The sequence below is a fragment of the Thunnus thynnus genome, chromosome 21 (genome assembly GCF_963924715.1).
Source record: "Thunnus thynnus chromosome 21, fThuThy2.1, whole genome shotgun sequence".
In the NCBI taxonomy this organism is placed as follows: Eukaryota; Metazoa; Chordata; class Actinopteri; order Scombriformes; family Scombridae; genus Thunnus; species Thunnus thynnus.
Genome location: NC_089537.1, coordinates 17,608,513 through 17,752,691, shown reverse-complemented (window position 1 = coordinate 17,752,691; position 144,179 = coordinate 17,608,513). Strand labels below are relative to the sequence as shown.

Genomic DNA, 144,179 nt, shown 5'->3' with positions numbered 1-144,179 from the left:
TGTCCCTCCCTGCCTCCATCTTTCCATCACTCCAGTCCTGATGGACAGGCCACAGTCCCAGGGTGGGCATGTGACTGACAGGGCCTGGCACCCGTGCTGAGGGGACCCCAATGGGCCTATGGAGTGGCCCTTCATGACTGACCGCAGGGACAGGGATAGTGATGGCGGCTTGAGTCTCGCTGGCCGTTCTAAACTGGTCCATTAATTACACCAAACCCTTAGAGAAAATTAACAGGCAAATTTAATAACAGGGAGGAGGAGGAGGTTTGTGTGTGTGTGTGTGTGTGTGTGTGTGTGTGAGGGATTGTATCCATACACATTTGTGCTATCCACCCCCTGCTATTGTAAAGGAGGAACGCTCTAAGCTTATTGTCACCTCTGAAACTCATCAGGGCCTTCTGACAGTTAAGGTCAATGATTCAAAGCTCAACAACAGGTTTAGTGAGGAGAACAAATTAAACACTGTTGGCAGTAAATTGTCACATTTGATGTTTAGTCATCCTTTAGCAATTATAAAGCCTTAGTGTGGGAGTTTCTTTAATTGGATGATTCATCATTAATGATTCTAGAAGTTTGATGAGATCTGAAAGGCTTCATTCAGAAACATGTGACTTTATGTTGTATTGACAATAAAGTGATTCATCAGTCATCCCAGTGATGAGATGATTAAATGATGTCAACCATTTCATGAGTAACATTCATCAGTGTTTCCAAAAACAGTGATCATTTTATTGGTCAATACTTGCAGAACATTTCTTAACAGTGGTTTATATTTATATCTATATTAGCACAGTTTCTAATGGGTCCCATCTCATTCTGAAGCTGTTTGCTTGAGAATTGTCTATGTCATTGTTAAGCATCATTTACATGGCTGCAGCTAGTCCCAGTTTATGTCATGTATTGTCATTATGTTTGAGTTGCAGAGCTAAACATCCACCAAATAAATGTCACTCTTTGAAAATCCCAGAAGGTGGTTTAACACTGCTTAGTTACTGTTGATATTTCCAGAATGCTCAAAGAGTCTTCTAACCATCTGGATAAAAAATTATTCTTGCTGCATGAACAATAATATTTTGACCTGTTTCTCAACTTGCAACTATATTTCTTATCTGATAGCTGGAATTGACAAATCTCATTGCTCGTTTTTTGTATGACAAAAATAAAAATATATATATAAATATGTTATTCTACTTGAAAATGTTTTGTTCAATATAGAGAAATGTTACTAATTATATACTTGGTTTATGAACATATGTCATTTTTTATCTTTGTTTAGATTAGAAAACGGTGCAACTTGAGAACTGATTTACAATCTCTTAAAGAAGAGTCTTCAAATATTCTGTAAATACCTTCAGCACTGAGGAAACTGTTGTTAAACCTTTTGGGTTTTTCAAAGATCACTTCAGAAAAACGGATGCTTAGCTCTGTGATTTGAATTTAATGGTAATACACGAGAAGCACAAAGTGCAGTTAGCTGCAGCTATACCGTAGATGAAAAATAATTGAGTCAAAGGCCTTTTCCCTGTTTTCCTGTACATAACAGCTCGGGGTTACCATGTGGCAACAAGTTAAACTCTCTGACTTTGTTCCACTCAGGATCGCCTAAAATCCCTAAATTCTATCCTAGCTCACTGTTAATGGTTTTGAACTCAACTCAGCTGAGTCTCAAAACAGGAACAGCAAAATTTGGGGATTTGAGGACACTTTTGGTTTCTACTTCAAAGGAGGGAGTGTACCTTTAAATATCATCTGAACACATGACCTTTACCCTGGAGAGATATTTGGAAAATACCAGTTCCTGTTCCTAATCAGTGGGCATAAAACTAATTTTATAGTATTACTTTAGTAAACTAAGTACATAGCTTGACTTTTTAGGAAACTATCCAAACTTCAAATTCTCATACTATGACTGATCTCTGTACAGGAACTCAAGATATTCCACTGCAATGAGGGGTTTTGAAACACAAGCCGTGTGCTTATGTCACTACACAGTATCAATGTGCTTTGGGAGATTTGCGAAAGGAAATTCAAGTTGTGACAGCAAGTGCAAATCCCTTGGTGCAATCACTACATTTAAACGTTGTGTTTTGTTCAGTGTACAGTATCTCACAGCTCCTGCCTCTCACTCACTGTACTGTTCAAAGATAGATATGCTAATGCAGAAAGTAGTTGCACTGCACTAGTATTATTCCAATACACTTGCTGCACTGGAAAAACAGCGGCAAAACCATCAGCTCGGCATATATCAAACTCCTGTGTAAGTGTGTGTGTGTGTGTGTGTGTGTGTGTGTGGATATGGAAAATAGAAGAAGAGAAGAGTTTGGGGTTGCCGTGGCCCACTTCTTCTTCTCCTTCTCTGTATTCCCTCTTTCTCTGCGGTGCTGTCAGTCTCCCTGGGGTCGGATCAGCGCCGCCGCAATAGGTAGGCCGAGGCTATCAAAGTACATGTTTTAACTTTTTAAGACTTTGCAGGTTGGCTTTGTTCTCCTTTTCTCTCTGTTGTGCGGGCTCTCCTGGGTCCTGGGTTGGGGAGTCTCTCTGGGTGCTGGCGAGTGGCTCTGGGCTACTAAAAAAATGCAGGTTATCTACTGGGAGAAGTGAAGGAGCCTTTCAAATTGAAGTGAGGGCTCACGACCAAAGAGGGAGTTTGAAAGAGAAGGCGATGAGTGGGGAGGGGGGGGGGGGGGGGTTGGTTACATGATGAGTATGCATATACATATAAATAGGTGTTTATACTGTAAGCGTGCATATATACTGTACGTGTTGAGTGCTTGATGTAGAGGAACATTACCACTAGAAGTCTGCTGTAGTTTCCTTTAGTATTTCTACACCTTGATATGTTTTGCAAACCATAAAACAACCCTCTACCCTGTGAATGCACACATACATGGATTCACACAAACACGCACAGACACCCGCTTCATCACCTCCCCCCTCTTCGCACGCACACATCTGCTGCATCCACCACCACCACCACCACCACCACCACCACTACTACCACGTCTCCTACCAAAAAAAAAAAAAAAAAAACCCCGGGCTCAAAGCCTTTGGGATGATTTGATTAGCAATGATATCTGAAAACGGCCTCATCGTGCTAACAAGATTAAGCTGAGGCCCTGTCTGTTTTCAGCGCTGGAAATTTGCTAGGTGATTAAAACTGGCTCTCTCTCTGCTGGAACAGGAGCCTTAGCCGGCTAGTGGGACCGTTGCCAGGTAACAAGACATTACTGCTGTTTTGATGTGGCTACATACGCACGAGGCTAAAGCTACAGTAGGCTGGTAGGAGATAAAGTAGAACACCTCTGTCCCTGGCCAGGCAAATCAGAAAGTGAAAACCCTCATTCACATCTTGTGAATGCAGTGCAGCTACTCTAGAGATGTAGCTTTGAAAAGCTCTGCTAAAGCTCCACTCTGTCATCATCATGGGACATATAACCACCAAAATAGACCAAAAAAAAATCTCAAAAGCAATTATGTATTACTTTCAAAGCATTCTCTCCTTATATTCAAGTCTTGATGGACAGCATTTACTATTTTTAACATCCATTTAATATAGATCCATTTAGTAACACAAATGCAGATGCTTTCTCAGATATTTTTTGCCAAAAATGGACACAGGTTTTTGACATTGGTGGGGTCAACATGAACATCAACATGACAATGTTTGCTGGGTTATATCATTTTAATACTTTAATACTGCTGTAATGTATAATATTAATTTCAATTGAATGCAGTTCAGTAGGTTAATGCCAGTCAGGAAGATCTGCAGTCAGTTTCACCCTCCATCAATAAAATGTATACTCCTGCCCTATACTCACACCTCAGAGTGTTTCACTGTACTACTCCATGTAAACTGTCAACTGAGTCAAGCGGCAGAATCTCTAACTTTCAGTTTACCATAGGAGGGTTATTAATTCATCACTCCAACACTGTATTTATTCAATTGGATTATGTATGCATGGAAGGCCTAATGAGAGCTTAAAAATGCAATTATTGCTTAAGCAAAAAATGTGACTTTTTTGATAAATGTTTCTATTACCTAATAAATGGAGAATCAACAGACTTAGGAAACTGCTTTATTCAGGGCTTGAAATTAGCCCATCAATCATTTGCAGAGTTTGTTAACTATTTCTGTCCTTCCTGCTCCTTCTTCTATTGCCCCATCCTCGGAGGTCTGGTAATATGTAAAAAGTAAGAAGAAGAAGAAGAAGAGAGAGGAAGGAGAAAGAAAGATGGTGAGAAAAAAGAGGTCACATTACATATGATAACCCTGGAAAAACAATGAGGGAGAAAATTTTCTGTCAGTTGGGACAAAAAGAAAACACATGCAGGGTATGATATCCATTAACGACTGGACTATGATAATGAAGCGCATTTATAATTCATAAGGTCTATAGGCACAGGTCAGTGGCGCAATGTGAACAAGGTTAATAAGAAGCAAGAGGGTCATGGAGTGCCAAAAGGTCGTCCTGATTTTTTATGAGCATATTGATTATGTTTTCAGAACAATGAATATCACATAGTGGCATACGTGTGTGTTATTGTATTGATTTGAGTGAGTTCTCATCCATATGTGGTCTGCAAATATAAAATTGACCCCAGTGGCTCAAAATCTGAGTAAATTATATCATTCATATTTAAATTTTCAATGCTAAAACAAAAACCTGTAGTGCAACTACACTTACAGATTGAACACAAATGAGGAAGCCAGGTGTAAAACAGAGATTAATCTTTGCTTTTCCCAGTTGTTGAGAATCCTACATCTGTTAGAGCAGAGAAATAAACTGAAACCCTGAATTTTAATTTCAGACTTGCATGATATATTACTTTACAATCACATTAACTAGAATTCTTTTTAATTGTTATACCCCATCACTCATTTTTCCTTTCTCATTTTCCCCCCCTTTCTTTCAAGCAAAGATCATAGAGTCATGTGGGAGAGTAAATCTCCACCTATTGTTTCTGCTTTTTCTTTCAATATCTCACACACTTACATACAAACAGCAGGTGTGACAGGGACCACACCTGAGGGAAACCGCGGGGATCTGAATGCAGTCATACAGTACCTCTGTTCTGCCTGTTATCACTTATGTCAGTCAGTTCAGCTTAGCTTCTATCTATCGTCAGGTACAGTAATTTGAGATACGGGAGAAAGTCCAAGAGATTTCTATAGAGGAAAAACAATAAGACCATTTCATTTTATTCCTTCATCCAATCTAAATGGATGGAAAGTGGCCCTCCTTGTCAGAGTTGATTGGGAAAGCGTTGTGATACGGGCGATGCGTGACACAGGACAGACGACATGAATGCATATACGCCCTGCTGTACATCAATTCAAACGCAGGCAAAGGGAATATTCAAAATATATTCATGGAATGTTCAGAGCTATTTCAGCGAGGGATCACACAATATTACCTCCACACGGTGATAAGATAAGGTATTTTTCATATTTCCATGTATTTTCATTCATTTCATCCCATTTTGGGGAAGGAGGAGGAAGAGTTTGGCCTCAGGCAAGATTAATAAGCATTTAAAACGGTTTCACTGCTAACCGGCAAATCACAGTGTGTGTTTCAGAGTATTGTTCACTACTGAGTGGCCATGAATGACATAAATAGATTGCCCTGGTATACCTCACCAGCAAGCTATTGAATGCATGCGCAAATAAATAAACAAAGCACACGCACTGTACCTATAGAACAGGCACTTATGCGAATTCACACATACTGTCCATGCAAATGTAGAGTGGCACTCGTGTATACATAAACAGAAAATACACACAAAACGCACAGTATACAACACATATATTTCATCTCCCATCTGAGCTATAATTAAATGAAAACTTGCCTTCCGGTGGCTTTTTTTCCCCCTCAAAAGACAGAACTCAAAACACTTAACCCCTATTAGATACCAATTGACAACGGAGCCTAAAATGGTTGCTGCAGCCGTTGGCTAAGACCAAGTTAGTGTCAATAGCTGGCTGGAAGCCTTTATATGTGGCTACAGGCTGCCCCCCCCCCATCACTAGCAACACCAAGCTTCCTCCCACCAACACAGAAATCTGCTAACATGACTAAAAATATACACACGCATATACCATCTACAGGAATACAGAAATATACACAAAACCACACAATCCTAAGCTCCTATACATGCATATGAGCATATATACTGTACACAACAAACTTGTACCGAAGCATCTCAACAGTAACGTGGCTGATGTTCAAACAAGCAACCGTAGCCGCCATAATTGAAGCTCTCCCCAAATTGTGTTTTTATTTTGCTCCCCAGTTCTGAAATATAATCAGTTTGCCTAATTTTATTGCATTTCCTAATGATGCTCGCCCAGAGCAATTGTTCTGTGTGTTCCTTAGCAAACAGCGCGTGTCAGCTCACTGAGATTAATCTTGATTACTTTAGCCCTTGATGAAGTAGGCTACAATAATGCTTTAATTGGGGAATATTACCGCATAGAGGAAAAAAAAAAAAAACTGTGATAGATAGACCAGGAGATGGATGTTTGACTCCAAACTGCACTAATTGTAATGCTGTTTGGAGTGATTAACTTTGGATGGATCAGTGGCTGTGGCGGAAGGCAGAACACAAACAACAAATAGTGAGCCTCATCCATGACTGTAGTGCGCTGCAGCGGTTGATGTTATGTCTCCGCTGTGCCACTGACGACAATGATGACTCAGATTTGACAAAGACAATGCTTTGTAATAGTCAGTGTCCTATTAGATGTTCAACAAATCTTTATTTCCTAGAAATAATGTCATTATTTATTTGGTCCTGCTCCAGGGAGTGTACACTTAATAGATTAATACAATAACCATCCAGTTGCTTTTACATTTCCGTTAGGATTGTTGAAAATTTTCAATCCAATGTGAATTTTTGAACCCACATTTTTAAGTGTTGATCAGCAAATATCCTTTTAAATGTATTTTGGTGAGTGTGGGCCAGGTGATGTTCTTCCATGATGTGGATTTATCATCTCAGTACATTATATTTGCACTGTTTACTAATGATTTAGATTGAACTATTGTAAATTACAATCTTAATTTGTGGCAATTGAGCCACATGCCAATTTGTAGACCACGTAGCAGTGTTTCTCCGTTTTAAAAGAGGCTGGATAAGCACCATTTTATGTATAGAGGCTCAACAGTGTTTGCATGACTTGCAATACAAAAACTGCCTTGTAGTTTTCTGTTGTTTTGTATACCTCCTAGGATTTTGCAGGCTAAGGAAGCACAGCAGAATTTAGTGTATCCAATTTGCACCTTGTGTTTTAGGTGATATTCAGATCATCTTTGGTCCTTTCATTCATTGAAAATACTCCCTGCTGTTGGTTTAAGTTCCTAGCAGTGTACAGGAGTTAGATTTTATATGTAAGTGACAGAAAACAGTTGAAATTTGTAGTTTTTGGTCTTAGAAAGAAACCAGTCTGAATAAATTATGCTAGCATCGCTAATACTACCTTCTTTATTCTCTCTCAAAGCCTTTTAAACTAAGTCAAAAGCCTCTTGGAAGAATTAAACAAGCTTCTAGTTAAAGATAAAATTCCAGACTATCCCTCTAACCTCATTACCTGGACCTGCAGTATAATGACGCCTCCAAAAATATGGGTCCAAGGCATGTCATGTCACTACTTATGGAGACTACAGTACACACCCTGGGGGCAACACCCAAATCTGCCCATGCAGCTCTCCTGCTATTCTGCCCCATCTTCACTTGTGTAGTATTGTACTTGACACGGGTGAGTACACACATACACACGCAGCTGCATGCCACACCATGCCGAAGCTGTAGGAGAGACCCAATCTGCTTGGTTGGGACAGTTGTCTTGTGAGGTGTCGTACGCTGACTGGACATATGCTGACCCCTTCCGTTTTTTTTTTTATGCTGACTTCCTCGTTGGTGCCTCTTTGTGTCAGGACTTTGTGCTGAGTTTTGTTTAAGGGAGAAGGCAGGGGGTTGCGGCTGCTAGTCATGTGTAGGCTATGAGAAGATGTTCCTCGTGTGTTTTTGTTTAAAACAATGCTAGTGAGCAGTATGTATGTTGGTTTTTGTGTGTGTGTGTGTAGTTGGGTTCTTGCTGGCAATGGTAAAACCAGGAAACACAGGAGTGCACTAATTGACCTCCACTCACTTGTTGAGCACACGAGTGAACACACAACCTGAATACTAGTGTGTGTGTCTGCATATACAGTATGTACGGACTAACGACCGCGGTCCTTTCACTCTCAGCTCAATCTCTGTTCCATCCCTGTGAGTGACACCTGACAGAATGTGTGTGACTAAAGGTAAACACACACTCACACCTCCAGAGAGCTTGTCACCTGCTCACGCCAGGCGAGTTGAAGAGAAGAAGCTGGGATAGGCGAAGGGGGATTGGGGACAACAGCCTAAGCGTGTGGACATTGGTGCTGTCTTGCAAAGGTGTGAATCTGTCATTATACAACATCGCGGCTCACACACACACACACACACACACACACACAAATCAGGATATACACTGGCACGACAAATGCATGCACACACAGGCACACAGGCATTGATATATCCTTACTGCTGTAGTGATCCTGGACTCGTCGCATGGAAACACATGCAGGAATACGAACATACCCCTATACATTATGTGCAGACAGACATATACATGCACACACTCCAATACACCCGCTATACCACAGACCTTAGGACTAGGAAGTCACCCACTGTAAAAGTCTACTGTTCATCATGCCACGTCAAATCCTGCTGCAGCATGGCTGTGCATGTCAAAAAGGCCTTTCTCCAAGAAGCCTGACAAGATGCAGAGGGATCAGTCACGCTGTACCAGAAAGATAACGTCACCAGAATCTGTTACGACATATTGAGGGGGGGCAAAAAAAGTGTGACACGTTCCACAAAAGCCACACTTAAAAAACAGGAGCTGTACAGTTATTTGGTGATATTAATGTAAGATGACAACTAGCAAAAAAAAAAAAAAAAATCAATAAAATGTTTTATGACATCTCCATCTCCCCTGGCCAGCGTGTCTGTAATACTATTCAAATGGGAGCAATGATGATAAGGTTTGGCCAAGACTTCTATAAAGGAGGGGGAATGGAAGACAAGGATGATAGAGGGGCCCCCAGATAGCTTGCTTCAGGCTGTCTGCGGTGCCATAAGCTGTTGTTTTATTTCTCATTTTGTGGATGTAATCGGAAGAACAAATGCAGTATGTACTGTAGTTGCAAGGGAGGTCTGTGGGTTATCCCCATCTTTTAAATCATATAGGATGATCTACATATTGTGTGCTACATGAAGAATTATAAAGAAATGTGTCATCTTGGATCTATACTTATCATGGCTGGAAGTTAAAGTTCTAAATCTATACCACAGTATGTGTCATAATTTGTAGTCCTATGCAACATACAAAAAATGTGACTTATAAATGCCAAATCTAAAAACCACAAATTACTAAACTGACTACTGTTTGTCAGAGAGAGTTCATAAATTCATAAATATGAATAAATTCATATTTTGGGTAGCCACTTGTGGTTTAAGGTTGTGCTTGAATGTTGAATATATACATGTTTCTTTACTCTGTGATTAAACATTAAAAGTGCATTTTGCTTAAAGCTGCAGTATGGGACTTTTTTCTCCCCCTTCTGGCAGTGAGAGTAATTACAAAAACACCGTTGACATGTACTTACGTCATGAGCTAATTGTTTTGAGCGTCACACAACCCCTGCAAAATGACTCGTTTCACTATCAGAATTTCATCCATTTGGTCAGATAACATTCGGAAAGTCTAGAGGAGCTGCATGATTAAATTATTTTATCCCAATTCAAGTTAGCAGAGGGCTAACTGGAAGTTAGCCGCTCAGCCGGCAGAAGTCTCTAGTGTGCATGCTCTGCCCATAGAGCATGCACAGTATGCATTCATCCAGCCAGCATTGGAAGGTCAAACCCGACAGCAGATTAAAAACTCCATATACTGTGATTTATCTGGTGGTGATAGCCTTAATCAGCATTGTGTGAACTTGTTTGGCAAGGGCTCGCATGTAACGGACGTTCATTTATATGTAAAAGTTCCACATTGCAGGTTTAATGCATTTTACCACAGTATGTTTATTTGTTTCTTATGAGTGTGGTTTTCTCCCAGAATTAGTGTGGGTTTCATTCTAATCTTCACGTTCTCCTCCATGTACAGTCCAACAGCAGCTTCGGTTTACATGAATTTCTGACAGTTGACAGTCACCACTGGTTGTCTTGTTAGAGCTCAGCAAAGCAAGCACTCACACACACATCCACATGCTCTCACACACACACGTAGAAGCAGAGGGAGAGCCAACTGTACACTAAATAAACCTGCTTGTCATAATAATGATGAGAACCGACTCCATTATGTTCTTTTGAGTTTATTTCTCTGATTTACCGCAGTCAAAGCAACGCATGCCTGGGACGGTCTCCAAGGTTGCTGTCAGGGGGAATTTAATGTCCTTGGCTTTAACGTCTTTCTGGGACCCTGTCACATCGGCTCAGCACTGACTGGCATACCAGCCGGGACCTCTGGCATTGTGAATATTAATAGAATATTGATACCGCCAAAACACTGCGGTGGGTTTCTCATTTCTTCTCCCCCCATATCTCTCCACAGGACCCCCCTCTTTCTTTCCCCTCCCCTCTCTACATACTTTTGCTCTTTCTTTTTTTCTTAATTTGATAAAACCTAGCACTTCTAATGATATGCAAAGCCTGATTCATTTGTGTTTTTCCTACCTCTACTTCCAATTAAAGTCATTATTATTTAAGAAAAAACTACAGGTCTGTTTAATGCAATTGAATTATCAGCAGTTTTTATGGTCAGTGTGAGCTAAATGGGTAAATGGTTGAGATCAGGCTTCTTACACACACTCACAATAACATCTCAGCTGTTTCATAAGCCACACTATGCGTGTACCTTCATGTGGACATTTTTTAAAAACAATGACTCAGCCATGAAGAAACTGGGAGCTTGTCCAACTATCTTTATTCATGTTTCCGCCACTGCAGTTACACCAACCAGTACTGGCATGACCCACAAGTGCTTTAAATCCTCTCATAATATTACTGATGCTGGTTTCCTTTCCCAGGCTCATTTTGGATCTCATAAAGCAGTAGTAAAACGCAGCAGAATTTAAACACCATATGACAAATTCAATTGCACAATACATATTTCATCTTGTGAGAACTGAAATGTCAGTTTGCCATCTTACTTTTAAGATAATTATGCAAAAAAAAAAAGAAAAAAGAAATTTAAATAATTTGTGTTTTAAAGCCCCTGAAAACTTGTTTTCAAATCTGTTTCTCTATCACATTAAATATTCATGACTAAATTAGCAGCAACCAGAGTTAATGTTCGGAAATAAACATCCTCTGTTATTATTTATTAAGAGTTTAACACTCAAAAACTGCTTCATTAAGACTGTGTAGGTGTGGTTTGATCAAATTTGACAGTTATGGCAACAGACACAGACACACCCATATATCGTCACCACAATTTGATTCAAATATGCGTAAACTTTGATACACAGAAATACAATATGTGCCACCACCTGTTTCCAACTGAGCCCCACCCACTTCAAATCAGTGGGAAAAGAAAGTACCTGATAAACCAAAAACTGAAATCTCTCATGTGAAATAAGCACAAATTTAACATGAACTTTCATGTAGAACCTCATCACTCATAATAAGAAGCGGATTGAGAAAATGGGTTTTCCAGGCCTTTAAATACAACTTTTCTACTACAAATACCAAAACAAAACTTTGAAAACATAATTATTATGAATTACACAACTACAGTATTCCCTTTATATAATATTGAACCATAAATTCTAGCTTATTTCATCACAAGGGGCATTGATTTTGATGTAAACATAATTATCAAAGAGCGTCAGACTAAATTGGCCTGACAAGATAGAGAGTTCATTATCAGCCGAAACACTTGGGAGTGTGTTACTCTAATTAATTTTCTATAATGAACCCAATGTTTTTGTTAAGCTCTGAAATACCTCAATGACACATTGTTTACTGCGAGACCTCATCTCAGCTCCAATGGGATTTGTGAGAAAGCTTGTGTTGGGTTAAGAGCATTGCAGTAGTCTGGTGTATGCTCATGTTTCATCAGCAGTTCTGAAAGTGCAAATTAACAATAACATATAGAACGTCTGACATCATGTAACACGGTATTAGGATTGAAAAAAGACTGTGGTATGGTTGTTGTATTTTGTCCTGATTACATAGCTATATTTCATAGCCTGCTACAGACAGGCCTGTGTTTTTCTATTCATTTTAAAGTTACGTCATTTTGGTCAAAGGGCCTGATACATCAAAGTTGTCCCCTTTCTGCATGCACTCTCATTCGCCATACCAGGCGTTGGCATCAGAAACTATTTTCAATAATTGATTCCGCACTCTAATTGAACAGCACGACTGAACGACATAGCTCATTACTTTACTCATTAGTTAATTATTGGAGAAGTAGGACAAGTCAATAAAAGTGAAGGCAGTAAATTCCGATACTAATTAGCCGCGCTTCCTTCGAGACATATTTAAAGGCAGATTAGTTACCTGAATGTCCCGCGACGGGATAGGAGGGGGCTGGTGGGGGGTTGGGTATGGGGGGGAAGAGGGGGAGGGTGGGATGCTGACAGGAGAGTCGGCTAAGGTTAGCTGCTTGGTATCGTTAAAATGGGAGAGATCATAGTTACAACGATGTGATGATACTCCCCAAAAGACAGCTTTTCTTTCACATGGGCATTCAAGGTAAGCAGAGTGAAAAGCGTCAACTTTCATAGCCTAAATTATGAACTTTTACTGTTTTCATTTTTGTCAAAATTCCATTGTGTTAATATTAATCAGTTTTTAATCTTCATTTTTCATGTAAATATAAGTATAATGTTAAAATATGTAGTGACATTTAAAAAAATATATATTTCCAATGTCCACAAAATACAAAAAAATCTTTGAAATGAACCATTGAATCAGCAAGCAATAGATGTGAAAAAATAAAATCAAAGGCAAAGTGATATAGCATATAAAACTGCATCCCTTGTGATTACAAGCTTTACAGAATTACATTTTATGTGACTCGTCAGTAATATCAACTGGGATTGTATCTCTGACATATTGCTCCAAATTGATTAATGAGGAGAATTGATTAAAACAATCTATTCCCTTTCATTACGAGCCTCTCTGCCTCTATTTGTTTTCTTGGCTAACACTGCCAATAATAACCGTTTGACATATTGGGCCCAGTGTGAATAACCGTGACTGGGTTCATGCACTCCTAACAGGGGGGCTTTGCAACAGTGTTGCGCAGATGCCATGTCGGCCAATCATAAAGCAGGAAAGAGGGCCAGGCGAAGCCAGCGCTAGCGTCTTTTTCACATGCAAATGCTACAATGTGATAATAAACACCTGACATGAAGCATGACTGAATTATCCTGCCTGTTTAATCAAAGGCGCTGCTTATTGCAGCTCCCAACCCTCTGTTGCCTCTCTCTCTCTTCCCCCTCTCTTTCCATAACATTTCATCACCTTCTCTTTTACTATTCTATCCTGTCCTTTTATTTCCATTCATATTTTTCTCCACATCCCTTTTGATACTTTATTCTTCCTCTCTTTCTCTCTCCTTCCTTCACATCCACTTCCTAGCCTGTTAATCTTCCTCCCTCCCTTTCAATCCCTCCCTCTCTTCTATCACTCAGCTGTTTTCACACTCATACATTATCACTTTTTCCGTCAATTGGCTTTAACCATGCTAAGTTTGTGAGGAGCCATCGGCGCGGGCCCCTTGGGGACAAGGAAATGACAGAAGGCGGCCTTTATTTACCTCAGCGGCCCCTACCGTGTCGTCTGCTTAATCATGTGGCTAATCGACAACACAGTCTCCCCGCTCGCCCGCACCCGGACAATGGGGAACCTCATTCATATTTAATACAATGGAGTGTTTAAGTCATTGCACGCGTCTGAGGAGGAGGATATTGTGTTTCATTGTGAAGGGCTCCACAGGGACCTCCTCTCTGCCCACCCAGGCCTCTCTATCTGCCCTCCTCCTCCCAACTAGCATATGCTTGGCACTTCTGGTGTTAAGCAGGCGGGCCCCGGCCAGTGCAGCTGGCTGGACGCAAGGGCCCCGGCCTGGTATCAAAGCATTAGTTCCCATGATTAATTCAAACGGTTAATTCTGCTTTATCATGGCTTAAGAAAAATTACCAAGACAAATATGTACTCCACCGAAGAATGAATTACGTGGAGGTGTGTTTAATAATGCAACAGGGCGTATAATAGGGCTCTTTTCCTTGCGCTAATCTCCTCGCCACCTCCACTTTAGAGAGCATGGTGTCAGATGCTGGGTGCCATGTGCTGCCTCTGTTCTTTAATAGCTCTAAAGGGGGATTATCCAACAGAACAGATCATTGTGGGTTGTATCTGTTTATGTGTGTGTTGCTACTAAGCCACTCGAAATGGCATTTCAGTAGTCCAGCTTGGCTATGGTTGAAAACTTATGTAACTGCAAGCAGTTGTATTGATGTGAGCAGCTGATATCTAGTCTCTCTCCCTCTCCCTGTCAGTTTCTCTCTCTCTATCTCTCTCTGGCTGTCTTTTCTCCTCTCTGTTTCTTTAAAAGATTAACCAGGGTCATTAAGGACACCGAGAAGGTTCATTTCGTCGTTACGAGCAGCAAATTAATCATGGGGGGATGCCATTTAATGACACACTTCCCTGGACTGATTACTTGTGTTCTTGCTAATTACATTGGTTAACTACAGTGCACCTATGAAGGTCCTTTTGGTATTTGGTCTCTCAAGTCCACGGGCCTCCTTAAAGACACACTCACACGCTTTATCCTTCCTCCGAGCAAATTAAAGAACATAAAAGAAACAGCTGTGTACGGCGCGGTGCCCTGACGAGCCCATTACTGACACGCCTGCCTGTGCCACGGAAGGAACTTAACTGTGTCCTATAACCTTAAAACGAGGGTACGCCACTCGCCGCAGTTTTACTATCCCAGTGCTGCGGCGGTTTTCCTCCTCATCTCTCACTCCTTGTCTAAATGAAAAGAGCACAAAAGCTCAGTGTCATTAAAAACCACCACCATTAGGGCTGGCTGGCTTCATTTGTCCTCCATTATTACTGAAGCCTCAGAGGTGGGGAGGGGGTGATAGGCAATAGAATACAGGTTAGACAGAGGGCCACAGCCCAGTTAATAAGGGAGGGAATCTTGGGGCAGGTAAGGGTCAAACTGGACACTTCCTAGCATGCAGCGAAGAGCCATTCATCTGAATGGAAATGTCAGCAGAGACCGTCAGGTCAACAGCTCCAGGCTAACTTGGACCTGGGTGTGACTCCTGACACTCAACAGTGGACAGGGGCCAGATAATGGGTTTAGGACCCTGATGGTTATCTCCTCAACTCTGGCTTGTTTTCATTCCTCTCCTCCCCTCCCCTCCTTCCATCCCTCCATCCTCTCTCTCCCTCCTCTAATGACAACTGAGGAGGGGTTAAATGGTCTAATTCCACAGAGATTTTGGGGGTGAAGATACGTGACAGATGTATCGCGATAAACGTGAAGCTGGCGTTACTTAGAAAGAGCAACTCAGAAGCCAGGGACATGAATGGGAATGTTGTTTCCTTTGTAATGTGTGCCAGTACTATTTATAGGGTGTGTGTGTAAACAACAAGAAGTCCCGCCTTATGACTATCATAATTGGACAGTTTATTTATTTATTTTATAAGATCACAACACAAACCACAGTTTTTTTTCCTTCACTCAAATCATTCCTTTGCAAAGTGCACTGATCTGAAGCTTAAAGCTGTTGTAAATATGTTTTTCTTTCAATGGTCATTGATTTCTTTTATTGATTTATCTATTCTCAGTTGCTCCCATTTAAAATATTCAGATTTTAACTGCTTGTCAATTACAGCAAAATTGCAGTAATTTAGATGTGACTAACAGTACTTTGAAATTACTTCTTTTATTTGATGATTGAAATCAAAAGAATTTTAATTCCAGGGAGGGAAAAATACAGACTTTTCCGACAAGTGAAATGCATTTTTTTTGTGTGTGGAAAAAAAGCAGACAAATGTCCACATCTTCCTCATGTCAAAATCTGTCGGAGCATTTGGAGTCCTTTGATTTTTTTTTTTTTTTCCTCTTGCTCATATTGAGGCGGCTTAGAGGAGATCCTGAAAAGACCTTTTGAAATGGACCAGAGCTGGCAGTCTGGCTATTTGGTAACCCCCTCCTTTTCCTCAGCCTGTTTTACAATCTCATTAAATCGGCCCTTTGTTTTGCCACTTTCCAAGCTCTGATCTCTGGCTTAGGACGAGTCAAGAGGCCGAGACAGTTTGAAAAAGGCTCCCTCCGTCACAAAGAGGCCGCTTGTTCACAATCATTCCCCTCTTCAACGCCACCCAGACAAAAAGAGAGGGAGAGAGCAAGAGGGTCATTCACTGGCGCGATATCGTGAGAACTTAATGAAAGTTTTATAACTCTTGAAATGTTTATGACCTTCCCACTCAGCAGCTTGTCCCACCAATTAATGGCTAATTCTGACAAGAGTCCGTGAGCCCAGCTGGTCCTACAGGGAAACTAGAGAAAATAATATACTACATTTCAAATGACATTGTTGAAATGCACTTGATTTATCGTTGAATAGACTCAACTCTGAAAATATCACCTGAAAAATTAGATGATTCTCTTATTTTAATCTACGTGAGACACTTGTCACCACCTGGCCTGTCTTTTACTTCCAGATAGTGTATATGCCATCAGTACTTTACCTTGGCTGTTCAGTTGCTACAGGGAAACACACCACATAGAGATATTATAATCTCTTTGGCAGCCCAGGCCTGTCAGGCACTGTTAACAAAGTCTTCCTACTCTTCCCTGCCCAGCAGCTTTCCAGCTCTTGATAAATACTGCTCTATTGTGGCCTTATTATGCAACACTCTACTCGATTATGTCACTATGTTTACAGGGTGTAAAAAATATTGAATTGAAAAGGCCACAATCAAAGAGAGATTCTGCTGCTGTTACTGCATCATGTTAAGATCCAAAATAATGCATTCAAAAGTGTTGCATCAAAGACCAAAGTGAACGTTGAATGCAGCCTCTTCCGCTCAGTAGACAGTAGTTACTGAATTACTCCTCTTGCAAGGACTTAGCAGAGATCCATCTTGGTACCGTGAACCTGTCATGGAGCAATGAAGGGGAATCCAGCGCCCATCTGAAACAAATGACAAAGTCTATCGCCCAAGGCCCCTCTCTCCCTCTTCTTAACAGCTATGCTGAGAAGCCATCACTGTCCACAAAATATGATAAAACCCATGCCATAATAGGATTCATAAACATGCCCAAATACAATTTGCTGAGATGTATTTCAAGAAAAGACAATCATTTACAACTTCTGAGGGGGATTTAGAATAAGTATGTTTGTATGCAAATCCGGCAAACACGTTTTATGTACTCTGCTCCCACAGATCATGAAAGCGCATTAGATTTATGGCAATGTGTGTGCATAATTGTGAAGATGGCGGGGTGGGGGAAAAGAGGAAGAAGAAGAAGAAGTCTTGGGATTTATACTGAGACCTTTTTGGGGGTTTTGATTAGTGTAGAACGAGCCCAGCTTTCATGCCCCCAACATGGAAAACAATCGCTGCCACTTGGCTGAGTCCTGGGCATCCAGGCCCCCATTGCTTCCACATGGGATGCCGCCAACATTCGCTTTTGGCAATAAAGATAGCTGAGGACAAAAGAAAGACAGCAAGTACCTCTTGGCAAATTCTTATTTGCAAGCAGGCCTTCTTAATTTGTAGCTGTTTCTTCCTTAAGAACAAGAGCATTTATGAGTTGAAAAGTTTAAAATTGAGGCTTGTTTGGGGGGAATTATTGCATTGCTTCTAATCTTATATCACTACTTGACATTAATATATTGTCTCTCAAAATGAAAGAAGTCTAACATCAACTACCGTAACCAAAATGTATCTGGGAATTTTTGTTCTAGGAGTTTTCATTTTTCCATTTTTTAAGACATACAACTGTACTGTTATACTAAGTTTTCTATGTTTGTAGTTATTTTTTGTGCTCCGTGTCATATCCCTAAAGTCCAAACCTTCACTGCTTTCATCAAATAAGGTCTTATCAAATTCTCTAGTAAAGAAACTAAGGCATCCTGATTGGCCTTCTAAGATGCCACTTTAAATAAAGAAAGTGCTACAATGTCTAATGACTTTATGCTACCTTGGCCTTATGTAAACACCATTAGAAAGTTTAATCCAATAAAGTCCAATTTACAAACTCATTTATTACCAATAAAGGAGAGGAGAAACACCTGCTTCATGCCACCTTAACCTCATTTTAAGATGTGTTTTCTTTCCTCTCTCTCATTCTGTCTGGAGAGACCGCTCTGTGCAATGTGGCATGAATTTGGGTGTCTGAGACAGCAGCCTCCTCTTCCTCTATCTTAACCACTGGTGGGACATAAGAAGGAAAGGGAGTTGGAGGGGAGGGAGGGATTGACCCAGGAATCTGGAGTTTTTTGGAATGAGAGTTCAAAGGAACTCCCCGCAGCCTACATAAACCACCCTCAATTGGCACAAAGAGGAAACTCAATTTGCAGGGAGCTGCGCTGTATACTTTTTATAGAGGAACTTTTAGTCATTAGGCCATATACTCCATCTTGCTCAAAGAGCCAGGCGACACGGCAGGAGGCCGCAACGTGCTTCTTCTACAAAAAAGCAGGACAGAACCCCCCTACTCCAGAAAAGAAAAAAAATCTCTTAATGAGAGCCCGGTTAGTTCCTGTGTCTTCAGATGGTGTCCTGTTTGTTCAGCAAAGCAGGGGGATCTGTGTTAACCCTTCCACAACGAAATCTGCTTAGAAGGTGTAATCCTATCTAGTATGCATGTAGCAGTCTTCAGGCGGGGCTGTGCAGGAAAAACAGCCAAAGATGCTGTATCAAATTAAACATATGTGTGGAAAAAAGCACACTCTTTTGGGCAACAATCAGTCTGCATTGAAAGAGAATGAATTTCTTCTGAAAATCTAGTTTAAGGTTGTCATATTCATTTTAGTCAAATAGGATTTGAGAACAAAACGCAGTTTGAAACATGACAAAAACAGACCAAATAGTTGATCTGTTTACAAAAACATTATTCACTGTGCACAGGCCTTTAATCAAAGCAAGTCTTAAATAAAATGGAGAAATATAATGAAAAATATAAATATTCAGTAACATATATTTCATTCGTTACTGGTTCAAATATTTGAATTTGACCATAAAAAAGAAAATGATAAAATACATTGTGTGTGTAAAATATATATAAGTTCAGTTTTGAAATTAATAATCGACATGATTGTTTGAGCTGATCATATTTATGATTTGGGTTCCACAACTGATCAGATCAAGCTGGACTGAGTCTGTTATAGTGTGGGCCATGAGTCATGAGGTAAAATCATACAGCTGGGACCAAGTGTTATAGAGAGCTGTTGACCTCAGCTATCATGTGAGTATAGTCAACAATTTAGGGCAGTGAGGGAAGGTAAGCCAAGGCTTCAAATTCTGGATTTCAGATTCAATTCATCCCTGGGGCATTTTTTCTTGAAAGAACATCTTTAAACAGTTACATAAAATAACGCAAATAACATAACAGATAACTACACAACGCAAAGACAATGGTTCAAATAACATGCAACTACGTGGTTTCAGCGACAGCAGCGTCCGTAGCAACCACCATAGCAATATTAGAAAGCCTGAAAAAAATCTTTGTAACGACTAACAAACTAAATATCATATACATTCGCTGAACAAAGATAAAATAAAATGCAAATTTCTCAATAGAAATAAACTAAATTTTATTAAAATATTGCATTTTCCACTGAGAATAAAAGTAATATCAGCCATTTTTTGTTGTTGTTTTGTTTTGTTTTGTTTTCACAGATAGAAACTTGACTTCACGTGATGTGAACATGGACCAATAGAGAAGAATAGGCCAAAAAAAAATGTAGGCATCTCACAATTTTAGAGCCGTTACTGTGAAACAATTATGTTTTATGCTGTGGACCAACGTAGCTATTACACTGGGTTGATATGAAACAAAACTATTTCCTATAAATAGAATTATTAACAACATAGACGTGATTTTCTTTTATGGCTGGAAACTAGAACTAGAACTATAAAAATAGTACAATGTGATGTGTGTGAAAATATTTATTACCTTTTATATAAGTTCATCACGCTCTCTCAAAGTTGACTCACCCCCAGCTCTGTGTGTTGTTTCTCTCAAATTTGTGTTTTTCATCTGTGCTCCTCTTTTCCATGGCAATAGCACAAACGAATAGGACAAATTTTTTTGGATGGATTTCCATTTCTGTTTTGGTTTCGTCATATTTGTGAGAATTCTGAAATGTGGGGATTTTCCAAACAAGATGAGTTTGATTTTAGTTGACCTGTCATTCAATTAAGTGCTTCTTTCTAACTGTAGAGACTTAAACAATTTTTATATATTGGTGGAAATAAATTATTTGTTGGCTGCAATAATCTTAAAGTCTGTTGCCAGATTAAGAATTCATCCAAATATCATCTTTCATATTCACCACATCCACTTGTCCACCTGGGTTCTTGCTAACCTTCATGAACTTTGACCTTACCACACAGCCTTAGCAGCCATCATATTTGCCTCTTTGTGTCCTTTGTTGCCCTTCTTTCCCCCATTCTCCCCCTTCACTATATATGGCAGATTAATGACAGCTAATAATATCTGATGTTCCTGGACATTGCGTTCCGGTAATGAGATGCATTCCCAACGGGTAGGCAAGGTGTCACCACTAACAAATTCACCGACGCTGTGTGCAATTAGCCTGTAAAAAGCGTGGAAAAATACACTAAATCAGTATCGGCCAAGATGGATGAAGCACGCTGAAAGAAAAATACCCCTTTGTTACCAAACACCCAACACGGAGGAAGAGAGGGAGAGAAAAAAAATGTCTCTTTTTCCTCCTCCACATCTTTCTCCTGCAGGAGATGTGGACAGGTTACCTTTATGGAAACATTATTCCTTGACTGCTCCCTGGCAGGAGTTCATTACAGCTCAGCCTAACGTTGAAATATTCTCTGCAAAATGTCAGCATATGTAAATGAGGACTCAGCCCTCATTCGCATGTCATGTTTTGTTAAAAGTTGTTGCAACCTTTCTTTCCTACTTATGTCTGGCTTTCCTTTCCCCATTCCTCCTCATCACCAGGGATTCAGTTCACTTCCAAAATGATATATATCCACTATGTCAAAACAAGGAAAAGAAAAGAAAAATATGTACATTATTGCTTGACGTTGATCATTTAATATCACTAAAACATTAAGATGCACTGTGTCATATTTTTTTTTAATATAATAATCATCCCTCAAATACAACAATCACTATCAATAATATATTAATACTGCTTTTAGTTATTTGTAACAGTAGCCATCACTTTTTAAAAAAAACTGATATCTCATTTTGAAATAAAACCGATATGATTCGAAGTCAGTTTTAGCAACATTCTGAAGAAGTTAAATCAAACAGCAAATAATTGATTCTCTGTTTTATGTGGCTGTATTTATATCTGTACTAGTAGGCCATATTAAATCATGTTCAACAGCATCGATCCCTCAGGGCAGTTTAAATATTAGTGAGCATTAAATCAATATCAATGCAGTCTGTTGTTACACACTAAAAGGACGCTGGCATGATTCAACATTTATGCAAAACAACAGCTAAACTCTGGCATAATGTCTTGGCTGGTGCCATCCTCACTGTACGGGCCCTGTGGCTACTCCAAATGATGAGAATGGATAGAGCTTCCATTCACAGCCATCCATGTGTGCCGAGTAGCTCAAAGCATCGACTAGTTGCCCAGTCATCCCCCGATGTGACAGCTAGCACAACTCAGTGCAAGAAGCTAATGCTACACTAATGCCGAAGCACCACCCACTTCTCGCCATAAGCTCGCAGTGTCTGTGCTGATGATGTTCAGCATCGCACTCAAAAGCTTCTCTGCTTTCCAGGGTGAGTCTGAGGCGGGCTTGGATGCAAGGCTATATGGTTAATAATTTCCGACTTTTGGGGGCTTGTAGGGGGGTGTTTATGCTGCTATGCATGTATGAATGCAACGACTTCTTAGTGTTGCATTGTCAAAAATTCATTTTCATGCAGGGGTACAGAAGATGCCAACTAGTTCACCTAGAGCTGTGAGGAAAGGGGATTTGGCGCATTGTGCCTCTGAAAAGAATACTGCAGTACTCCCATATTCAGCAGCCGGCTCTGTGCTCCGCTTTGTGCCCCTACTGTACTCCTATGCACGGGATGAATCTGTGGAGGCTCTATCAGCCTAATGAAAATTACATTCACACCCGCACCACTCCTGCCTATACAGCCTACATTATGCAACAGATGAGCATTGGGGCCAGGGTGTCTAAGTTTGATAGCATTTCTTAAGCAGGATCAAACTGGAAGCGTGGGAGGAGGGTTGGCAGTGATGTGAATTTGATGAGTTCAACAGTAAAAATATTCACTTTTCATGTATAATGAGAATGACAAACAGGTCGACACTGGGTAGATTTTTGGAGACTTTTTTTTTTGGGAGGAATCTTCTTTGCAATACCATTATCTCGGGTAAAATTGATATAAAAATGAACTTTTTGGAATAATTGACTCCGTGCTCATAACGAGAGGGGATCCCGTCATTTGTTATGAGCCAAATGTATACTACAATATAGGAAATCCAGTTAGGAGAAAAGTGATGAGTTTCAGGAAGGCACTGAAATCTACATGCAAATGCATAATAATCACACATCTACAATATTGCAGTGTTAAGAAAAAAATACCTTGAATTCAATTATCATGTGGGCTGGAATAATCATAATGTTATTGGAAACTCAATTACGGAGGCAAGCCATGTCTGGAAATTAGCTGAATTTAGCTAAGGCAAGTCAGCCCCTTGAATTCATCAAGTATGGATTATCACAATATTACATGTTCACTTTGATTCTGCTGTCCAAAGACAAACATTCACAGTCACTGCTGCATACTCCCCACGTTTGTTTTATTCATGAACTGCGCTCTGATCTATTATACATACAAAACTGATTCTATGCTGATCGCCTCGGGGTAAGAGGCTCAGACATAGAATTAATTATATTATATACACATGCATGATAATTGTGTACGATTCGGTCAAACACAGAGGTATTTCTCTATGTGTGATTACCATTGTTGCTTCACCGGCAATTATTTTCATTATTGTTGCTAATATTGTTAATGTTATTGTTTTCTCATTACAGCATTTCTCTGGGGCTTATTTTTAAGATATTAGGATGTATGTGACCGCTACTCTGGAATAAATCATGGCATTGGCTGACGAGGCCCATGACATTAATACATAAACGGCATGCTCATATAGCAAGAAAATTACTTTGAAATTAAACACCAGGCTAGCACAGGTCGGGCACAGGAAATAGAGATAAGGGTGCTAATTCATTAAAAAATATTAATGAAATATCCCCCTCTACAAAGTGTGCATGGAGACAACCATACTTTTGAATATTGCAACATTAAAAGTATTTCCTCTGGCTGATATGAAGGGTAGATCTTTCTTTATTATTAATATTATATTGGTTGATACTTGTACTCTGTTTTCCATGCCTGAGCATGATTGAAAATATCATTTCCATTTGGTACTGGGAGCGTCACGCATGGTTTGGTTATCAAATTCCAATACACACTGCAAGGTCCAATATGATTCCACCCCAAGATTGTCCAAAGACATTTGCATTAAATACACTGGGTTTATGCAGAGTTTACTGTGGAAAAAAAGTGTTGGACTTACGGAGGTCAATTGCATGCCTGGCTGGCATTTCTAATAAGGATAATATGTTTAGGCATGGACCATGGAAAAAAGTTGTAAGGATCTCTATTGATATTTGCATGCATAGATCAATTTACAATGCGAGAGCATGTATTGTAGGTCAATGTATGTGTAGGTATATGGAAGAAAAAGCATATTTTGTTCATAATATAAATCTTGATTTTAAATTTTACTCACACCTCTCAATTGCTTTCACATACTCAGATAATTTAAATCCTGTAAATCAGCTGAAAATGTGCAACCTTTTTACTAACTTGCAATATGACAAAAAGAAAATCAACCAGTCATTTTTCTCCCCACTGTCCAGCATCAACGATCCAAGTAATTCACATATTCCTGCCTGTGTATCAGTGTCAATGCGTCTGTCAACTTTGAGAGTTCTTTTCAGTTCACTCTGTCACCAGCCTTACCCCTGATCCCCCTGTACCGCTGCCTGCCATGGCTGAGCTGGGGAACATGCAGCCTCGCTCCGAGACGACTTCAATCCCCTATTATCAGGAGAGCGCACATTGCCGCTCACAAGGGTTTAATTTATTTGTGCCTGTTTCAGCCCAAGATTAAAGTTTAATTGGCGCTGACTGGCAGCTCCCAAGTTTTGACTAATTCTCCTTATCGGGAATCCTTACCGAGTAGCTGTGGGCAATGTGAGGCCTGCCTGCCTGCTTGCCTGTGTGCGTGGCAGCAGTGCCCCCCCTCCTGCCACACACACACACACACACACAAACACACACATTTACATACAGAAACACACACACAGTCAACATAGTAATCCCTTATTTTAATTGGTCGATACATTGAGTACCTGTGACTACATGTTTGTTTGAATTGTGTTTTTTTTTAGGTGTATGCGCGAGTTCAGATGCAATTATGCATGTTTGGGTTTGTGTATGTGTGCGTGTTCGAGTGGTAATACATATGTTAGCTCCATTTCTTCTTGGCAAGGCCCCCAAAAGCTTCTTGATTGTTGGGTAATTAGACATGCATCGTATTATTTACTCCAGACTTTATAATTGATTTGTAAAGGTGGAACCATTATACTATAGTGCAGACCGCTCAGCTCTGTGTTTCCGAAACATAAAGCGAGACTTTGTGATTCTAGCGATGTGTATGAATGTACACGTTTACAAGTGAAATTTCTCAGTCGGTGTTGCAAACACAAGAGAAGAAAAATGCCAAATAAAAAAACAACAACATCGGATTGTGGGTTGAGGCTGCTTGTGTTGCTACATTTCCCATGAATCGTTCTAGCATAAATCATTATAAAGTGCATTACCGTAGAGGGATCACATTTCCATAAGTGTGTGTTTATGCCAGAGTGATACACAAGCGTAAATAACACTGATAATCTTGGCCTGTGTTTGATCAGCCAAATCTGAGTCTGAGGGAGCAATCATTTGTGACCTGTAATATTAGTGGCAGCTATTAAAAGCTGTGGAGGATTTGCAAAGCTTCATTTAGTCAGTCGGGGAGATGTGCGTGAAATAGAGTTCCTTTGGTCGTAACTAATGTCTCTAATTCTAATGAGCGGAGCCTCTGTGTTGCAGCTACAAGCTTCCTAAACTGGGAAACACTGGATTAACAGAGTTCTCATGAGGGCAAATGGACCCAAGTTCAAAGTCATCGGCTTTGATCAGGCATGCAGATGTACACATTGGCACAAAAGCCTGTATCGAATGATTCTACTGATATACTTTATATGTGTGGCTGAGCACACATATTTACTTTCATCCTATCAAAATAATGATGATGAAGTGTTGCACAATTTGCCACAGCACCTTTAGGCACCTTTGAATATATGACTTTGACACTTTTCCAATATGAAAGACATTTATAATGTGTCAATGTTCATGAAAAAAGGTTTGGCAGGAAACACAACAACACTGACTCATCTTCAGGTTATGCCCTCTTCTGAATCATGTTTTTGTAAGGCTTTAATGAATTCACTCGAAACATTTCGAAAGAAGAGAAGGAGAGAGGCAGTGTAAGGGTCTGAGGAGTGAAAAGAAAAAGCAGGAAGGACAGGAGAGATGATGCAACTGAAAGAGAGTGGATAGGAAAGAAAATGAAGAGTAGACACATGAGATACGGGGAGGGAAGAAAACGAAAGGGAGGTGATTGAGTTGGCCTGGCTAGCAAGCGGTTTCTCACCTGCCAGAGCAAATCTGGAATAATGCCAAACTCACAGGTAGTGTGAGCACTGTGTCCAGCTGGAGACAGCGGACTCTCCTCTAATGCAAATAATGTGTGTTAATATGCCGTCCCAGAGCATATTACTGAACTGTGCTGTGCTATGAAACATACCACCGCTAGCTAGATACAGTATCTATGGATGTCAGAGGGATGAAGTGAACATGTTCTTAAGAAATGTCTCATTAATTTTTGTGTTGTAGTTTCTTAAAGGAGTAGTTCAACATGTGGGGGAATATGCTTACTAATTTGCTACCTTTGGATAGGCTAGCTGTTTCCCCCTGTTTCCAGTCTTTATGCTAAGCTAACAGCTGCTGGCTGTAGCATCGTATTTAACAGACAGATGTGAGTATAAATCTTCTCATCTAACTCTCAAGAAAACAAATCATCATATTTACCAAAATTTCTATTCTTTTAAAGGGTCAGTTCACAAAAATTACAAAAAAAGCATTTTTATTCCGCTAACTAGCCATGCAGATGGTGTTGGTTATATTTGTCCAGTCAGCTCAATTGTATTGGGTGTTTAGCAGAAATCATAAAACAGAAACAGAAAATCTCAAAAAGTACATAAGTTAAACAAATGGCTAGATACCAAGTGAGAAAATGTGGTTTTATGTCATTTGGATGGACTAACTTTTAAAATGTCATCACAGTGGAGACTTGCACAAAAGAGTCAAGTAAAGCAAAGTGTATTTATAGGTCAGATGTCATAAAGTGATTCACAATAAAAGACTTAAGGGACACAATATAAAAGTAAAACATAAAACAGAGATATCAGTTGTAAAATTAACACAGCACCACAATCACCATCATCATAACTCATTCTGCTCCGATGTTTTATTGGAGGATGCAGCAAGCTTGTTGGATCGCAGAGGAAGATACTTGTGAATGATGTTTGGTGGTTGGCGTGGTGTTTGCTAAAATGGCCCTGGAGCATCACACATCCGCACAGGGAAAGAAAGAGAGGGTCAGGACACACACACACACACATACAGGCCGATAAACACACATGAATATAACTCCTTTGCACTTGAGACCTGAGACTCTTAGCTGGGAGTCATTATTTAGAGCTGTGGGATCAGACGGGAATGGCATGTCTGTTGTGTGCATGTGTATGTATGCATGTGTGGCGAGGGTGTAAGTGTGAAGGGCTGTCACTGTGTTGAGATGGGGGAGGTTGTCCCTAATGAATCCCCCAGGTCTGAGGGTCCTTCATTGACGGCTGCTAATTTCACCTGACACTGCCGAGCCGCCGCTGAGCACGGCCTGGCAACCAATCAGCACGCATCAGTCTCAATCAGGAGGAGATGCCCCCTCTCTGGTGCCCACACACACACTCACACACACACAAATACACCACTTAATACAGGGTCAAGACTACTATCAAGGTTTCCACAACGCTTGTCCCCAAGGAGAGCACCTGATCCTGACCAGGAGGAGATAGTTTTGCCGGGTCTAACTCTACCTGACCATCAGGTGCTAAATACTCTTCTGACTTGGTTGTCACATCTGTCACACCTGAGGGATGTATCAACTCCGGAGAAACACACTGATACAACACACAGGGCCTCTTCTTTTTTCTTCTTTTCTTTAAAGCAACGACTCTCGATGATACTGTATAACCTGCCTTACTTCCACCTTTCGCACGCTTCATGACAACTCCTCTAAAACATTGTGTGTACCACCCGCAGAGTGGCAGAGTGGATTCCTCTCAAGCTGAAACCAAGCAGCACCAAACAAACAGCACCCAGTAGACAGATGGTGTCACACTGCTGAGCTGAAGCACAGGGGAGGCACCGCCAAATAACAGAGGTTGGCAGTTATGGTATAACACATTCTCTGGAAAGTGCCTATGTGGGTGTGTGTTCCTTTTAAGAGTTGTTAGTCTCATACTCAAGTGTGTGTGTGTGTGTGTGTGCTCACGTTTATGCATCCTTCAGTATTCAAAGACAGTTTAGTGACTTGGCTGGAGAAAGTGCACTCTTGTATATAACAGAGACACCTGCTGGCAGTCTCTGCTGGTCAGCTGTGCAGCAATAACTCACTGAGCATCTCTTTAATTCATAAATGTGACAAATGCACAAGCATCTTTTGCCTTCATCATCCTCCCACTGGTCCTTTTATATAGCCTCTTTGCAAGGTCGTTACTCCGGGGCACGAAAAATGTTTCCCTCCGCCGTCCAATGTCGAGTTATGATAAACAAATTGTGAGGCAAGAGTTGTTTACAGGAGGAAACAAAACAAGAAACAACGTTGAAAAATGGGCACCGCAGTTAGTTTTCGTGAAACAATTAATGTTGCTTGCGGTGGGCAAAAGCGCTCGCGGCCAAAACCCATCTCTCGTCCTCCTCAGTTTGTGTATGTGCTCGACGTTGTGGGTTTCTCACTGTGTCAAGAAAGAACATATTCAAATGTGTATGGCTATTAAATGTTAATTTACACAACAGATGAATGTCAAGTACAGAGCTTCATCAACAAAATGCCCCTCTGTTTCAGTATGCAAAGAGCCGGGCTTTCACCAAGTTGAATGAATGAGCTCTTGATTTTGGCATTAACAAACCTTGCAAAACATGTTCACAGATTTCCTATTAAGATTTAAAAAGTTTGAGCATACTTACTCTTTTTCACAGCACTACCTAGTTTCACATTTATACACAGTTTCCTATTTGTGGTTCTGGGAAAACAAAGCAGTGATCAGCTCAAACCCATTGCAGTATGTTTTTAATATATGCTGTTTTGTTTTTGGCTCGAGTTCAACATTTGAACATTGACTATCAAAACACTTTGCATCACTACTTGAAGAAACTCAGTTTCCCTATTTCTATCATGCATTTTAAAAATATTAATCTTGAGCAAACAGCTTGAATTGGCCACCGACCAGGAGTGACTAATGTGGTTACTCACCACGTATCACACTGTAGAATGTCAATGTTGAAAAGTGTTGAACTGTTATCGACAAATGTCATTGAGCAAATTGAACCAAATCACTGGAGATAGAACTTTTTTAATACAGCGGGCTTAGTGTGTTGATAGATGGAGATTATCACAGCGATCATGAAGAGTCGCACCTCTCAACATGATTGTGAATTTTAAATCCAAACTCAAACAACGCGAGGGATTCACTAATGCCTTGTGTATGTGTAGGCCTTGTTTGTTCTATGTAACGTTCTCAGTGTTGTTTTTTTGAGGATAGCCTGCAAAGCTATGGGATTGAACTTTTGATATGTTCCTTTATAGACGTTTGTTTGCACACCTCTTCATACCGGAGATGAGTGTTTTTTTGTGACTGCAAAGAAGTTTGTTTTTGTTGCATTGAGAACTTGAATTCAAGTTGCAGGTAGAAACAAGCTCTTTTTTTCCAACTAATTGCAACCCATTCATAGATAATATACAGTATAGTGTCCAAACCATGTTGATACTTTTTCTTTCATCACCACAGACTCTATGTGTGATTACTAGTCAGAGCCTTACCAAGTGAAAAATAATCTTCACCCATACTGCATCTTTAGGTTCATTTAGGTATGAGCAAATCTTTTTACATTTGTAAACTGAGGTTTGGTTTGGGCCTTTAACTGTAACTCAGCCATGAAGCAATGTCTAGGGGTGAGTCAGACCCCCTCTCTTTCATACACACACACACCTAAGTGCCCCTGTCAGTAGTGCTCTGATGACCTCCTGTGTGTATACACCTGACAGCTTCTCCCAACCACGTCTGCAACGGAGACGCACTCACACCACAGATGCTGAAACAGAGACCGAAGACAAAAGTGCTCTCCTGCGCCTCGCACCAGATCTTGAGCTGATGTTGCTTGACACGGTCAAAACAAAGCTCAGTGTTTCTTCACCGCTACGTTAAGCATCGAGGCCGGCGCGTCAGTCCTTACCTGCTTCCTGTTTGAAGGCTCCATGGAAACCCATTGTGACGATGCCACCTGGTCAGTGTCAGCAGGAGTCAGTATAGGCGGTACAGAGAAGAGAGAGATAAAGGGAGACCTGGAAGAAAGGCTCACCATAACCTCCCATACTCCTGCTACTGTACTGCTTTAGGAAACAGTCAATTTTCACAAATATTAATTATTTTCTTCAGGAGAGGCAACATGCTCCTCTGTTTGCTCATGCCAGATTGTACAACACACTGAACTTTGCACTTAAATCAGACAATTGTAGGATTAAATGTTATGTAACTGTTGAATAGACTGTGACTCACTCTGAATTAGAGCATTAAATAAGTTCCTAAATGTGATCAGTTATTTGTTGATGGTAATGTGCACCTGGACTAAAAGGTTTTAGAAGAAACATTAGAGTTAAAGCGCTGAAAAGATTCATTCATCCTCAGAGCCAGATGCCTATTTTTTGGCTGCAGTGTTGTCAAATGGTTGCACATTGAGGCTAGAGAGCCATGTAATGCACATTCAGGGGTTGTTTTTTTTGTTCTTCTTTTTTTTTTGAGCCACCGCTGCATTTTAAGAAGTTATAGACATAAAATGTGGCCATTGCATCACCCCACTTAATATTGATCACTAAAGGTGCACCACATGCTTGCATTTTGAATAAGGTTGGGGAATATGGAAATATGTACATGATTCAAATTACACTTAATATGTAAAGTGTCAAGCTGTAGCTTTTTCAAAGAAAGTGAAATATTTTAAAATAAGCACATGCTGGAGTCTATCAGGTCTCCTGTCAGTGTTGCTGTTTCTTGGTTTGATCAGCCAAAGAGAACACCACTGAAACAAGTTTGCAAAGCTGCCAGTTGCAGCATCTGCAATATATCTACATTCATTTTAGTCTAATCTAAATCATGGACATAGAACAATTGCAGTGTGATAAAGTAGGGCATCACAACAGAAGTACAAAAGAGAAGGAGGAGCAGAATGCTTATGTGTGTTTTCAGCCTTCCCCCAAATTGAGGCCACACTTTTAAGGTCAGCAGAGTGCGAGGAAATGCAGCGGGTTGCAGAATGTTGCTGGCACTTAGCTTGGCGTACTTCTGAACCTCATAGACGTCTGTGGCAAGGTCACTGCAGGAAGCATAAATGGGAGTTGATGGCTCCGTTGTTCCGTGTCATCCGCCGTGCTCTCCACCATACTATTTGGGGACGGCACTACTGAGCGCAGCTGACATCATGTACATATATGCACAAAGGAGGCAGGCGATGTTGAAAAAGCGTGGCAAAAATAGAGCCCAGCCCCACATTATTAAGACACAAGCTTCAGTTAGCCCGCACAATGTGATGATGGGATATAATTGATGCATTTCCTGTCTTCAGCTGAGAGAGCTTTTCATGCTGGCCTACACAAACACGCATCCTTGTGTCTGACTGCATGTTAGTGGAAGTTTTTTGTAAGTATTTGTTGGCTATTTTTCCCTCCTTTTTTTTTTTTTTAAAATGAAAAGGGATAATGGAAATTCATGATGAGAGGCCAAAGTGGTCCTGATGCTCCTCTCAGCCTTTTTCTACTGAACACTTTTTTCTACTTTGCAAATGCATTGTTTTACTGCAAATTATAACCATAAAAAAGCCTCTGATCCCCCATTCTGTTAAATTAATAGAATTACGCAAAAAATGTAATGATAGCAATTAAGTCTTGAAAATGCAAATTTTATAGTCAAGGACGATTACCTCATTTATAGCATGTGCTGGAATGATGCCAGACGAAGGTAATTTAGATCCGGGTTGCTCACGGTTACATCATGATGAATATGAGACGAGCGGGGCCTCATCACGCACCTCCAGTCACCCAACTCTCAATCAAATGGAGAGGTGGGGGCGGAGTTTGGGGGGATGAGGAACGTGAATGCTGTCAGGGACAACTCTTCTCCGCAGGAAAGAAAGGCATACATCAGGAGTAAATGGGACCGAAGGAGTACGAGGACAAAAAAACGGCAGGTATTTTCCAAAAGATGTGAGTGCGAGGAAATGTAAAAGAGCGACAAAGGGCACTTCAGCACTGACCATAAGCTTTAAAGGCTCTGTTCTTGACTTCTGTGACTTTACAAATATTATGCATTCCAACAACTTCACGCAGAGAGAAATTGTAATGTATTTTACAACGAATGCTGACATTTTAGAGTGAAATGGGTTCTTCTAAATTTGATGGAAGCCTCTCGGGACGACAACCACGTTGCTTCCTTCAGCGTACCCTGTTAACCTCATAATGTTTATTGCCCAAGATTAAAAATTCACATCAAAACTCCACGCCCAAATGACATTTAAATGCAAGGATTTTTAAACCGTAACTGCGTTTGGCTGAGTAAAATACTCACATTAGTTAATTATTCGAGAAAGGCAGCTGTAATGGCATGAATCTTTTATGGGGGTCTGCCTGGTGCCATGATCTCTAATAGCTTAACATTTCACTTTAGCACTCCCTCCATGCTAGTGCAGTGCAACATAGGACTCCTCTAATCAACAACTATTTAACATGCAGGAGTATGGTGCAGGGGGTGGCATGGTACATGACTGAGGTCCAAATCCAGTGCATTTTCTGTTTTAAAATCTCAGCCTCACTTTCTGTTTTTCATCCCTACTTTGTCATAGCAAAAAAATCAGAAGGAAGAAAGACACATTATCCTATTGAGAGCAACAAAAGATAATTTTTTATGACAATTTCCTTCAAAGTGAGGTAACATCTTCATGTGGGCCTGATATTTCCCAGCTATCAGTCATATATAATGTTTCCAAATATTACTTGATTTAGTTTGATTTCACCTCCAGGGAGATTTAATAGTGGAAAAAAGGCATCAAGATAAAATGAGACACACAGCACAAGTATCCCTCTTGTTTCTTTTAAAACTGGAAAGCCATTTAACTAACATTTCACCCAGGTCTGGCTATTACACAGTCTGTTGACACACATTGCACCCGAGTTGGACTCTTTCTCAACCCCATCCATCGGTCACACAGATTGTCCCCTGGTAGGCAGAGGCCTGCGACGTTAATGGAAATGGGGCGATGCTGGGAGCATAGAGCCTGGAGAAGCCTGGATGATCCCTCAGGCCATGGCTGCCATGGGATGAAATAGAGAGACTATTACAGCGGAGTTGTAAAGCCCCACACGCTCCACGCACTATCATAATAGAATATTGATTCTATCAGATGCCAGGCCTCGGCCAGTCCCCGCAATGAAGAAAAGAGCACTAAAGGTCATTGTGTGAAAGAACAGAGTGGGGGAGAGAGAGACAGAAGAGCAGAGAGGTAGAGAGGAATAGAATAGTGGGCTGGCAAGACAGAATGGACTACTGTTGTTGTGATACTGTATTTCTGTAATAAGAGAATGTATCATACTATAAGAGTGCACTACAAAACTATTAGAAAAAGTAAAAGGACGAGAAGAGATTAGTTCAATACTGTGTGAATAAAGTTGAACCAATCTTAACTAATTTCTGCTGTTCAATTAAACTCTCATTCTTTTTTTTTTTTTGCATTGCTGCATCTGTCTCCACAGCCATAAGTAACAGGGAAGCAATTTCAACCATTAATTGTTGATCAAGGCGGTTGGGAAAAGCGCCAAAGGAAAAGGATGACAAATAAGCGCCCACCACGCGAACAGCAGTACAAATTACACCACAAGCAGGAGACGTTTATGCTTGATTGGAGCAATTTAATGTTTTCTTACAAAAAAAAGCTTGCAAATCCTGGGAGGACAGTTAAGGAAATGACTTTTTAATCATCCAAGGAGCCGCTGCGCCTTGTCTCTCCTGATGGCCCCATATTGAAGACTTAGAGCCATTAGGAGAAGGAGTTCATTGGTAGAGGCCGTTCTTAGCAACAGTTGGACTGGTGTTACTTAAGGAGACAACTTATGAAGGTGCAACTGAACAGAAAGTGTTTGAGTCGGTGACAAAACAATAAAAATGCTTAGATACAGGCCTTTACTGATGCTCTTTTACCTCTTTGATTTGCTCAGGTGACAAAAAACACATATATAGCTTGATATTAGTCCTGAGAAAGGAAATATTATATTGTTCATATTAACGAACAAAATGCAGATAGAACCTCTGCAAGGCCTGCAATTGTAAAAATATTGCCATTAAATTTTACAGTTTGCAATATAGTTTTAATCATGGCTCTGAAAAGGTTTTAAAAGAGGCCTGAACTGTGTGTTTGTGAAACAACATAAGCTATCAGGAGTCTGTCTACAACCATCAGACTGTAACCAAGTCAGGGGAGGCATATGCTTAACAATGCCACAGTTACATGCACAATACATTAGGAAATTGACTAATCTTCACTGTGACATTATGGCCTGTACAAACTTCATGATGAATTCTGTTTTTCCAGGGCCTTTGGAAAATATATTCATGAAATTTCAATGTCCGATAAAACAAGTCATCTTTTAACCAGAGCTTGACTGTGACATACCATTCCTCATTTCTATTCCAGGCAAGGCTTTATTTTAGTCAAATAAATATCCATTTGTCTTGTTGTATTTCTTTCTTTCTTTTTTTTTTTTTCAATTCACACACAGCCCCAGTAATTGAACAGTAGTTGTTGTCGAGGGCCCCAGCAAATGAAACTGCCATTGTAGCATCAAAAATAATCAATTTGATGAGTCTTGTATATACTCCCATACTCAAAGTAATGTGATATTGATTTGGCACTCTGATATAGTACTCCTCTCCTAGACCAGAATGATTATTGGCTTTTGACAAATTCCAGCACAATCTTTTACTCCGCCCCCCTCCTCTCTGCCCGACCTCCTCTTTTGTCTCAAAGCACCAGTGCCAAAGCTCTCGGCTCCAATTCAACTCTGCAGCCTGACTTTGTGTTTTTTTCATAACACACTTGGACAATAAAAGACTCTTTTCTTTATTGCTAAACAACAGTGTGAATACAATTTGACCCGATCAGTCTGCATCAAACCATTTTACACGCAACTCAATTTGCATCTAAAAGACATGCAATTTCATATACTATGCCAAGCTCTCTCTTTCTTTCACCTTCACACACAAACACACTCACACACACACACAAATGCATAGCTTTAAGTTATCATGTTTCATAGTGTTGTGAGGCATTGTGGATGGTAGCGCTGAAAAACTAATACATTATTTAAATCCAAATCACCCTCTCCTGTCCGGCCATGTTATAGATGACAATAATGCTACTTCTCTCTCTCTCTCTCTCTCTCTCTCACTCAAACACACACACACACACACACACACACACACACACACACAGACGCTGTTCTCCTCACTCTTCATGCCCCTTTCATGCCAAGGACCAAAACAATCACATGGATGGAGTGATGGTTGAGGTTTAAGATGAAGGGATAGGGGATGATGGATGCACAGACGGATGGAATTCAGGTATGATAGACAGAGAGGTGGGTGAATGGAAGGAAAGGAGGAATGAGATAGATGAATGACTGAAGGTGGTGGATGGGGAGAAGAGATGAGGAGGGAGAGAAGGAAAAAAGATGGAAAGATGGCAGGCCTCAACACCAAGCCAGTCTGTATTGATTAGTGTGTGTAATAAAGAAAGCGAGACACTTGGCCCCAGAGAGGACATGGTTCACTTGGTGTCTGCTTTAACAAGGAGTGTATGTGTGTGTGAGTGTGTGTGTTTCAGATCTAAAGCCACTAAATATGCCGATGCGTGCATTTTACGCACAGAAATGCCTATGGGTGTCTACAGAAATTAATAAATGAACAAGTGTGTGTGTGTGTGTGTGTGTGTGTGTGTGTGTGTGTACCTGTGTATGCGTCTGTATGTTTGTGTCAGCCCATGTACAGTATCTACGCACGCAAGCATGTGTGTTTGTGCACGCTGCAGGCTGCATCCCCTATGTGCCGTGCATGAAAACACCTCTCACACAACTGGGGCCTGCTCATGGAAAAATCAATATGCTGGTGATAGAAATATGCTAGAATGTTCTCTAGGTGAGAGATTGATCTGAGCTCCACAGAGGGTCTGTCCAAAACCAAATAATGGTTAGGGGCCAGCGACCTCCCGATCTCCACAGAAAACAATAATTATAACCATACTGTGTATGCCTGAACTAAGCATAAAGGCCATGGTCAATGAAGGCTAAATGCTAACACTGCAAAGGTGGTGGTTGAGCATTAAGAAAAACTGGAGCTTTCAACAGTAGATAGGTCCATGTTGCAATTGCCAAGACGATTTAGGTTTGATCGCTGGTATCAGTGTAGATTCACTGCTGAAGTAACAATTATTAAAATCAAGCCCCTTATGCATAAATTTTTGTTACTTCATATCTACACTGTATACTGTCTGGTAATAACTGAAGTAATGTGTAGTTCCAGTTTCTACAAAAAAATCCATCATCCAATTATTACACCATATCTTGGTGTGTGGTTAATTAAATCAATTAATATATAGGTGATGATCACATACTGAGAGTTCTAACACAAACCTTTTTAAAAAAAAATTAAATTCATAAATTGATAAAGACTAGAATCAGTGATAACAAAAAATGCTCAAATTGCTCATTGACTATAATCTAGAATATTTTCTGCTGAATAAGGACGTTCAGCCAGAACAACCTGCATCATTATAATTTCATACTGCACACTGGTTACATAATGAATATTCAGTACGGCTGGATGCATGGTTGCAGTAGCATGGAGCCACTAGTTGGACTCTCCAGAGCACTCATTCAGTTTAGGAGGAATGTGTGTTTCCTGTCAGTCTTTGGAATTGCTGCGACTAAGTGCAGAAAAGATGATGATTGTTGAAACACAACAAAAACCAGATTGAAACCCACAATACATCCAATGCATGATGTGTACCTTAGCTCGCAAATCCGTAAACTGCCCTGGCACTATTGTTGGTGATGCCTGTGTCCAGCTCCGTCCTGGCAGGTGCAGTAATACAAGCTGTCTGTGTGGAAAGCGACCAGGCAGATAGACTGATACAGAGAGACAGCCAAACCCAAGCAATATGTTGGCGTGAGGAGGAGGTTTAATTGCTCTGTGTGGCACGAAACTAAACTCAGCATCAGGCATAGCCTAATGAAAATAAAGTCTCTCAACTATATTTTGTCATTTTGTCCAATTATGTTACAGGAGCCAAAAGGTTTTCATATCAAAACATGTTGCCGGGCTGAGTTATGTGTGTTAAGTGTTTGGTTGAAAATATGATATTAAAATGCCCAAGTCAAAATTTTAAGTAGTTCTAGATAATCCCAGAGGAAAATATGCAAACATATAAATTGGTCTTATTTTCCCAAGGCTTGATTGGCCAACAGAACATCCTGATATTACCTAGCCAGCCTATCATCAGGGCAGCCACTTTTTGAGTGATGAGTGTCCTACAGGAACCAACAGCTGTATGTGCAAATCATGCATATAAATCAATTACCGGGGCCCTATGTACTTTAAATGCACCCATTAATTAAGCAATGTCAGACACAATGAACCGTGAAGTTCATTACATTTTTAGCATTCAAACCCAGGATTATTTGAAGAGTGCATGAGAGAGAGAGAGACTGGTTTACCTAATGATTAGCCCCATAGCTCAATGTCGGGCAGACGCCAGTGGAAATTTCAGGAAAGCTGTTGTGAGAGGAGACAGAACAGCAGTGAGCTGTCTCAGCAATCTACAAAACACGAAAGGGGTTGATCAAAAGGAGAGCGAGGAAAAACAACAACCACGATATGAGAGGTGTTGGCTGTAACTTTCAATAGATGCAAACTCTCACACAACCATCATGTACAAGTTCTACCTGCACGGTGGACTGATGTGTCACATTTTTTAATCTTCTCACTTTGCATTTTCTCACCAGTGGGCTCAATGAGCGCACGAATGAAACATGCAACATACAGCCACAAACAGGAGTATTAGAGTATTAGAATGAGTAGATTCTTAATAATTTTGCAGTAGAATTGGCATCATGTATACCAAGTGTATATTGTCATGTATAGCTAAACCAAACTGCATTTTAATGTCATCCAATAGTTGTGTAAAGGGTGTCACAAGCTCAAAAGTGTGTAAAATGTTCTTAATCCTAAAAAAAACCCAATTGTGGCTAAAACAGCCAAATGCAGGTGTTTTGTGTTTGGGCATACAGTTTGTGTGTCTGCATGCACACATGTGTATCTGTGTGTGTGTGTGTCTGTGACCTCTATGTTTCTTCGTGCCAGGCTGTAGTTTGGTTCAAGTTGCTGTGAGATGACAGGAGAGGTTGGGGGGGTGGGTGGGGGGGGAGCGCAGAGAGAAGAAGCTGGGCCCAGCTGCCTGGCATTAAGCAATGACCTCTGCATAATGAAAGATGGCGACAACATTTCCCACTCATTACAAGGTTCCACACTGTGACAAGATTTGCATATTCATATATTTTTCCCTCCACCTCCCCTCCCCTTTTTTCACCGCAAATTATTTTTCCTGTGAGCAGGACATCTGCCTCCCTGACACTACTCTGGAAGAGGAAAAATAAATAAATATGTGTGCAGAGAGGCACATGATCTATCCAGATGCCACAGAAATATGGCACGATGTTGACATTCTCGTACACCCAGACCGTGTGTGTTTTCCAGGGCTTAAGCACCAGGAAATCATGTTCGGGGTCAGTGGAGAAGAATACAGCTTGGGCAGGAAAACCTGACAGAGGTCTGGAATGTATATCTGTTTTGCATATTATTGTTCTACCGCAGCGACATAAATGCCACTGTAACACTGGTGTAGCAGGTTACGCACAGTTGGGACCAACTAAAATTCATATCACAGAGGAGAGGATCAGTAGATGTGTTGCTGAACTGATTAGATCAGCTCTTTAAGGCAACTTATTTGGGATCATCTTACAGCTGAGGTGAGATTTTTTTGTATAAAATATCAAAATAATGCATGTAATAATGAAAAAGCCATGGGGTATATATTTATTTACAATCCAAAGCTGAAAAACAACAAAAGTTTACTTTTTTATTACATTTTTAACTAGTAAAATGTGTATCTGTCACACAAAGAAAGAGGTTAAATGAGAGCAGTAGTACTTTGATTTAATATTAATATTATTCCAATATATATATATATATATATTATAAATAGATGAGAAGTGTAATGAACATATTTCAGGTACACATATTTAAGATGAATGTATCATCATACCTCCCTGATGCATATTATAGGTTTTCTCTGATCAAACAAAGCATCAGAACAAGCTCTTGTACTCCTTACAAGACATAATTACATTTCAACATCAAACAAAATTGTGCCTTAAATAAGGTTGAGTTAATAGAATATACGGACATGTATGCAAAGACGGGGTATGTACAAAGTTTTTCATCAAAAGAAATGCTTTAGTGGTTGACTTAAAAAAACAATCAGAAAAGGTTTGAAATGAGAAAAAAAAACCAAAGCAGCAAAAGTGGGATTTTGAATCCCTTTTATTTAGTTGAGCAACTTTAATTCAAATGAATCAGGCTCAGCTGCACCCGCCAACCGTGCCCGAAGAGTTGCCGATCTCAATGTGCAGCATAACGATCACCGCAGCACTTCTGAATACAAACTGTTTTATGTGAATACCTCAAGCTGAGGGCTACATAAATATAGAATTAGACAAAGTGTTATTTTTTTTCTTTTTATGTTTTATTTTTCCCCCCTTTTCTCACTCTCCAGCAACATCCCCAGGTTGGGTTGGCTCTAAGCAGATGCAGGCACTTACTTCAAAAAGTTGCAGCTCCCTTATGATAGCTCTGCAAAAAGGTTTTCTTTTAACTTAAATCAGCAAATGTGTGGAGTAGAGACCTAGCGGCGTGTTTCTCTCCCCCAGAAATAATTGCTCCCAGGGATCAATTTGAAATTTAAATTGTGGTGAAATGGTGTTTGTCATTAACAATCAAATATTTGAACCATTGAAATACCTTTGCCCCCTCTGTATCTGCAACCTCTGCCCCCAGTTGGAAAATATTGCAGAGGGCTTTGTTTTGATGATGATGAATTGAAAAGGTGGGGATACTTTCAGAAAACATCACACGAGAGAGAAAGCAGGAGGAGAAACAAAAGCCATTTATCATTTCTTTTTTAATTTATAGAAAAGTATTAACATATCAAAACAAATAGGAGACCGGTGGACTATTTCTGCTTTTTAGCTGTGTTAGGGTTTTTCTTCAAACCAACATCATGTTGCACACATTATTAAAGAAAGGAAGACAGAGACAAACCGGGAAAATATGAAAAAACAGGAGAGTTAGGTAAAAGGATAAGAAAAAAATATATAGGGAGAGAGGGAGTGAGGTAGGACAAATGGAGAACGAGAAGAGCTTCCTGTCATCTCTGAGAGGCAGTGTCTCTGCTTAATGTTCATTAGGGGGCTGATTGAATTGGGGGGTGTAGCACTGTCACTGTTAATGGAGTGATCTCTAATTGGAGCGCATTAGCTCTATAGGTTCTGGGTAGTGTCAAAGGCAGACAGAAGGACAGGCACACAAGACTCTAACACATCTTGCTCAACACTGAAAATACACAAAAAATAAACCACAGCTCCTAATGTCATTACTTGAAGAGTATTTGCATAGAGAGATAAACAAATAATAAATTCCCAGTAGAGCTGTGCCAACATGTTGGACGTTGCTCATTTTATATTGCAGATGGACTGAAAGATTTAAAAATGTCACCTAATTTCTTCTAATTTCTCTTTTCCTCTTATGAAGATGTTTAGGCAGGAAAGGCCTACCAGAGCTCTGTGGATCAGAAACAGAGGTGTTCAAGTGTGTGTGTGTGTGTGTGTCTGAGAGAGAGAATGTGTTATGTTTGTGTGTCTATATGCACTGTGCACCTTGCCCCACGGCCATGACTGTGATGGTTTTAACATGGAGGTGAGGAGCAACTTCAAGGCCAAAGTCAGGTGTGTTCCTGATAATGACAAGTGCGAATGGCCTCTATCACCATCCAACAAGACCCAGAACTTGATCTGTAATGGCCGCCCATAAAGGAGAATCATCATCAATGAAAATGACAGGTTATTAAGATCCGATTTTAGGGGGGGCTATGGGTTTAGTATGATAGGTTAGCTATCTATAAAACCTTTAAAGCCTGGCCCTCAACGACATCAGCCCGGATCCCCATCTCCTTGCGCCCTGTGCCAGAGACACATGCTAATAAGCTCACAACCTTTAATTAAGCAATATGTGTAAGTAGGCGGCCATTATGGCCTGATTTGTGAGCCACTTCATTACACTGAGCACCGGCTAGCAGACACATATTCAATACAAATCAAGCTGGCCTGAATATTATCCTGCTTAATGTGAGGCCAATATTGATATTTTATCACTGGTGTTCTGATTAGTGACTTTTAGAATCTTCATTTTTCATTGTGTTGGGGCAGCGCTGAACACCTGACAACCTGCATGCATTAGAAGTGTTGCTGAACATTGTTTCTTAGGTTACAAATAGCTTACAGATTTACTTTTTATGTTTGCTTGCATTATGGTAGCATTCAGAAGGATGTATCACAACACATTACAATATAATATACAGCACCGTTTTTGGTTATTTGGATATTTTTGTTATTTTGATGACTCAGCCTCAGGCTTCCAAGATTCTAAGTATATTAAGCATTTTCTTTCACTCTGTCATTAAAGTGTATAATACCCAGGAAGTACTGCACAAAATATACAGTACACACTTGCGTTTTTTTCTACTGAATAAAGCTGTTGAAAAGTAGTTTCAACAGATTTTTTCTTTTTTTGCTATAGATTTATAGCACATTTTTTAAACTAATGGCAGCAATACAGCATTGGTAAGATTCATATTTTAATTTCTTAAATACACACACAAAAAAAAAACATTAAAATATCCAAGAAATGTAACAACTCTGTATGTTTCAGAGAACTTAAGTCAAACAGATGGTTGATAAGACGACTTACATCAGTTTTAGAGTCTCTTCCCTTGCTTTGATATCATTGGTTGAGGTCTTGTTGTGCAAAAGTGGAGCCACACCCACTTGCTCCCACTGGCTCAACCCGATGGGACCCTGAGGGAACGAAACACTCAGTGAAACTGTATAAATTCTGTTAAACAAACAGCAGGAAGGAAAGGTTTGCTCAGGTAGAGGGTCACATGTGAGATAAGATGATGGGATCTACTTGTCTTTGTGTGCGCTTAAACATTGTGAAAACAGTTTTTGGTGGTTGGTAGGTTAATTCATCCAAATTCTATAACAACACTCACGCCCAAATAGCTTCTTCCGTTTCCGTAGCTGCTGGAGGGCGCTTGTGCCTTCCTTGTCCTGCCCCTGCTTGGCAGATCCCTGACCGGGGCACACCACCATCCTGGTCGCACTGTCCACCCCCTCCATGTCTCCAACCACCTTCAGCAAAACCCCACACATGCAGTCAGCAATGCTCCTTCAGGCAGATGAACAGTGCAACAATGTTAAACCCAACTGTTACAGGAAACCCCGGGGCCTTATGTATCAAGCATCTCAAAGTACAGGTTGAACTTGGATGACAGTGACTCAGATTCGCAGGAGAACTGACATTTTCTTCCAGGCCTGCGAGTAGTTTTGTCATGCATAGTCTCCACTTCTGTCCTGGTGCTTAGAGTGAACTTGGAGGAGAAGCAGAAATGGAGACTTTATATGACACACTACCTCTTGTCCCAGAGGGGAAACAGCTCTCACAACACTTGGTTGGCCTACTTACAGTATGTACAGTCATATGAAATACTACTTAAATCTCACTGCTATGAGCTGTGATAAAATAATAAAGCTTACCTTTGTCAAAAAAAAACTCTAACTGTATTTTTACCATATATATATCATGGGTTAAATCTAAATTATGTCTGAATTCTTTCCACACAGCTATATATTACAGCTATATATTTCATAACAGCAGCATCAAGTATGTGGTGTCAAAAATGTAGGCAGGCTCTTTTCAAAAGTTGCAAATTACACAGATAGAACAGCAATTGAGCAAACTTGAAAAATGTGCCACAGAGTGCTTCTTTATCTAAAACTAGTATAAACTTGCCAGATAATTATATGCAGTATACTTTGGAGAAGTCCTCCTGCTAAGCAGATATGGCTGCCAGGGAGGCATTAATCTCCTCATGCAACATACAGTAAGTAGCCAAGGACATTCCCTTCTCCCTCTCTTCTCTCTGTGTCTCTTGTAGCCACACACACCACATGAAGAAAAGACAGCACACACACACACACACACACACACACACAGAGCATAGAGAGCACACTCACTTCCTGTATAAATCATATTCATATTTCTGAGGGCTGCTGATGACCTCACGGCAAATGAAGCGTGGGTCCTCAGCTCCGCAGCGGCAATCAAACGTGCAGCAGAGTAATTACAAAAGAGGGGTAGGAGGGAGAATTGATGCGGTTTGTCAATTAATGTTGCTGCAAGGTGTTTTTCGAAAGGTTAACTTCTTCATATTCTCTGCATGCTAAATTAGGTCAATATTGGTCTGGCGAAGAAGCGTCTTCATGTGCAAACGGACGGTGGGCTGAGTCATGGAGAGCTGAGACAAAGGCTCCTTATTAATGAGAGATTTCATGGCATATCATGATGATGAGGCGTCCCTTATGAAACTTTGCATTGCTCTGCCTTCCATTTCTTATTTTATCTGATCATCGTCATCGATGTCATTATTGTCATCTTCATATATATCTGCTGTGGCACGGTTGTTAGAAAAATCTACATACCACAAAGGTGATATCCTCTACTTGTTACATAAAACGTGCATAATACAACAAAGTCATCCCTTTTAAGGTTAAAATAATAAAATGTAATAGAGTTAAAACCATACAATGTGAATAAACGGCATACCTTTTGTCTCTATAAACAGTTAAGCACATCCAAAAAGAGAAGAGAGAGAAAAAAAAAACAGCTGAAATTGCAGCGAAAAGTGTTTTTATTTATACAAGTCGCTGGAGATGCTCATCATCAGCGTTTTTTCCGAGCCATAAATAATTTGCGGAGAGAGGTAATATTCAAGCTGGCAGAGCCTTAGTTGTGCATCTTTAATGGAAGTTTTACAGAAGCTGAGCCAGTTCTTGCATATGCTGCTGCCTCCCATATGGAGGAAAGGAGTCTAAAGGAGCACAGTTGGCTTGTCCTATCTTTTTATAAGTCCATCGACACTTAAATGCTAGCCCGGGAGAAAAAACGACACAGGGGGACATAAACCCACTGTGGTTTTAGGAGGGAAGATAATGACTTTGCCTGCATTAATTTCTTCATCAGCCATCTTGTTTCTTCAGACGGAGTGGTTATGAGGCCTTCTCTGAAGGTCCTAGGTTATATAGATGCATTTTCCTGCATAATTTCGGCCCCAACAGTTGTTGTCAGCAGTGCATTTTGCGAGTTGGCAGCTGTGGAACATCTGTTTATAGGTAATGAGTGTTTGAAAAGCTACACCTCACTTTACCTTTAATGTCTTTTATTGGAGCACACTGATGGGAACGTTGCTTTAACTTTTTGTATTGTTGTGCTTCAGCTAGAAGATTCCTTCAACATGATCAATATCACACCTGCCTTGGGCGAAACGTTGAATGAGAGCATATGATGGATCATTAATATTAACTTTCTTTAAACAGAATTCAATATGCAAGTCAATAAAGACTTCATTATAGTGATATTTTACTGCACACCCACAACTTCAAATTCACTCCTCACACTCAGTTCCTACTTCTTGCTAACGATGCAACACAGAAAGAAAAAGAAAACTTTCAGTCAACATAGCTAGTTCAATAATGGCTGAATAAACAAGAGACACATTTAGTTTTGCGTGACTTTTACTTAGTGTTTCACTCTTCAGCAAATCAAACAGAACACACCTCATTGTTCTGTTCGTTCCAAACAGTGTCTATAGCTCTGGGCACTTCTTCCAGGACTTGTTTTTTAAGGTGTTCGTTTAGACAAATTTTGGGTGTAAATGTGTGGGTATTATGCAAATCTACTGGCCCCTGGAGCTGTGGTCATGTTAGTCTAAGGGAGGAGCAGGTCCTTCAGGGCATTGGTGTCCAGGACACTGCCTGCTAAAACAGTGCCGAAGGGAAATGAGCCATCCGTCAATATTTCCTTAGTAAATGGAAAAAGACTTCTTAAGTAGCAGGATTAGTCTTTTAACTAACTGAGACAGAGAATGGAGTCACATTATTACACAGTCAGATGAAGTTAAATATTTTTTGTCACTGTCAGCCTCCTATTACAAGTGTCATCCACACTAATGATCAAGATTTCAAAACAGAAATATACTGTAAAGATGATAAGAAAAAACAAAGGGGTATTTTCTGTTCTGCAAAACAAAAGTAATGATATATTAAAGCTTTGCAATAAGTATAATCCTGTGTGAAGACATCACATATACTTAGGCATATTTGGCTGAAAGTACAACAAATTGCATTAGTCTTTATTGCTTGAACAGGATCAACACAACATAACAGTTATTCTGGTATCATGGCAGTGTAACCACATCACCATAAAACATGCTATTATTCGGATAACTGAATAAAGTAATAAGCCTATACAGGAAAACCCATAAAATTGCTTTAACATGTCATAAATCTAAGAATGGGGGTGGGGGGGTGGGGGGGACTTCTCTACCTTCCTTTGGTCACTGCATCTAATGGTAGAGCTTTTTTCTATTTCATTCTATATTTTTTAATCTATTTAATTTTTGTAGAAGTGCCTACACGGCTGTTATTTCTCTCTGAGGAGCTGTCACCTTACATCTGAAGGCCAGTTTGTACACAGCACCCTGTCGCATGTGTATATCGCTGCCAGAATTATATAAAGCACTAATAAAATCAGCTCAAGTGTTCTTCCGAGTGCTGGGGATGCCCTTTGGTGATTCCTGGATCTTGCTCTATACATAAAACCAGTCTATATATTCAGGGGAGAATTAGTTTTGAATATGTAAAGTGGGGGTCTGTGCTGCAAGGCGAAGGGGAATGGCATAGTGCTCTCTTGGCAATGCTGTGGATCGGTGTTATCGCTCCCCACTACCAGCGGGTGAAAGAGGATGCCATCGGCATCTCTTGCTGCTGGAGGTCCTTGCCTGTTAAGTTGCAAAGAACAGACCGCAACACCCAAGGGACACAATGTGTGTGAGAAAAAGAGAGCAACAGAGAGAGTAAGATAGAGTGTATGTGTGTGTATGTTTTTTCCAAGGACAGTAACATCTATTGTTCACATAAGGCGGCCTCTATGAAACTCTCTTCTCAGTTTAAAGAATGGAGGGTCAGCAGGTTAGAAAGAAAACTAAGGTTATGTGTGTTGTGGTTGTAGGTGTAGTATTTATATATGTCAGCATCTGCATTTGTGCATGTTTTTTTGTGCAGGAATTGAGAATCTGTATATGTGTCTGTGTCAATGTGTGTGTGCTCAGTTTGACTATAAACAACTCCCCCCCAGATGTCTCATCTGCTATGCACAGGTCTAGAGGCTACACACACACACACACATACACACACACAGACTGTGCGACACCAGTAATAAATATACCATGCTGTGTGTTTACTCACATAAGCTCACCATCACTCAAGTTATGACGGAGAACCATTAGAACGCAATAGAGCCTCAGAGCTAATTGCAGCACATATAACCCCCCTCCTTCCTCACTCCTCTGACATTCAAACTTCAAAATATTAATTTTGTTGGGATGATCCAGGTTGCTCTTGGGGGACTGACAGAATGATTGAGGAAAGGAATGAATTCTTGCTACTGCAGGAGTCACAAAGCACTACTTTTAATTAGGCAGCAATCTGTGAATCAGTCTGTTTCTGACCTGCCAGTCTTGTTGGAAGTTGGTAGACATGAGGAGCTTTGTTTAAGTTACTGACTAATTACAGTACACAGTAAAGTGAAGTAGAATGGTGCTTTGTTGTTTCAGTAAATGACATTTCATCATAAGTCAGAATGTAGTGTTAAACAGGATGAGGTGCTCGAGTTTATATCACAACATACAAACTATAAATTATTGTTACTATGGAGGCAGAAGAGACCAAGAAAAGAAGAGAGTTTTGTTGACTAATATTTGGCGAGCACTAGTTACACTGACATGATGAACTAAGTCTTGATTTGTGTCTCAAGGCAAATCCTGTCATTTTTGTTTGAAAAGAGGTCATAATTTCAAATCTGGTTTTGCCCAAGGAAAACATAAAAATCAGTCACGGTTATTCACCCTTTCACACCACAGAGCTGTACTGTTGTCTTTTTATTGTACTGAATGAGGAACTAGCATCTAGTTACTGCATTACTGCATCTATCTCTCTCCTCTCTCGCCAGAGAGGGAGGAGAGAGAGGGGAAAGAGGGGAGTGTTTTGTGAACCTCCAACGCATCTCTCCACCCTCTTCTTCTCCCCTCCCATTGTTCTTTTCTCTGAATTTCTCTCTATTTTAAGATGCAAACTTCTGTTGAAGGAAGACTAAAAAAAGAGAGAAAATGTGGGGGGAAAAAAGATAAGACAGGAAAATACTCTCAAATTTAACTAACCATGTAAACTTCACCTGATTTATTACATGATATATATAGAATACTCTAAAAAAATGTCACTTGACATTTTGTACAATTCATGCTCATAATAATTAGGTTATTTCCAAAAATCTATATATTTTAATACAGATCCAGATACAAATGAAAGCCGTTTTTTTTCTGGTATTAAAATAACAGATTTAGAGGACTGTGTAACCTTGACAGAGGTATGTGCTCTCTGTAGTGAGGTGCTTAATGCAGTGGACTGACTGTACAAGTCCCTTTAATTCTACAAAGGCTATTGCACTCAATCCCACCACTAATATCAAAGAGTAGATTGATCAGGAATATAGTCAATAAAACTCATGTTTCTCACATTTTCAGCAGAAAAACAGAAATAAAAACCTTGATCATTATGTATAATCAAGGTTTTTATTTCAAGTATGTTGTGGCCATGTATGGACATTGATATCCCACCTCGATGATAGCCCCATCTGGTTGTCGGAGGAAATGCCTGTATCTTTGTTTGAGACCGCTCAGGTACAGGGTGTAGACTGCCACATGGATGCTGGTGTCGCCCTCTGGTAGGGGGTAACCCTCCCTATGTGAGTCATCAATGGGGACTGCAGAGCCCACCAAGGGGTCCTCTGCGGTCCAGATATGGTCGTAGACTGCCACCTAAACAAGCACACACATGAAGGGAGATAATGTCTGAAGTGAAACTGGTCTGCATTTAAAAGTTAGTTTGTGTTGTAGTGAATTTAAACCCAGAAGACACACAGAAAGCAAACTAATGTAAATTTGATAAAAGAGGGAAGTTTTCAAAAAGGTCTCTGCTCTTAAGGACAAAAACTTGCAACGCATTCACGTGAAAATACTTTGCAGCCTTCAACACATTGTATGTTTTTGTTAAGTGTGTGACCATATACTATACATGTGGGAAAATTTCTCAAATGACACGAAAATAAGTGCCTATTTCATGAAGACAACGCATTATTAAAAAGCCAGATACTATGTTCTAAACCCTCCCATCTAAACCGCTGTGCTGTTCATTTTAATTACATACAACTGCAGCCACCAAATAAGCACCAGTGGCGTATAGTACATCAGTGCGCTAATTCCTAATAGTGCATGAGTCCTATGGGGCCTGATCCGTGGCAGGTAAAGAGACAGGTTGTGTTTGTGATCATGCATACATATGTGTAATTCTGGTGGCAGGCTTATTTAGGACTCTTTCTGTGTGTGTGCATGTGTGTGTTGGGGGATAACACACCTGTAATGCACTGCCCTTCTCTATTAGGGTGAGACACGGGGAGCAAGCGGAGCGTGTAACATGTTATATAGGTCATGTAACTCGAAGTCATCCATGTGTGAAGATCATGGAAGCTCTCTCCCTCTCTCATAGTGTCTGCTGGTGAAGGTTTGAATGTCTACTGAACATGCATTGCAGTAGATCTTACACATCATATTAACTAAAAGCGAAAGTCATTAATACCAAACATACATAAAGTAGATATAATGTGAATGGAACTCTTTTGTCTTAAATAGGTCTCAAATTTATATTCCAGTCTGCAAAGCATAGGCCAATTAGTCACAAGGCCTCCACTTGACATCACACACCTATGCAAGCATATCACACATCTAAAAACTTTAACTTTACTTTCATCTGTGTGTGTGGGTTCAGTTGTGTGTGTGTACATAGTTTCACTACTGCCTATGTAAGAGACCTTTCAAGCATGTGTATGTGTGTGTTTATATGTGTACATGTATGTACTATAGGTGGCCATATAGGCCGTAATTACTTCAATTCTGACATCACAGTCTCAGACTTGTGAAATCCTCATACACACACACAGTCGTGTTTCCATCACTTAGGACATTACATTGACTTGCATTCATTTTTTGGAGACTTATTCTAACCCTAACCATAACCACTATTTGCCTAACCCCAAACCGTATCCTAACCTTAATATAACCGTAAACTTACCTTAAACTTTAAAGCAAGTCTTCACCCTAAAATTAATGATTTACATTAAGGGGACTTGCTTTTTGTCCCCATAAGGGAAGTGAATCCCCATAACATGACTGTATAAACACACACACACACACACACACACGCACACACACAGAGTCAGAGTCACCAAGAGGAGGAAGTTTTTCAAGTAGTTTGTGAAACTCAAGGTGACCCCCTAATTGGCTGCGTAATTATGATTCGTCTAAAAATACAGAAAAAGGAAAAAGGCAAACTCATTCAGCAGGCCATGAGTGGCAGGGTCAAGCTGAAGGAGAGGTTTAATTTGGTGGTGTATCGATGTCACCCCACACTTATAAACGGTTAGCCAAACACAACTCTAGGCACTTCACAGAGAAAACAGTGGGAGCCATTACCCCTCTTGTAATTAGAGACATTGCATAAACTGCAAAGCAGACAGCTCCATGAGAAGAAAGGAACTCATTGTCAAAATGTCAGAGTCACAAGTGCAAAGAGAAAGAGGACTTGCCAGGAATATTGGAGGAAGGTATGTTTGTGTGTGTGTGTGTGTGTGTGTGTGCATGTGTGTAAGGGGGAGGTGGGGACGCCGCTCATTATGAAATCGCCTCAACTGTGCCTTGCCTCCAGCTTGGCCTCGGCCCACACTGGGGGAAAGTGATTACCTGAATTTCTTAAGTAATCAGCACCTCTGCAAGGCAGCAATCAGTGTGTTTGGATAGTGTGTGTATGTTGGTTTGGTGTTTTTTTTTTCTTCTTTTTTTTCTCTTTTTTTTTTTTGAGGAAACACAACTGGGAGTGTGCAGAAAATCCTAGATCTCCTCCTATGTAGTGACTCTCACCTTGTTCACGATACAGTAAGAAATTACAAACATTTAAAGTCACGAATCTGGCAATAAGAAAACATCCTTTTCCACTCCACCGGGCAAATGGGGGTGTGACCCCGTTGAGGTCCCAGTCCAGGATTTATAAACCAAGCTGTACAGTGGTGATAGAAACACCATGGATACAGCCTCCATGCTCTAAGTCACTTTGGTTAAACGCACCTGCTTAAATTCCCTTGTGTGGTGTGCATGTGTATGTATTTTGGCTTGCATGAAAATAGATTTTTTTGATGTTAGCCATGCCACCATCCTACGCTAATTAGCACATGAAATCCACTTGACAAGACTAGACAAAAGCCTGAAAAGGTGTTTGTGTGTTCGGTTTGGGTGATGCCATTTCATGCAATGCACCATGGCTCTCAGGATGCATCATTGCTGAGACACAAAAAGGAAAGAGCATTAGAGGGCCTGTCTGCTCTGCACTACTCTGTTCTGGTCTGTTGTGTTGCGTTATGGCGCTAGCCTGGCTTCTAGCCCTAGCTTGAGTGCTCTCTCCACTCCACCATTGTTCCATTTGATAGCACTAAGTGACTGATTTAGGTTCAATGCCTGCATGGAGCAGACAGGCCAGCTGTGGGTTAAGCAGATAGCATTCAAGTGAGCTAACCCAATTCAAACCCAATCAAGCCGGGATTTATTGTTGAGGTCTGTATTTAGAAATCTGATAGAGTCTGCATCAGTCCCTTGACTTGCATCAGGAGAGACGGGCCTTATTTCTTTTAGTGGAGGACTATAAACGGCAAACCATGTTTTCCAGCAGGGACATAAATTTCAGGATTTGTAGACATTACCGCAAATGTACACAGAGAATGGGAGGGAGGGGACAGGGGCACAGGAAGTGGGGATGGCACAGCTGCAGACATGGCTCCACGGTTCACAAATATAGTCTGTCTTTCTGGGTGAAGATGCAATTTCACACTTACCGAATCATACCATACCACATATGAAAGCACAATAAAAGCAATCAGTGCTTAAATACAGGCGCCTGTGGAAAGGTTTTCTTTTTTAAAAAATCTACTGTGACTTGTAATAAAATTTGACTGACGTGTCAATCATTTTTATTCAAGTGTGCGCAACTATAAGGTCTGTCAAGAGATGGATTTGGAATTCTTGTCACTGATATCTGTTTTGTTTGAGGCCAAAAAAAGGCATCACTGCCTCAGAGATAAAAGGATAAATGCACTACATTCTAAAAAGGATATTATATTGTGTTATATTTAAAAAGTGACCCATATTCATACCTAAATTAGGATTTAAACTTGCATCCAACAGCTAAAAAGAGGGCAGACAGTTTCTGGGAATTAAATAGTAATTTTCCACTGGGTGACATACTGATCTAGTAATAGTTGTCTGTGAGACATACAGTATATTTTATATATTTGTCTCACACTTCCTTGACTGTCACAAATATCATTGGCTGACATTTTCCTCCATTTTGTGACATGTGGGATATAAACACAGTGTCTGGAGTTGACCATTATTAAAAAAGGCGTGTCCCTGCTGACAACCAAAACAGTTCCCAAACTCGACCCCACGACCTTGCAGAAAACCAAGCAATTTTCCACTCATAATCAAAACACAGCGTCAAAATGGGAACTAATCAGAGGCCTAGGGAGCAAATCTGAAGTCACCCACCGTCTACTAATGTTTCCTTAAATCCACCATTTTGAAAACACTGCCATAGGCTGGGATGCATCACCGATTAATAAACACAAACTAACAAGGCCCTAGAGTGAGTTATCCATACTGTAGGTATTAAATATTAAGCTTTCATTGGCAAAAGTGTGAATTTATACTGTATGTGTGTCCACATTAGCTAAAATTGGAACGCATTTGCTTGCACTTGTACTGTATGATGCATCAGTACCTATGTACATGTATGTGTGACTGAACTGGAGGGAGAAGAAAAGTCTCCATGGGCTGGCAGGTTGAGCCGGGCTGGCGACTGTCCAGGACAGGAGCCTAAGGCGTGGGCACAAACCGGCCTGTCAGTCCCCCTGATCCCTTAATGATTGATCCAAACTAGATAGCCATCATTACCATTCATGCACTCTCTCTTCCCCAGGTCTCCCTTTCTCAGTCTAATTTTACCTTCTATTTGCATGTTCCCATGAACTAATTAAATCTTTGCCTTCCCTCTCTCTCTCTCTGTCTCTCTATCCCACTCTCTCTGTCTTTTTTTTTTCGCTCTCTGTGTCCATTGGTATGAAAAATAATGCAGCACATTTTTGGCACATTATTATGTATGAAATGTGAGGGCATAATGTATTCCAGTTGGTTGAAGTTCTCTAGACCCTGTCTGTAATGAGCACAACAGAAGTAGACTTGCTACACTCTGCCTCTCATTTCTCCCATCTCGGTCTCTCTCTCCATCTCCCCCTTTAAAGACAAAAGCTGCTGACCTTCCATCTGTCTACCACCCACACGCTTTCCTCAGCCTTTTCCCACCCTTCACGCAAATTCATACATAGGAGGGCTAGGGTTTTCTCCTGTCACTGCCATGATCCTTTTGGTTTGTAGTTCTGTCCCACTTGGCTTTAATTTACAGTGGGAAAATAATTAGAATCTCACTTTTGCGAAGAGTGGAGTGAAAATGTAAACAATGCTTCCCTGCGGGCGGGTGCTTCATCACTTTGACAGGTGCATTTGAATTTGCCTGGGTGGCGGACAGGCTTGGTTATTTATGTGTCAGTCGCACATGGAAGCCCCGGCTGTGGCTGGGACTACATTTGGGACGGAGACTAAGGAAGAGATTTGAGCTCTCTGGAGTGAGGGATGTGGGTTTGGAAATGGGAGGGAGCTAAGGATGGTGCTGGTGCTGGACCTGGTGCGTTGAATGGGGCTCTGGCTGGTTCTGGCACTGTAGGGGGAAAGAGGCAGGAGTAGGAATGGAGCTGGATGAGGTGCTGTGGCTTAGGAGAGATTTAAAGCTACAGTGGGGAGAGGGATGAGGATGGTGAAGAAGACTGATACCTGTTGAAGGCTAGATTCAGAGTAAGGTATGGCTGGGACTGGCTAGATGTGGATGTGCTTAAATTGGGGCTAAGCTTGTAAGTGGATATCAAGGAAAATATTTATGGGCTGGCTTTTATGGCCTGGCACCAGCATGTTATAATACGTCTGGATCACATGTAGAGCTTCCAATGTAAAATGAATGTTTTGAGTGCATTAAGTACTTCGGAATGTTTTATAAGGTGCCAAGTCTCCTGTTTGTTAGCCAACATTCTCTAATTAAAATTTGATGCTAAAGATGAACCAGATCTGAGTCATGTTGGCTGGAAATATTGCACAGAAGCATTGGTGTAGTCTGTCAGGAACATTTGGAATTAGTTGGGATAAGTAATTGAGTAGTTGTAGATTGTATTGATGGGATACTCCACCACTATGCTAGTTTGATACCACACAGGGATTCCAAGATTTATTATGGAAGGGTAGGAGTGCCCTGAAGTCCGGTGCTACACAAGGTATCACACTGTGTAAATGCCATTTTTAGATATGTTGCATTCCCCGGCACCATATTGTCATTGTGATTTAATAACCAAAGAGGACACACTTAATTTCTTTGAATTTATTTAAATAATGCAGAGACGTTTGCCAGAATCTTGACAAATGTGTTCATTATTGGTTCTCTTTCTATGTATGCGATCAAACCTATGTGACTTCTGACCATCTTTCATAGCTTGTGGCCAAGCTATGGTAGCTCATAGCCAAGTACATGCACAGCCCTATAAGAGCTAGCTGGTCAACTGGTCATGACAATGGATGAGGCCTAATGGTGTCCATGATGCTTTTCATTAACGCAAAACTCTAGATTTTGAGGGAAAGGATCGTTTCCTTTTGTATCAAGCAAATATAATTTCTGGACAACAGAAAGCCAAATATGCAGTGATGAGAGTATATCAGCATTCTGAATTGTAGGCCCTATAGAATTTGCTTATTTGCTAATGACAACTTTATCAACCACTGTATGAAAGCTACTGGATCTTAAATCAGACCACTAAACAATGATTTCCAATAACAATATCTTCTCTATCTTTTGTTTTCATTATGGAGCCACGTTAGACACAGATTTTTTTGTGCATTTCAAAACAAAGGGCAGTCACAACATGAAGATACAGTGGGCACGCAAGCACTGATAAGGCAGAAAGGAGCATCAATGATTATTGCCTAGTGAGAGAAGAGGTAGACAGCGTTGCTTCTTTTGTCCACAGATCCTCATCCACGCACACACAGAAACAGTAACACTCATCTACATGCTAACACACACACACACACACACACACATCCTTGCTCACAAACAAAGCCTCACACAGTGAAGCAACGCATGCGTGCATCTCCAACGCCTGCGGGCGCTTGGGGCTAGGCAGCAGGGAGTGGGGGGAGGGAGGGAGGGGAGGGCTGTGGGGAGATGGGCAGGAGGGGAGGAGGGGTGAGAGGAGTGTGTACTGTGCAGAGGCTCTCTAAGCTATAGAGGGTCAATCCCTCCACTCCACCACCATCACCACCCTGTCTGTCAGAGCTGGCCCGGGTTCAAGGCCTGTTTGCTGAGCACTGGGTTCATACCACATTCACAGACACAGACTGTATGTAGGCACACAAACACATGTGCCAACATGGGTTCATGGACACACGAACCAATACAAATGCACACTGGGTTCACACACTCACACACCATTTGAAATAATAGGCACATACTGTACACTGTAGTACAGATGCACAAGCTTTATACGTCAAGGGTCACTCTGCACAAATGCTCATTCACAAAGATATTAATGAATGCACATATACACACAGAAACGTAAGCACACACTGGGTTATTTGCCACACACACACACACACACACACACACACACACACACACACACACACACACACACACACACACACACACACACATACAAGGCCAAGAAAGGCTACAGCACATTGCACATGACTGGGAACAGGCTTAACCACAAAGCATAAAAGACCACCGACATACATGCATGGATAAGCCAAGCAATGTCAGCCATTAGAATGGAAATAGATATGCTATTATTGTAAATTTGGCCAATATGTGGACGGTCGGCAGATATAATTGGAGCAGCTTGAAAATGGCATGGATGCACACTGTCTGCGTTGGGCCTGATTTGGCTGAAGCAAAGGTCTGTGTCTGGTTAAACGCACCACTGGACAAGACAGGCCACCCATTCATATTTGCATGCAGGGACACACACATATGCACATACACGTACACACAGAGTGACAAAATGGCTTGCAAGCTACAGTAGCTTTCATCCACCCTTCTCTCATTACTGTGCCTATAAAGCAAAGATCACTGTCTATAAATATTTCAACTTGAATAATCATAGTGCAATCATACACTCCATCCAAAAGTAGCACAGACCAAATTGGACTTCGAGAAAAGATAAACAAGCAACAATGACTATATTTACAGTCAGAATAAACTGAACGACTTTAAAAGAGATTATCCAGAGAGATAGTATCTCTGAGTGCCTGAGATAATCCAGAAAATAAGATATGCATAATTTACTGTTACTAATCTCCTTTGCAGAAAATAAAGCCTACTCTGAGCCTACAGTAAACAACTCAGATAGCAGCCCATCTTTTACTTCCACACCATGTCTGACTCACCCTGGGCCCTAAGGAGATCACTTTTGCAGTTTTGTTGTGGAGCACATTGAAGTTCACCTGAGACTTTATTTAAGAAAAATGAGTCTGTCCCACATTTTTAATGTTTCTAATACTCTGCTCACAAATGACTGACAGTTTCATTTTAACCAAGTTTCTTTGAGTTTCTTCAAGATAACACATACAGTACAGGGGTCATTCAAACATTCAGATATGTAATGTGAAACCTGAAAATAAAATACAACGCATGGAGTAAGACTGATGCAAACATTGCCAACTGACTCATATTCATATGAGTAAAATATTCTTAAATAGATTAGAAAAAAGGCCAAAAATAATTAAAGCACATGCATCAATTGGCATTAAACATAAGCCCCTCTATAGCCTCCATATACAAACTCTTACTATTTAGTATTATCAAAAGCTACACAGATCAAACCACCAATATTTTCCGCCAAAATAATTCAGTGTTTGCAGACATGCCTTCTTCAGGTAATCCTTTTGTAGTGCAAAAACATATTTCTCTCACTTTAAGAGCACGGGACACATATTTTAAGACATCATGCTCAATTCTCAAAATTCCAGGAGACCAGCTTTGTATTAAGATGCTGCAGACAGATGCCAAAGCTGAGTATTGCCTTTGATATCCAAAATTTGACTTTGGAGTAGCTTCAACCTAATCAGGCCTCGGAGGCTGGAGGTGATAAGTATCCAAGCCAATAACTGAAATGAGAGCTGGGAATCAGTGGTAAGACTCACACATGCGTTACATACACACACACACACACACACACATACACACATAGCGCACATATGCATGCACACACACACCACTCTGTCTCTTTAAGGTTATGAGTGAAACCCTTATGAAAAAAAAAAAAAATCCAAATGTCTATCTCTCCTCGGGATGTCATGTGGGGCTGTTAAGACGCGACACCTGTCACAATCACCAGACCTTCCTCATCCCCTCCGGGCCGCAAGAAGCGGCCAAGGTCAAAATCTTTAAAGGAAAGGAAGGGAGAGAAGGGAAAAGAAGTGACTAACGACGGACAGTCACAAAGAATCAGATCTGTCAAGTTCAAGCTGTAAAACCTCTGTGGAGTCAGAGGCTATATGTGCATGTTTATATGCGTGCATTACATACAGTAATACCTCTGTGTGTATGTAAAGTGCGTCTGCATACATAGTAAGTGACTTCAGCTGACATAATTAACTTATGTTTCCACAGTAATCACATCTAACTGGTCAACATATGTAACATTATAAATTAAACGTTTTGGTTGAACCGCTCTTTACACCCGTAACACAGATCCGAGCCAAGTGGTGGTTGCAAAACTTCTGGAACTGGCGTAAAATGAGTACTCTTAATTTTTGTTCCGTGCATGTGCAGAGCTCCTGCAAAAGTCTTTTCTCTCTCTTCAACAGTCCAATTTGTTGCCTTCTGTTTCACATTATGGGATGGCAAGGGAACAGGCCAGGACTCCTCAGGATTTGGCCTGATGGAGGAGAAAGGAGGGGAGGTGGAGGAGGAGGAGAAGGGAAGGACAAAAAAAGCATCCCAAAGTGGTGAAAACTTGGCGTCAATTTAACCTTTTCCAGCTGGACATGTTTTGACAGCTGACGGGCGATGCTTCATATTATGAAGAAATTAAAGGGAAAAGCCCTTCCTCACTGATTCAGTCACAAGAGGCAAGTGTCCGAAATATTCAAAGAACACTATGTTTTGAAACAATCTCCAAGCATCTTAGCTTGATCCTTTTGTGTGACACGGAGGTCGACCATACTGTAGGCTGCTAACCAAAGGCACTTCCTTGTTTTGACTCGCTTTGTCTTTTGCACTCTCTCATTCCCTCCTTCTTTTCCCTCTGACAGAAAAGCCTGCCCAGGCCCAGTCTTTGGTAGATAATGACATCCTCTCCCTGGATTAATTGTGAGGGACACATTAAGCAATGGGGCTGACACTCCCTGTAATTAAACTGTTCACACCGACGAGTTCATACTGGAACACTTTCTCCTTTTCTCTCTCTATCTACTGCTGGAGCTGTGTTTGTGAGAAATGTGCATCACTTTGTGAAATTTAAACAAAAATATTGGGAAGCTTTATGGCTCCACCTGTGTCCATAGAACTAGAATAAATGTATTGACCAGAATATAAAACCTTTATTATAAAATGACCCCACACCTGTTTATGTATATAAGAAACATGTCAAATAAAATTAAGTATGTTGATCTTTAACATCCTTTAAATGTATTATCACAAAACTATTATATTTAAAATGAATCAGTAAAACTTAACAAAAACAAAATAAGCCATAAAATGATCATATTTTAAAAACAATCTGATGCTAGGGGGGAAATGAATTTTTAAGACTCTTTTGGCACTTGCCATCCTCTGACATAACATTCTGTGACACCGTATCACTTGGCCACTTGACAGATGACCTCTCTGCTCCATTTCGATGCAGATGTCGAGAAACCACTTGTAAGGTATTTATGGCTGCAAAACATTTAACAGGAGCCAGCAGAAGACCCTTTAAAACATGACCCTTACTTTTTCAAACATAATTTTCATGATGCATAATCACTGCTTACAAGGCCCTCAGGGTTTAGGGGACAAACTGTGCGCCTCATACTGTGACACTATACATCCAAGGTACAACCTATGAGACATATGGATGGGTTGCTACCCAAGAGGAGTGAACCACAATGAAGTTTTGGCATTGATTGTGACTTTATAAAGAATAAGAGTGCAGTCATAGTGGTTGTTTTTTTTCACTTAGCCAGTTACCATAGCAACCTTTGCTTCTTAAGCAACTGAAATTACCTGTGCTTGTTGACCCTGTGAGACACTGGTAAAAGCAACGCCTATGTCCATGCCCTCACATGCCCAGATCTCCTGAGAATGCTAGGGCCTGTATGGGTATTGCCTCTTGCTCCTGCAGTACCAGCAGGTGCCAAACAAAGGTTAAGGAAGAGGCACATGCATCATAGAGGGCAATACATACCGGACATACTGAAAATGGAGGCAAGGGACAGTCTAACTAAGAGTAGCCCATTAAAGCCAGATTTCAATATAGACCTGGAGACAGATCCCAACAAAATAGAAGATAGAATATGATGAGGGTGTATGATGTCACTGCACACATCTGCTTCACCGAGACACTGAATAACATACCAGATATAGTGGGCACAAAAAGCTCTGGGATGTGCTACTGCTCTTTAGCAAATAGTTCTTTAAAAAATGTCATGTGTTCACTAAATGAAAGTGGATTCTCATACACTTCAGTGGCTGAGAATGTATAATACAATTTAATAAAGTCTGTGTGTGAAAAGTCCTTATTGTTTCCAAAACCTCTCTCTCTGTCTGTTATTTTGGGATTTATCAATAGTAAGAAGGTATTATATACATTGTAGATATGTTAGCATTTGGCTGTGGTCCCCTCAGAGACAACATTTATTGTACAGTACTTATTTTGTTTTTTTTCTTTTCATGCACATTACCATTACATTCAATGGGACAGGTCAGTTTGCCTTAATGTGCTTTGTATTTGTGTCCATACAATTGTATATGTGTGAACTAGGAAAGAGGTGAGAGTGTACATGTGTATGAGCTTTATCTGTTTTTTTCTTCTTTCTTTCTTTTTTTTTTTTTTTTTTTTTTTACCACCGTGCACTGCTTTCACACATTACTGCCCAGCAAAGTCTATGACCTTTTCAGGAACACAGGCATGTAGCCTTTGCAGTCATATCTCATATTGAGCTCCCTAATGCTCTGACTGTGGATGCTGTGCTTGCTGCTACGTCGCTCCTGTCCTTGCCTGCCTGCTTGCTATTGCCTCAGGCCATTGGGGCCCTCAGCGCTGTCCACTAAAAAAAAAAAAAAAGAAAAAAAAACCCATCCGCTGTAATTGAAGAAGCCACTCTAATGTGACACGCACATGCAGGTACGCAAAAAAAGCTATGCATGCATGTACTCACACATGAAAATGTGGATGACGGTATAGACAAATGCACAAACATGAATAAACACATACATACACACTGACCACATTGCTCCTTAGTAGAGGCCAGTGGGGGGTTGGGAGATCTCTGTGACCCCAATGCTTACACACATACACGCACGCACACACACAAAGACACCATAGCCCATAAGTTGCCCTCTGACTCTAGACAACCTCTCCTATTCCACTGAAGCACTCAGCTTGTCCTCTCCTCTCCTGGTGTTCCTGTGTTGCTGTTATGGGTTCCTGTTCAGGAGCTGAGGGTTCTATTGTTATGTGACAGCGGTTCCTGTGTGTCCTGTCACAGCCCACTGCTCCCTCTGTCTGTCTTCCTTCCCAAAGCCTCTTCTTCCTTTACCTCAGTTAAGATTTGCATCTCAGGTGGCCTCCTACTCTCTTTACTGTACTATTTGCACAGCAAGACTGATGAATGAACTAGGTGAAGTGCTGTGTTATGAGAATAATGTGCATTGTTGTGTTGTAAATAAACTGAAATGCTTTATTGGAGAGTTTAGAGACCATGTAGATTTTGTAATATCAAAATTCCCCATTCACTGTGATATGTATGAAATTATTGTAATCTTGGTGGCATGTTTTGCACCCAAATGTATCTACATTATATTATTTTGTCTATAGAATATTTCTAAATTAACTTTTGCAATGGGATTAAAACTACAAATGTTCCTTTTTTATGTTTAGATAATTAGTGGGAAAAATGATGACCCTGGATGACCCTGACTCACCTCTGGTCAGGTGGTACCATGATGTCACTGCTGTAGATTAACATGGAAAACACATCTTATATGATTAACAGCCAGCCTCACAGACTCTGGTTATCATTACCACTCCAATCTGCGCTGTTTGACTCTCAACAGGTTTACTCCCCACCAACCACGCTGCTGTTGCAAAGCACCTTGGGTGTTCCCAAACTTGCCCGCTGGTAACCCATTACCTAGACATACGGAGACAAACGGCACGAAGGAACGCAAATGTTGATGCAATCAGGTTGCGAAAACATCTCCAGGGCCACGGCACAGACTCCCTCTCTCCTCTCTCCCTCCTTCTCTGCTTCTTTTAATCTGTCCCTCTCTCCTTCAATTATCACAATGTCACCACCACCACTGGGAAACTTTCCTTTTGGTGAATTAACAGCAAAAGAGCTTTGCAGCAGGTAAGCTGGTGCTCTACTATGTCATTGTCATAGCGATGGCTCTGACAAAACAGTTTGCGTACCTGCTTAAGTATTACAGAAATTAACACCTCCCTTCCAGGTACAGTAATCAGGGGGGTGACGGGAGACAATTAATTAGGTCCATCTGCATCACTGCCTTTACATAATTAATGGGGCTCATTACTGAACCACTAGTATGATGTGGAGCATGCTAGCACACTCAGTAGCTCAGAGCATGATAGCATTAAAAGCTCAGGGAATGTGAAGATTCTTGTTCTTGTTGACTCATCTACAGCGTTGACTACAGTGTCTTATTAAACTTTTCATTAGCTTATTTTACAGGTTTTCTTAGCCTTTGTGCTAAACCATCGCAAAAATGGTCACATAAGCCAACCCAGTCTCACATCAAAATATGTAATAGCTACGTTGGTCCACAGTGCAAAACATATTAGTTTCGCAATAACAGCTCTAAAATTGTGAGGTGCCTACATTTTTTTAGCCTATTCTTTCTATTGGTCTGCGTCCATGTCACATGACTGTCAAGTTTCTGTCTGTGAAAACAAAAAACAAACAAACAAAAATGTTAAAGATATCATGAAAAGAAAACCTTAACACGGTGACGATGAGGAAAATACTTTCGGGTGGCGGGTCCGATTAGCCAATTGCAAAGCTTCAAAGTCTGGATTTCAAATTCAATTTATCCTCGGGGTACTTTAAAATCTACATTTTTTATTGAAAGAACATCATCAAACGGTTACATAAAATAACACAAATAACATAACAGCTCAGATAACTATACAACACAAAGACAGTGATTCAAACAATATGCAACTACGTGGTTTTAGTGAAAGCAGCATCCATAGAAACAACCATAGCAACGATAGAAAGCCTAAAAAAATGTTTATCATAACTGACAAACTAAACATCATATACATTCACTCAGCATTGTTGTTATCCATTTTTTAGCAGAAAGGAATTCCATCAATATACTAATTTGACAGCAAATATATAATTTCATGATGACAACATTTGGATTCAGAGCAATCAGATCAACCACACTTCACCATAAAGAGGGATAGAAGAACAGGATTTTAATTACAAAATACTATGTTTTTTTATGGAAATTGTAAATAGCTCCTAGAAATACTAGGTGTGATACTATGGTGACACCACTCACTATTCATTTAAACTACATAATATATTAGAAGTATTTAACAAAATTCTTTCCAAACAAATTCTGTTGTGGTTGAAGCAAGAGTGGAACAGCATGTACAAGATGTGATGTCTGCTACATGTGTAAAAAGCAGTGAGGAACAAAAACAGTGAGCTAAGTCTTAAAGAATTTCAATTTTTAAAAAAACGCCATAATTGGTGAATGAGCTTACGCCCTCTCTCTCAGCTCTTATCCACAACACTTGAGGCTAATGGTCTTTGACGGAAACTCATTCTTTTTCCTTCCTTCCTGAGATCAAATTAAAAGGCACACAGGTAGATAGGTCCTCGACTCATTCCCCCACTTTGCTTAGCCAGGAAGCTCTACTGCTGTCATCTTAACCTGAGAGTAATATTTAAACCTGGAAGCAACTCAAATGATCATATGGCATAGAGGAATTTATAATATGGGGTTAATTGGTGAGAAAGTAAAAATTAGATTATGTTTGATGATCGCCTTGTGAAAATTACAAGTTTGATAATAATAGGCCATTTGCAGGTTGGTTATTGAATGTGGATTCTTTTTTATTGTTTCAGTGCTGCAGGGAGATACAGCGTCATAGAGATTTTGCTGAGTTCTAAGTTACAGCACAGTAAATCCAGAAAACTAGTTTTTACCTAATTGATTATAATCATCTCTCATTTTGTTTTACTTGTGTTAAGGTAATCTATTTTTATGTTTTGCTTAGCATAAACAGTAGTAAAGCCATGATGACACACAGGATGTCATAAAACCTCTGATGCTATGCACCCTGCAAACATATTTCCTCCTTTAATGCAGAATTGTACAACCTGTTCTCTTGCATATATCTTACATGTAAAAAAAAATGTGTAAAAACATGTTTAAAAAATAATGCAGCATTCTGCTTGTCCCTCTAGCCCACTACAGTTGATACTGCAGGTGATGAGATGTGCCCAGTGATGATAGTTCAGTTACAAGAGATCCTGGGTGGGTTGCCTGGTCAAGCACAGTGCAAACTGGCTGACAGATTTCTAACATGTGTCTGTTGAAAGTTTCCTGACTGATGCACAGTCAAGCAACTAGTAGCAATTGCTACTTGTGATCCAACGCAGGCTCAACTGCTACTACAGTAGTGTGTTTTGTTATGTTATAACCTACTTTAAGTATCTGATTAACCTCAAAAGACTAAATGATTTTCAGTTGCCGTATCTGACAACTGACATACAACTGCTATCAAATTAGGGTAAAACAAACAAGAGGTTTTTGCAGTTCCTGTTTGCCCCAGATCTGATTTGTTGAAAATGTCATACTTTATCCTTTTAAGAGTGTTCTGTTCAATCTGTTCAATAACTTTCTAAAATTGGCTCAATATCAGACTGCTGCTGTTCCTCTGAGTGCCTTGTTTTCCTTCTCCTCATCCCTCCTTTCTCTCACTCAGCTAATGAAGGCCTCGTGGCCCACTGTTATTAAAATTACGCCCTTGCCTCTGATATTAATTGGGTCCGTAATAAGGAATGCGTCAGATTCATTATTTAATTGCAAGGGCACATTTGGAATACAGTTTCTGAAATGTATTTTTAATGAAAAACACTACATCCTGACCTAATCATATCAACCTTATTCTATCTAATTAAGGATGCAAAAAATCATTAGAGTTGCAAAATATTAGTTTCAGCTCTGTCGGGCTGCTCCTTTGCTCGCCTTCATGAATATATTTTTTTCCTGTCTATGATAAATAGTTAATGAGGGAAAAATGGCAAAAATTTGCATGTAGGCAAATTAGTCTAATAGGGATATGTCTTTGCTGAGTTAGGAAAGTGACCCTTTTCACAGGAGAAATTGTTACAATAATTATGAAATAATGGCAAAGCCCATCTTATTTTGATGAAAAATGGCCCGCTTGAATAATGTAAAAATCATAAAATGCAATAACCCTAAATTTTCATCATGCTGGAAAATGTGTTAACGTGTTAACATTTTATCAGTTTAATAACGCCAAATTAGGGACAATATGAAGTATGCTGTAATTGTTGCTGTGGAGGGAGATACGTAGTAATACAAGGATGATTTAGCCGTGCCACCACATCAAGAGGCCATCAGCAGCTAAATGAAGCCTTTTCTTAATCACAAACTTTGGGGGTGTAATTTCTCTCAAAGTCTCCAAACATGGGGAAGTTCAATTTTCTCCCAATAAACAGGTTCATCACCATCCCATTAGCAGTGGTGTAGTCACCTCTCTGAGCCAGGGTTGCATTTCATTAAGACTTACAAGACAAATGTAAAACAAAATAGGACTTGGGGAAAATTGTAGTTTAACGCTTTATGGATGTAGTGAAGTACACATAACACAAATAATCATACCTTGTGAGTTAAGTTTTACCAGCCCAGTCTCTTCAGTCTGTGCACAAATAACATGACTTTACAATTTCTAATTGTGTGCAGTGCGTATGCCAAGTGACATCAATATAACGCAACTTTCTTTTATTTTATAAGGTTATTTTTGGCTTGTTAAGAGAAGGCGGGTTGGGTGGATGGCTAGATAATTTGTTGGCAAAATGTTGCTGGAGAGTTTTTAGTGTCACATCAGGACATTTTTACTGCATTTTACTGTTTTAACCCAAACCAAGATCTTTCCCTAACACTAAGAAAATGGTTTTTGTGCCTAAACCTAACCAACGCCGTTAAATGAGATGAGAAAAGGTTAAAAAATGTCTGCACATAAAAATTGGACTTTGGCGTATGCACTGCACACCAATTGAAAGTGTAAAGCCATGTTATTTGTACGCAGATTGTGAGACCGGGTTGTATTACATTTTAAAACAGTTTTAAGAGAAATGTGACCTCCTCAAGTACTAATAATGTGAACAATATTTATCAACGTCCATTTTATGAGTTGTTTTGATTCTCAATAAAGTATTTAGAAAGTGAGATTTCTGTGAGGTGCTTAACAAGCTTGATCAACACCTTGTAAAACAAAATTTGAACAGAAGTTTAAATTTGTCTCAATATTCTAGTTTGGTTATGAGAGAAATAACACAAATTCAATGAGATACAACCCTGAATGTATTTATTGTATGTGATCACATACAGTATTTATTGGTTGAGACACTGTCAACCAAACCTGGAAGCAAAAAAGTACTTTTCTGTAAACTGTCTGCTTTAAATCATATTTGTCATACTACAGATTGACTCTATTCACACTGTAATTAGGAAAACTTTTCAAGGTGAAGACTAGTTTGCTAAAACGAGGTTACACAGAGGAAGTTCACATTGTGTTCACAATAATACAAAACCTCTTACAAAACATGTTTTAGATTGGTCAGGCCTGTTTTTACTCCTCTGGAAGACAAAATGGTACAACATTTCCTGACAGCCAGCCAGCCTGAACATATTGTAGTTTCACTTTTTCCCTCCTCCATAGCCATATGAACTTGTGCAAGCAAAGAGCAAGGGAGTTAATGAACATGGAGAACACCGAGCGATGTGTGCCACTAACAAATCCTACAGAATAAATTAAAGGGGGCTGCAGTTTGATCGCTGCGTTCTATTTCCCTTATCTTAACAAGTCACATTTTCAATCACTATGCAAAGATTCTACATCGGGTGTAGGCTCGGTGCTAATACACTGCCCTTCCCTATGCCATCACCATCGACCTGCGCTGGGCTGTCAAACGTGCGGCAGCCTCACTCCAGCGATAGTAATTTCATGGGGACCTGCATTTATGCAAACTGGAATCCTGCACTCCCTGACACCAAGTTGTCCATGCTCAGTTCACATTAAGATAATGCCCAGTATAGCATGTGCACATGCATCCCACTATGTGTGTTGATTGAGCAGTCTTTCTTTAATGAAATATCTTCGGAAATTGGTTTCCACAGACTAATCAGGCAGCCCGCTAGCCGAGTTTCTGTTTTGGTAATTATCTTGTACTAATTAGAATGAAGCTAAAGACCTCTGAGATGAATTCTCAGCTTTCTGAAATGTAACTAAAGAAAATTTAATGATATAAAATGAGCCTATTCTATACATCCACTCGGACGTAATATCTTCGTTAAAGTGACCAAATTTAATCTGGTAATGATGGACAGCGTGATACTATCATGGCTGCCATGATTGTTCCTTTCAGTATCAACACTCATCCCACCCCAGCCAGACTTTCCGTCAGAGGCGCACCATGGCTGAAATCTCCTGGGGTTACAGGCAACCAACTTTACACAGACCAATCTAACAGATTAGTATCAATGACCTTTTAGCTCATTCTGTCGTTAAGAAAACACCCATTAGCCCAATTAATCACGAAGGGTTTGAGGAGAAGAGCATCGTCTAGAGAGGACAGGAGAAGAGGTCTCAGTGTGGTGAGTTGCTTACCTTGCGCCTCTCCCCATTGAAGCCTCTCCACTGCTCCGCCTTCTTGACAATGTAGCTCAGCTCCTGATTGGACAGCTCCAGGTCTTGAGGCAGGAAGTACGTCCCTTCTTTGGCTGTGAGCCTCTGGAAGACGTCCAGCATGCGACCATCGTTGTGGAATCTGGAAGGTGTAGTGTGAGAAAAGAAGTGAGGAGGGGGAAGTGGAAGCAGGAGTGACGCCATACTGAACCACTGTCTCTACGCTGTAAAGGTCACATGGGGTCAAATATCAAATCACGGGAAAACAAGCATTGCCTTGTGTCAAAGATGATAACCGCAAATTTACCTCTGTGCCAAACTGCATCATGTCCTACTTTTTTTTTACTGCCATATGCGTTGGCTTTTATAAAACAGGTCAAGTAACAATGATCCCAACTCTCTGGAAGAACCCATGAAACTTCTATTGATTAAACAAAGCATATTTGCAGTCTAATGCTCCATAAAAGTCTAATATATCAATACAAATGCAATAAAAGAGCAAAAGGAATCAAACAAAATGGCCTGTGAGTGGGAAGCACTTTGTTAACACAAGCTGACTGTAGCGATGTCTGTGTTTGGCTGTGTGTCTGCATGGTTGTACATCTGTTAATGTGTGGGAGTCAGATCCTGGGATGTTCTTCAGTGTTAATGCTCAGCTTCAAAGATGGCAGATACAACGGACGTGCTGGTTGCAGATGCGTCTGGAGAGCCCGGCCTGAGTCACAAGAAAACGTTGGCACAGCAGAAGGCATATCGATTCATAGCTCCAGATGAGCGCATATTACCAAAGTGTTATTTTTCTTTTGCCACACAAGGGTGCATGCAGCCAACCCCTAAAAAGAATCACCATGTCTGTAAACAAATGCTTTGGCTGACCATCAAAACCAGCAGACCTTGTGCCCTTCCATAGAGATTCTAGCCTGTCAGAGGGTAATCAACTCTCAAATAAAACCAACATCAAGGAGACGGGGATTTATACAAGAAGCTGGTACGGAGCTTTGAACTTAGCATCATTCCCTATCGCTCATGGGAGAGGGATGTTTGTAGAATCTTGACCTCACACACAGGAATAGCATGCATTCATTTTCATCCTACACTTGAATTGTGCTTCTCATTCATTTATGCGGTCTCTCTCTTGGAGGATTTCACCATCTTTGCATCTTTGTGCTTCAAAACAGGCTTATTTCCTTGGTGTTGGAAGTGCCTTGAATGTAAGTATGTGTTACTTATATCTAGGGCATGACCTGGATGACAAGGCTTTCCTCAGTTTTTCTTCAATATAGGGGTCAGCATAAGGATATTTGTTACTGTATGGAGTATATTTTAATAGAATATTCAGGACAACAAAACCATGATGGATAAATAGGGAAATATCGATAAAAGGTATTTTTGTGACGTAAAACTGAATTAAATGCATATTATTCCAAAAATACGTGCCTTTATACTGCATATAATTAGGGCTGCAACTAATAATTATTTTAATTATCGATTCATCTGCCAATTATCTTTTTAATTAATCATTTTGTCTACAAAAAAGTAAATAAGTAGGGGAAAAAAGCCCCCTATAATTTCCCAGAGTCAAAGGTGACATCTTCAAATGTCTTTTTTTGTCCAACCAACAGTCCAAAACCCAACATATTCAGTTTTTACCATCATGTATGACAAAGAAAAGCTCAAACCATCACATATTTGCCAACATATTTTTGCCATTTTTGCTCAAAAAATGATTAAAATGATTATTCAATAATCAAAATAGCAGATTAATTTTCTGTTTTTCATTTTCTTACTTGACTTGACCACTGGTTCACTGCCCTACCTCCCAATCTCATACCAATACACTTGAATTTTATAAAATATTACAACCAATCAGTGCAGTTTTCCTTTAAGGAGAAGTGGTCAATGACTAATTGGGCTAAAGGGCACGAGTCTCACTGCCCCCTAACCAGAGTCCCTGTTTAAACTGTATACTGTATGCACATACTGTATATATATATATATATATATATATATATATATATATATATATATATATATATGTATATATATATATATGCTAACTTACTGAATACCCTTCCACACACAGAAGCCCACACATACACAAAAGGATAAACACATGTAGGCACTGATTAACTGAGTAGGGAATGCAAAGTAAGTATTTTTTTGTAGTCTTAAGCCTTGTAATGATTTGCATGTAACACCACTATCAATGTCACATCACTGTTTCTGATGTTTGTAAAGTTTCAAAGAGGATAGAGGTGTATTTTTGCAGCCAGTGAATAAAGGCTGCCTAAAATGTAATTAAAAAAGGATAACAGTCCATTCTATCTATACATATAGCCCGAGGCATTTTTTTAGAAATAGGTCACGCTCTGTGTCAGAGCCCCTTCCTTGCAGCCAATAGGAAACTGTAACCCATAAAATTATCAGACTTGCTTCAGCCTCGTGGCCTACATTCAATACAAACCCGTGTGGCGGTTGAGTGGCAGAAGTCATTATTCCCGGCTGCTGTTTTAATATTGTCCATTTAGCTGGAGCCCGATAAGCGCCCCGCTTACTGAAATTAGATGGCACCCTCTCCTCGGCCGCCAATCTCAAACTGATTAATTCAATAAGGGTTTTCTTACATTTTGAGCCGTTAATGGAATTTGGTCTTATATGAGGGTGGGAGAACACACCTTGGATGAATACTGAGTTACATTATTCAGTCATTTATAACCCACCCTTCTACTTTTCTACTTCCATGCTGCTAAAAATTATGTCCTTCTATTATGTGAAAAATGTAATAGTCATCTTTTACGCTGAAAATTCTGAATCAATAGTTCTGCGGTGTATGTTTAAGTCTGCCCTCACATTGCAATGCTGTGCTATTCTCCTGTAATTTTGTAAAACTGAGAAAAAGGACAATGTTTGACTCAGCAGTTAGGGACCAGCCTTCTTAAAGTTGTGAGAGTTTTTTTCATGTTCTTGTGTTAATCTTCACCCTATAAGAAGCTTCTAACAGCTCTTTAAAGGACATAAAGGCTTGGTTAAAAAAAAATAAAAAATTCCAAACCAGTTAATTTAAACCAACTTAAACCAGTCTGAGGTGCAAAATCACAATACAAACCTAACAAGTAAATGCTTCAGCATGGCTGACCTCAATCTGCAAGACATGAGTGGAAAACACAATGCTTTATGATAGAGTGTTTGTGTTCACCACCATATATACGCAGTCCATTTCAATATGTATGAAACATTCAGTGATACCAACCATGCAAAACATTCAGCCTAATCGGATAATGTAAGAGGGTTACATGTTCACGCTATATCAAAACACATCTAACTTTTGAATTAGAAACGCTTTCAGTTTTCCAACCAATTGCAGAGTATGGTATGTTCAAAAAGGCAACTGTGTGGTGCCTGCCTTTGTGTCTAATAGCTGAATGTGTGTGTGAGTGTGCGCCTGTGTGTAGATGTGTGAGGTTGATGCATAACTGCATAAGTAATTCCATGCGACTATAAAATCAAAATGGATTAGATCAACATTTGTTTTCATTTTCTGTTGTTTTTTGTGCTTTTCTGTGGACAGAGGAAGGAAAGGAATGGTGGATGGGGTGGAACCGGCACAAGGATGCGGGGGTGGTTGGTTATTTCTGAATGGATGCTTGAGTATAGTAGGCTGGTGAGGGCCAGAGTGTTTCAGAGAGGGTCTTCCTTTTCATTGGCAGATGTTCCCTACAGGCTGTGTCAATTAAAAATTGGTAATTCCCCACTTTCACTGCTTGAGCTGTGTTGTTATGCTTCTCAGCCACCAGGAAGGTCAAACACAGAGCTCAAAGTCAGGGGTGAAAGAGCAATATGACAAAAGGAACTGGATCCACTTGTGAAAATCAGAACTGATCGTTTGTGGGACCATGGATGCATGCTCATCACTGTGTTTTTCATCAGTGATATAATATGGAAATTCTTAGTACTGACATGCACTGACATGATAGCTTGTTGCTGTCATAGCATCAGTTTAAGAGCCAAAGTGGGTGCATTTATTTTTGCTCTAAAGGAGTGACTCATAAAAGTCAGTTCCAAAATAATGTTCTACCAGATGTTTGACCTTGCAGCATGTTTGAGGTATAAACAAGAGTACAATATATAGTCTATAGGACTAAAAAAACACTGCTCTGATTTATGACACCTGTAACTGCCTGTCTTTAGTTTTCAGCCAGGTGCCAAATTGTTGTCACTGGTGCACGTAGAGCTAAAATCTTTCTCTCTCTCTCTCGTTGTCACTACTGCCTTGCACTGTGGTATATTTATGCATGGCATAGTGTCCAATGCTTGCATACTGTAATATTTCCCCAGAAATAGTAAGCACTTCACGTACTATTGGTTTCATACTAAGGTTTCGGACATACTAAAAAAATCTCATATACTCTTTTAGCGTACTAAATAGCATGTTAGTGTGGAATTTCAGACGCAGCTTTAGGTTGTTGAAAATGTTTGCTACTGACACACTTTACCAAGCTTGTTGGGTGGCACCTGACTGTTGCCTACGTGTCTCACCTGAGAAGATATATGGAGAGGATGGTGATAGACAGAAGGAGAAGTACTGCGTAGAGAAAGAGAGTGATGATCACCCCCGCTGCACCTGATTGGTCAGCTCGATAGAAGTGCCAGTAAAGCTTGGCTGCATCACCCACTGGTGCATCTGGGCTGTAGGCAAGACGCTGAGAAGACAAACATTGGAAGAAAAAACAGACATATCTGCACAAGAGAACTGTTGGATGTATTAGGGTGGACATTTGCAATATGGGGAAGCTCTTGTCATTGAAGAGATCACATGATGGTATCACATACTTTTTAGCTCACTGTTTACCTCTCACATCTTACAAATCTCCCAAATACATCAACATCAGTACAAAGAATTATAGCATTTGGTCAGAAATAACAGTTTTACAATGCCATTATAGTACATTTTGATTTAGACATTACCTTAAATGATTCATAACTCTGAACAGTCCAGATCATTTCGGTCTCTCTCACTGACAAAATCCATCCCACTGCCAAAAAAGACACCCATCTAACCTTGCACATTTTCTTTCTCACCCTCCCCTCCCCCCTCCCTTTTTTTTGTAATATAAAGTCACTTTGCCAAGATAAAGTGAACTCCTATTTAAAGTGCACAAGTGTCCAAGTTATTTTTAAGTGACTTACCCCGAGGACGGCATCCACTGCAAAGACTGCCAGGGGGTTGAGGACTGTCCACACTCCCTGAGCCATGATAAACTTTGACGTGAAGGAAGGGAGTGAGCCAAATATCTGTTGACAGCCCCATCTGATCAGAACCAGCAGGAACGTTACTGCGTTCAAGGTCAGGGGACCCACCACCACCATCACCAGCTCCTCCCGGGTGTGAAGCAAAGAACTCTGGTATACGAGGTCCACCGTGTGTGCGTGGAATTGGAATCTGGCAGGAGAGGAAACGGAAGCGAGTGACGTGCATGTGTGTGTATTATGTGCATGTGTCAATATGTCTGTGGTGTGTTTATGAGGAATTTGCGAAGCTCTGCAGCTCAGGGGCAACTGGTCCCAGCAATTCACACACTATATTATATTATTTGTGGTTGATTCAATCATATTTAATTAGTTTGATGACAATCAACATTATCATAGGCTGCATCACTAGTCTGTGCTGCCTTGTTGTTAACATGTGATGTATTAAAGAAAACTATTATTGGCATTACAATCTGGAAATATCAACTCACTGAAAAATCATGTAAAAAGGGTAAAATATATCAAAAAAGTATCAAAATCAAACTCATTCATGCTACAAATAACAGTATTATCACCTGCGCTGTTACATGAGAGCTTTCAAAGCACCCAATTGTAAGTTAGACTCTCCATTTACAGCAAGCCTCATGAGTTTCTTAATCTTCCCATCAGTCAGGGGGAGGTAGAACCAATGGTGAGAGAGGAGCGGTGCAGTTTTTGCTCATTAATTCCCATCTGATTTGCTCTAAAAGTCAAGCGCCTTTCAGATTCTGTTCATTAATCTGACTGAAGAGGTCCATTGGTGTTTTATCTGAAGCAAATCTCCTAACTTCCAAAAGATTAACTCACTGGATGGCCAGCACAGATAGACAAGTTTAATGTTATTTCTATTTTGCCAATAAATTACATTGTTCAGTGTCATTCTAAGAATGGCAGGGAAATATTTAATTTATAGTGAATCTTCATATAATAGGATGAAACCTACAGCATTTGGACTGCATCATACCATATAAAATATTGACAGTGGCAGTTCATTTAATTTTTTTTTCTTTGTCTTCAAATGTCACATTGTATTGTAAATTTCACAACTGCAAGTGGTACTCTAATGATCTTTAGCAAGTGCTATCGCCAAGCAATGTGGATCTTGAATAGTGTTGGAAGTACATTTATTCAAGGACTGTAGTTATGTACAACTTTCAGGGACTGAAGTATTTTCATTTTGTGTAACTTTATACTTCTACTACATTTCAGAGAGAAGTACTGTACAATTTGTACAGCATTACATTTATTTGGCAGCTTACATTACATTTTTAAAACCTAGAATGTAAATATGTCTTTCACCATTGATTTTGGTCATCTGACTGGTCCGATTGTGTCAGTGTGTAAAAGAGACCTTGTTGCCTCTGTGCACACTTTGCTGTCCACTAATTGCCTGGGATGGATTATGAGGAAGGAGGAGGAAGAGAGAGACAGAGAAGAGTAAAAAAGAAAGGTTGAGATAGAAACAAATGGGGAGGGAGGCCTGTCATCACACGAGCCACTCTGATGTCACTCTTGGTCTCTCTCACTGGGCACCGCCAGCTCTGGCCATAGCATGGAGAGAGAAATGCTCGAAGGGAAAGCAGCAGATTCGGACATGTGGAAGTTGTCATCCGACGTTGACCCCCTCTGTTTTCGCATTTTTGTTTTTTCACCTCCTATCCGCCCCCTCAGTCCATCCTTTTTTTCCATTCAGCCACATTTTTTTCTCCTTTTTTTTTTTTTTTTTGCTGTCCTCTATCACTTTCCATGATTTAACGTGATGTTTGCACCCCCATGCTATTGTAATAAAAACCTGCTTGTATGCATGTTTGCAGCCAGCCCTTTTTATTGTGATGAATTAAATCAGCACCATATGCCAATGAGATGTGATTTAACAGTTCTGTGGTATCTTATTGCTGTTTATTCTCAATGCTGTGTACCAAATAATAACAATAAATTCCTTCCAAATAATGTAGCCTTTTGGGACTTAGAGCCGTGTGGTGAAATCAACAAACTCCCCCAGCAATGGTTTGTTAATATTGAGAGAGTCTTGTTAAAATGTTAATGGGGGGATTCCAAACAGATGATTATCCAGTGTGTGTGTATGTGTGTGTGTTTCCAATACACACTGCACATCCCCATTCTCTCCTCTGCTCCATATCCCGTCCACACCCCATTTTCCCACAACCGTGCTTTGCATGTGTGTGTTTCTGAGCTTGCATGCATGTCTGTTGTGCAATGAATTCTGTTTGTGAGTGTGTGTTTGTGTGTGTGCACATGTGCAATTTACCCACATGCTTCAGCAATCTATATATGTATCTGTCCTCCATGTAAAGGGATTCATGTTAGCAGCAATGTGTGTGCTCAAAAAGTGTCTATGTAGTTCTGCTTTTTGTGTGTGCATGTGTATCCGTACGCTTCCCCCACCCTTGTGTATGTGTGTGTGTGTGTGTGTGTGTCTGTGTGTGTGTGTGTGTGTGTGTGTGTGTGTGCAGGGCGATATCAAAGGAAGCAAACTCACTTGTTGACAGGAACTGCTATCGCCTGGAGGTAGAGCCACTGGCTGCAGTAATGCAGGTAGAGCCTCACAAACCACATCAAAGCCAGCAGCAGCATAATGAGGCCGAGCTGCCGAACGGAGCCACGCCAGCTATGCAGTTGTTGTTGCCGCGGCAACAGAAGGCCCAGCTCGGACGGCAGCATGCGGAGGGCCAGGCGGGCTCGGTTGGACAGGCATGGGGGACAGGAAGCAGGTCCGCTCAGTCCTGGTCTGTTTTTAGACAGAGGAGGATCAAGCACAATATACATGAGAGGTTATGAGTTTTTTCTTTACTTTTTTTCCCTTCTGATCATAATATTTTGAAATAGATTTTTTAACACAACGATGTCTGAGTGTCATCCTCAAACTGTCAAATGTCCTTGAACTAATGCAACTTACATTACATTCATAGCTACATGACTTGAACGCAGGCTGATCTTTAATGATACTATAAAAGGTTAAAAAGCAACATGTGCATTGTATTGACATTACAGTAAGTATACCTCAGCAGTTACCTCACCAGATCTAATGACCTGGACCCCATTTCCTAAAAAAACTCAATCTCAGAAATTAAGAACTTTAAAAGTTCCTCCGAATGCTCTTAAATTTCAAAACACGTTAGAAAAGCAGCACGTAAGAACAACTGCACGCGCATACCGTAAAGTGCTCCTTAATGTCAGCTGTCCGTGGTGCTGAAGATGATGCTGAATACACTTTAAAGTAACTTAACATATTTAACATTCACTCGAAGGAGGCCATTCAGTCAGTGTAGTAGTTCAGTTCAGCAGCAAAAGTTGAACCAGGTTCAGCTTTTGCTGCTATGTGACATGGCGTCATCTGGCAAGGCGCTACATTGGCCAATCGCACACATGCAAGTGCACGTTCCTGCGAATTATTTTCTAATGTGGATGCCATATTTCTGTTGTTTGTTTCACAAGCATCAAGATGAAAGATAAAATAGTTGCTGTTGATACCTTTCCAGAGTTGTAAAATGCTGTCTGTGAGTATTACAAACTGTTGATAAGCCTTCAAATGCATATATTTGTTTCTCCAAGTGGACTTCCTGGATAATATTTCATTGTCTCACCGGTGCCTAAACAACACACTCCTACCAGCCAAGCGCCATGTACTGTTTTAATGCATTGCTGTTTTCAGTCTAAAGCCCAGCTAAGGTTCTTAAAATGTTTTTTACGATCACCTTAGCATTGAGATGCTTTTAGGAAACGGGGGACTGTATTTTTAGTTTTACAGTTGCAAGTACTTAATTTTCTCTACATCATTGACTCTCAACAGATATGCAGTAAACATTACAGGTAGGGATAAGTAGTATTCAAATTGACATTCAAAATTATTCAAATTCGCACATGTATACAAATGTACTCCCTCTCTTTCTCTCTCTCTCTCTCTCTCACATGCACACACACACTCACACACACAAACAGATAGGAATCCCTTCCAGCAGTGCTCAGCTTCCCTCAGCACCTCTGCCTCCTCTGTGCCGCCCTTTGTCAGGCCTGCTAAACTATTCCCTTTCATATAGAGGACACAGATGGAGCAGTGGAGGCGAGAGAGGAGAGAAGAAGAGAGGAGAGGAGAGAAGAGGAGAGGATAGGAGAAGAGAGGAGAGAAGAGAGGAGAGGAGAGGAGAGGAGAGGAGAGGAGAGGAGAGACATATTCAAAATATGTCAGAATGGGCTAGTAATGGTCTTCCATTAAAAATTAAACTTGACATCACATGCAACAGCGTAGTGTGTTAGTGAATAGTAAATTGGTGTGTACTGTTGAAACATGCATATATTACAGCACATGTAAACACAAGGAGACACCAATGACCCCTATCGTCTGGCTGACAGTAATTAGACCAAGGCTAAAGTAGGTGTGTACAGTAGAGCTATGGTTAGCATCACAGAGTGTGACTTAAGGCCTTTGCCTGTGGATATCCCTGTGTCTCACCAGAGTGTCCCAGAGCACAGTAGGAATTCACTTTGTAGTGTGTATCTAGGGAAAATGGTACACTGCCTAAAGACGAAAAACAAGAAAAAAAAACAGAATCAATTGTATTGCTCCCCCCCCCCCCCCCCCCCCCCCCCCAACCTCTCCAAATAATTAGGCTAGACTTGCATCAAAATGCAGCATTGCGTTTTCTTCCCTACTCCTATTGCTGCTAAAATATGAACAGTCACACTCAGATGCATTTAAAACAAAAGAGATCATCTTTTGCTGTTCCTGTGAGGTGGGCACACTCTCTGAAGTGTAAAATTATTCGTTAGTAAGTTAAGTTCCTTAGTGGATGCACACAAGAGCAGTGGTGTAACATACAGCACACATGGGAGAACTCAGGATTCATTCAGAAAACGCTTAGTCAACAGTTTGGCCTGCTAAATATTCATATTTAGCATATTCATGGTTGAAATAAAATCAAGCAGAGAGGATAAACATCTGTCATAAAAGTCAGTTACCGGTCAGCTCTGTGGTTGAGATTATAAACTACAGCATGAACTGTATTAGAAGAGCTCCACTGCAAATATACTGTATATTTTCTGTGTGAGATCAGTGAGCTGTGAGATTCATACAGGATAATAAATGCAATAATGGGATACGTAGGAATAATTATATGGTGTCTATTTCTTTCTCATTACATGTAAATTAATTCATCTGATGTTTGCTCACTGCTGCTGTTTGTACTCTACTACTATTGTCACATTAAAGTTGCATTCTATGGTTAAAGAACAACTTTTCATAAAGGGTGCAAAGACCTCCATATTAATCAGTGGCACTACCCTGAATCTTTTGAATACATGGCTACAAGAAGCAAAGAAACATGACTCTTTAGATTTACAGTAGATATTGCCAAAAAAAACCCAACATACTTTTCAGGCCACAGCAACAAAAAAACACATTTTGCTGTGACTGTATATTGAAAAGTGTGCAATTCCAGTGTCAAGTTGTTTGTTTACATGGGATTTTGAAGTATAACACAAAAAGAAAGATGATAATGTAAAGCAAACGTGTGTCTCTGCTTCTCTGTTATGATTGTGACAAGGGCATTTTTATTCTCTTCCAAGCTTTATCACCACTGTGTGGTATATAACTGCTTTTCGCATGTCTGCAAAAGTGAAATTACACAGTAGACAAAAAAAAAAGCAGTGTGTTACAGACATTGGCAAGATGCTACCCTGTCAAGTGGCATTTAAACGAAAACAGTAAACACAACCTGACGCCCATCCTTCATATAATGAAGATATTGATGATGCATGAAAGAGGAATATTTTTAGACATCTTCACGTGGCGGCCTCTTCCAAGGGAAACAGGTAACATGATGTGAAATCTGTTATCACCACTGAATTGATTTCATTATGGCACCTCCAATTACAAAAGTACAATACAGAAAAAAAAAGAGGGAAAGGCAGGGGGTGGAGGTGTGGGCTTTTTATCTTGCAGGAACGAAAGAGGTTTCATTCCAATATCACAGCTTGTCCCCTGAACGACTGATAGCATGTGGCGTAGCAGCCTAAAGATGAAACTAACCATTTCAACAGGCATGCATTGGCACATAATACTATATTTGAATTGTACTTTATATGATTCTGTGAAATCTGGGCCAGAAGCTGTTCCCTCATTATCTTAGTTTTGATATGTTTGTTGTTCATTTCATCAAAGCGCATTGCAAAAGGACTCATCATCTTCTCTAAAGCTTGTCAGAGTATGCCAGCATCCGTAAATCAGATTTAACTAGCGTATATCTGTCAACCATTGGAGCGAGAACCATTTCCTGGACTGGTTTTCCCAGGTTGTGTCCCTTAATGTGGTACAGCATGACAACAAACGGGAGCTATGCTATAGTTCAGAGTGAATAGCAAGTACAGACAAGTATTAAACCTCTAAGACAGCATGGGTAATGAGAGATGGAGGGGCGGGGGGGAGAAGAGGAGTACAGTGGAGTGTTACATTTTAAATAGCAGATTTATGGTAAGAAGGCTCCAGGGCCGAAGAGACTGAAGGTAACCCTCAGAAACCCTCTGCATAGCCCTGGTGGCTTAAACCCTCCAGTGTTTAAGGCCACTTAAAGTATTGGACTTATCCCTTTATTTTGAGGATTAAGTTATTTTCTGTCACTGTCTTATTTGGGCCACTGGCATTGTTTATAAATGCACTAAAACCCACACATCTTTTCCCACATAGTCGAAGAATGGTTAGCTGTTGGGGAAATAGAGAAAGCAAAGATACAGTGTGAAAATAGACTTAAAAGATTGACAGATAACGTGATTGTTTTCTTAGTGGCCCAGATGCACGAGAGTCGTGGTGATTATGGAAGTGTGATTATCTTAGGTGTCAAGAGATAGGACTGAAGATACCGCATCTTTGTTTACATTTCATCTTTGAAGAATGCTGATAATGCATTTGTTTTGGATTTTGACTGTATCTGTCATCTGTCCTCTGTGAGTTTCACAACCAGTTCCTCTCTGAGGGATTATTAAGGTTTTTAATTTAGTTTGAAATGGAAAAACAAAACAAAACTTTGAGTGAGAATGAGTTTGCAAGTTGTAAACCGGTGTACACATGTGGCGAAGGGTGTGTGAATAAAAATGTCAAGTTGAAATCAACTTGTTTTGAAAAACAAGCTATCCTTTAATTAAATAATTAGGTTCATAATTTTCGAGTCTGTCTTAAAACAACAGTCAGGTGCCCATATCAACATTGAAACAGGTTTTGCTTGCTGTAATCATTCCTCCACTTAATACTGAGAAGATCTCCTCCAAATGCACTTACAGTGTGTGAAGCGGGACAAAATCCACAGGCCTCGTTTTGAGCACAAATGTATGGTAAAGTTTATTTGAAGTTAGTCAAATAAAGTGGACATCTTCCACAGTTACTTTTTCTTTTTAAAATATATAAAAAACCCCTCTTTTTGTGTCTTGATAGACAGTGTTTTCCTGTTCAGCTGCAGCACTAAAAGACAGTAACTTTGAAATATACTGAATTTATTTGACTAATTTGGAAGGTTGAAGCCTCATATTAGCTTCCAGGAAACTTTTTGGAAACTTTTTTTTTGCATGGAAGGTGCATTGTGAAGGAATGTCTTAATGTCCAGTATGAATGACCGAGAAAAACATGTCAGTGTTCATTTGGGCACCTGACTATTGTTTGTGCGTAAGTGTATAACCCAAAAACCAAAACAAACAACATGAGCATAATATCTACAGTATAAGGTAAAGTAACAACTTATTAATTGGACTGTAGTTCAGGGTTTAGGGTTGACCTCCTACCAGTAAATGATTAGTCAGTGAAGCACTTAAAGATTAAAGCAACTAGATGCAATGTAACAATTCATTAGACAAACACATAAATACACACACAAACACTGAATGGCCTCAACACTGCTGTTCACAATTATCAAAGACATCATTTTACAATTTCCATTGTATAGAATCAGTATATTTGTGTGTAAGCCACACATGTACATAAATAAGATAAGAATCAGAGTACAATTTTCTATATGTGTATATTTATATAAACTCTGTGTTGCATAGACACGAACAAATGTTTGTATACCAGTCCAAGTTTGCATAATGCACAGATGCTACGGTCATTCCCACAGTATAAACATTAAGCTTTGTTGACCCCTTTGCATTTACGCAGAAGCACACGGACTTACGTAATGACTGACATATAAGAGGGGTTTGCACAGGTGGGACAAATATAATGCAGGAAGTGGAAATCACAAAGAAACCTGCTCCCATAAGATGTATTAAATGATAATCACTGCTTACTGAGCTGCTATCATTTTCCAAAGCACCTTGAATGTATATGTGCATAAAAACAAGCTGAACAGAGCAGGACTACATGCCTGCAAGGCTTTTAGATAATTGAGCCATTTTTATATATATTGAGATTTTTTTTATTTATATTGTGGAGGAAAAAAATCACAAAAAATTGCTTCAACTTTGTGTTCCCTCTTTCTCTCTCTTTCTTCCCCCTTACTTTATTTATTTATTTAAAATTCTTATTTTATTTGTTCCGAGAACAATTACCTCATCATTTAGGGGCTTTATAAGCTCTGGTTTCTACAGAGACCCTGGCTAGGTGAGAATATATATGAATGAGTTTCATTGACAAAATGAGCAGTGGCAGGTATTTTGGGGTGTGGTTTCAGTAAAAGAGAATTATGGAATAGTGACTCAGCTTCAGAACTGGAGTCCATCATCATGTAATTAAAATAGTATAACGATGCACCACCAAATTATCAGAATTATTTGCAGCTGACGGGGAGTAGAGGAGAGCATAATCAGAAGCAGTGGAAAAAAAAATATGTTCCACTTAATTAGGAATCATTGTTTGACTTATAGTTGGCTGCTCATTTTTACAACGTGAGGGAGGTTCTCACATGTAGGGAAGCGTATGAAGGCCATGGAAAAGGCCACAAGTGCTCTGTGCTGTTGATTAGCTAGCAGTGGGTGAGATGCAATTCTGGCATAGAATCACAAGCTGATAAAAATGTTGTATGAATGATTAGATGTAATGTGAAACCAAGCAGCAAACTAGGAAGGAACACTGAATCAGCATCATGGTAATGATTAAGAGTAAAATGTGGAACATTTTATTGTATGTGGGCAACAATGTCTCAGAGTTTGGGTTATGAATTTTTGAAGATGACTCTCTAGTGCAATAAAAACAGAATCAGCACATATGTTCATACTGATGTAATCAACTCAGATAAGAAAGTAAATTACTACCCAGTTTGTTGCGAACACAACAAACGAAACACAATAAATGCGAACAATTTCACATCGTAGCAACAAGCTGTCGCCCCCGTCTTTCTGCTTCATCCAGTTTTCTCAAAATCATGGTCATGTGGTCAGAGATGATGTCAAAACTCAGACCTGGAACACTAAACAACAACTTCATCATCATGTCATACCATTTAAAAAAAACAAGTCCTCCAAATCAGGCGACAGAATACACTGTGGCCGCCAGGATGAAACACAGAAACACTTTCTGATCCGATGCCATCAGTGAACTGTTTAAAAAATAAAATCTGATCTTACACTGCCATGGGTCTGGTTAGTTTTAGGCTTAAAAACAACTTGATTAGGGTTGGAAAAGTTGTTGGTTTGGGTCAAAATAACTCCTCAGTTTACGTAAACATTTCTGCTTTGGTGCTATGGTTAGGGGACTTTCATCGTCATGGTTACAATAATAACCACTTGATTACAATTAAAGAAATCAATGTTGACCACAAGTAGAAAAAAGGAAATGAACATATACATCAATGTAACAACCAAAAAACAAAATAACACCTCTTATTTGATAAGAGATAATCTGGCTTTTTGACTGCTGCACTAGCCAAACAAATCCCTCCTGCAAAAATGTGTTTTTGCCTTCTCACACACCTTGGAATAGTTTACATGTATACATGAGGTAGCCGTTTCACTGCTGTGAAACATGTGGCGTTTTTATGGAGCGCCTGACTAAGCACGAGAGGGGATTAAAACATGGAAATGGCACGTCCCTTGGTGCACCATAAACTAGGGTGGAAACATTTCAAATGCAGATGCACCTGGGATCAACAAACACACAGGGACTTCCCAGGCACTTGTTACACACACAGCTACCACCACTACTACTACCACAGTTCTTAACAATGAAGAACAGGTTGTTTTTCCCCTCTATAAACTTTTTTGGGGCACTGAGAAAAAAAAACACAAAACACCGTGCCATTAAATGTGCAATACATTGAATGATTAATACAGGACAAATAATAAATGTTCTAAGGCGATATATCCATTCATCAATTTGGGAGAGGCGTACAGGGAGGAGTGCTGCAGAGGCTGAGTATAGGCCTCCAGAGAGTTGCATCAGTATTTAAATGGATTTCACTTCTCTGACCTTGTCTCATAACTGCAGGACATTGTCACCAGAGAGATAGAGACACGCAGAGAATGAGGAAAGGATGGAGAGAGAAAGATGGAGAAAATTAGAGGCACAGAAAGTGAGATAAAGACAGAATTAACGGGAGGGAGTGAGAGGGAGGAAATAGTTATGAGCCAGAGAGACTAACTATGTATTGTATGAGTGTGTGCAGAGAGCAATTAAGTGAGGGATGGACAGTGAAAAAAGAAAGCAAGGAAAAAAAAGTTTTTCTGACCTGGAATGCCATCCAGCGTCACAGATCTGACCTGGCATCTGTGCTGCAGCTCTCATATTACTTTCTTTTTTGTTTTATCAATTGTATTAACAGGATGAAATTGAACAGTGTTAATGTCTTAAAACCGTTTTCTTCATGATGTGGCCAGACTCTTTTGTCAATTTCTTTCCCTCTTTTTAAAATTATTTTGACAGGAAGATGTAAATGAGGGAGTGAAAGATGTAACAAAGATCCCCAGACAGTGATGTTGTGGTTCATGATCTGTATTTTAACCCCAAAGACACAGGGTGCAATGGCTTTCTCTCCTTTTTTCTAGAATCACACAGTTCACTTGTCTTTTTGACTTTTTTCTTTGTTGTTTTTAAGGGTAATAACATTCTGAATGTTATTTTTATTGCACTAAGAAAATGCTGTGGTTCCACTACTTGAAAACATCTTGGGCTGTCTTAGGAAAAGCAAAAAAAAATCAACCTTCAATCATAAGATCAAAGCTTGATGCAACTATGAATAAAAAGGATGGTATTTTTGATAACGCCGGGGAAAAAAACACCATAAATGGGCTAAAGGCTGAGTGTATGTGTGTTTTTATAAATGTCAGTCATATCTCATATATGTGTTCCTCCAAACAAACAAAGTGTAAGACAAAGGCAAACTGTTAACTCTTACTAATCAAGTATGCTTGTTTCTTAACTGACAATTGCTAAAATGGGAGCTGATGACATCATGCTCGCTCACAACAATTGTACTGTGAATCAAATTCTGATAACATCGACATGTACAACTTGTCAGTTATATTATTAGAGCTGCCTGTCAGTGATGTTTTCCTAAAAGTTCATATTTATTTACACAGGGCACGGTGCATTAGTGCATGTTTGTGCTACACTGCATTAGTCAGTATGCATCTGCATGCTAAAAGCCATCACAATCCACTTTTAAATTCTTGGGGAGTTGTTTGTTGACTTTTGCCATCTTTTTTAAGATGTTTATGTCAGACTGGAACAAGTGATTGCAGATAAAAAAAAAAAGAAGAGCGTGAGGGAAGCATCACCTCTGGCCTAACTCCTGCTCACACACACAAGCACACGCAGACACACACACACACATACACAATCTCTCATGCACAAATCACACACAATCACTCATATGCTTTCACATATAGTTCCTGTCACTTCTCCTCTACATGAGACCCCTCCCCCATCTCCCTCTTACGTGTCTGTGGGAAACACATTCATTTGACCCAGACCACCAATGGGACCGCAGTCAGCTCTGACTGACACCCACATCACAGCAGATTAACCAATCATATTGCAACGTTAGCCTGTCAGGGAGCTGACAGCTCTGATTTCCATAAAGGAAGGAGCACAATGATTGTGTATGTGTGCGTCTGTGAGATCCGAAGTGACCCAGGGCGCGTCTGGACGCAGAAAACCCTAACATGTGCACCCGGGCCATAGTAGCCAGGGGCCTCTCTTTCACACATGCACACAGGCATTTGGGCATACACACACACAGACACATTCCTGCCCTCTCAGCACAGGAAAGAGCCCTGGAAAGCACTAGAGACCCAGGGGTGACCAGCACTACCATCTCCACCCACCTCTCCTACCAGCATTACATCAGAATTGATTGACCCTTGCACTGCATTGTGATTTGGAACTGCAGTATGCATGGGATTGACAGCCTGGAACTGGCTGTTGTTTCAGGTGGTTTTCTCTCTTTTCTGTGTCGGTAACTGCAGGCCGATCTCTCTTCCTCTCCATGATAGTTAATCATTCTTTAGCAAAGGAATGACTTCTAATGGTAATGCACTGTAGGGAGCATGTTATCTATGTTTTAAACACATGATTTTATATAATTAGTACCATAGACCAATGCAGATGAGGAGCCCTGAATATAACTGTACACTTTGCTACTAATCTTATACGTGAGCATGTATACAGACTCAAACAGATGGAGGGCACAGAAAGATAGAGACACAGTGAGTGAGTGCTCTGATAGGCTCGGTTGGGGGAAACTGGTGGAGAGGAACGTTGGTCCCCAACGAGGCGAGCTAACTGGGGGAAATTAGGTCAGTGTGTTCCCTTTGACTCCACAACAAGAACAGGCTGTGCGTGTGTGTTTGTGTGTGTGTGTGTGTGTGTGTGTGTGTATGTGCATGTGCGTGAGTGTTTTGCTGGTGCACCTACAGTGCCATACTGCACCACTATACTAACATACTGTGCAGGTCTGTGCTTGTTTGTGTATTTGTGTACACTGCTTGCCGCAAGTTGGCATGTGTGTGAATGCGCCTCTAAAGGTCAGGCCTGAATTCAATACAGGTGATAATTATTTCCACCACAGTGGTTTCTGCCACTTTATTCCAGACCTAACAACAGTGTTTGATAACTAACTGGACTTGAATGTTAAAAACTTTTTTATTTTGACTCATCATTCATCTTAGGAATAGGATTTAAACAAAACAAGCATGATGTAAATAATCATAACATCATAATCAGTAAGAAAATAGTTCTGAATGTAAAACAAATGAATAAAGGTTAAGTGACATTTATCCCCAAATGGGCATACAGTCATTTGGAAAGAAAAAAAAAAAAAAAACCTTTGGGGACAGATGGAGTCAGCAGTCATTTGGCCTCCGGAGGATGAGGATGCTCTTCTTTTTTACCTCCCACCAAGCTTTGTCTTTACTCTGTCTCTCATTCTCTCTTCATGTCTCCTGATCAGGACAAGTCACACATACTATAATTGATATGAGATTTAGGGGGTATATTTCAGTGTAATTAGAATCTTGATAATTGGACTAATTAGATCTAATTGCTATGTGAGAATGACTTTGATTAAAACAGGTTTCTCTCCTCAAAACCAGAGTAGAAAAAAAAGTTGGGTGACATTGATGAGACATAATGCTAAAGCTAATTGGCAATAATCGTGGATGCATGAAAATCAAAAGCAGTGTGAGGTACAACGTGTAGGAATCATTGATAATAGCTAAAGCACAACTAAGATGAGAAAGGTTATAGTTCTTTCTTTATACAATTTGTTCTTATATTAATACTGAAGATATGTTGCAATTTTAAAATGTCCTCTCATCTCAAATTCATTTTTATAAACTTGATGATGAGGTTTGTACAGCTCAAATGCAAGTTTGCAACATTGACTTATCACTGTGCTGAGCACACTTACTATAAAGTACTGCTTGAAGTACCTTCTAAAGTGTAAAAGCATTAAACTGGTACTATCGAATTACAACAGCCGTATTGAATCAGGTGCTTTGATTTTGCTCAGTGCTATTCTGTGAGAAAAAAGGTGGTTAAGATTACACTTGTAGACATCAAATAAGCTGGAAGGTCGGCGAGAGGCTTTCATGCATGTTCAAACAGATAGCAGCAGCATAGGAACTACTCACAAAAAAAAGAAAAGAAGAATCGTTGCTGGCTTGCTTTCATAGTCTTTTTCATTTGCTCAGAATTTGACTTGCAATTGTCAATACTTACAGTAAAAGTTACTAGTGTGTTGTCTTTTTATGTGTGTATGTGTGTGTGGGGGCGGGGTGGTAGATGCATTTTTGAGGTTGTCAACCAGAAACTTTTTTTAAAAAAAAGTATATATATCTAATAAAGAACATAATCAACAAGCAACTCCAGAAAGCAGTTGACTCTGGCCTCACTGAGAGAAAAAATGTAAATATAAAATATTATTTATCTACAATATCCTTTATAATACCTAAACAGTGTCTTTAGACAGCTTTCAGTAAGTTCTCCCAGTATTTTCATGCATAGATGAGGTAAACATTTAATGCATACATTACTGTACATCGTGCAAACCTTTGTATGACTGACATCTTCATTAGATGAATTTATATAAACTATATACTAGCAGTTGCCATACAAGTGATAGACAATTCTTCGCATGAAGTTATACACTTTGAAGTCACACCTGCAGCCTGCAACTTAAGTACAGTAAATATTACAAGTATGTACTGTATGCAGAGTGAGTGTGCAGGGTTATACTGGTTACAGTATGAGTACACACTGTGGAGCTCTCTGCTTCATTCCAATACAGTCCTTCCGATATATTTATTTTACTTAGCGAATAAAGTGCTCCTGACTGTGACGTACTGGAAACAAATACACTGTGTTAAAGCTTTTGTGTGATTCTCAGAATATCCTAACTAAATCTTACTGTTTCTAACTGTTTCCTCAATAATGCATGAGCATCTGATTTGCACATTTGTGTTGGGACGCCCTATAAAAATCTCAATGAGCTCAGTCTCTTGTGGCTCAATAGATGGCAGTAATATCCCTCAATCACTGCAGTATGAATCCTCATCCCATATAAAATACATGTATACACAGACACATACTGTACACACACACACACACATTCAAGAACTGATGTACACATAAACCCAAACACACTCCCACACACATGCACAAAAATGCATGTAAACACACACACACACATGCACACACAGACACAAACAGAGCTCTCAAAATGCCAGAAGAGATGGAGATGACATCATTATGGCAAATAATATAAAAAAAATCTGTAAACAATCCCTTTTGTCTGCATCTCTTTCAGTCCTCAGGTAATGTAGAGAAGCCCAGGATAAGTCAAACAGCACAGTGGGAGATATGGGTGAGGGTATGACTTTGAGACTGCAGTGTCTTTTACCTCATTGTGAAAGCCAGCACTGGCACCGTATCTTTCTAATGCTCTGATTAGGTGAGAGCAGCCTTTAGCTCAGAGATACTGTAATGTGTGTGCTTGTAAAGATGAAATCAATAGCGGCAGCACCTTCACAGGGCGTCAGGGAACAGACGGGGCTCCAACTCAATTCAATCCGTACCTATGACTGACAAACGTCTCATCTCACAGAACCCTGCGACTGCTCAGAGGTAAAAAGCGGCACTATGAATAATTGTGAAAACCATTTAATTGTGTCCCTTTGTGTGCAGCCTGCCTGGGTTCTGTGTTCGTTTTGTATTCACTCTCCCTCAAGATAGTCCCTGTGTCGTCATTTGTTGGCAGGATACGCTGGTAATCATTTGAATTCCCCCAGTATGTTCAGAAGATGTCAGGGAGTAGTCTCTGATCTTGTTTAATATGTGACCAGCAGCTATAAATTACCAACTCCCAGAAATGAGGAAACATGGGTACTTTTAAATCTCCAGGGAGAGCTCTCTTTCTGTCTTGATCCCTCTCTCTCACACACACACACACACATAAGACTCGCTCTCTCTGTCTCTCTCGCTCCCCCCCTAGTGTAGTGTGTGGTTATCCCCTCCCCTTAATTTAGTTGACGTTCAAATAAAAACAAATACCTGTGACTTTTTTGTTGAAATAAGCAATTTTGCTTTTAGCCTATTTTGATGCTCCATGGGCATACAGTTCTGCACCTTGTTGCTTTTAACACATGGCCAAGGTGTTTGAAATTCTATGCTTCCTGCTTTGTTTATATTTCATACACCCCGTTTTCTCATTAAAATCAAATGCTGTAAGCCATGATGAAGGGGGAAACAAAATTTTTCAAACCTCCTGTGCATCATTTTGGTGTAAAGTGGAAACCACATAGTGGCATACTGTAATGGGTATAGGCTGAACAATGTTTGGACTGGCTAATATGCAATATTGGTGCAAAAGAAATTAGTTTCTTTTTTTTTGTCTCAAATTTGTAAAACTGAAGTGAATTTCAAACTTATAATCCATATTTTTTTTTTGCATGATCTTCAAGACTTAAGTCCATATTAATTCAAATGCAAAAAAATTGAGATTTGATCAAGGTACAAAAGGTGACACTGTCTATTTTTTAAGTATGAAATATAAAATGTAACCCCTTATACAATTTCTCTGCTTTCTCACAAAGTTCTTGCCAAGTGTCACTTTCTTTTTGTTAAGGACAGATTAGTCCATGAGGCAGTGGAAATGACATTGGTTGCTAGTTTATGTTAACAAATTTAAACTAAATTATATGATTAAAAATAACCAGCAGGAAACTCACAAACATTTTAGTTAGGATTTCCCTTGAAAGACTACGGTATCCATATCTGTAAAAGAGGTGCTGTAGGCACATTGTGTTGTCAGTGTCTGTCTGGTTGATGCACACATGCACATCACTGTCTGTGAGGCACAGAAACCAGTTGTCACCCACGTTTTGTTTTTTTTTTTTAATTTTTTTATTCCACGTTTGAATTTTGCCAGGCTGAGGCAGGATAATGAGTGGTGAGACTTACTGTAGGGAGAATGTATACTCCTCCATCTCCTCCGTGGAGAGGTTCTCCATTGAAGGCTGCATCTTCTGTTTGTCTGCCTGCCGAGGCGGTGCGCTGCTGCCGCTCATGCTGGGGCCGCAGCTATTTGTCTTCTTGATTGGCTTCTTCTGTGAGGAGCAGAAATCGGGGGGAACACATGCGGATGTCATTTGTAATCAAAGCAGGAAACAGGCCTCTGAATTTATCTTGGGGGATGCACACGGTGACAGTGACAGTGTGCGTGGCACCTTGGAGCCTCTCCTATATCTCAACCGCGCCTCAATTGACATGAGACAAGAATGACGGCGAAATCGCATACGGCACGCCATCATTCAAGTTGAGTTCATTTGGGAAACATGCGTACAGTGACGGTGGTGTTAAATATGTGATATTTGAGCAGCTGGCACTGTTTTTTTCCACACAAGTCGTTTACTGTCATCATCATAAACACAGTCAAATGGAGTTAGGAAGTCGGGTTTTAAATATTTCACCAAGGTACTTGGGAGCAGATATTATTTGTTAAGCCGCCAACATGTTAACGGCTTGCTTTCCCTGGCCCTGTCAGCCCTGCCTGTGTTGCCCTTGGGTGGGCTTAGTGCCTTTCAGCTTGAAGTTGTGAAATACTCACTGATGTATGTTAATGAGATCCACAATTGGAATAAGCAACCTCTCTCTTTCTTCCTCCACTGTCTCACTCTACCTCTCTCCATTTCTTTTTTTCCAACCTATTCCTCTCCTCCATCTCTCTCTCTCTCTCTCTCTCTCCCTCTCCATCTCTCCCTCTGAGATAAACTAGGCCCAGGAAGTAGTAAATGGGCAGGGCCCAATAAAAGCTCCATTCGTTTTCATAGGGCAATCTTTGCCAAAGCAAGCTTGGATTCCAGAGTGATGATCACAATAAAAAGGTGGAAAGGAGCAGGAAAAAAAGCAGAGAGAAAAATGCAGGAGATATATAAACCGCAATGTTCTCTGGTGTCTCCCCACAATAAATTTACTGCAATACCTTAAGAGCGGATTCCGTATATAGCTGGATTCCTGCCCTATGGGCAAAGTGGTTGCCTGGAGAAAATTCATTTTAATTAGGCCTGCACTGCAGGTTGAAGGGTTGAAATCTGATCCCTAGCACTCCCAGGCTGGGGCAGGTTGGAGATCACTCCACTTAATCATTAGACAACTGGGTTCCACACCACGACATTTGACAGAGTTAGCAAGCTTTTAAAGATAGGGCCAGGAGGATAAGGAAAAAACATGGTCTATAGAGGCTGCAGAGAAATAAAAGCTCATATCAACAAACTCATTTATTTAACAGGTTATCACTGATTAATGGTGGTCTGAGGAGCCTCCTGTACATCAGTAGAAGGAGGTTACTAAGAATAAAGACTTGGAGGGACGGCGGAGAGATGCAAGAGGGGAGGATGTCTCTATGTGCGTGAGAGACGGAGGCTTGATGTTGTTCATAGGCTTCTAACTACCTCAACAATAACATCACAACAACAAAAGGCCGCAGCAGAGGCACAATGGCAGGGGCGGACCAGGAGGCAGCAATGCCAGATCAGCACACAGAGTAATTTTGCAATTACCACTTCAAAGTATGGCAGGTAACATGCAGGCTTTGATTAATTTAGCTTAAGTCCTCTGTAGCACAGGAAGAGGCGTATTCAGAGCGGCTTGGAGAAAAAAAAAAAAGGGAGGCCTGGCTGGCATTGCTGATTTCACAGAATTTGAGCTGCTTTGGCTTGTCAAGCAGATCAAAACTGGCTTTGAAGGCTGAAAAATACCTGTTAGTGTGAAATGTATTTTGACAAATCTCAGATAATAAGCCGGGGAGGTGTGTGTAGGGGTGCAGAGAGGGGCGGGAAGAGGAAAGCGGAGAGGGTGCTCATTTCAAGGGTAGGAACACTTCCCCTTAAATCACTGTTGTTACCTTGTAGTGAATCCCACCCTCTGCTTTCTCCCTGCATGGATCACTCTTCTCTCCCGTGTTTCCAGAAATGGCTCCCAAGGAAGAGTTCTTCCCTGGATCCCAAACAGAGAAATAGTGTGCAGTCAGTGTGAAAGAAAGAAAGAAAGGTCCGTGTTTGTTTTCATTTGCAAACCACATCTGGCAAACATAGAGAGGATCAGGGGTGGTTAAGTAATATTTATATTACACAATTCAAAGGATTACTAGTATACAGTTGTTGAAAGTACTGATTAAAATGCAATAAAGGAAATTAAAAAATGAAAAAAACATTGTACATTCAGGATTATGAAAATAATCATGTGACCACCATATGGCACCATAATACAAAATAAAAGTATTTATCTATGTATAATACATTTAAAATTGAGCTAAAGGTGCTTGGGAAATTCCAGGTTTTTAGATGATTTTTTTTTAAATTAACAGAGATCACAATTCAAACAGATAAGTGTGTTAAAAATGTATTGTTTGCAGTGCACCAGTACATCAAATGAAATACTCTTTGCATTTCTGAGCACAGTGCAAGTGTTGCTTTTGTCTTGTTTTTCTACTCTGAGGCAGGTACTGTAGTGAAGATGTTTTGCTGTACTATCTGGAGACTTGAAAAAGCAACAAAGGCTGATGCACAGAGAGAAGTAGGAGTGTTAACTTATGGAGCTCCCACTGCACAGTCATCTCTGTCTCCCACAATCTCAGAGCTGAACCGTACCAGCCTCCACACTCTAATGTATGCAATTAGAAATGATGAAAAATCGAAAAAGAAATTAAATTTGGTTGTAATACATTTTCCCATTCTTCTCTTCTTTGGAAAATTACTTTTGAAGTGTTTTTCATCCTCACCCTCTTTTTTTCTTTCCTCTCTCTATCTGTCTCACTCTTTTTTTTTTTTTTTTTTTTTGCTGTAATTTAAATTGTAAGCCGCCAGATGTGTGTCTCATGCTTGAAGAGTCGGAGATCTGCATTATTTAGCATATTAACATTCACAGAATTTAAAAAAGGGTTCCTGCGTTGCCTGGAGGTTGTAATTAAGTAAACCTTAGCTTGATACATGTAAAAATCTCACTATGTGAAACTTTTTCCCCCCCGTGGAACCAGTCACATCTATATAATACATAAGGAAACCTTTGCGATGATATCATTTTCCTCTTGCTGCTGGATTAAATATATCAGTAATAATAACTTAAATATAGGTGACACATCAGAAATACTTGACAGCAATAAACTATTTATCATAAAAAAAAAGAAATACTTGACAGCTAAAATGTTCATAAATGGCAGGAAGTGTCTGTTCACTGTTATTATTAAGGGAGTCTGAAATCAGATTTCATCCTAACACAGATGTAGTTTTTAATTACCACTGCGCTGCTGGTAAACATTTGGAGTGCCTACAGTTACAAGGTAATAAGGTTATATTTGTTCTCTTCAGAATGAAATATCTTATATTTCTACACTTGTCATTACATAACTGTAAACTCAATTCTGTCAGTGTTAAGATTCTAATAATCTCACATCTGTCAAATACCTTGTAAACACTGAGCTAAAATATTTGAATACCTGGACGAAACGACAAGATATTTTTCATACTAAAAAAGAAAAAGAAAAAAGACATGTGAAGCACTGCCATGAATAAATGTCAAAGATGTAAAAGCAGTTAGAAAGAAGGGGATTGACCAAGAGGCAACAAGTCAGAGTCCTTTTTGTGTCAAATATATGAAATGGGAAATCCGAACTTGGTAGTTTTGCATTTCATTGTATTAATCCAAAAAGAGAATAAAGACCATTCTGCTCAACTTTTAAAAAAATACAAAATCAACCATTTCTAATTCAGGTTTTAACGAATTGTTTCAGTAGTTTATCACTAAAACTGCACTTGTGCAAATTGCATTTTAGCAAAGAATTTATTTGTATGTGTGTGTGTGTCACTGTACAGACAGTCTGAGCAGCCCATGGCCAGCTGCTTTTAATGTACACACTCACATACACTGACAAACACACACACACCTCAGCCTCTATTAGAAACAACAACAGCAACTGTGGACTCAGAGACTTGGACCACCACGGATTAGGATGCTTTTTTAGACAGCACACACACACTCATTACACAAGGCCCTACTTGCTAATGCGCAGACGCTGTGGAACCAGAATGAGCGCGGAGGCAGCATCGACAGCTTCGACAGCTAAGGGCTATGTCCGTGAACTCAGAGAGCTGGAGCTGCCACAACTCCAGCCTCTCCGGGCACTCAAGGCCAACAACAAACTCCTTGTTATCCCTTGCGCTCTGAGCTGTGTTAAGACCAGCACACACACACATGCTCATCGTGTGCATACACTGCATTGACGCACCCACACACACAGAAAGGCATACAAACAAAAACATTAATATGCAGACACTTGCATACATGCACAAACGTTTTCTAGGGTAGAACTACAAATGAGTGTACCTTACAAACGCATAACTCGACACACCTCTTTTCTTGCTTACACACAAAAACAGGCCAAGGAAAGAGAAAAGCCTGGGGGCCGTAACACTGTCGAGACCCCATCAGTGTGTTACCGGTGAGATGCAACCAGGCTGAGATGGCGGTTCTTGCTCACCTAGGCCCCTAATTGCCTGATGACTGGTCCAAAGTTACAGAGGGATCGAAGGTCAGTGACTCACATATTACCCCTGAGTCCATGTCAAGATCTTGTGTTAAGGTTGCTATGATACTGTGAGGATTTTGTGTTGCCTCACACATAAAAGTGTTTTATTTCTTCTTGTAATTCATTGACTTTTCATGACGAAAACAGATTAATATTAATATGCACATATTTGTATACCATTTTAAGACTTTTCCACTCTCGCTGGTGAACTCTGTCGCTCTTGAAAGTCAAATTTGTCTTTATCCTGTTCGCCGAACCACATATGCTGCTTTTGTCTTATCACACAGAAACTGGGAATTTTTCTGTACATTTCAGAGGCAAGAAACTGTTTCCTTTGGGTGTATTTGTCCCATACGCTCTTTGTTTGTCCTCCACGTGCAGCCCTATAGGCTTCTTGATTACCACACCCACTGAGTGCATTTACATGTGTATCCCTGCAACAGGCTTTGACGTTAAAAAGATTGAATCCATCTATTTGGAAATCTGGACATTGTTGAATTAATCGGGGGGATGCGGAGTGGGACTGATTGAGAGGGTATATAACCCTGTGGTTTGAAACTCTGATGACTGGGACTGGCCTGGAGGGGAGCACATCCTGAAAGTGCAGGGCAGCGCTCCAAAGAAGACATTAGATGAGGAATCCTCGAAATCACCATCCGTGCTCAAGGGGATGGATGATACGATGCATTTGTAAAAAAATAAATAAATAAATGAAAGTATAAGAAGGCAGAGAAATGAAGCAGCGATACAGTTATGGCAGAATCATCTGCGTGCTCGTAGTGATCCACTAAAGGCGATCATGAAACAAGATGCTAATCTAATTAGTCATTTGGGTTCAAACAAACCCAATGTAACTGGATCATTCAGTTAATGTGAAAGGTCACTTAACCCAATGTGCCTCTAGCTAATCTCCATGTTAAAAAGCCAGATACAGTCCATTATGCTTGGACAAGTCAACTGAGGTAATGCAGAATTATTATTATCCAACTAAACGCAAAAATATCAATGCAAACACAACTGCACTTACAGTAATCTTCAGATTTCTTGATCAAAACTTGTCAGAGTTATTATCTTGGATTGGAATGTCAGGTTTTGTTCTCTAATAGACACCTCACTACACACTGTGATTTTTTCTACAGGGATTAATTAACTTAAGGCCTCAGGAATACAAACTTCCAGTCTCACTGTCAAGCTTTGCTGTGTGTATGTTATCGCAATGACAAGAGGTCTCCATATACTTGTCCTGATTCTGAGACAAATGGGTAATGAGGAAAATCCTGGCGTCACATGCACAGAAAAAGCGATCTCCACACAGCCGCACATCAGAAACAGGGAGGCATGAAATGGGAAGGAAATGTCTGAAACCCCCAGACTTGACAGAGGACTGCAGAACGGGGGATAATTTGTTCTTCTTTTCCTCGCTGAATTGGATTTCCATTTTTGGCTAGGTTAAAGTTGTCCATCCAATCGCTCCCTTCAACCTTGACGTAATCTCCCCATCTGAATGCCATAATTCGCTCCAGAGGTAATGCAACATGAACGGATCTGTATGCAAACGAGGCGCAAACGTCAGGTCGGCTTAGGGAGCGGCGTGGATGAGGTGTTGTGCAGGACACCTTTTGATCTGTTATTTCACTTACGGATCGGGTTCACTTCCCAAGCAACCTCCTCACCTGGCTGTAAGAATGTGTGTGCGTTACGTCTGTGTGTGAGCCTGAGTATGCAGCCATGTGTGCTGAAGAGACCTGGTACCTCTTGCCTTGTGTGGCAGTACATAAATCTCCCATAGTGAGTGCCTCCCTCTCTTTCTCTCTCTCTCTCTCTCTCTCTCTCTGGAAAGGCAGTCAGTTCGTTGGGGACACTTCCCTTGTGGGCGTTAGGATCTCTGTGGGGGGTCACAGGTCAGCCAGCGGAGGAAGCGACAAGCTGTGAAATGTAAAAGACCAATTTCTTCCACATGTTTCAGTGCTGGGAGAACACTGCCAAGCTGTCAGCCGGCATCACGTTTAAAATGGGCCAGGGTGCTACCCAGCAGACCTGTCACAACTCATTTGTAATTAAAAAGCCTGTGTGATGTTTAAAGCAGAGCACCCCAGAAACTTTTGAGGACTGTTAAATAAAGATGAGCTGTGCGTGCAAAAAAAAAGAAAAGGAAAAAAAGAGAGGGGATGTATTAATAACAAAGAAGCTAGCCAGTCGCCTTTGTAGTAGATCAATACCAAATGAGCCTGTATTTGATTTCTGGCAATGACCAGGATGTTGAATTACTTGAAACTATGAGGGTAACAAGAATAGCATGTTTAAAAACAAGGAAGTGGATCCTTATTACTATTAACAGAAGTCATTAGACACCTCTGGATGTGGTTGCATTTGTGGTATGACCTTGCTCAGACCACCAGATAAGCAGGGCAACCAATACATCAGAAGAGTTCATCCATCTACTGTGTCTGATATACCCCTTACACCTATTCAAGGTCATACTGGGGCTGGAACCTATCCCAGCATGCATTGTAAAAAAAAAAAAAAGAAAAAAAAAAAGCAAAGGAGCACCAGTCCACACACAGAAACATAATCATATTCACACCTGGAAATGTAAGTCTCAAATCAACCTGACCTGTATGTCTTCTGACTGTAGGAGGAAACCAGAGCACCCGAAGGAAAACCGCACAAACACGGGGGGGAACATGCACACTCCACACAGAAAGGCTCTTCTTACTGTGAAGCAACAACACTAACCACAGAGCCACTGTTCTATGTCCTATTGCCTCTAGAAAAAAAAAAGTGATATGAAATGAAGATTACATTTGAAGCTTCAGTATTAATAATGAGAGAGATTACAACATCGAGACAGTTATCAGAAATGTATGATGGCTTACAGGTTGACAACAGCCAACACCTCACTGGACTGCAGAGAAGAGATCTCAGTCAATGGATCAAAACTGCTCTATTTAAAGTTATAACTCAGTAATTAGAAGGTAGACGCCTCTCTAATGCTTTATGTGCTGTCTAGCAATGAAGTGTTTATCAAGGCAAAACAAACAAGCAAACAAAAGAATTCCTTTATTGCAGTATCACATAAAACCACAACCACAGTAAAAGCTAACACCTACAATGACAAAATCAATTTGTGTCTGCCAAGTCAAAAGGCTTTTGTTTGTTTATCTTAGTTAAGTATTAAAGAGATGAAACTGTGTGGATATAAGGGACAGTGAGGCTGAGTCTCCCAATACTTCTCAAATATACTGTTTGAACATCTAACAGGCAAAAAAGAAAGAATACTCAACACTGGTATCCTGCGGAAACTTTTTTCTCATAAAATCTAATTACTGTACATGTTTGTTGAATTGAAAACTGGTGAGTTTAAACACGGCAGCCAGACATACCACTGACTATATTGCCTTAAAATAGCTTGATCACACAAGCAGTTTTATGTGTGGCTGCTAATCTATTTCAGTTCCACCATAAAAAAGAAAATGGGAAACATAAAATATAAATGTTATCATTCAATTCAAAAAGATGTCATTTTATTAGTTCAGATAATTGCACACATTTACCCAGCGTCATGTCATCACGCTGAAAAAGCTTTGTTTACTTATTTAAGTGGTTGTACTATCTGAAAAGCTTTATCTGAATGTATTACAAGTCTGTCAGCTGGGTCTATCAGTGTTGCGCTTGCTACTCAAATATTTACCTGAACCAACATTAATGCTACAGTATCTGTTGGTTTTTTGCATATAATCTAACTGGAAAAACATCCTTGATTTAACTTCTGTCTGTCAAAGTTTGCTCACTGTCTACCCAACCCTACCCTCAAGCACATTCAGCTCAGTGGGAAAGTGCTGTAAGTGAGGCCTGCCATTCTTCCAATCCCAATGCAGGTTGACATTAGGGTGACATTTTCTCCCCACTGTGGCATAGTCGGGGGTTTTAACATCGGACCCCTACCTGGCAGAGATGAGGAAGAGCAAGCCAAATCAGCTGACAGGTGGAAAGGAGACCCCCGATGAGAATGTACCACAGCGGGCTCTCCTGCTCTACTGCTGGGGCCTGCGTGAGGCTCGTGTTGTTGGTACAACTGGGACTGGGGATGAATGGGCTGTGGACAGAGCTGGGACTGTGATGGGTGCTGGGGCCGGGGTGGCAGTTGATCGTGATGGACCTCAGGTTGGGGCATGACAGGGGGGTTCGAAAGGGGTATCAACAGGGTGACGGAGCGCTCTGGCACCCCAGACGTTCCATGTGGGAGACGCTTTACCTGAAACACAACAAACAAATGGGAGGCAGTCTGTCTCTGTGTATTAGAGGTCTACACATGGGTTCAGTGAACATTAATATAACCTCTTCATGTTAATGCCATCAGCAGTTATGCTCATATTATTCCATTGCATCACCATTTAGCCATTGTTTTTGGGAAAACAGCATGTGTGTGCAATTATATTACAGGTGTTTGTGATCAAACTACAAAAATGGCCAACTATTAGTATTTGTCACAGTGTGCCATGCTGGCATTAAATAATTCAATAAAGGCTATGATTTTAATTAGTATGAATATTGCACATCCTATTGTGCAGTTCATCCGCAAAGATTTGCACAAATATGGCAATTTACATCCCTTCAGGAATCAAAGCAACTGTAGACAACAGTAATGATAATGCAGTAATACAAACAACATGTCACAGTCAAAGGGACAAATAAAGAGACAAACCCAAGAAAGAAGGCTTTGTTCTGGCTTTTAATTCAATTAAGATGTTTACTAATCTAATCAATGCATCAGCTCAAATGCATCAGGAATTTTTGGGTAAAGATGTGGTTCTTGTTTGCTCTCTGGGGCCAATTTCCAATTTCTCCGTAAAAGCTTTTTATCATGAAAAATCCAAAAATCCAAACCCCCATCTACCCAGAGCTACAGTCCTGCCTCCCAAATGATAGGTGAGGTTCAGAGTGAAAAAAGATGCACACACACACACACACACACACACACACACACACACACACGCACACATATGGTTTAATATTCAGACCTAGTCAAAAGCTGTAACTTAGACTGCACACGATTACAAATATAGAATGCAGAAAAAAAACAGATATGAATCTTCAAAAAAAAACGTACATACACATGTTTCCTAATCAGACACACAAACACACACCTGAAAGTACAAGTTGCACAGCCAGTGGTCTAGATCAGAGGAGATGAAGGCCTCAATTTTTTTAAACTGGTCCAGTTGTGTGTTGGGTTCTCCCCTGAGCAGTGGGGTTTTGTACCTGGCCGATGACAAATAAGCAGTAATAGTCACCATACAACCAGATGCATGATGGGAAAAGTGTTCATGAACAGTCTTACTTTTCTCCAAACTTAAGGCATTTGAGCGGATAATTGCTTAAAATTTCATGTCACTTCATGTAATGATTTTACTAGGAATGACCGTGGTTAAGTGAACTGAAATACTTGTATATATTGCTCAAAATACAAACTCCTTCAGGTGCAAGAGCTAACTCTGATCTGCCATTGACCTACCTGCCCTGGACAAGACCGAGGTTCGGGCCACAAACAGGAAATGCCCCCCAAGCTAGCACAGAGCTAATGTGGCTGCTCTCTCCTGGTAGCGCAATCAATTGGAATACCAGGACCATGGAGGGGACGACCTCACGGGCTGCAGGCAAGATCTACAGACACAAAGCAAGGCGCAAAGTCACTCGCAATTCTACTCAGGTGAACACACATGCCTGCAGGCACATATACTAACGTATGCACACATATGCAGACACATTAAAGCCAAATATACAGGACTACTTGAGTAACCAAGAAGCCAATGACAAACAGACAAACGGAAAGTAACAAACAGGAAACGAGCCCTCAGGGAGACACTTTATCTACATCCTAGACTTGAATCCTCCTTAAAATTATTTCTGTGTTCTTTTTAGAGTCTTCGTAACTGCCATTCTTACCTGTCCAACTCAGCAAACTGCCTCAAAGTTGATGTTGTAGTAATAAAGTCAGCATCAAACACAGGGAGGAGGAGGAGTTGAGATTACCGTTGTAGTCTATGAGCTGACAGTTACTGAATTTACGATGCAGAGAGGCAGCCATCAATCAAACTGATGATCTTGCATAAAGCAAAAAGTGTTAGTGGTTAGCAGTCGATGCTAAACACATGTATTCTTATTTACACAGAGAACGGTGGGTTTGCTTAAAAAAATGAACTGAGGTGTGTGCCACTTCATCCATCACTGGGTGGAAATATTTTATCCCTTTATTAGTTGTAATGGAAAACGCAGAGGACTTGTTTTAACACATAAATCATGTGTATCCCTCCTACCCCCCGCCTAATCTACTTTTGGTATGCACCTGTGAAATGATGGGTAGTAGTGTCTGACTCAGGACACAAATTTATGGCATAATATCACGGATTATGGATATTGAGGATATTTCATATTATTCATTTACTGTAAGAAATATGACCTGCATAAATAGTAATTTGTGTGTGCATGTGTGAGTGCACATGTGTGCAGTGCCTGCACGTAGACATGTGCGCTTATTTGCATATATGTGTATGCAGGAAGCGCTGTGTTCCCGTGTGGTTTCTGAGACTACATCATGTGCTTCAGATTTTTCCCGCTTTATATGTCTTCTTCAATCATTACAGATATAATGTTTCATTGAAAAAAATACAAAAAAGAAAGAAAAAAAACATATTCCAGACTATCATTGTGCATGGTGGCTCAATGCTTCTTCAATGACCAAAACATACTGTAGGACAAAATATTATCGAGTAAAATCAAGAGATCCCAAAATATACTTTCTAGATGCTTTCATTATTTTCTCTCTTTCCTTCTTCCCTTTTTAATATTAAAATGTACGATCTCATGCATCCTCTCATTTGGTGTAAAAATTGAACAAAGACCGTGGGCCTGACTCTTCTCAAGGGCTCCCACTTGCCAGCATATCCAAGACATCTCTGACTGAACTGCACTGTTTCTGTCTAAATCCAAACCCAGACACACAAAGCAAAGGGTGAATGAAAAAAAAAAACGAAAAAAAACGAGGGAGAGAGAGAGAGAGAGAGAGGGAGGAAAGTAAAATAAGCTCCTGGCTTCCTCCTACCATCACTAATTCCTCATTTCCTCTTAGAAGGCACTGCAAGCACTCCTGAAATCGCACGCTATCGTGTGGGCAAGAGGAGAGAGAGAAAACATCCAAGCCAATCCTGATAGTCTCAGACAAATCTGATCAGCGGTTCCACCACTGTCAATGAGGACAACAACAACAGGTTTGTCAATAAAGCACAGCAGAAGGTTTGGGGAGGAAAGGAGGGAGGAAGAGTGACATGAGGCATTTACCATGCCGTACTTAAACCTTTTTTTTTTACCTCTGAATCAGATCCCAGGTCTGCATTCAATTTATGCCAGCTTTTACCCCGTCCTTTATGTTTGGTGGGAGCCGGAGACAATATTATCAGGATGCTCGAGCTCAGTGAATACGCCCACCAGCACATTGACAGTGTCCACATGTGCTAAATGCTCCAGCTAAGGCCTTTAGAGTTGCCATCAGAACACTGAAGAAGCCCTTTCTGAGCCTGCACAAAACTCTATGGGATCAGGAGGGACACTGGATTTAGTGGCTTCTGTTTTAAGGTTTCTCTTGTGATTTCTTTTTGTACTGTGCACACATCATCAATGAGTAAACATAAACAAAGATTTTTAATCCACTGGTCAATATCGACCATCCAAAACGAGCACGTGGGTTTTAAGATTAGTGCAGCTTCTATAGAGGATGTTTTCCTTCATATCAAGAGGTTTAGGAAAGTGGTTGTGAAATCTGCATGGATTTCATCTAATGTAATCTGCTGTGTTGTTTCACCAAAAGGACCAAATATGAAAACATGCTTAGTCTTTCATCCTGCACTGGAAATGGGGGTTGAGATTTTTTTTTTTATACTCTTCAAAAAATATTACACTTTAGTCAATTCTGCATAACTTTTCTATTTCTTCTTTTAGCCCCCTGATCCAGCTGAACTATGTTATAGATGCTCAAAGACAAGTAGAAAAGACACTAAATTTTTCACTGCATTTGTACTTCATTTTCATTCCAATAAAACATTACTTCCTTATATAAATGAATAATTGATCTTGGGTTTGATTTACATGCATGGATTAAATGTCATGTTTGAAAAGTTGTTGTTTTATTCATATAGAGATCCCCAGAGAAAAACCTAGAGGCTGCGTGTGGCATATTTTCATATTCTGTCTTTTACAGTAATATAACTTCTCATAACCCTTTCAATCTAGAAACTGCTCTGTCTTCCCTGCAACTGAAGAAACCAAGGGGAAAAGAAAAGGGATAAGGAATTTGGAAATACTGTGACAAAAATGAAAACTAAACATGCAGTGGTAGGTTCTGTCATATTAGCACGGCATGTTTTATTGTTTGCTTTGATCTGAGAGGACTGTTTGTTTTTAGGATCACATCTTACTGAAATTTTCCATTGCATTTCACATCAAAGGCGTCAGTGAAAGTGAGTGTGTTTGAATTCAAAGTCTACCAGTGTCAGAATTGTTCTCAGATGAGAGATACAGTATGTTTTATATTTATTCCACTTTTTGTCATCATACACATATTTGAAAAAAAAAGGAGTATTCAAAGCAGCTTCCCCAAGCACAATTTACATAAAGTGGTCTTATTGAATGAACAAAATCCCAACTTAATTCTGTTCTTCCTTTGTTGAATAAAAACATATTAGTGTCAATAGAGGCACATATCACTGGTACCTTCAAATGCAGATCTCTCTGTTCCCTTTCAATTCTGCTGCCTTAATTGTGAATGTCAACGCTGACTGCAAACCAAACATTTGGAGTTCATGGATTCCAAATATTTGTTTTTCAGAATTATCTATGTTTTTACCAAACTCCAATATTTAAACAAAGCTAAAAACATACTTAAGTTATGACTCATTCATTTATATTTAGCTTTCAAGTAACCCATCTGCATTTAGTTAAAAAGCAAGGCATTTTTGAGGTCTTGTGGATTGTATTTTTGAAAATACTCTAAGATACTGAGGTGTTCCTAATCAAAATTATAAATAACTTCTATTTGTTTCTGAATACTTATCATCACCTTTCATGATTTAGAATGTAAGATGATCTGCTTTCCCATCATAAACATCCTCACCATGTACAGGTGCTGGTTGATGTGCAGGTCAGTGTCGTAGAAGCGTCCCCGATGCTCGACTGGGTCAGTGGTCACCGTCCATTGTTGCTGCTCTTTCTTACTCCACCAGGCCAGGGCTGGACCCCCTAGGCGACTGTGAAGGGCCACACTGACCGTGTAGAGACCCCTGGGAAGCTTGTCTCTGGTGGCCCGTAGGCAACACATACACACCTCCACAGGCTGGGGAGTTGTGCTCTGGTTCATCTGCAATACACACAGTACAGAGTATTTGATGTGATAGCAGTATTTTATAGTAGCTCTGGTATTTCTATGATTATGGACAGTTAAGCTAATGGGATGCCACACTTGTCATCTCACTAAATGGAACTTATGAATGACATTAACACAATACAGATAATTAATAAATAATCCTACACCCTTTGATGCAATCCTTGTCTCCGTGTTTACCATTACTGAGGGCTAGAACTGCAAACTGTATATTCTGCACTTTCCCTAAACCTACTGTACAGTGTTGCCATTTTTTTTTAAATCTTGCATATGTAATACTTTTTACGTGCAAAGGTAAAACCCTGATTTCCTGTACATACAAAACCTCAGAGAAATACAGATGTTCTATTGTCTTACAGCACATCTGAAGGAAAGGGAAGAGACAGCCTCACATGGAGGCGTCACTTCATTTTAATTTGCCTACAGCCAACAGTAGTATCAGGAGGGAGTGGCATAAACTTAAAAACAGCTTTTCACCAATAACTCCTTTTACACTAAATTTTAGTGTTTGTTTCCAGGAAAGTGTAGCGACTTTTTAATTGCTTATCTACTGTATCTAGTTAATGCTGTTATTTCTGTTATGTTTCAGTTCATCACTAACACACCTGCCAAAGTAATAAATAGTTCTCCTGCCTCTAAAATTATTTGTTTGCAAAGCGAGGCTCCCATATTGACCATGGTTGTCAATGGTTACCATCACTTTCAATAAAGCACACTGTAAATATTGTTTGGAAAAGTGATATGTAAATAAAGTTTACTTATTTCGTTACTCACTTTCTCCATTTTCACATCACCTACTTACACTAATCTGTTGCTCTAATAAGCAATCTATCCATCCCTTCTTCTTGTCTTTGCAGGTTTAGAGAACTAACAAAAACATCTTTGTCTGTGTTTATTTCTTCTAGCATGGCAAAGTCTTGTGTTGTCTTTACTTTGGATTCCAAGAACAGACCTCCAGTCACAGAGAATATATTGCACCGTTTGTAAATGTAAGGAGGACCATGACACAGGTTGCATGTAATTTAGTATTGTAGCGAATGAGAAACATTATGACCTTGCTGTATGATGGATGGAAAAGTTGAATATATGACATAGCAAGGTAGAAACAAACTTTGACAACCTCTGAATAATCAAACTGCCCAGAAAATGCGTATCTGATGATACAATTCTACCTTTTGGGAAGTCTTCTTTACTAACTTCAGGTATGTCTGCTGAACAAGAGAGGTGTTTTTGCCCAAGTACACAGTCATTTGTTTAAGAGATGCCCAGTGCAGCTGCAGGCTTCCATCTACTGATCTCCACTCAACCATTTAGGGGTTAAGTGCCTTGCTCGAGGGCACATCAGCAGTTTCGTTATCGAGTGATATTTATTTCCCCTGGCCAGATTGCCAATTCAGATGAAGGTTTCAGAACACCAACCCCCTGGTATAAAGAGCTCATCCCACTAACCTTCAGGCTACATCGTCCCACTTGTTGTTTGTTTGTTTTGGTGACATGTGCCTTTTTTTAAGGCTTAAGATGAGTAATAGGGTAAGCTGGCTAGACAGTTTAGTTTTTTTAATGAAACATAATCAGAGAACAATATAAATACATATTCAGTCTTTTGTCCCCTGTGGCATCTGTTGAACAGCTCTGAATGAAAAGTCAATTTGGCTTAAACAGAGAGACTTCTCTGTCACCATTCATATGTTTTTAAATAGCGATGTTTGTCAGCCCATTGTTTGGCTAGTTCGACAATCTGTCTGTCCCACACTTTGGTGCAGACAAAAGAGACAGCGGTGACCAAAGTATTGCCATGAAATCTGATATGCATATTTATGGTCACCAGAAGATGATTCCTGATATTTTTGTGAAGCCTTCCCGTCCTATCCCATCCTTTCCAATCCTCTGTACACTGTGTAAAATTGCAGGCATTTATTATCCTATGATTATCTAAGTTGCATCTCTTAATGTCCATTTATTTTATGTTCTCGTATTTGCGCTGTGTTCACCCCCTAGGGCAAATTTTGAGTGTCTGGCAATTAAAGCCCTCAATTCCAATCGATGACACAGTAACACTCTGAGTCTATATGTGCTCACACACACACACTCATGCATTGTCTCCACTGTTTGTTTTACAGTGTACAGTAACACGGTGTTGTCACAAACCAACCTGAGACTGTTCCTTTCCTTTTTACAGCCACACACACCACACACACACACACACATTCACCTAGCAGCAGCTGGCGGTGCCCATTGCTCTGCCAGTCTGTGAGGGGGGAAGGTGTGTGCTGAGCCCTGCAGTAATGCCCCTCAATCTCCTCACTGTGAGCATCTTTGCATACCAAAACAACAAAAACAATTTAGGCAGAAGTGAAATTAGTATAATTGGTGGCAAAGCGGTTTAGCCCACACATCTCACATTCGGGAGGAGGTGATGGAGGCCTCCAAACCCCCACACTAGAAAGAGATGCATGCATGAAGACTGGAAAGGAAGAGGAGGATGAGGAGAAAAGAGAAGAAAGAGGCAAAGAAATAAAAAATAATAACATCACAATGTTACAATTTGCACTACGTATGTGTTTAAGAGGTATTGTTATTATCTGGCCCACATGCTTGCACAGGCATCGTAAGAGACAGTCAAGACAGCAAGGCGAAGGTAAAAGGTGAAGTGAGCCAATTTTCCATATCAGAGGTGGTTTGTTTGCCCCAAGCCTGAGTTGTGCCTAAAGTGCCATAACATTACAGCACTCCTACAGATGAGATCAAAGGCTCTAGCGAGGGATCCTCCGTGGTTTTGCTGGCAAGCGGCCGTCCTTTCGCTGAAATATCTTTTCAGGGCTTTCCACACATTGACTGATCACACAAAATGCACTCTTAATAGAGACAGGAAATGCCACATACAAAAACTTCCTTTCTTTCTAAGTATGGGCTAATATTCAGAGATTAAGCTTTCTCGTTAATTATTTTCATTTTAATTAGTAAATCTTAATTAACAATGAACATTTACCCTTAAAAATTTTTGGCTTCGGAATGAAGGAGGGGGGTGAAGAAAGGAGAGAATAAATATGACAATCTTTTTGGGACCTCCGGGCAGGATTACTGATGCAGGCTGCCTTAGTTATTAAACACATTCTAAATTAAATGCCTCCATGAATTTTGCACAGAAATATATTTTCATAGTTTTGCATGCCAAATGTGACATTTTATATTTCAGATTCATCTCGCTGCAGTAATTTTAGGGAAATGTCATATAAACAAAGATTTTGTCATTTACCAAAGGAAATTACTATGCGTGGCAGGTTTGGCCATTGCTTTCTCTCTCTCTCTTTCTCTCTTTCCCTCTCCCTCTTTTGCCCCCTATTCTGCCTGTGCCGGTTGTTTCAAGTCAGCAAGCCATAAAAAATCTTTATCTCAGTGAAACACAGCAATTTGGGAGATAATCGAATGGTGACTGGGGGGCACAAACGCCAGTCTGAGGAATTATACCACAATCTCCCCTGCATTTACAACCTTCCTCAAAGCCAGTTGTCACCCTGGAAGGAAAGCCCCCGACTGAAGATTCATTACATCTTTAAGCCAGCACGGTGGCATGGCAGCCTCATCCCCAGATGCAACACAACAGCACACTCCTCCCACAGCTGGTGATGCTACCGCTAAAGCTGCAGCTTCCGTCTCCCTTTCCCACTTGGTTCTCTTTTCTCTGCTCTCCCTCTGTTCCCCTTTTTCATCTCCAAAGACTCCTTTTCCCTCCTACTTAGATTCCTAAAACCACAGACTCCATCCACACAAAGCAGGAAAACATTCTTTATATACTGTATAAAAACAATGTGGCTGGATAGTTAGCATACTGTATAGGGAAGCCTTTTGCTCAGCGTTGTATGGTTCCTGTGCGTGAATGTATGTGTGTAGGCATGTGCACATTCACTACCCACTGGTGTAATGAAAGGAGTGAAGGAATTTGAAAAACTAGAAAAAAGGGACATAATTTCCCCATTCTTTAAAAGGTCCCATTCATCATAGGATTTCACATAATTACATCATTTGACTGTTTTTGAACAACCAATCCTGCCTTTTATTTATTTATTTTTTGGCGATTGGTAAACACTTCAGGATCGATATCTTCTCCTGAGACACAACCCTCTTAGAGATTAAGGGGTATGTCACTTCCTGTTTGTGTGTTTTCTTTTTCCCCAGTCCACAGTCACAGTGGAAAACAGATCTTACCTGCCGCAGGGGCCATGATGCCGAAGAGGAGGATTCTGGGAGCTCTGTCATCTGGCCGTATTCGGCTGTAGCTTCCTCTTGGCCTTCACCCAGCGCTCTGAGTGACAGGCTTTCAAGGGTTCTGCTACTACGTGCACAAACACACACACACACACACACACACACGTGTATAGGAAACACAAACACAAGAAGCTAACCCTGTTAACAGCCACCTGCATTTTGGATTCTCTGTTGTTCCACTCTGTAGCCAACAGCAGCTCAATCTAATAACACCACAACAAAACACTTTCCACTGGGTCCCTCTCTCTCTTTCTATTTCTTTCCCTCTCCCTCTCTCTCTCTCCCTTTCTCAGCCTTTCAATCTTATCAGTGGTAATGTAATAAGCGGTTGCTTCGCTCTGTCTCCTCGCCACCTCTCTTAATTCCTCAAAATAAAGCAATATCACAGGGGCCCTGGCCTGCCTGTGACTGGGGATAAGATGCTTGTAAAAGGAAGGATAATTCAGCAAATAAATGCTCAGCATCAAAGGCAGGCACTGGGTCTTTCTTTCCTTTCTCTCCCTCCTCTCTGTTCGCCTATCAAAAGTATTACATGTGCTTTCATCAGTTCACAACAAGGCACAATGTGCTTCCTAATGCAATTACTCGACCTCCATTAAATCAGAAACAGTGGAAACAAATGAATTACACATTTGTTACAAAAACCACAACTCAGCTCCGCGTCTCTCCTCTTTATTTTTTTTTTCTTTCATAGGCATAGAGAGAGAAAAAGTGAAATCATTTCTCATTCAATTTCAGGCAGATGTAGCCCTAGGTGATGCATAGAAAGTCTCCCATGTCTAATAGCCACCCACCATTGATATCAGAAGGAATTTACAGGGTTCAAGGCTGTCGAGAGGAGGTCATCTCGCTAAACTCCGAACCACATTCATCTGACAGGGCTGGTGTCCGACTACCACCCACCCATAAAACAACCAAACACAAGTGAAGATACTGATGTGTACAGTAGTTTCTTGATTCTATCATGTCAGCCAGCATGGTAGTCCATAATTACTAAAAACTTAAACATGCTAAGCTGATTGCCCGCTGGGCTCTCGGTATGAGATGTGATGTGTGATCTCTGACTTAAGTGGATGGACCAAGAATTGATGCGCCTTCCAGCCCAATGACATGGACAGATTTCTGTGGCCTCGAGCCATACTACCCACAATGCAATGCCCGCCGACAGGAGAAGCCATGCAGAGGACATATAAATTACATGCCTTCTCGGATGTCAGTGGGAATACAAATGCTTTTCACACAATTAATGATTACAGTCATGTGACATCAATTGTACATACGGAGAGAAATATGAAATGGGCTGGACTTACCACTGAAGCAGTGTGTTCAGCCTGGGTTGTGGCGCTTCTCTCACTGCCTCATCACAGTCTCTTTGTGAATGGGGCTCCTTTGAAATATTAAAGTGGATGTGTTAACAACCATAGTTAACTATCATTAACATGATCAGCTAATTGACAGTTTATTCAATTTAAACAACCTCGTTTATAATTGTAATTTAAGATATTAATTAATGTGAGACTTCAATAACATATTTTAAAGCTGAGCACATAAGCATGAACAATTTGGTGGGTTTATATTATGGACAAATGTAATGGAAAAGAATATGATGTGTTCAGCTTGTGAAATGACCTATAGACATCATATAGCCTCAAAGCTAATGTCTTGAGGGCAGATATACCTATAACTAAAAAAGCAACACATACAGTATATATGCAGCACAAGGGTCTTTACCACAACATTCCTAGTGAAAAAGGCCATTAGTCTCTTCTTTCTCTTTGCCCACTCACTCCTCTTCAGTGGTCCCTTCTGAGCAGCTTGCTGAAAAATATGTGTAAATACACATGCACACTTTCTTTGAGTGCAGCTTTATGAAACAGTGCGGTACACCATAATGGCAGAATTAAGCACAAGGAGCAACTGTAATGCAATCTGCAGGCAATCGATACCAAGCCAGACCCTAAAGACATGTAGCGTTTGATGAGCATTTCTGCCGGTTTTACATTCAGTCAGCACATTCACACTCCCCATTCAGACGCATTGACACTGCTAAGTGACAGCGTCTCGCCCTGTAGAGGCTTTGTGCAGCAGAATAGAGAAAGAAGAAAAACACTATTATTTTTAAAATAGATGTGAAATCTCTGGTGGATAATGTGCTTTCAATGGGAGGTGGGTGTGGAAACAGTAGGAGAGCGCATACATATTATACAGAATAAGATAACACTGATCCCAATACTGATACAGTACACAGTAGATGCCACTGATTATCCAGTAAGAGGGGATGAGTCAACTGTTGCTGTGTCTTCCAAGTGATGGTGAGACATTGTTGAACCATTTTTCCCCAATTACATTTACTCTCTATTCATATAATTTGATACTCCTACTCTCTTTTCAAGTGAGATTACGACTAAAAATACAGTGGATAGAAGTTCTGCATTCTGTTTACATATGTGTTAATGTTTGGGTTTCTTTGCAATCTAGATTTCCTGACACAATGGAAATCCCGTGTTCACTCTCATTTCTTTTCTGCCTGATGGAATACAAACACTTGTTTGGTAAGAAGCTTCAGATCTTAACGCTAGTTCGCAAAATCCCTCCTCCCTGCAAAAACACAGTTGGAAAATAAAAAGTAGTCACGCTCTATTTTTCCTGAAAAGGAAAATAAGATGGTTAAAGAACCAAGAAAATTCAGTTTCTGTCAGAAACAAATATGCATGACAATGCACAGCAAAGTTCAAAGACAGAACAAAAGTGTCTCCACAAATAAATTAATTGTGTGAGGATATCATATGTAGCATAAATTATACAGTTGAAATCCATGCTCTCATTTTGAGCTGAGGATGAATGAGTTATCTAACCTCTGAAATATCTTCAATGCATGTTCTACAAAGAGCTATTTTATTTCAATGCATTCAGTGGAGATTCAGACCATCCACACTGAGAATGAAATGTGGAACTTCCAAAAAGGTAGCAGTGGAGAAAAAAAGGTTAGGGACAAAAAGTAGAGCAAAGAAGCAAGTATGAAAAAAGAGAAAGAAACTTAGTAAGCTGAGTGTGTAAGACACACACATATGTACACACACAGGCATGTGAACAGACAAAAACAGATGAATGTACACGCCCACATGCACACACTCTCTGTCCATTAGCCAAAGCCACTGATACACACTATAATGGACATGGCTGATGTGCTGGTGAATATGGGATGATGACACAGATATTCCTCTTTGTAGCCCTGACCTGCTGCAGTGAAAGGCTGCCAAGCGTGATCATGTCAGGTCGCACACACTCCCTCAGCTGCTGGGCGTAGTGGGGGATCACCTCCTCAGCTGTTTTCACTGCAAGATATAAGAATGTATAAGAAAAAAATGAATATAATTTCTTCTCCTTTTTTTTTATCAGATTTCTTTTCCAATAAAAACATTCAATAAAAACTTTAACAGGGACAAAAACTGAAGAAACGTCATTAATTGATGAATTATGAATGAATTTGAATTATTGAAATACCATAGTACTATACCATACAATATAACTATACCATACTATACTATACTATACTGTAGTATATTATACTATACTATACTATACTATACTATACTATATTATACTCTCCACACAATAATTCAAATATGAAAATGAATAAAAGGATATCATTACTTTTTACAGTGCTCTCTCTGCCCATTACCATCCTCCCTGCTTCCAGTCCAGCTTCTCCTCCAAGCCCAGCACTAGCCCCAGCCTGGGCTTTGGCAATGAAATGGGCCTGGGAGGGCCTGGAGCCTGAGGCATCACCACCACTATGGAGCAGCAGTCGCCGCTGAAGCACCGGATCACCCGCCTTCACCTCCAACACCTCCTCATCCCTAGAGGCTAGCAGCGTACCTGGAGAAATACGCATCAGTGGGCATGCACAGACACACACACACACACACACACACACACACACACTAAGATGAATCTGCACACATAAACATTAGCACATGCATACACATACTGATGGACACGCATACTTAGCACATCCAAACACACACTTACAGAGACATGTATGCATATACAGACATTAATGCAGGTGGACAGTGGAGTCTGAAATTGTAACTTACACAAACACTTATATGAACATACATGAATGAACATGAATCTCATAATGAAATAAATACCAGGAGTTTTTTTAACTTTACAGCAGCAGTAGATATCTAATCTGTTTCTATGCAAGGAATTGAAGGAAGATGTCTTTTTACGTACTGCCTGTCTCAGGTAAAGACAAACACATACTACTTTTTCAAGTGACTGTGGCTTTAAACGAAAATTTGTTTTTATTTTCTTCAGACTGATATTTTTTACATGAAAGTTCTAATGGTTTTATTCATCAATTACCAGACACCTCCACAATTCTTTACAGAAGCATCATCTACTATAGATCCATGTGTGTCTTTTCAGTTTTTCTGCACTGCCTCGTTGGTAGAAAGCACAAGGTATTCTTTCAGCATCTGTGTATTCAACGTGTGCAGTCCAATATGTGTAACAGCCAAAGCTGTTATCACTAGTTAATGCTTTTCACATAGAAGCTGATATCAATGCCTAGCGCCTTACAGAAAACTAGAATGAATAGAATGCCAGTTCTGTGGTCTTTCATCTTCAAGCCAAAGCAATAGAATTTATCGAGATAAAAAGGAAGAACTAAAGATCTTAGACAGAAAGAAGGGATTTATCCAGGAATTTGCTCAGAAAAAAATGTCTACAGTACTGGCCAGTGTCCATTTCATTAATACTTTGTCTTATTCATGCTCTTTCTTGTGAAATGTGTATGGTGCTTTGTGGCGGGCTGTAAAAGCTAAGACAAAGGCCCGAGAAGCAGTCACAAAATGTCAGGATCAGCACTGACATACACTGATCTGGTTCTGCAGCTGCAAAAGAAGACTTGCGGCCTACACCGGTGGGAGGCATCCATACAACAGCGTAAGGTGATTGTCTTGAAGTCTATTGTAGCTTGGTGAAGTGCTAACTGGCAGTCATCGCAGTTGGACTCCAACAGTACTGAAGTACGAGCTCTCTCTCTCTCTCTTTCCTTCCCTGTCTCTCAGCCTATTGCATGGAGGAACTGTTAATCCAAGATCCTCTTTACTTTTTCTGTGGGATTTCATGAACATTCCAAGACAATGGATAGTGCTGCTAATCTCGGTGGTACAGCTAAATCCAAGACAATGGCAAATAATATGAGCCGGCTAAATTCTACCGTGTTGAAGCGGGCCTAAACCCATCACTTGTGCGCTGGAATTACAAGGGAGATGTGCGTCATGTCAACAGGATCTGGTGCGACTGTCTTCACCCAGAACAATGCTAAGCTTAAACCACCTCAATGTTGCCTGGTTTGCTACATATTTAAATGAAACTGTGCTAATGAGAAAAGGCACGCCTACTGTGAAACAATAGCTGTGCTTGGAAAGCACTCACTACTGGTGAGGGTCCATTTCTAGACATATTCTTTGTTCTATGTTTTATTCTTTTAGTGTTCGTGGAAAATGTAGCGTCTTATTTTTGTCAAGGTTGTTTATAAATACACTGTCTTGACCTTATCCTAAAGATATTGTACCTTAAAGACTAGCACTCAGTGGCACCACTGTCATCACAATGGTTGTAAAAGTATATTTATCAATATATCACCATATAAATTACATGGTATGTGTCGAAGCAGCACATTAACCTGCAGTTTAACACCTTAATATTGCTTCAAATCCAATAAAAATGTTAATGTAGTATTTATGCCAAAAATGAAAATGAAATCAGGACCATATCAACTGAATAGTGGCAAAAACATTTCTTGTCCAAAAATGAATTAACAATATTCTTACCCACCTACTTTAAATTTTCACATTTTAATGATTCTAAAATAAAGTTATGTGATGTAAATGTAAAGTAACTGTTTCAAATTACAGTTGTAAAATTTGTATCTTTGCAATTTAGTTTAGGGACCAGCAACCTACTCCTTCCAAATAACCAGGACAAATGAGTAATGTGGGGATACGTACCAGGTATGTCTATGAAGGTGTCGTCCTCATCCAGCAACGCAGCCATTCTTTGATACAGTCTGTTTTCATCTGCATTTAATATTGCTACAAGTCAAAACAATTATAAAATGAGTATACCTTCAAAGGTGCTAGAAAATTACATGCATTTGTGTGCTACAAAATTACTTTCTACTTATCAGACAAGTCAATCTAAACCACATCTTTACATGCAAACCATAGATATTAGCCTTGGTTGGAGAGGGGTGAAAATCAAGTGTATGCAGAGGGGTAATGAAATAGGAGCATTAACATGCCTGTTAGCCGGCCTGTCATCATATGATGAGATTTGGTTTAGGGAATCCTTTGATATTACACGGCAGTGATATCCAAAAGATACAGGTGAAATGGCTTCTCCATTAATAGCCATGTTTCATTATAACATGCATATTACTTGGCTCCCAAGAGCTTGCTTTTAATAGGTCTACATTAGGAGGGGGCTGAAAACTATTGATATGGCTCTGCATGTGTCATTTGACAGGGGAAAGAAAAAGCCACGGTGAAATGAAAACTGACCAACGCTACGTGACCTTCGTCAATGACAGCGAGTCGGGTAGCCAATCTAGTGATGCCATCACTTGGTGTATTTACATAGACTGTCCTGCCGTCACAAATGGCGGCCTGCTAACAGTGATCTTTCTCACCTCACTTTAATGAACCGAGGAGAACTATTATGACAGTGAATGGCATACTTAATTCCAGCTCATCTTCAGCATTGACCCCAGCCATCCTGCAATGCCTTGGGTCTGTCTGCTCCGCCGACGTCGGGTCAAAGTAATTTTGGGCACGTTCATTTCCTGTGGAAAGTGCGGGAGGCAAGAGAATTATAGAAAGAGAGGTTGGGAGTCGGTGGGGGGATGGCGTGGAAGGGAAGAGGGGAGTTGTACAGGTTCAGGTTAGTGGTTATTAGAAGCACATGAAGCGAAATGTTAATTTTGAAACCCACACTGTCGAAGGGCAGGGGCAGCGGCTGCTACCAGATAAGGCAGAGCCAAGATGAGACACGAGTGCAGAGGCAGAAAGAGAGAACTGGCAAAGAGACTGCTGGGTTTCTCAGCGCACCTCTCCACGGCCTGCGGTGCTCTGGGGCCTAATTAGCATGCCGCAAAAGGTCACGGCAGGCAATCTCTTAAATACGACTGCCATATGTTTGCCGTGTTCAAAAGGAACTAATGAGAAAGTCTACAAGCTCAAAAGTACCTGGAATTTCAAAGACAATACCTTCTAAATACTGCAAGGTCAGCGGCCTAGAGGACCGGGCAAGTTTGGAGGAGTAGATCCAAAGGAAAATAACCTGAGCCCATGTCTCATTGACTTCTTATTAGCAATCACTGACCTGTGGGTATCAAGTCTGCTCCGCAGAGTTTATGGGAATCCAATGGCTCCGGGGCTCTCTCTATTAAGGGTACACCCTACCAAGCAGCTTTCTTAACCCCAAATCATTCTCATTACAGTCCTTGAATATTTCACTCCAATCTAAATTGCTTTACTTGTATTTCTCAGGTGGTGGGGCAAAAAAATGCATGGTGCATAAAATCATGTTATATATTCCACACAAGGATCTCCTTTATAGAAGTCTGAGAGCATCGCGCTTGGACGCATAAAAATGTGAGTAAGTGTGTTTGCATAGGTGCACCACTGGACCACGAGGCCACTACCCAAAAAAGCTCACTGGGATTCTTTCGTGCTCATATGAAATATCAGCATGAGGTTTTCACACTCTGTCCTTACTCTAAGTTAAACAGTCAGACTGAAATACTTATTAAACGAGGAGCAGCCGTATGACTCTTCAACGGCGCCATAAATCGACTGTGAAATTCACATGTTAAATCCCTCTACATCGTTAACAGAGAGTCTCTCTGCAAATAGCTCTGAGGTTATGAAACCCTTTTTTCAAACACTAAATTTGCATAATGGTAGTAGCTTCGTGGATCGCCTTTTGAATCATATCTGTGATTTACCTAAATAGTCTGGCTGTCCTCCAGTTCATCTCTCTAATGAAAATTTCAATTATCTGTTCTTACATGCACAATATCAACAACTAGCAGTTCTCGCCAGCCAGAGTTACTGTTAACAGAGGATGAAAGAGATGGAAGACTTTGGGAAAGGCCAAATAGAAATGTCACAAACATGGAACAATCTGCCTTTGTGATCTTCCAATAAAGGCACACGAGTCATTGAACTGTTCAGCATATTCACACTCCCCAATGAAAAGTGCTGCTTATTTTGTGCTACTAGTGACTTATAGCTTATGTAAATCCTATATTCAGTGAAATTACCACAAAGAAAATTAAGTTATAAACTCATAAAGCTATAAAACACATAGTGTGTGATATATATATAATGCCCTTTGAGACATACATGTGATAAGAAGGTGTAAATGGACTTTATACAACCCTGCTAATAGAAACATATTAATATAGTGACTGTGTGGGTATTACATTTATTGAAATATTAATAAACTACCATATAGATAAGTTAATTTACTATAGATGCTTTAAGTGTACAGCAAGTGACCTAATTAACATCTCCAGTTAATTGAACAAAAAAAGAAGAAACTAAAATGAACTCATCTCAACTCATCAGCATACCAATAGATGTTCAAAAAAGTGTCTACATCAGTAAATGAAGAGACAATGGATCTTAAAGTCTCAATAAAACAGCTTTTTGAGAATTGGGATAAGGGTTAGTTGTGTTTTATTAACAGTACTCTTTAAAAAGGATGTTGGAGTATGACATTTAATTTTAATCATTTAAAATTTAAATCGGTGGAACATCATTACCTTTTTCCTCTATCTGTTTGTTTTATTTTAATAATGCAGCAGTGAAAAATTGCTTACAATAGTTATGCTTACATCCAAATGTTACTTAAAATTGTAGTGACTTTCTAAAATGAAATTATATGTTTTAATATAATTTTGATTTGTGTTCTTTATTTTTGGGTCTTGGTTCATCAAGTCATGTATCGGTGTGTTGCCAAAGTTGCTAAATTAGTAAGGTGTAAAAAGTTTTTGCAATATATTGGCTTTTTCCTTTCAGGTTTTTTATGAATAAATTCCACATCAATATAGACAAGTGGATGGAAATGTACTTGAGGACTTTTGACCAATCAAAAAGTGCATCACTTCTCCACAGTCCTTGTTAAGGAGTAGGCAATGAAATTTGTCTACATTACAGTTCCAAAACACAGAGAAAAGTGTTACATGAATGCCCAGTTCACTTGTCCAATTATAGTATTACTCTCAGTTATCTGCCATTTAATAGTAGGACACTACATGTCTCCCCAAACTGAGGAGACCTCATACTGTCTGACTTCAACTGATCGAATTTTATATGTAATCAAGAGACGATGAGACAGACAAACAGTACAACAGCCCTAAAGAGCAGATTTTCACTGACAGTTATATCTGCAGTTTGGTCTACTTTGTATAAGATTGCTTGTATACTGGACACCATCTGTGTTTTCAACACCAACATAAATTTAAAATGAGAGTGAAAAACAAAAAAAAAAGCATAGATGCTGACTTGTGCAATAGTTGATTGCTTTTCTAAAGCAAGTTTACAGTGACCATTATTTTCAACCAATGAGATAGTTTTATTAATTACTTGTTTAGATTTTACACCATTATCCTTACGTCATATGTTTAGGGTCTGACTGTCTTGACCTGGAAGATAATCAGTTTTGTTCATATTGTAGCCCTTTTCACACACTACGCTAAAGTACAATCCTACCTCTTGTGCATTAAACATCATGGCAATAATTGATAATAATTACTAGCCAAGCACAGCAAAAGCAAAATAAACCACATTAAATCAAGAATCCAACATGTGACTCATCCCTGAGAAAACTGGCACGCTCACAACCTTGAACGCATCCTAATTTACAATCCCATTCCTCAAGAGTTCTCCCTGACATACTGAATTATAAGGGGGCATATTTGTATGCCTGATTGGCCTTAAGCCGTGTTTCGGGGGCGTTGTGAGTACACCACACAGACAGCGGATCGGCTTGGTAGCATAGTAGCGTATGTAAATGCACTCTCCTATGACTCCAGCCCACCACAAGGCATGTAGCTGAGAGTGGGAGTCAAGGCTGATTGTGTCGAGGGTACTTCTAGATAGAGATAGAACACCCACTACTGTAGCATTCTCCAGAGCAGGAAGAAGTTATACGAGGGTTGCTTGTTAGGACACGCTTGCTTTGGAATGCAGGGACCAAGGGCCCCCCAAATGGAGAGAGAGAGACAGAGAGAAAGAGAGAGGGAGTGAGAGAAAGGTTAGATCAGGAACACATCTACTGTCAACAAATTTGAGGCTAATGAAGAATGAAGCTTCACCTCTTTCTTTGGCAGGGGCTTGCAGCTCCATTTTTTTTTGGTGAGCTGCAAGGGTGCTATCTGGCCTGTCACCTCGAATTTCTCTCCGCAGCCAAACCGGAGGAAGGGAAGGCTCAGCTCTTCCTCCTCCATCGAAGGCTGGGTTGTCTATGCCCACCACAGCGGCTCTCTCTTCTCTCCCTGACAAAATAAGTAGAAACATAAATAAAAATACAAACAGTGACATGAAGGGGCAATACAAGAGTTAGGTCAAAGCGACTCAACATAAAACAAAGCATACTTAATTGTAACAAAATATTTCTATTGGTGATTTCTCTGCCCCAAAATGTTCAAGCGCATCCTCCTCGAATGACACTAAAACACAATTAGGTTAAAATTAAATCAGAATCTTGCAGGAGGAGGAGAAAAAAAAAGAGAAGAAGAAGAAATGATTAAAATAATTACAAATTGCGCCCTGACAAGCAAGAGCAAAATTTAGCCCAAAGCCATTTGTCTGTAATTAGTTAATTAATCCTTACACAAATTATGAGCAATAACTCATCAAGCAGGACTCACCCATCAGAAATTCAGCCGACTTGGATTTCTTCTGCTTAGGTTGCTGCAGAGCCTTCTGCTGTAACTTCTGGAGGGAAATTGTTAAATGAATAAATTAGCTGCAGAATGAAGATCATCATTTATGATCCGCAACTAACGCAGTATTTTAAATATGGGACGACACTGAAATGTCATTTAATTTACATCGCCGCTAAAGGGGTCAAGCACTAATTGAACAACAGGAGTGGAAAAGAATTTAATCATAAATAGATAAGAAAAGTTGACATGAATGTGTAATGAAGGTCACATTAAAATACTTCCTCCTTGTTTCTAAAATGAATGGGCAACAACACTCTCCTGGATTATATTATGCATTTTTACACAGGCTGCATGAGAGTACACAGACTCGGTGTGCAAATGAGTATGGAAATCCAGGCACACTTCTCATTACATACATGAACTCAACCTAGAAAGTCTCAAAGGAGAGGAAACAATAGTATTTAAATAACACCATGCCGGGTCCCTGCTATTGTGTAAAGCTTGGAGAATTTTCATAGAATTTATAAGAAAAGCAATGACAAACACAAATGTGATACAAAGCACATTGTATATATATATATATATATACATATATATATATGTGTGTGTGTGTGTGTGTGTGTGTGTGTGTGTATACATGCTTAGTCAACACTATTTCAACTAGTATTGTAGGTGGTCTACACTGGCATGAAATGGAAAGAAAAAGAAGGAGGAATGTATAAAAGCAAGTATGAGTTCCTTTGAAATCAGGAGTGTGTGGAACAAACTCTGCAGTCCCACATTTCTCTCATTTCTGCGGACAGGCAGAACAATAAGAATGCTGAGGTAAAAGGCATAAGTAGTTGTTTTTGTTATGGATATGTTTACATAAGAATGCAGCATATAAAAGAGCTCTGTTGCTCAAAGCGTATGGAGCTTTTTAAGCATCATTTTATGCAGATTTCAATGATGAACTGTGCTCATGCCCATGAACAGCATGTATTTGTATACAATATTTAATTTCAAAGGAAAAATCAAGGGGCAGAATGGGTGGGGGGCTTATTTCGACTCTAAATGACAGAGCAATTAAAATCGAGGAGGACTACTTCCAGACCAATCTGGTAAGAGGAGTTTTTGTAAATCTGTTTTTACATTCAACAAGCCCTACAGCAAGACATTCATTTATACCACTGAGATTAATGCTTATCTAATTGTAACTTATTTAAAAACCATTTTCTTTTCGACTGGGTACCAATCAGTTTCTCTGAGTTGCACATACTGTGGAGTATGAGACTGGCATACGTAGGATCGGTGGCGATTGTCTCCCTGTATTTTCTTTTATTTTCCTATTTTCATTTCATCAAACACTTTATACACCTTACTGCAAGACAAATAGTGTTTGGGTGCATATTCAAATGGAGAAACTCCCCGAAACAATTATGAGAAAATTAATCAGGTAATTCTGCTCATAAAAAAATTGCACCCAATCACCATTTGCTTTATATCACACCAACCCAGTTAAACAATATTGTGTTGTAAACTAAAGCGGCCATTTAAATAGGTTACATGACATTAGCATTCATTATATGATATTAAATTTTTGAACATTATTGGAACCTCAAAGCAAATTTTGCAAACATGAAGAATATATTTAAACTAAAGTGCGTCTACAGTAAATTATGTTCCTACTTGATAGGGAAAATATACTATGAAAGTTGATTGTTGGGGTTGATATTTTGTTTGCCAATGTAATTAATCATCAAATTAGAACAATGGAGGAGGATAATATTCCTTTATCTCTCAAATCATTGTTTTTGCCCTCAGGGCTAAAGGCACTTTGGATAGATTGGCAAAAATCAAAGGAGAAATCCCATTAAGTTTTATCTTAGGCTAAACCAACACATTTTTGTTTATTACCTCACTTACTGCACAGAATATTCTTCAATATTATCTCTCTCTTGAAAAGTGTAATATATAGCAGCCTTCAGTACATGTACATGTATGCAATAATATCATGAAATTTTACATAAGATTTTTTTTTTTTTTTTTTGAAGTTTTTGTATAGTTATTTTATTCTTTTCCTTATGTAATTTTCATATCAGTTCTCCTCTGGGCACAGTTTTGTTTTGGCCCCATTTCAAACAGTGCCCATGTTTTGCACAAAGTAAATTAGCTCCATGTCCTGCAAATGTCAATAAGTCCTCTGATCACTATGAATGTATTCTCGCCTTAAGTTCAGTTACAGTGAGGGGGGGGAAAAAAAGCCAAGTAAACACACACGGGAAAGTACACAGAAGGAGTACAGTACATACACCCCAGGCCTAATGCTTTGGGTCATTGTCACTAAAAATCTAATCCACACAGCACCATGTGAGCCTCTCTGTCTAGAGAGCTAAGAAAAATGCCTGGTTCTCATCTCGCTCCCTAGACCCCACTGACATTGACAGCATGCTCCTTGTAATACAAGGACTGTTGTTTAATGTGCCATAACCGGATGGAACATGCAGATGTTGCATTTCTAAAATCATAAACAACAATTCAATCCTGAGGAAAAAGAAGTATCATAGGCGTTTATGAACTATAGTGGACTTTTAGAGGTGGGAATGGCTGTTCAAAACTATACAGAGTGCAGGCTCAAATATCTTAAAACTGCCCTGTCACATTACCCATAAATATATAAAAATTTATGGTGCTGCACCAAAACCATGTGCCAAGAAATTTGGGTCTATTACAACATGCATATACAGTAAAACAACACATATGTCCCCAAGTTCATTCTCTTGTCATCTGGAGGCATCTACACATGCCCACTAAAGCCCTCCCACTTCTCTCCACATTTCATTTCGCAGCAGACAAAATGCTTACTGCGCAGTCAACATGAGAAAAAAATCATTTATAACTGGTGACAAAAAAAATCCCTGACTTTTTTTTTTCTTGCTTTCTTTGTAAATGTGATTGTTGCCAAAAGGAATTGAGCACAACAATGCTTTGTTCAGTTCTTGTTGCATTCAAAGGCATAGCTAGAAGGGCTTGGGGAAGACCGCTTGCTGCTAGGGGCTGGTGGGCACAGACCAGCTAGAAAGTGAATTTTGCATACTGTACGGATCATCGCCCAGTTCAGCCCAGTCACATTGAATCTGCCATCAACCAATTGTGCTTCATGAAACCGTCAACCCTCATTTACGTCTGCCTGTTTTCTTCCCCACGCAGCTGTAAACAAGGCCCCAGCTTTGAGCTGTCTTCCTCTGTCCCTGTGTGCGCTGCTTGCCAGGGGAGCGTAGACAGCAAAACCTCGTCTTCACAGAGCTACTTAAAGCTACCATTTTCAGACAAGCACCCTGTGTGCTAGGCAAAGGAGTCAAGGACAAGAGTGTTTCTGGATTTGACAAGTTTTACCAGCTTTATATAGAGATGTTTTGTCTCTTCCTTGAGTTCTAATTTGTACTTTAAAAATTCATTTTGTCACATTTGTTCTATTCTGCCTGTGGACTTCTTATAGCGTCATTGATCAGAGTTTGAATGTGAATAAATGTATACACATAATGGCAAGTGAATAAAATCACATCTTAATATATGTGTGTGGATTTAAGTTATAATGGGTTGAAATGAAATTATAGAAAGACATGATAAGGATGAGACTATGAAGTCCTTGCAAAATCAGTAAAGACATAAAAGTTGATTTTGTTTTCATGTTTATAAAGTCTCTTTTTATCTATCAGTATAATAAAAAAAAGACGGCCATATCAATAAAATGTCATAAGAATAATGAAAACATCTACAAAGCATCTGTATTCAAATAATGAAAGATAAGGTTAGCATTTTGTTTCAAAGGCATACAAAGCCAATTCTACCCTGAAAATGTGAAACCATCTTAATTTATAGAGCAGCCTTATATGTGCACGGTAATTGTGACCCACCAAACAGTTTCTTATTAACACAACAACCGCATCAGTTGGTGTAGACAGAAAACATAATTAGTATTCAAGCTTAATTAATCTACGCTGGCCCCCTTTAAGTGAATTAGTCAATTATTTATGCATGTGTGCTCCTTTGATGCTAACAGATTATGTATGTTACTGGAAAAAACCTTGAAAAATGACTTTGAAAACTTTAAAATGTCACTACAAGCTTCTGCGCTGACTTAGAAATGTCAGTGAAGATCATGAATGCTGAATAATTATGAAAAAATCTTCCTGGACTACACTGCCAAACTTATACAAATTCTCATTATTGCCAAATCCCCATGCCAAATATTTCAGTGTCAGTCTAGGAAAACATTGCAATTCATTGTCCGAAATCCAGGGCAAAAGACAAAATAAATCAGCCAAATATGTACTTTTTGTGTGCCCTAATCCATGGAATGGAAATCTAACACAGGTCGGATCAAGGTCTTTTCTAGGATCATGGGAACTCCTTGGGATTTTCAAGAGCCTTTTTGTTTTTACCCTTGAGAACCAGGCACTGGCCTCTGCGCCCCTCAATCCCCCATTGAGAACCCAGAGGAATGCTAAATGTCAATGGTCAGGCTGCACCAGCACCTTCAGAGAGGGAGAGATGGAGGTACAAGGCCTGACCTTGTGTTCTGCTACGCTGCTATGAGGGCTAGAAGTGAAACTGTACTCACACTGCCAAAGGTGTCCATCTCTGCAAACTGCAAAAGATCATCACTGGCTGACCCTGATCTCTGAACAATGGCAAGGCCTGCAAAACAGAATGTGAGAAAAAAAAACTGTGAGAAACGTGTCAAAATGAATAAAATAAATCTAATGTTGCATGGCTCCTAAGAATCTAAACTGCACATGAGGAGAATCTGCTGTTGACTTAAATCTAAAACTTTAAATTAAGCTTATGATTCAATGTTTTTAGAGATAGAATTTGCAAAAAGACCTCATTAAATAGCTTACTGTGCAGCACAAAATCCCTCTTTCCATGCAGTATTACATTATCTCTGCTGCTTGTGTGTTTAAAACTGAAATGCATCTTGGAGAATAAAGGACAATAAACACCATTTATTATCGCAGATAACAAATTATTTGCCCTGATTATTCAAATAGTTTATTCATTTACATCTGATACAATATCATTTGGTATTTTTATCGTCCTTTCTTATGGTAATTCACATGGCTTGCACAAGTTTCTGCTGAAATAGCAAAACAAACCCCAGGCAAAATGTGAAAGATTATCCCATACCATGCGAGCTAGGATGAAATGCTATACTTTTTCACACTGAACACTGCTCCACTGGGTGTGATTGAAAAACATGTAAAGCTATTGAATCTGTGGTTTGTATATGTGAGGGAAAATGAGTGTTGTAACAAGTGGGCCAGTGTTTTTGTAATTGTTTCAAATTACACTTGGCGTAATAACTCAGTGAAAGCAGAGCCAGTGTGCGGTCCGTACACATTAACTAGGCAAAGACCACAGGATATCCATGCACCTTATCACAGCCCACAAAAAAAGTTGATTGTGTAAACAACTGTGGAGAATAAAAATCTTTAGCTATATTTCCAGCAGTGTCTATTTGTGTCCAATGGCGCTTATCGCCAACTACACAAAAGAAGGATAATACTTTTAGATAAAGAGGTACTTTGTAGCATTTCCTTTACATGTGTATTTTATTGAATTAAAGACACCCTAACATCCCTGTTTTTAATTTGCTGAAATGTTTTTCTGGGTTACTAATAGAGGTGTGCTTGTGTGTGTATATGTGTGTGTGCATACACCCATGTGTGTGTGTGCACGCGCATGTGTGTGTGTGTGTGTGTGAATGTTTTATACAGCCTGTAAAATTGTGATGCTGTGAGAAAAATAAGTCCATTAGTTGTTAAAACTGCACGCCTCCTGCCAAATACTGGCTCCTTAACCAATGAGATTGCCAACACGATTGTTAACCACATAAATGACTGACTCACTTTCTGCTTGGGGTTCAGGCTCTCTGTCAAAAGCCATATGCGAATGTATTACAGTACATGCAAGAAACCCCTAAAGTCCTACAGAACATAATATACTTGCTAGACTTGAGTTAGTATCAGTCCAAAGAGATATTCATGTATGAGTTCACTGCTGTCTTAAATTATCTAATGTGCTTATTGAACAATACACCCATGGCAAACAACGCACTGCCTTTACCAGCCAGCATGCTGCTAAATTATCTATACAAGGTTTCCCTGCAAACGTATTTGTTTTTGACCCATACACCACAAAACTGTTTCTCTGTTTTCAACTAATCACAGCAACATGCCTGGAATAAGCTGTTCTGGTCAGAGTTTAACAGCAGAAAGACAACACAGCTGTCAATTTATTGCTGTTTTGAATTTTGTTTTGCAGCTTTTTATAGACACTCACTGACTTTTCTCTACACCTTCTCTCTGCACAAACTGTGCTGCAAAATTCTGCAAAAATGAGTATAATGCCTCCTTTAATGAGTGGCCTCTTGGCCTTCTGTCCACAAAGACTACAATTGATGACAGTTCAAAACTGCAGTATGAACCCAAAAACCTGATGTACTGCACAAATAATAATATTTGTATGTATAAGGTTACCAAAAAGCAAATATGTACATTGTTCCTCTAAAATGACATGATACTATATTTGACCTGCAACCCTTTTTTCCGTCTCCCTCTCCTGCCCTGAGAATGACCATCTCCTCTGTCATCTAGTCAGCTAAACTCAATCAACCCTTAATCCAGAATGACAGTGGGGTCTGTGTTGCACCAGACAAGGCACTTCCCCTTTTCTATGGCATAGTGCGACCTGAAATCTTCTCTTGACATTCTTTTTCTTTTCCACGAACACGGATAAGGGATGTAATTCAATAGTCACCGAGGGACAGGGCACCATGCACCAAAGAATATTTTATTTGCTTGTGGACAGAGGTCTTTTCTTAGTGTTTGACAACAGCCAGTCTCCCTCAAGACATAGAGTTCACACAGCTGACAATAAGGGTAGAAAAAGGGCAGGTTCTTTCTTCTTCGCTGGGCAACGAAGATGTTTTGCACGCACATTTACTCTAAATGTACTCTTTGCACTTTCAAGTGCACTTACAAAAGCATATTTCAGTAGTGCAGTGTACAGTGAACAACAATGGAGTAAATGTGAATTCATGCAAGTCTATTTTACTTAAGGAAATTATGGGTAAATGAGTTTTGTCTAACTGCTCAGGTAAATTTCAAGCGAGTAAGTCCTTATTGAATACAATTTACATCACATATCAATAGATTATTAGCCATATTCCAAGCAACAAGCACATTATATTAGTAACTCTATACATAAATATTGTTTTTGTTAATGAATTAAGAGGTATGTTACCTTTTGAGGCCCGAAAACTCCCTCTTAAGGGGCAGCTGCACCACAGTCGTCAAGGTGACTATGACGCAGCCTCTAACAACACACACACACACACACACACACACACACACACACACATCTCATGTAACCTTCTCATGTTCACTTTCACTTACTGAAACAAAAAGTACAAGGGGAAGTTTAAATTAAAATATACAATTCTAATACCTCACATCATTTAGATCTCAGGTTTCTACCAGACTATCTACCTGATATGTAATATAAACAAAGGGAAAAACATAACACATGAATGTGTTATTTATTTTCACATTTTGGGGAAGGAGACATATCAGACAGTCTCCTGCATGCCATTACCAAAACTGTAACCGTTGAGAGTTGTTCCAAGATAAAGTTTCATCTGTGTGACAGCCTCATCTACCAGATGGCATCACTGTTTGTGTTTTAAACGATTATTCATTATTAATGTAGAGTGTGGAATGGTGCTCCCTCAAAGAGATGGTCCCTTATTGTTTCACCGGAACCAGAGATATTACTGGTAAAACAGGTTGCTTTGTCACCTTTCCATGCTGATTACAATGAACTCCCCTAAACTGAAGATAAAGTACTCATACTGCTTTGTAAACATCCATTATGTAGTATATGACAATTGCCACAAAAGTTCCCCTTATGCATTATTTAGAGGGAACTGCAGACAAACGTATTTCTCCGCCAAAGACAACCCGGCAAGCTTTACAGCTGCTGTAAAGAATAGGTGCACAACACCCGGCGGATTGGCCTGCTCACGTATGGCATAAGGCATATTACCACTAATGTCCCCTTTAGAACAGATCATGAGCTACAGCTAATGCTTCCCCTAGAACAAACAGTCAGATTTTGCTTTATTTATGACTGCAAAGCCATGAGGCCATTGGTGGCCTTTTCAACTGTGGAAGAGATATTGCTCAGACTTCTCTTGTTTATAATAATATAGAGTTAATACTTTGTTATATTTAAGTTTATGATTACTCTATTCATTCATGTGACATGTATTGCATTCTCTCCTAGATTATACCACAATACTGAAACCAATCAGAAGTTAACAAGGCAAAATAATACATCCTAAATGCACATTTTAATCAATACAGTGCATGCAAAGGGGATCTTTACAGCACCTATATTACAGACCACTGAAAGCTTTTTTCCTCATTAAGCTGGTTAAATGTGATCTAAATAAGATGCCCACCGATTTGGACCTCCCAATTCCTGGCTAAGCTGTCGTTGATCGTTTATGCGATTAAATATAGACCTAAATCTCCATTTTATCCAATTAATTCTCAGTGCAGGCATGAGAGTGGCTAATGATGTTATCTTACCTAATTAACCTGTATAGGGATTCAACTCCAGGACAGGGGATTGTTCATCCTTCATCCAAGTGTTCATTATTATCATTACAATCATTATCATAAAGCGGCTAACTTATGATGTTGGCCATTTCACCACCATTAATCTAGATTGAGTCCTCTTATTTTTTTTCTTTTTGGGGAGGGGGATCCTTTGGGGTCATTTTTAATTATCACTAAAAGGATGGGAATTCTAGCAAAGCCGTATAAGTTCAGTTGTGGTCACAGCAATCACTGGAATCCCATGAGAACATTAGACAAATGTGATTTGACTACTTATGACTGAGGAGACATTTTTTGATTTTGCTGTTTTTAGGGCCCTGCGTCCTGTATGTTGTGAAACTCCCCTCACAGTTTCCTGTCAGCTTTCCCATTGAATGTCAGCTTCAACCTATTAACACAGCAGACTTGGAGCAAATCAATAGCCCTCATTGGGCCATGTGTCATTAGTTAATCGGATATTGATGAGGGTATTGACACACACCTAATTAATCTCAGGCCCAGTGCCGGCTTTCATATGTTTCTTTAATTATGCACTTCATCTTAGTCCGTACACATCAGCAGGCTGCCGCTTCCTGTTTGACAGTGAGTAAAAGTTAGCTGTCAAGTCTCACTCTTGTGTTATAAGTTTTTTTTTTCTTTCTGTTCTTTTTTAAAAAATGTTATATTTTGCAGCAGCAGCACAGCAAACATGCATGTTAAGCATGTTCACATCTAATTCTGTAACAGTATGGCAATGCTGCAGTTACAAATATAAATGTTAAAGTGTTATTATTTTCATTTATAACTTGTGGCAGTGTTATTTTGGTAAATTGCTAGTAAATACAGTTGCAGCAACCACCAAATATACATGATGTAAATACAAAATTATGCACTTACACATAGTTTCTAAAAAATACTTTTATTTCCAAAAACCAACATAACATTTTAAATAAATGAGTAACAGTAAGATATATATTTTGGTCTTGCTAATGTCCATTCTTACCTGGCAGCAATTTTCTGACACCCTTATTTGATGCTGGAGTGTGTATGTGTTTGTTCATCTGTGTTTTTGGCTTTTAAGCATCCCTATGCAATCATACATGAACATAAAGGATGTGTGTAAGTGCCTATGCAGTATGTATGCTTGTAACCCCATGTCTATATACATATATATGCTTTTAGATGTGAGCTAATATCTGTGTGTTTTGTGTGCACCTGCATGTGCGTGTGTTGACTCATACAGGCTGATCAATAGAGCTGTGCATTAGCACGCTGTTGTGTAGATGAGAGAGCACCTGAAGGTGACCCTGACTACTGGCATCACCACAGGGCTCCAATAAGCTGCTCCTCAACCGCTGCTCTGCAAACCACAAATCTCCAACTTTTAGCCTGCTGCTGTTGGTTTGATTATTGTTTATAGATACAGCCGAGAATTAAAGTATGGCCCGCAGGCAGCATAATTATTTACAGCTGAAAACTCATATCATTACCAGCATGCTCCTAATTGCCAGAAGTAATATCAATGTTAGTTGATTAAGTGTATTTTTTTCATCTTCAGTCTCCATAATGTGCAGAGATTGTTTTCCCTCAGCATATGGGGTGACGGTTTATCTCAATACAGCTGTTCATCTGGCTTGACTTCTATTTTTTTTTTTCACTGTTCATTCTAAAATACAATATTGCAGTATCTTCAGAGGATAGCGATCGATTGCTCTACTTTTTGTAGTTTGCTCTCAAGGTCAAAGAAAACACAGGAGATTCATCCTTCATTGCTCAAAAAATAATTTATCTCAGTAAAGATTTTCCCTAAATAGATACAGATCTGACATACAGGGGCAATAGCAGACTTTTTGACTCAAGGTGATGTCAGAGGTAAAAAGAAAGGCCGGTGGGCTGTAAAGCTACCTTTAATTCACAATCAGATGATTAATTAAAACAAATGTTTATATGGCCTGGACCTCCCTCCCTATGCTACAGTATGAACATGTCAAAATATTTCATCCTGTATTTAAGGTGGCAAGAAAGATGAGGCTATTAATAACACTGCCTGTGAAAGGAAAATACATAAACCTTGAAGGCTACTTTATTATTCACAAGTAGATTACTCAAACATGAATGTGGCGCTGCAGCATGAGAGACCTATTTCTTGGACCTGAGCATAGAACTCTTACATCACTGAACTGATAATATGGCTTTATGTTTTATTTTTTAAGTTCGGTTTTAAAAGGGCAAAGATCAAATAGTTTTTACAGTCATAAACCATCCATTAATCTTTCTCAACACATGTGCAGAACTGATTCTGTCATGCTTTTAGATATTGTTTTTGCTAATTACATATCATTAAAACTATGACTGATAGCATATATATTGCATATTATATACATCATATGTTACAAGCAACAAAAGGAAATAGGACACACCATTTATAAGAGTTTATTTCACTAATGAAATGTAATTCTGTCAAACTACTGCATCTACTTGTCAAGCATTGTTGTTTCTGGATTCTGGTTCCCAAGCAGAAGTCAATGTGTCATTTAGTTACTTTTGACTTTTTGGTTCTCAATTTCTAAAGTAATTTCACTCATATACTTGCTTTGCACAGAGTTCATGCAGCCTTGTAAGAGTAGGAGTGAGTGATTCTAAAAAAGAGGCTTGCATAAAGAGGCCTCAACTTTGCTTCAATCAAACTTGGGAGGAAATGCTGTGGAAGTAAGCTTGCCTTGCATGATACAGCATAACTAATACTACAGGGAAAGTCATTAAAGACAATACTTTTCCTAAATTTTTCCATTATTTCCTTTGAGTGTGTTACATCTTGTGTAGAAAGAAATGATGTGGCCCCAAAAGATTGTGTCTATAAGGCTGTTAACAATCACAGGAATCCATCTCATGCTTCCACAGTTAAAATTGTGCAGAGGAGTGGAATGATTGTTAAAAGGGCAATGCAAATAGTGATTAAAAGTGGGCCTAGGGTCATCATTAGGGCATGATCTCAGAAATTGAGAGCAAGGGGGGAGTGTTTGAGAAACATCTTGCTGACCAACAAGGGGCATCTTGCATGCAACGGAGTCGTCCATGACAAGGATTTATTATGCGCCTTTTGACAGGCAGTGAATCTGCCCCTTTGATGAGCACACTGACTGCGAGTTCACGCACAAAACGCTTGAGGAAATTAGACAATTGTCAGAATGAAACTTTGTACTATAAATACATTTTCTTTCTTTGTCATTCATTCTGAGATGTACAGTGATGTCATCGCACAGTGAAGTCTTGTGATCCCTTTGAAAGATCAAGAGGCCACAGGCAGTGGTGTGTCAGCGGCCCAAAGGGTCGGTATGTATAGGATGTGATATGAAATACAGTCTGAGACTGATGAGACAGATGAGTTTGACTATCTATTGCAGGAACTGCAGTTTAATGACTCACATACTGCATAAAAAGGGACATACAGTATGTAAAACTGGGTGAGAAGTGTTTATGTTAGTGCATTTGTTAATAAAATGGATTCATGTGACAGAATATTGATGTTTTGTTGATCTCATCAACCAACTTCTGTTCTGGCAGTCTTCATAGTAATCTTTACAATAACAGTGGTTAAATGATAGTCCTTTGCATGGCCCCATCCACAATATATAGAGCAAGAATTTGTGTAAAAATTCCATTGACCTGTTAAAACATGACAAAAGTGCAACACCAAATCCTAAAACTGTGAGAGATTTTTCAGCATCTTGTATTTACATTTGAAGACAAGCAAGTACACATTATGGAAAATATTTACAAGATTAAGGATTTGTGTTCATCTACTTTTTTTACTACATTATGCGAAGAAATTTACAGTTGAAGCAGGGGCGTTTCTAGGATTCAAGGATTTTCGAAGCTTAGCCTGAACCCCAGCAGGGGGGTCCGGGTGGATCCTCTGGAAATTTTTTGATAAACAAGCTCTATCTTGATGCTTTTTTATGCATCAAGGCCATCTGAAACTACTAGTTTTGGTAGGTGGGTGTGTCATGATACAGATGATACAGATATGTGGTGTCAACAGTGTCATCATACACAGGTGCAGTGAGGCAGTTGTCTGTATCGCTGTATTTCTCTACATTTAGCTGAGATGAAACAAGTGCACATGAATTGGGTAAATAAATTTTAGCAATATTTATTTACAACATATAAATAAACAAAGGCCTTATGGATGGTAGATGGACCAATCAGTCCAAAAAAATCTTGATTCTCACACCGTCTATATGGTCCTGAATATAGATCAATGTTTGTAATCTAATAAAATAGCAAAATTGACTTATGGAGAATTAATATGCTCAAACTTAAAGCCAAATCAAGACAACAGTTTGACTGATAGATGAATCAGTCAAATGAATGATGAATCAGCATTTTGTGTTTCATAATAACCGAAACTATCTGTCAATTTTAATGATGTGTTTACAACAGTTACTGAGGTCAACAACCTTTTAACAGTTTAAGAAAACATCATGTTAATAGAGTTGTTCTGTAGTGTTAGTGCCTGTATTCAAAGATCTGTAAGTGCTTTTATAGCAGGTTTTAATCTTATGCTTTGTTCTGTTTGTTGGGATGCCCTTTAGTTTAGATTTGGATAACAGGTTGTGCCTCCTGCTTTGAATTTGCTCATTTCTCTCCATCACCTGACGCCTCGGCTGCCTCTATGTGTTTCTCTTTCCTCCCTAAACTGTTTTTTTCAATCTTGAATCGGTTGCACCTTCTTTACTTCCTCCTTGTTTTTCTTTCAACACCATTATATCCTTACATTTCTTCTTCACCAAGCTGCATTAACATTACTGTAATGTGAAGCAGCTGCACTTGATAAACTGGACAGTTACACAATAATGTCAATTTAAAAAGCTTTAGATCACCTTAAGAGTTTTTGCTAGCTACTTACTTTGTTGTATTTTGTCTAACAGATTATCATTTAATTGTGCAAATGTCAGTCATATATGATCCTCTGAACTCTGATTCATTCATCTGTCTCATGAAAGTGTACGAATTTGAACCTTTTGGACTCTCCGCTAATCAGCACCTGATTATTTAAAGGCACTCCTGATAGCAATTGAGCACAGAGCAAATATGATGAAGCTACATGCGAAACGCGTAGTTAGCTCCCTTTGTAATAAAATAGTGTCGATCTTAGTATCCTGGTGTGCACTGGAATATTGTTTTTTGGTTTAATATGAAGGAAGAACTCAGGTAGGCTAGAATTCGAGAACTCAGTTCAAAAACTTTAATGAATCTGACAAGTGGGTCGAGCAGTAGAGTTTTCTTTGAGTTCATCAGACAGACAGGATTAATGTGTAGGATTTAATCTCTGAAGCAGAGGGTGGCAGTAATGTACCTAACACACTGGCTGCCAACAGCCGTTAAAAATCAAAAAGGAGAAGTTGTTGGTTTGCAGAGAGAAGAAAGGAAAGAGGATGTGCCTCTTAAGCCTCTCAAGTTGCACGATTTGAATAAATTCAACATTTTTTATTAGTCATTTAACAAGTCTCTCATTCTGCCTCCTATCACCTTCCTTGACACTCTGGCCAAGCTTCCTCACAGTGCCACAGTTACAAAATTAATCCAAAATTAATTATTATCTAAGATACTGATTGTAAAGGCAGTCTTATCAGAAGCATAATCAGCTTCTACCTGTTATAAGCAGCACACAGAACAAAATTTTAAGCTCTGTGATGGGATGTTTCTTACAGAAATGCATCTTCATAGTTGCAGTTAACTTTTCATCTTTTGATTTTATGTGCACAGCCTTTTCTGATTTTATATATATTTTCTAATTTTTGGTAAAACTGTGCAGCAATGCAGCATCAGTAATAACAGTAGCAACTACTGTATATTAGATATACACATATTACATGGAAAGCAGTGTAACAACTATTGGAAGCTGCCCTTAATTGCAAAAATGTTTAAACTAAATCTAGGATACACTCAACCATTTCTTGATGACTCACTCGTAAAGGATGTGAGCCTGTTTGAATGAACGTATCAGGAAGTAGTTTGTCCAGGTTGGACTCCTGCTGCAACAGCAGCTGATTGCCTAAAATGAGTTCAACCCTGATCTCCCAGGTCACTAGCTAACCCACACATCTGTCTAAATATCTAGGAGAATGTTTGAAATGTAAATGTCTTCAATGACCAACTCCATTCAGCTTGTCTTCAATGGACATGCAACGCTGACCCTGAGGGTAGTAGCAAGCTCATTGGACTATTCATAGACTGTGTCCTCTGCCTCTTGCCTTTTAAGTTTTTTAAAGGGTATAATGTTCACTCTGTGAGTTTAACCTAGATCTCTTTTGAACTTTTAATGATCTATTTCCTACAGTTAATGATTCAACACTAAGTTTACTACTGTGTGTGCACTGACATATTAACACACAGGCAAAGCAAGGACACATTTAGATGTAGAAGTTACCTGAGGTAACACTGTATTTCTCTCTTTGTCTCATTCTTTAACCTACAGTGCTTGATGTTGTACATTTCCTTCAACATTTACATGAGTGTAATTTAATTTAATTTAGTTTTCAAATCATCAGTCAGCCGAGGATCTACACCCCCACTGTATGCATCAGTTAAAACAGTAGCAACTGTCTGTTGTACTGTAGATTTCTCCAAGGTTGCCTCCCAGAAGTTATTGTCATTGTTTTCAAAAATTCTTGCAAAGACAGATGTTATTACTTTACAACATGTTTTACAGCGGGAGTAGTTTTGTGTATTATTTACAACATGAAAAAAACAGTTTTTTTAAGGGAAAAAACAATTGTTTTAAGCATTAGGTGGGCTCCATTGTTTTAGTCAAAGCAGTGGAAACAAACAAGTACTTACACTCCAAGGTGCCATACAATCAAGCTAGCTAATGAAATGTAGTCTAAATACTGAAATTACCTTAAAAATCCCTGTAAATTGTGATATAAATATGTCTTACCTTACCGTAATTATGTATCCAACACTTTATACTGTAGATAGAGACAGCTGGTGGAACATTTCTTCACACATTGTCAGCAACTGTTGGCTTGTTAGCTAGCTGTGAATGAAAAGCTACACTGACTCTATAGTTTACTACACTGACTTTTCCATCTAACCAGCAGCAGCACATTTGTAATTCTATTATTATATTATAATTCTATTATTATAATATATTGATTACTATATTGTAATTCTGCTGAAAAAAGGCACTTACATTTCTTCCCCGGATATCTATAAGTATTTATACCCATATGTTTTTTGTTTTATCATTTTTAATTGACAAGACCAAGGCTGATACCTGTCAACTTCTTATTCAGATGCCATCAACCATAGTTGGTATGGTTGTTTTTGCCAATAACATCTTGTAATTTTCTCCTCCACCCTCAAAGGAATTTAAAAAGTCAACAAACTGGTCTGTGATTTATAATAGATAAGTTGCGCATCACTTCAAGGAAAGAAGCGGTTGTGAAAGTGATCATGTGCTTTCATGGGAGAATGGCAGTACACCACACATGAACTTATGCAAGACAACCAGAGGGCTGCCTTGCATAAGAACAACCCATAAGCCTACAACCCATTACTACCAAATGAAAAGGAAGTAATTTCAAGCCAATCCAGCTGGGATATAGACATTGTTTTTTTTTGTTTTTTTGTTTTTTGCTTGGTTTTTTGTTTTTGTTTTTTTGTGATCTACCATGACAAAACCCATTAACACACATTTTGGTTACTATTCTGATTTATTATTTTATGTTCGCCCTTTTTGTTTCCTATCCTTTTGATGGTACACAAAACCATGTACAAGTTCTGAACACTCATGTCCCAAAACTCACTTGTTGGATTTTTAAGAATGCTGTTCTTAATCCACAGACTATGTTGGTACACAATCTGTTTGCTATGAGATGAACATCATTAACAGTTACCATGAGGTAGTTGTTTAACCAGAAATGAAAAGTACACAGAAGGCATGAGTCAATGCTAAGCATGCAGTTGATGCATGTTGTCAGTGTAGGTCAGGCTTGCTAATTCTTTAATTGCATCTGTCTGATTCTACATTCCCTCAGAGATCATCCCTCAAAGATCAGACAATCCTTTTGTGTTAGGAATTCAGACAGTATAATTTGGTTGGGTTGTGCCTATAACAACCCAGTCTCACATCAAAATATGTAATAGCTATGTTGGTCCACAGCACAAAACATATTAGTTTCACAACAACGGCTCTAAAATTGTGAGCCATGAGCACGTTCACAAAAGGGGCAGTGTTTGCAGCATATGACCAATGGCAAACATGGACAAGTCTACTGTATTACTATATATTTTACAAACGAAGAGGAAACTATGATATTAGACAAATACAAAGAAGTTAAACACATAATCCAAGCAGACTGTGTGAATGCATAAGTTAATAGGCTTATAACATCACTGCCCCATCATTAGGACATGAGTAGATCTGATTGTAATTACATTTGTATATTCCATGAAATGAACGTGTTGTTTAGATGTATTCTTATGGTGTGTGTGACAATTTTAGCCTTATTCTCTCAGCTGCAACTCGGTAGTGTCAAACAGACTTGGGGGCAAATAAAAAATAAATAAAACATCATAATTCAAAGCGGTAAGTAGGCTTACTTTCATATCTTATAAGTACAAGTACAAGGCTTTAGTGCTTCAATCAGTCTCTGTTTTAGGATGATATCGGTTTACAAAAGCACAATGAAATGGCTTTGACATTTCTTGCAGCCAACAGGAAAAAAAATGAAATGAAGAAGACAGGAGGGGGGCCTCCTACACAGGAGTACACTCCTGCTGAGGAGCTGGCCCTCTGCAATAATGAGGGTCACCCCTTAAAGGAAGCTGACTGTTTTTGCTCAGGTTCTCCGCATCACCCACAGCATACATAAAAGTACCCGTAGCAAAGTAACGCAAGGCAATGCATAAAGTCTGCAGGACTGTAAGCGCACGATTACGACATGTCACACTGGCAACATACGGCTCAAGAAGCTGACACAGATAAGTCATTCCCTCCGACGAGAATCTATATCTCTCATATAAAAATTTGTCAGGGAAAGCCACAGGGTTTTGCCGATCTCTGAACACTCTTGCTCTCCTAAGAGACCCTCTCACGATCCGCGCACTGAGCTCCACGGGATCTTCCACAAATGGTGATGCCATTTTCCAAGAGAATTGATTGGTCAGTAGGTGATGCTTTTATATATGTTGATCTGTTATCTCGAACATAACCTGCTTCGGAGCAAGTTAGGAGTGTAGCGTAAGCTACCATGGCAATGTACCCCAGTAAGAAGTGAACCACTGTCATAACCCTGAAAACCCAGGGTTAAACCTGAAGTTACCTCAATAACCCCAAATCCTGCTTCATAGTAAAGGCCTCTGAAGTGGTTGGATTAGGTTTAGGGTTAGTATTAGGGCTGACCAGACCAACCCTTCCTCATTCCCAGGTCGTCAAATAGCGATGCATGTATAGACTACTATTTACACAGCCCTGGAGATTTTATGTGTCTTTATGATTCTTGGTTTTGGGATTTTATGTCAGTATAACATAACCCATTCAATCAGAATCTGTTTTATTAGCCAATGCAAGCATACAAAGAATGCGTCTTGGCATTTGCTCCCAGAACAATGAAAATAGAAAAAAGTAAGGTAATAATAATAATAATGAAATAAACAAAGTAACATTAAAATGAAATTGAAATTTTAAAATCTATTCACAGAATGGAATAGTAATAGTTTTGAAATGGGATATAAAACTCGAAATGTAATAATGACTGTACAAAGGAAATGTGGACTGCACTATTAACAAAGACATGAAGTGTATGAAATATATGAAGGTGACAAGAGCAAAAATTAAATGTGACGTGTGCATAAATAATTAAGTTATGTAACAGTGGAGGTTGAATGCAACCCACACACACACATTGGAGAGCTTTATTGGATGAAGTGGCTCACTATTAATTGAGGAAGACTCTACATTTTATGAAAGATGATTTCATATGATTGATGATTTCAGGCTATAAAATACCTTTTCTTGACAGAGATAATGGTTTTTGGATTCGGGTTGTGGCCGACGGGTGGCAATTTGAAATGGAATGATGCCCACCAATGGCAGACAACCCAAAACAGTAGTCAAACACACCACATCCACCCACAACACAATACTCTTCCATAGCTTTCTGCTATCAAAAACTGACCAAAAAACTTCATTTCACAGAGTCACTTATGTGTTTTTGTGTTGAGAAATGTTAAAGATATCATTAAAAGAAAACCTTAACACGGTGACAGTGTCCTCAATGATTTTTATTGAAAGAACATCGTCAAACAGTTACATAAAATAACAAAAATAACATAACAGCTCCGATAACTACACAACGCAAAGACAATGATTCAAACAACATGCAACTACGTGGTTTTAGTGATAGCAGTGTCTGTATAAACCACCATAGCAACCATAGAAAGCCTGAAAAAATCTCCATAATAACTAACAAAATAAACATCATATACAATCACTGACATAGATTATGAAAATAAAATGCACATTTCTCACTAGAAATTTTATCGAAAACTCATTTTAATGCCAAAACTATCTAATTTTCCACTGAGAATAAAAGGAATTTCAGCCATTTTGTTTGTTTTCACAGACAGAAACTTGACAGTTATGTGATGTAGATGCAGAAAAGAATAGGCCAAAAAGACATAGGCATCTCACAATTTTAGAGCTGTTATTGTGAAACTAATATGTTTTGTGCTGTGGACCAACGAAGTTATTACACATTTTGATGTGAGACTAGGTTGCCTATAAACAATGGATTTGTAGGTATAGTGTGAGTACTGCATAGCCTATTGTATCAGATTCTGTTACTGTCTGTTATTTCACGCCTTTGACTGTTGAGGAAAAGCTGTAACAATAGAAGAGCATTTTTTAAAGTCTGGTTATGTAACTGTAAATTTGTCTCTAAAGCAGGACAAGCGAAGCATTTGTGCTGTTTTGTCAGCTGAAATGTGTACTGTTAAGTTACGGTTTTGAAGTCTTTTGTTTAAAATTGGTCTTACAAAATCTTTATCTAATTTAAAGTTCTTTTGTTCTCTCTGAATCTCAAAACAACCTACTTAAAATGGAAAGCACGCTCTTTTTCATTGTAGAATAACTTAGAGTGATGACTGATATTCAGTTGAGCAGTTTCCCTTGGATGTATTTTGTCATCTCTCTCTCCACGAGTCAAAAATTGCAGCCAAAGAGAACGTCGTCAAAATTGAAAGCAGTCACAGCACCATTCTCACATGTGGGCCTGTGTGGGGCAAATCTAAGAGCTCAATATCTCCAGTACATGAAGTTATAAAGAAGACAGAAGCAAAGCATCCTCTGTTGTATAAAAGTCATACATCGCTCGCAGGCACCAAAACACAAAAGAAGTTGAGTCGTGAACGTATATTATGAAACAAGATTGGAGAGTGGCAAATTGGTAATTAGCCTCTACGTTGCAAATGAGCATTACAGTCTTGCTTATGACTTTCCTCCCTGGTCCCCAAAGCCTCTTCTATTAATTTAGCTCTGAGGGGCCATCCATAAACAGGATGAATAAGCTGTTAGCCTAAACGACGAGTGCAAATGAAGGGCTGACTAAATATGCTGAAGGTAACAGAGATAGCGAAACATCCAATACTCAAATTACAGTGAGTAGAGAGGGGAGAAGGTAGAAATAAATTAGTTTTTCTAAGGTATTGCTGGAATCATGCACATTTCTTGTATAATTCCATAAGAAATGTGCTGTATCAATTAATTTCTTTTTGAAGGACCAGTGTGTAAGATTTAGGGGGATCTATTGGCAGAAATGGAATATAACATTAATAAGTATGTTTTAAGTAGTGTATAATCACCTGAAAATAAGAATCATTGTGTTTTTTGTTACCTTAGAATGAGCCCTTTATATCTACATAGGGAGCAGGTCCTCTTCCATAGAATCCGCCATGTTGCACCACCGTGTTTCTACAGTAGGCCAGAATGAACGAACCAAACACTAGCTCTAGAGACGGCCTTTTGTGTTTTTCAAGTTTTTTTGCATTTTTTGCATTTTTCGCGAGTTTCGCAGCCACTGTATGTTTTCCTATACGCTTGGAGGGGGAGGGGTATTCAGTTGGTTGCAATCAGCAACCTCACCATTAGATGCCACTAAATCCTACACACTAGTCATTTATAACTATTTACTTAACAGTTTTATAACTATTTGCATCATGAAAAAAAAACATACCATTGCCAGATAAAGTTAAAAAGTAAAGTCAATTGCAGGTTTAGTTACTTACCTGTGTTTTCTAAATGTTAATGTTCCGGGCATTACATAAAACAGAAAAGGTTCAGCTTACTCCCATGTGTTTCAGTTAATTCTTACAGATTCACTATATGCAATTTAATAACCCACAAATAAAAGCTTAAATCTACTTTATGAAATAAAATATCCATCCAGCGCTGTATGAGAAAATTATTATGTTAATAATATGTTGAATTATTTTGTACATGACAGAGCGGCAATAAGCTCTAATCTACTAGTAGGTTTTTCTGCATGTACCGGTTTGACACAATATGCTTGCCTAGCATCGTTTGTCACATATCATGTTCTGTCTCCCGGCTTTAATGGAAATTGCTCTGAACTCTTGAAATTCTGTCTCCCTCCCTCATGAGGTCAGTTTCCTGCTTCAGAATTCATTCAGCCCCCTGGTTGTCTTGCATAAGAACAAGTACAACCCATTACTACCAAATGAAAAGGAAGTAAGACAGAAACTTCCAAATTAATTTACAGTAGAACACACCTTACAGGTAACTGACTCGAGTTTGATGTAATTACTCCAGAAACCATAAATGGCTGTAATTGAGAAAAAGCCTACAGCATACAAGGATAACAAATGGCAAGATAATGGAAGCAGTGAAAGTCTTAGCTATTCAGATTGATGTGAGGGGGAGAAATATCTGGCTTCTTTGAGATGGGAATTCTCGCAAATACACCTCACCAACACTGGTAGCACTGCTGCCCTGTGCTTGCCCTCCCCTAAGCATGGCGCTTATATTCAGATGAGCCAGCCATTAGCTCTAAGTGGTCTTTACCCTCAAATTCTGCCATTTCACAAATTAGCCAATTTTCAACATTAGATGTTAGCCAGTGGCTAGGGTCAAAAGGTCGGCTGTGGTAAATATGAGGTGCAAACCTGCAGTCAAGGGGATTATAAGGGCTCATTTAAAAGCACTTAAATGGAGCGTGCAACACGTTTACTTGAGGGAAGGATAGGTGCTGTCTATTCAGGATGAGAGACATTTAAACTTTTTAAATGTTGGAAATATTTCACTCTAACTGAGCTATGCACTGCTCTGACCTCAACTACAGCTGGCACAGGTTTTTAGAGTCATCTCTCTCTCTGCTGTGGCCTACATAGTGTCCTAAATGGCCACTGCATGGTTTGCAATAGACAAAACAGCATTAAGCTTTTGCTCTGCACCAGAGTGGGGAGAAAGGCTCAACAGCCCTGCAAAATAGACTCGAAATAGAGTGAGAAAGAAAAAGGGAGAGAGCACTCTCGCATCCCTGCCCTTCCACTCCATCGAGTATGCACCAGGGCAGACGGACATATGCGTGACGCTACATTCTTTAAAGAGAGTGAAGCAAATTCCTGACCCTCCCTTCCCACCCCCATCCCTCTCTCCCGCCCTGTCGCTCACAAATTGCCCGTTCGAATGTCAGCCCTCCTCTTTATCAAACAAGTCCATTGTCTGCCAATTCGTGGGGCACTGACAAGAAGAGGCTAGCAAACTGTGGAACCTCTCGTCTGTGAATGAGCGCGCGTGTGTGTGCATGTGTGTGTGTGTGTTTATATATGCTTGCTAGCTGTCGTATTAGCAGTCAGCCTTTTTAACATGGGGGCACACAGTCAGACACACAGCCAAAAAATCAATACAGCTTTGCATGGGCCTGACCCACATACAAGGAGGCCAGTGGCTGCCCAGCCAAGGCTGTTTCATTATTTTGAAAGCAAGTGTGTGTGTGTGTTTCTGTGTGTGCGCATGTGTGTGTGTGGGTGCAGAAATGTGTGCTTGTTCCTACATGCATGCCTATTTGTGCATTTGTGAATTTATGGGCATACATGTAAACAAATGTGTGTGTATGTGTGCATATATGAGAGGTTGTGGATTTGTTGACTTGTCTTAGAAGAAGCGCAAGTTTCTTTGTGTAAATGCACATGCACACAATTATGTGAGTGTGTTTGTGTGTGCAAGGCTGAACGTTGGGCCCGAGTGGGTGTTGAGTTCACACAAGCCCTTCCTGCTGCCTGACTTCACTGTCACTGATTGCAAGCGACGCAGAGCTAATAAAAGAGCAAAGCTGACTGTCAGCAGCGATTAGGCTGGCTACACAGACAAGACAAAGAGAGGGGAGAGCACAGCGGCATTAGCAATGGTCATTAAACAACTTGAGTCAAGGAGATTTTCAGACTAACCTGGTTTATTAAAGGGGAGGAGGGCAGGGCTATACAACTGTCTGCTGTATTTTTGCAGGCACATTTTACACCTGAATATCAACTGAATGTTTTCAAGTATGGAGTATGGTGATGAATTCTGTTTCAAATTTCACACAGAGTCCTGGCCTGTGTGGTGGATTTTCCAATAAAGTAGATATAGGCATACATTAATGTCAATTTTCTTATATTTAGTGATATACACAACTGCTGTACCATCAAGTGTGGGAAGCCTTCACTGATTAAAGAGCTCCTAAAAATTTAAATGATTAAAATTACTCTGTATACTCTGTATTTATATTTATGTATCTAGCTGTCCATCTCATTACCATTAGTATCAGATCCCACCTGTTCACGCTACTCTTTGCTTGCTCAATATTGCTCATGTCAACAACAAAAGTGAAACAGAATGCGAAATGTAAGGAGGCCTAAAAATACAGGACGCTCATATCAAACAAGTCCGACTTCCCGTTGAATCTTGATGATTCATTTACAAAATTACCTAAATTCAAGCTCCACTTACTGGCCTCTTTGTGACCTTTCAACTGTGGCTCAGTCTTCATCAGCAAAAGGCACTTGGCTTGGAGTCGGTTCTGTGTTTAGTGTTTCTTGTAACAGCAAGAAGGTAAGCAGCAGAGTCAGCATGAGTAATATTCACCTGCACAGCTGCAGAGTATATATGTGTATTGTGAGTTTGAGTGTGGACGTTTCTGACTAATTACACCGTCTCTGCGTCTCCTGATCTGTCTTCTTTTATTCTGTCATAAAATATCACTGGTGACTGATACTCAGCATTTTTTGGAGGTGGTATTGAACAGTTTGTCACAAAGCTAAAACCACAAAATGTCTCTCCTAACACTATCTGTCTGCTTGGCTCATTTATTTGCACACTCACAAACTCATAATTGCTCTCAAGTGCTTAGTATCTACACCTCATCGACTCTCACTCACTTGTGCATTACACACACACACACACACACATGCACAAACACCGTTTTTATCTCTACCATCCTACAATACGTGCCCTTATTTTCTTAGTCTAACTTTTTGACATTCTCTACAACATATATAAACACTAAACACAACCTCGCTGTTTCTCTTTTATTCACTAGCTCGTTCATGCATGTGCAAACATACCGTACACACACATACATGAAATCACACTGACTCAGTTCCAAGATTTCTTCCAGTGGCTGGCTGCTTTAGCTGGTACCTGTAGATCTCCTGACAAGCAGGTGGGGATTAGTAAATCTCCTCTCTTTGCCTTTCAGCAATGTTAGCTCTCTGGCTGGCTGGTTCACTGGCTGGCTGGCAGGAAGGTTACCTCACCATCTCTGCCTTTTCCAATCCCCCCCTCCCTTTAACATCATGCATACCAATGATATTATCTCTAAATAAATCAAATCTGAAAGCAACCCATCTGCTTTTTTTAGGATTAAGGGGGTACAAGTTATGTGTGCAAATGTGCGAGTAAGAAAGGGAGAAGGTGGGTGTATGTGTGTGTATGTGAGTGTGTATGTTGGTGTTGCAAAGAAGGCTGCTCAAGCAGCAGTCAACCAGTTAAGGAGGGCTCCTGGCACATCAGCACTTAGTGAGACATTTATGAGCAAAACTAGCAGCTACGTTTCATCTTCAGTGGCCTCTAGGATGAAATGGAAGCTTAAATCTGAATCTGTTGATGACAGCGTGGATTATGAGAGAGGGGCGAGACATGACGTAGGAGAGAGAGAGAGAGAAGGGCAAGCAGATTGAGAAAGAGAGAGAGCACCCTGCAGTGATAAGGTGACGCAACTAAAAATATTTTAGATTTAGTACACAAGAGAAATTCTGAATAATTTTTAAGTGGCAAACTTGCTTTCTACCAATGATCAGGATTGAATTGTTAGCCAACTCAGGCCTGTTATACTTCATATCATTTTGAAGTAAAACATACCCAAGAAAAACAAAACACAGGTCCTTGCTGATTCAAAAAGACTTATCATAAGACATGCTGCTCAAAATATTGTACTGTGAGCAACTAGAGAGCCTTCAAAACACTCAAAGTGATTAAATCAACAGAAGTGTGTCTCCTGTTAGATACAAACCTGGTCTGTGTTGTTTTGGTTGAACCATTCACACAGAAAACCCAAGAGATGATTTGGCAAGGAAGAACGAATGGATAAAGCAACGGAGGGAGCGAGACAGGACTGGACGGATGGAGGTAATTAAAGGTAAGAGGTGACCTAAGAGCCCAGACAGGAGGCAGTAAAAGCAGCAGTTAGAGGTGGATGTGGGAGTTCCCAGGAAAAAAAAAGTGAGATGTAATCGGATATCCGTCTTTAGAGTGAGCTGTAAACTTATAACATAACCCTGATAACTCAAATTGTATTATCATGGTGACACAAATTGAATGAGTATATGCCTTTCTATAGAATTTAGATATAAAGTACACCCTCTCATGTGTAGCTAAAAGCAACTAATATTGAAAGACTGAATTAGAATAATTCAGATATGAAAACTCTCAATACAATCTGAGGAGAGTGTTATAAAATGTTAAAGATTTTTTGCCCCTGAGGCAATTTAGCCCAAATAAAATGAAAGGAATGAACACTTTTAAAATTTTGATTCTGCCATTCTGTCATTTATACATTCACATATAAATCTAAAATGTCTTTTTCACTTTGATTAAAAATGAAGTAACAGCAAAAAAAAAAAAGTCCTGCATAAGAACATTTTGAAATCCTTTTGTTGCGCAAAAAGTGAAAGGGGGTGGATTCATTCTTGAGAAATCATGCATATAGTGTTGGATCTTTCTTTTCTTATCCTTCAACCGATGTCACTAA

The 144,179-nt window shown here is 39.7% G+C and overlaps 1 protein-coding gene across 1 annotated transcript; it reads right to left on the bottom strand.

Moving 5' to 3' along the window:
- Nucleotides 1-41,926: 41,926 nt before the first annotated feature.
- Nucleotides 41,927-124,147, bottom strand: ofcc1 (orofacial cleft 1 candidate 1). The gene is made up of 16 exons (XM_067578884.1): nt 124,111-124,147; nt 122,823-122,899; nt 118,198-118,280; nt 117,647-117,822; nt 113,274-113,357; nt 111,079-111,129; nt 97,497-97,538; nt 90,873-90,964; nt 88,931-89,076; nt 74,537-74,785; nt 71,938-72,190; nt 71,287-71,450; nt 66,733-66,892; nt 47,993-48,193; nt 42,254-42,392; nt 41,927-42,056 (listed from the first exon to the last, which is right to left on the bottom strand). The coding sequence occupies exons 1-16, from the start codon at nt 124,145-124,147 to the stop codon at nt 41,983-41,985; spliced, it is 2,028 nt and encodes a 675-aa protein (XP_067434985.1). The 3' UTR covers nt 41,927-41,982.
- Nucleotides 124,148-144,179: the final 20,032 nt, after the last annotated feature.

Coding starts and splice junctions, on each gene's coding strand:
- ofcc1 (XM_067578884.1), bottom strand. CDS start 124,147: ATGGCTTTTGACAGAGAGCCTGAACCCCAAGCAGAAA. Junction 113,358..117,646: donor AGCCCCTGCCAAAGAAAGAG/GTGAAGCTTCAT, acceptor TTTGACTTGTAG/CAATATTAAATGCAGATGAA. Junction 74,786..88,930: donor GAGTATACATTCTCCCTACA/GTAAGTCTCACC, acceptor GTCTAAAAACAG/ACCAGGACTGAGCGGACCTG.